General features: G+C 38.8%; 3 protein-coding genes across 11 annotated transcripts; 2 read left to right on the forward strand and 1 right to left on the reverse strand.

Annotated features, from left to right (window-relative positions):
- The first annotated feature begins 2,331 nt into the window (after positions 1-2,331).
- HSPB11 (heat shock protein family B (small) member 11) lies at positions 2,332-95,850 on the forward strand. Of its 8 annotated transcripts, none has more exons than XM_037827165.1 (6): positions 2,332-2,467; positions 64,204-64,316; positions 90,111-90,217; positions 91,801-91,869; positions 94,342-94,385; positions 95,633-95,848. In XM_037827165.1, exons 2-6 carry the CDS (start codon positions 64,219-64,221, stop codon positions 95,747-95,749), a joined length of 435 nt encoding a protein of 144 aa, XP_037683093.1. In that variant the 5' UTR covers positions 2,332-2,467; positions 64,204-64,218; the 3' UTR covers positions 95,750-95,848. The 8 variants fall into 8 exon arrangements, with proteins under 8 accessions (XP_037683093.1, XP_037683094.1, XP_037683097.1 ...); XM_037827166.1 differs by lacking the exon at positions 2,332-2,467 and adding an exon at positions 52,319-52,346; XM_037827169.1 differs by lacking the exon at positions 2,332-2,467 and adding an exon at positions 52,385-52,479 and having other exon boundaries at positions 90,177-90,217; positions 95,633-95,850.
- LOC119527293 (protein MIS12 homolog) lies at positions 32,593-33,270 on the forward strand. The gene is given in 2 exon segments (XM_037827161.1): positions 32,593-32,977; positions 32,979-33,270. Coding segments are annotated over 2 exon segments (603 nt in total). The 5' UTR covers positions 32,593-32,666.
- On the reverse strand, positions 34,555-52,217 carry LRRC42 (leucine rich repeat containing 42). 2 transcript variants are annotated; one of them, XM_037827159.1, is made up of 8 exons: positions 52,026-52,217; positions 46,368-46,854; positions 42,175-42,306; positions 40,854-40,972; positions 39,697-39,785; positions 39,415-39,528; positions 35,851-35,935; positions 34,555-35,051 (listed from the first exon to the last, which is right to left on the reverse strand). In XM_037827159.1, the coding sequence occupies exons 2-8, from the start codon at positions 46,838-46,840 to the stop codon at positions 34,777-34,779; spliced, it is 1,287 nt and encodes a 428-aa protein (XP_037683087.1). In that variant the 5' UTR covers positions 46,841-46,854; positions 52,026-52,217; the 3' UTR covers positions 34,555-34,776. The 2 variants fall into 2 exon arrangements, with proteins under 2 accessions (XP_037683087.1, XP_037683088.1); XM_037827160.1 differs by lacking the exons at positions 34,555-35,051; positions 35,851-35,935 and adding an exon at positions 36,865-37,085.
- Positions 95,851-137,227: the final 41,377 nt, after the last annotated feature.

Below are 137,227 nucleotides of genomic sequence, written 5' to 3' on the forward strand. Positions count from 1 at the left end.
TTAAGGAATGAGAAAAGTCCAGAGGCCCATTCCAGAACTTCCAAAAGAGGAAGACCTGAGGAGCATAGTTGTTGAGAGACAGAGAGAAGACATGGAAACCAGGCAGATTGTGAACTTGAGCCTTGGTGGTTTGGGCTGGTGGCAGGTACCCAGTTCTTGGCAGGGGTGGCGGTGCTGTGGTTGGGCCAGTGGGAGAGAGGCAGTAGACCTCACAAGTCATCCACTCCTGGGCTTCTGCCGTGTTCTACACAACTCTTCTCAGAAAAATGCCCAGAGGCACTGACATCATGGATGGCATATCATTTGATAACCCCTTCCCTAGCCCCAGTCCCTCCTGGTTGGTTGAGCTGCTTCACTTTACAGGATGGGGAAACTGAGGCTAAGACGAGTTTAAGTTCACCCAGTGTGTCAGTAGCAGGGCAAGGCCTAAAAGGCAGGTATCTAGAGGCACACAGCTAGCATTTATTAAGGATTTATATGTACCAGGTGCCATGCTAAGAATCCTACATTGAATCCCGACAACTCTATGAGGTAGGTACTGTTTTGATGCCAAGAGTTAGAGGGACCAGGCACTTGTTGAAGGGCTCAGGAGTGGGGGTGGCAGAGCCAGCCACTTAGCTGTTGTAGTTCACTGCTTTATGCTACAACTGAGGAGGTCTGGGAAGGCTTCACAGTGGAGGTGATGCCTGAGCAGGGCCTTGAAGGAGGAAGGAGCCAGGTGGGAAACAAAGAAAGGGTATCCCAGACTGAAGAGAAGCAGGGGTGCAGTGCTGGGAGGGTGTCCTGCAGCTCAGGGAGTGGGGAGTATTCCAGTGTGTGTTGGAGTATGAGGAAGAGTCTTGGATTCTGGGCTGCTGAAAATGAACTTGATTCTGGAAGCAACGGGGTGCTGGCAGAGGTTTTCAGCAGGAGGTACACATTTGGTTCCTCCATCTGAGGAGGGGCTGCAAAGAAGGCTCTCCTCATCTATATACATCAAGAGTAAGGATACATCACCAGATCTGGCAGGCTTATTGAGAGAGAAAACTGAGACCCTGAATGTGAATGCCATGTGGAAAGAGTAAAGCTTCGTGCACAAGAAAGAGGGGTGCCAAGCGCTGTGCTAGGGGCTTTATCTAACATTACTGAGCATTGCGTACATGCCAAGACTTTATATGTCTTCTCTCTCGTCTCTCAAGTTCTCTAATCCTCACAACTGCTCCAGGAAACTGGTTTGGTTACCTGCACATTACAGCTGAGAAATCAAGGAAAAGTTGCTTGCCTAAACTTTGAAGAGGCAGAGCCGGGATTCAAACTTTGATTGGCCCAAATGCAGAGCCTCCACATCCCTGCCTTGGTGTGTTGGTGGTTTGGAGCTGTGTGGACCTCAGAAAAACATAATCTAATCCATTCCTGTGTGAACCCATGTGTGAGTAGGATCTATTGATGAGGCTACTTCAGTTAAGGTATAACCCACCTCATTGAGGATGGGACTTAATGCTATTACTGGAGTCCTTTATAAACAGAATGAATATATAGAGAAAAAAGCCATGGAGGCAAGAAGCTGAAAGCAATGAAACAGAGAAGAGAAGAGAGAGACCAGCAGACACCGCCATGTGCCTTGCCATGTGGCAGAGAAGCCAAGAATCACCGGCAGCCGGTCTTTGGGAAGAAAGCATTGCCTTGACAATGCCTTGATTTGGACATTTTCTCCACCTCAAAACTGTAAGCTAATAAATTCCCATTGTTAAGCCAACTCATTTCATGCTATCTGCTTTAAGCAGCCTAGGAAACTAAAATAGTGCCTCCCCTCTTCTCGGCCAGGTCTCTCTAGAAGGGAAAACTGGAGCCTAGGCTGGGGGTGGCAGCCTGGGAATCGGAGGCAGCTGCTGTTGGCATAAGAACCAGCATTTGTTCTTTTCTTGTTTATTGGTTCTTCCTTTCAGAGGGAAGCAGGCGCTGTAGCAACCTCCCAAACACCACCCCATAAGCTGCTCCAGAAAGACAGAGGGCCCAGGGCGGCCAGCCAGGCCTCTCTCCTGGCTCACCCCAACAAAGCAGGGGATTTCATGCCACAGGCTGGAGCAAGAGCCCAGGCACCAGAGTCAATATTTGCCATCTCCCAGCCTCCCTGCCTCTGGCTCTAAGATCAGCACTTTAAGTACAACAGATTCTTTGCTGTGCAAACATGCAGGGATAGATTAATGGAATTTAAAGTAGCTCAGGCTTTGCCCCAGGGTTTGGACTGAAAATCTGGTCCAGTTTAACCCTCTGCTGTCACTATTTGCCTAGGACTCTAATTTCATCCTTAGACTCACAGAAACACAGACGTCAGAGCCAGCGAGGATCTCAGTGGCCGGCCGGGCTTTTGACAGAGAAGGACACTGCTTCCCAGAGAAGGAAGAGACCAGCTCAAAGACACACTGCCCAGAGGGTCATCCCTGGGATTCTGAGATTCCTGGGGCCAACTGAGCAACTCCATGTAAAGGTAGAAGGAATTTCTCTCAGTCTTATTTTTTTCTTTTTGGTAAATTTATTGAGTTATAATTGACATACAATAAGCTGTACATATTTAAAGTGTACAATTTGATACGTTCTGAAATATATATATATCTCCAAGAAACCCTCACTACAATTAAGTAATGAACATATCCACCACCTCCAAAAGTTTCCTCATACCTCTTTGTAATCCCTCCCCCACCCCTTTCCTTAACTCTTCCTACACATCCCATCCTCAGGCAATCACTGATTTATTTTCTGTCACTATAGATTACAAATACCTAAAAATGTAGTAATGACTTTGGAATTGGGTAATGGGTAGAAACTGGAAGAACTGTGAAGTGCTTGATAGAAAAAGTCTAGATTGCATTGAAGAGATTGTTGGTAGAAATATGGACAGTAAAGGTACTTCAGATGAGGCCTTGGAAGGAAATGAGAAATATGCCTTTGGAAACTGGAGGAAAGGTGATTCTTGTTATATAGTGAACTTGGCTTGATTATGTCCTAATGCTGGATTGAAAGTAGAACTGGTAAGCAACGAACTTGAATATTCATCTGAAGAGATTCCAAACTAAGTTTAGGAAGGTGCAACCTGGTTACTCCTTGCAGCTTATAGTAAATGTGAGAGGAAAGTGATAAACTGAGAATTAAACTCTTTTGCACAAATAAAATAGCAATTGATGATTTGGAAATCCTCAGCCTATCCAGATAACGTGCACTGAGACTAGGGCCAGAAGCGGCTTGACCAGGGTCCTTCCTGGGCTTCTAGGAACTGAGTCCCCAAGAGACAGGGATCCATGTGAGGATTTTCCTAAACCACCCTTTGGTAAAGAAGGGTGTGGGTTCAGTCAGACATCCCAGAGGATGTCAGGACTGGAAATGCATTTATTCAGGAAGGCTCTGGGGCAGATCCTTTTGTCTGATGGTTTGGACCCTTTCGAATTGCACACAAAGCTCACAAGGGTTATGCAAAATTTTGTATGAACAGAGCACTGCCATCTGGGGCTGAAAGGGACAGAGGATGGATGAATTGAAGGAAGAATAACTTCAAGGGAAGGACTATGGAAGCAGAGGCCTGTACTGAAGAGATCTTGTAGGGCCAAGAGAGAAGGCATACCCACGTTTGTGGAAAGGGTGGGTGTGCCCCAGCAGTTGGAGAGGGCAGGCCATCTCCCAGGTGCTTGGAGGGCACCTGATGTGTGGGGAGTTTGGCTGCCACCCCAAAGCTTGGTGGGAGTGGGGTCTATGCCCAGGTGTTTGGGGAGCGTTCAGCCACCACACCATTGCTTGGAGATGGTGGGGCTTATACCTCAGTTTTCAGACAGAGCAAGACTGCCAATCCAGTGCTCAGAAAGCTGGGGCAAAGGCCCCAGCATTCAGGGAGAGCATGGCCCACTGGGCAAGTTCACCTGGAAATCTAATGACACTTCCTCTATTAGGTTTCAGACTTGTTTGGGACCCATGACTTCTGTTTTCCTTCCAATTTCTTTCTTCTGGCATCGAAATGTATATCCTGTGCTGGTCCCTTCATTGTATTTTGGAAGCAGGTAACTCATTTTCTGGGTTTCATGGGTCCATCAGACAGTAGAAAAGACCACACCCACAACTGATTTTGATGAGACTTTGTACTTAGCATTGTTACCGAAATAAGGCTTTGAAGACTTTGTTATGGAACGAATGTATTTTGCATGTAGAGTAACATGTCTTTTTATAGTCCAGAGGGCTGATTGTGGTGGTGTGCCAGTTTGAAACTGTTATGTACCCCAGAAAAACATTTTTAATCCAATCTTGTGGGTACAGACTTATTGTGTGTGGGATCTTTTGATTAGGTTGTTTCCATGGAGATGTAACCCTATCCATTCAAGTTGGGTTTTAATTAGTTTACTGAAATCCTTAGAACTCAGGGAGAGAGAGAGAGAGCTCAGAGCCAAAACAGGCCCAGACACTTGGAGATGCAGACAGAAAGACGTTTGAAGATGCTAAGCTAAGAGATGAATGAAGCCGAGTTTGTCCCAGAGAAACTATGGGAACCCACAGCTGATGCTTAAAGAGAAAGCCACTGAAATCAGAAGCTGAAAGCAACACAACCTGGGAGCAAAGGACCAGAAGACTCCAGCCATGTGCCTTCCCAGCTGACAGAGCTGTTCTGGACGCCATCGGCCTTTCTTCAGTGAAGGTATCCTGTTGTTGATGCCTTAGTTTGGACACTTTTATGACCTTAGAACTGTATATTTGTAACCTAATAAATCCCCTTTATTAAATCCAATCCATTTTTGGTATTTTGCATTCTGGCAGCTTTAGCAAACCGAAACAGGTGGGTTGAATTAGGTACCCCAATTTAGACATGTTCTTGGGGCTTGATCTGCATTCCTATGGGTGTGAACTCATTGTAAATAGGATCTCTTGAAGAGGTTATTTTAGTTAAGGTGTGGTCCAACTGAATGAGGGTGGGCTTTAATCCAGATACTGGAATCCTTTATAAGTATTAGAAATTCAGAAATACAGAAGGCCCAGGGAGAAAACTAGAAGTCAGCAGGAACCAACAAGGGAAAGGAAAGGATATTCCCATGTGATAGGAGAGCTAAGGAAGAATTACGGGCCAACAAGGGTGCTACCAACCCTGGGAATAAGTAAACATTCTAGCCTCTGAAGCTGAGTCAATAAATTCCTGTTTGTCATAGCAGCCTGGAAGTTTAGTGTTAACATCAGGATTCTAATTAATATCCTAAATTTGTAACAGTATAGTTTGAATAAATATCAACTTAGCTATAATAGCATCCAAAAACTCTGATCCTATACAGATCCATTCCTCCACCTTATGTTGTTACACAAATTAAATCTTTATACATTATGTGCCCATTAACATAGATTTATGATTACTTTTAATGCATTTTCTTTTAAATCATACAGGAAAAAAGAAGAGTTACAAACCAAAAATAAAATACTGGCTTTTATATTTACCTATGTAGATACTTTACCAGAGATATTTGTTTCTTTGTATGGCGTCAAGTTACTGTCTAGCATCCTTTTATTTCAGCCTGAAGTACTCTCTTTAGAATTTCTTGTAGGGCAGATGTACTGTCAATGAACCCCTTCAGCTTTTGTTTATCCAGGAATGTCTTAATTTTTCCTTCATTCTTGAAAGAGTTTTTTCATGTATAGAATTCTTGATTGATAGGTTTTTTCTTTCAGCACTTTTAAAATACATCATTATACTGCTTTTTTGGCCTCCATGGCATCTGATAAGAAATTGGTTTTTAATCTTATTGAGGATCCCTTTTACATGATGAGTTGCCTTTCTCTTGCTGCTTTCAAAAATTTTTTATTTTTGGCTTTCAACTGTTTAATTATAATGTGCCTTGGAGCTCATTGAGCATCTTAAATGAGTAGATTCACATCTTTCTTCAAATTTGGGAAGTTATCAGCCATTATTTCTTCAGTTATTCTTTCTGTTCCTTCCTCGCTCTCTCTTCTTCTGAAACTCCCATAATTACTATGTTGTTCTAATCTATGTTATCCCACAGGTCCCCTAGGCTCTGTGCACTTTTCTTCATTCTTTTTTTCTTTCTGCTCCTCAGACTGGATACTTTCAATTCCATATTGGATTCTTCTCTGCTTGCTCAAATCTGCTGTTGAATCCCTTTCATGAAATTTTCATTTCAGCTACCATAGTTTTCAGCTCCAGAATTTCTATTTGGTTCCTTTTTATAATTTCTACCTCTTAGAGATGTTTTAGAGAATCATCATATGATCTTCTTTCCCCCTCTGGAAACTTTCTCCTTGTCCAGTTGGGCTGTAGCAGTAGGAATTTCTAAGAAATATTTCTGCTCACCCAAAGACTTGTGTTGGGAGGATCAGGAAGTCCCAGACTGGGCACTATACTCCTAATACTTCTAAGAGAAAGAGGATCTCCACAAAGCAGCAGTAGGTGATTACAATCCTGAGAAGCAGAGCTTGATGCCTAAAATGGAAAAGACCTGGAGAAAGACCAAGAGAGCAAAGCATCCTAGGAGGGTGTTGTGGTTTGCTAATGCTGCCGTTAAGCAAATACCAGAAATGAATCGGCTTTTATAAAGGGGGTATATTTGGTTACACAGTTACAGTCTTTAGGCCATTAAGGCATCGACAATCAGATACCTTCACTGAAGGATGGCCAATGGCGTCTGGAAAACCTCTGTTAGCTGGGAAGGCACATGACTGGCATCTGCTCCGGAGTTCTGGTTTCAAAATGGCTGTCTCCAAAATGTCAGTGTCAGCTTCCAGAGGCCGTCTTCAAAATGTCTCTGTAAGTTGCTGCAGCTCCTCTCCAAAATGTCACTTTTGGTTGCTCTGAGCTCCTTCTGTCTGTGAACTCTTTTTATACGACTCCAGTGATTTAATAAAGACACACCCTGAATGGGTGGGGCAACACCTCCATGGAAATTTTCCAATCAAAGGTCTGGCCCAGTTGATTGAATCACATTTCCATGGAAACACTCAATCAAAGATTCCAACCTAATCAACACTAATACATCTGCCCCCACCAGGTTGCATTAAAGAATATGGCTTTTTCTGGTGGATATAATATATTCAAGCTAGCACAGAGGGTGAGTCAGCAAGCCCCTTCTAGAGACACTGTGGATCCTTTTAGACACACCACAAATGTTGATAACTGGCAGCTACAAATGCTGGCACAGTGCCTGGACCTGTCACCCAATCAAGTCAGAAGCTGGTTCCAAAGGAAGAGTTTCCTGTATAAAAAATGTTTCCAGAGACAGCAGAGATCAGCTGGATAGGTATTGGACCTACAACCACAGCAGCAGCAAGACCAGCTAAAGTTCCTGCCTGGAACCAAAGCCCAGAGTTTCACATTCCATGAGACATATCAGAAACAATGTCTGTGGAATGCTGACACTAATATCTGTTCTAGTTTGGTAATGCTGCCAGAATGCAAAACACCAGAAATGGATCGGCTTTTATAAGGGGGTTTATTTGGTTACAAAGTTACAGTGTTAAGGCCATAAAGTGTCCAAGGTAATGCATCAACAATCGGGTACCTTCACTGGAGGATGGTCAATGGTGTCCGGAAAACCTTTGTTAGCTGGGAAGGCACGTGGCTGGCGTCTGCTCCAGAGTTCTGGTTTCAAAATGGCTTTCTCCCAGGACGTTCCTCTCTAGGCTGCAGTTCCACAAAAAATGTCACTCTTAGTTTCTCTTGGTGCGTTTTTCCTCTCTTAGCTTCTCCGGAGCAAGAGTCTGCCTTTAATGGCTGTCTTCAAACTGTCTCTCACCTGCAGCTCCTCTCTCAGCTCCTGTGCATTCTTCAAAGTGTCCCTCTTGGATGTAGCAAGCTCGCTCCTTCTGTCTGAGCTTATATAGTGCTCCAGTGAACTAATCAAGGCCCATGATGAATGGATGGGGCCACACCTCCATGGAAATTATCCAGTCAGAGTTATCACCCATAGTAGAGTGGGGCACATTTCCATGGAAACAACCTAATCCAAATGTTCCAACTTAATCCTCACTAATATGTCTATGTCTGCCCCCACAAGATTGCATCAAAGAACATGGCTTTTTCTGGGGGACATAGTGTATACAAATCAGTACAATATCCTTCTCTGCATAAAAGACTTTCTAATTAACTTCTCCAGGTACACGTCATTAGAACTTGCTCCGGTGTCTTCAGTCATCAACTCTATTTTTTCTTACATCAGTTCTAATTTTATGTATTTATCAGCTCACCTAAAAACAAAAACAAACAAAAATTTCCCCCTTTGAATTCCCATCTCCCAATTATTCACCATCCTCTTCAAAGTCAAATTTCTTGAAACAGTAATCTCCATTCCCCACAACTACTTTTTCTTTTTTAAAACCTATTTATTTTATTTTATTTTTACATTTTCCACTGTGAAATATAATGTATATATTATATATACATTATACAGTGTATAATGTATATATTATACATATAATGTATGTATAATATAATATATATACAGTATACAGTGACAACTTTCAAAGTATGATTTGAAAGTAGTTGGAGAGCACATTTCAAAAAATGTTGTGGGTTACAGTTCCACAATTCCAGTTATGTCCTGTTTTGAAATATATCGTATATAAAGAGGGGTGATAACTTTCAAAGTTTGATTTGACAAGTAATTATATAGGTAATTTCAAGGGATGTTATGCATTACAGTTCCGCAGTTCAGTTATTTTCTTATTGTAAACTATAACGTATACAGAATGGTGATAACCTTCAGAGTATAATTGAATGAGTTGCTATAGAGCAGATTTCAAAGAACGTTGTGAGTTACAGGTCCATCTTTTCTGTTACTTCCTTCTGGCTATTCCAATACCCTAGCATCTAAAAAAAAGTATTAATATAAAGATTCAGTATTTGTAATCCTTTGTTCAAAGCTTCCTATCTTGCCTGTTGCTACCGCTTCCTCTCATTTGGTCATTTTCTCAGTCTTCAGGGATGTCTAGGCAGTGACCACCCCAACATGTTCACATTGGAAAGGGGTCTCGACATTATGGGGAAGGGGGCTACATCTAGTTGATGTTCTTGAAGAGGCTGTTGTGTCTGGGTTTTGGGACATATCTGGCATAGGAAAACTCTGGAGGATTTATGTTTCTGAAAGGTAAACTTAGTCAGTGAAACTTTTAGAATCTCATGTAGGGACCTAGGTATGTCGGGACTACTGTTGCTTAGAGCTTGGCATGCTGTGGCCATTTGGGATGTCTAGTTGGAGCTACTGCTGCTTTCATATTTTTAATTCATGCTACTCAAAAAACTGTCAGTCACCAGTGAAAAGACTTTACTATAAGATGTTACTTTTTGTGGAAAAATGTCTTTTTGTAAACTAGTACTGGGAATAGTCAGAGGTTGACTTTGTTTTGATGTCATTACTTGGCAAAGTTAGAAGTTTTCAATTTTTTGTTATCCGACCTTCCCTACCCACACGTCTGTTATTGATTCTAGGTTTGCAGTGTTTTGCTATGAGAACTTATTAACCTGTAAAATAATTTTTTAAAAACCCATCTATTCATTAATCACAGGTTGTGTATTTTTCTTTATAATTTCAACTTAATATTAATACTTATTGATTAGGCATTTATAATAAAATCACCGACATACTGCTAAATTCAATGGATTCTTGCCAGTTCTTATTTTAATGAACCTCTCTGCTTTATTGTGCACTGGAATCTTTTCAGTCTCTCACCATTGAGTACTATGCTGGCTGTGGGTTTTTCATATATGCTCTTTATCATATTGAGGAAGTTTCCTTCAATTCCTACCTTTTGAAGTGTTTTTATCAAAAAGGGATGTTGGATTTTGTCAAATGCTTTTTCAGCATCTATTGAGATGATCATTTGATTTTTCCCTTTCGAATTTTTAATGTGTTGTAATGCATTGATCGATTTTCTTATGTTGAACCATCCTTGCATGCCTGGAATGAACCCCACTTGGTCATGGTGTATGATTTTTTTAATGTGTCTTTGGATTCGATTTGCAAGTATTTTGTTGAGGATTTTTGCATCTATATTCATTAGGGAGATTGGCCGGTAGTTTTCCTTTTTTGTAGCATCTTTGCCTGGTTTTGGTATTAGATTGATGTTAGCTTCATAAAATGAGTTAGGTAGTGTTCCATTTTCTTCAATGTTTTGAAAGAGTTTGAGTAAGATTGGTGTCAGTTCTTTCTGGAAAGTTTGGTAGAATTCCCCTGTGAAGCCATCTGGCCCTGGGCATTTATTTGTGGGAAGATTTTTGATGACTGATTGGATCTCTTTGCTTGTGATGGGTTGGTTGAGGTCTTCTATTTCTTCTCTGGTCAGTCTAGGTTGTTCATATGTTTCCAGGAAATTGTCCATTTCCTCTACATTATCCAGTTTGTTGCCATACAGTTGTTCATAGTATCCTCTTATAATTTTTTTTAATTTCTTCAGGATCTGCAGTTATGTCACCTTTTTCATTCATCATTTTGTTTATATGGGTCTTCTCTCTTTTTGATTTTGTCAGTCTAGCTAGGGGCTTGTCAATCTTGTTGATCTTCTCAAAGAACCAACTTTTGGTGATATTTATCCTCTCTATTGTTTTTTTTGTTCTCTATGTCATTTATTTCTGCTTTAATCCTTGTTATTTCTTTTCTTGTACTTGGTTTAGGATTGGTTTGCTGTTCATTTTCTAGCTTCTTCAGTTGATCCATTAGTTCTTTGATTTTGGCTCTTTCTTCCTTTTAATATATGCATTTAGTGCTATAAATTTCCCCCTCAGCACTGCTTTTGCTGCATCCCATAGGTTTTGGTATGTTGTGTTCTCATTTTCATTCATCTCTATATATTTAGCAATTTCTCTTGCTATTCTTCTTTAACCCACTGATTGTTTAGGAGTGTGTTGTTTAACCTCCAGGTATTTGTGAATTTTCTAAGTCTCTGATGGTTATTGACTTCTAATTGTATTCCATTGTGGTCAGAGAATGTGCTTTGAATAATTTCAATCTTTTTAAATTTACTGAGGCTTGTTTTATGTCCCAGCATATGATCTATTCTGGAGAAAGTTCCATGAGCACTAGAAAAGTATGTGTATCCTGGTGATTTGGGATGTAATGCTCCGTATATGCTCCGTATATGTCTGTTAAATCTAATTCATTTATCAGATTGTTTAGGTTTTCAATTTCCTTATTGGTCCTCTGTCTGGTTGATAGGAGAGAGTGATGTGTTGAAGTCTCCCACAATTATTGTGGAAACATCAATTGCTTCCTTTAGTTTTGCCAGTGTTTCTCTCATGTATTTTGTGGCACCTTGATTGGGTGCATAGACATTTACGATTGTTATTTCTTCTTGTTGAATTGCCCCTTTTATTAGTATGTAGTGGCCTTCTTTGTCTCTCAAAACATCCCTGCATTTAAAGTCTATTTTATCTGAGATTAATATTGCTACACCTGCTTTCTTTTGGCTGTAGCTTGCATGAAATATTTTTTTCCATCCTTTCACTTTCAATTTCTTTGTGTCCCTGTGTCTAAGATGAGTCTCTTGTATGCAATATATTGATGGTTCATTTTTTTTGATCCATTCTGTGAATCTATATCTTTTAATTGGGGAGTTTAATCCATTTACATTCAACATTATAACCGTGAAGGCATTTCTTGAATCAGCCATCTTATCCTTTGGTTTACGTTTGTCATATATATTTTTCCCCTCTGTCTATTAATATCCTTTATTGTACCCATACTGAATCTCTTTAGTACTGAACCTTTCTCCAAGTCTCTCTGTCCTTTCTTTGTTTCTCTGTCTGTAGGGCTCCCTTTAGTATCTCCAGTAGGGCAGGTCTCTTGTTAGCAAATTCTCTCAGCATTTGTTTGTGAAAAATTTAAGCTCTCCCTCAAATTTGAAGGAGAGCTTTGCTGGATAAAGTGTTTTTGGTTGGAAATTTTTCTCACTCAGAATTTTAAATATATCGTGCCACTGCCTTCTTGCCTCCATGGTGGCTGCTGAGTAGTCACTACTTAGTCTTATGCTGTTTCCTTTGTATGTGGTGAATTGCTTTTCTCTTGCTGCTTTCAGAACTTGCTCCTTCTCTTCTATGTTTGACAGTGTGATCAGTATATGTCTCGGAGTGGGTTTTTTTGGATTTATTCTATTTGGAGTTCGCTGGGCATTTATGATTTGTGTATTTATGTTGTTTAGAAGATTTGGGAATTTTTCCCCAACAATTTCTTTGAATACTCTTCCTAGATCTTTACCCTTTTCTTCCCCTTCTGGAACACCAATGAGTCTTATATTAGGACGTTTTATATTATCTATCATATCCCTGAGGTCCGTTTCGATTTTTTCAATTTTTTTCCCCATTTTTTCTTTTATGCTTTCATTTTCCATTCTGTCATCTTCCAGGTCAGTGATTCATTGTTCAACTTCCTCTAGTCTTGTACTATGAGTGTCCAGAATCTTTTTAATTTGGTCAACAGTTTCTTTAATTTCCATAAGATCATCTATTTTTTTATTTAGTCTTGCAATGTCTTCTTTATGCTCTTCTAGGGTCTTCTTGATATCCTTTGTATTCTGTACTATGGTCTCATTGTTCATCTTTAGTTCTTTGAGTAGCTGCTCTAGGTGCTGTGTCTCTTCTGATCTTTTGATTTGGGTGCTTGGGCTTGGGTTATCCATATCATCTGGTTTTTTCATATGCTTTATAATTTTCTGTTGTTTTTGGCCTCTTGGCATTTGCTGAACTTGATAGGGTTCTTTTAGGATGTGTAGACCAATTGAAGTCCTTATCTCTAATTTATCAGATGTACAGCTTCGTGGAGTACACTTTCTCTAACTAACCAGCAGGTGGCGTCCACGAGCCACCTGTTCTCCACAAGCCAGTTCTCCCCTGCTTTGCCTTTGTGGTGAGTGGGGGAGTGAGTCTTGTGGGGTCCAATTGGTGTACCAAGCTTGCATGTGTAGTTGATGTTGCCCGCCCTGTATATGGGGCGTGTTTCTGGGCAGTCAGGGAGTGGGGGTGGCTGTAACAATCAAATCTCCCTGGTGATCCTGGAGTTTTAAAGCTGCTGCAATAGTCTAATCCTTCAGTTCAGTCCTGCCACAGTTTGTCTCTGCCACTGATCCGCAAGTCCTTGGTATTGGTGTATGGCTCCTGAGACTTGCAAGTGGGTCCCTCTTCCAGGCCGTGCACCCCCTGGTCCTCTGTTGAGGGATGACTGTGTTATGTCACAGGTGAGTGCCGTCCCCCCAGGGTGGTTCTGGGCTGCTGGGCTGTGTAGGGAGGCTCCCAGTCTGCTGAAATGATGGCTGAATGGGGCTTTGTGAATTCACACTGCTCCACCTTCCCAACTCTGGGACAATCAGCTGAGGTTGCAGGGAAGGCTAATGTCCATGCCCAGTTTTGTGCAGTGTGCCTGTTATTTGAAGCACTTCCGTCACACTGGGTTGTCTGGGGCAGCTCTGGGCTATGGGGCTGGCGATGGGCAGGAGTGTTTCCTGTCCACCAGGATGATGGCTGTGAGCGGACACCTCCCTTTTCTTGGGAAGTTGTGGTGTTTAGTAAAATTTCTCAGCCACTGGATTATTGCCTTTTGTCTCAGAGCTCTCTTAGTTCTGCTCTTGTCTTGACCTGCCCAAATTGCAAGTCTTTGAAGCTTTCTGTATTGGGCTTCTTAGAGTAATTGTTTTAGAAAAAGAAAAAGGGATTAAAAAAAAAAAGAAAAAAAAAAAAAAGGGCCCTCCTCACAGATCTAATGGGTTATTGAAATGCTAAGAGACAAAACAATTAGGGCCATTAAGGAAAGGTCCACAGGGCAGAGAGATCAGCTTTTCTTCAGGATTTGCATATGAGCCTGAGGGCCTGAGCTCTGCCCTTCCCCTTTCTATGTTCACCAGAACTCCAAAAATCCTCTGCTTTTATTTTGGAGTTTTTCGTGCTGTTTTTTTCTACATCTGTCTCCTCTCTGCTGGGCTGGCTGCTCTCAGATTCTCTGGTGTCTGGTCTCAGTCTATCTATGGTTGGAGTCTGGATCAGTAGAATGAGTTTCCGATAAGGGTTGCCACTGCAGTTCTCCCTTCTCCTTCCCGGAGCTGACAGCCCCTCCTCCCACGGGACTGAGCCTGGCAGGGAGGGGCACGGGTCCCCTGGCTGCAAAAACTTACAGATTTCGCTGATCTCGGCAGTTCCACATTTTCATGAGTGTTGTATGAAGTATGCCCAAAGTCAGATTGCTCTGTGGTGTCCAGTCCACGCAGTTCCTGGCTTTCTACCTACTTTCCTGGAGGAGTAACTAAAACATACAGCTCACCAGTCCGCCATCTTGCCCGCCTCTCTGAATAGCGGAATCTTTTCCTTTCTTCTTGAAATCCTCTACTTCTTTAGATATTACAATGTGATACTCTTTTGATCAATTTTGTTTTAGTCTCCTTTTTGGACACTTCTTTCTTTCCTGTCCGAGAGATCATACTTGCCTAAAAACCTACAAATATTTTCCCCTAACCCTCCCATTCTGAGACATTGCTAAGAGTGTCTAATGAATAGATTTAGTAGATTCAGTTTGGCTTGATCCACAAGATTTCTGATTGTTCTGGGGAAGTCATTAGTCAACAGTGACTATTTTTCCCACATACCTTTTTATAACTACTAACTAAAAACTTTTGAAGTTTTTTAGCCAGAATATATAAGGAACATTTACAACTCAATGATAATACACATGCAAAAATAACTAAAATAGGCAAAAAATTTAAAAATACTTTACAAAAGAACATATATAAATGGCCAACAATCACATGAAATGATGCTCAACATCATTATTCATCAGGGAAATGCAAATAAAAATCACAATGAGATAATATTATATATACTCTATAGAATGGTAAAATTAAAAAGACTGACAGTACCAAGTATTGGGCAAGCCTCACATATTGCTGATAGTTAAACATACATTTATCATCTGTCCAGGAATTCTACTCCTAATCTACCTGAGAAAAATTAAAACACATGTTCACATGAAGATTTATGCAGAGATGTTCATAACAGCCTTATTCAGCCAAAACCTGAAAATAACCCTAAGAGTCATCAATAGGTGAATGAATAAACAAATTTGATTTTTGTCAAAACTCATCAAAATATATACTTAAAATGAGAGCCACTTTATTGTATATAAACTATTCATCAATAAAGTAAATTTTAAAAACAAAGAAAATTTTCTACCTCTGTATTCATATTCTCATTTTCTTCACTCATCTTTTTTCTTGTTTCATTTAGCTCATCCAGCACATTTAAGGCAGTTGATTTAAAGTCTTTTTCTGGTAAATCCAATGTCTATGTTTCCTCAGGGATGGTTTCTATCAATTTATCCTGTGAATGGTCCATACTTTCCTGTTTCTTTATATGCTTTGTAATTTTATGTTGAAAACTGGGCATTCAAGTATTATAATGCGGTAACTCTAGATATAGCATCCTCCCCTTCCCCAGGGTTTCCTGTTGTTGATTATTTAGGGCTGCAGTCATCCATTTAGTGACTTTTTCAAACTATTTTTGCAAAGACTATTCTTTGTCATGTGTGGTCACTGAAGTCCGTTCATTTAGCTTGTGTTCAACTAGTGTTTGACAGAGTCTTCCTTAAATGCTAGGAGCCAAAAGAGACAGAGAGAAGGAAAGGGAGAGAGAGAAGAAAGAAAGGAAAAAGAAAAAGAACCCTCCCACCCCCCACCCCCACATCTCTCCCAATATTTGCAGACTGCTTCTGCAGTGGGACACTCCTTTAATGCTTAGCCAGATCATTTACATTGCCTTGGTCTTCACTTGCTGCTTTCACTGAGGCTACAAATCAGCCAGAGGTGGAATCTTAGGGTCTTCTCAGGTCTTTTCGGGGTATATGCCCTTGTGTTGCTTTCTAAAGCTCCCACTAAATATGGGCACTTTCGAATCCCTTAAATTCCCAAAGAAATTCCCCAGCTTTTCCTCCAAGTCTTTTGGCATGTCTGTTGTATGCCTCAACTGTAATTTTGGGCCCCAGGCATCTGTGGGCTTTTCTTTTGCCTTGCAATGTTTTTGAGCACTGCCTGCTGCTTTTCAGCCTTGAGTGAGCTCTGCATTAGGTGAAACAAAGATAAGTGCCTTGCATCAGTCCTTCAAGTTGCCCCCAGGCAAGATACAACAGAAAAACACAATTCTTCGAGAACGAGGTTTGCTCTGCTCCCTCTGGAATCAGGGTTCAGAGTCCTACACTGGGAATGCAGGCTGCCATCTTCAAGATTGCCACCAAGCTGGGAAGGGAGTGGGGGAAGGGCAAGCAAAAATGCCACAAAGTGTTGCAAACATTTAAATTGTCTTTTTTTGATTCAGCGTTAACTTGGTTACTATAAACCTTTCGTTACTGTCCAGAGTTCTGACAAGATAGCTTCCACTAGTGTCTGCTTGTTTTTTGGTGTTTCTGTTGAGAAATGGATTCTTGGAGGAGTTTACTCCGCCATTTCACTGCTGTTACTCTCTGCACCCTTCTTAACACAGGGATCTCACTACTTCTCCTGATATCACCTCTGTTTACTTACGGGGCCCAGAAGATCGAAGCTAAGTTTAACATTAAAAGGGCAATGGGGAGAATCTCAAGGCCAGAAAAAAAATGTGAAAGCTAATTCTGCAAGATGTGTCAAGAAGTCAAATGCCCAGACACTTCTGCAACTGGGAAACATAATCACTTGCATTTTCCTTAACACTCCCTATGCTTTTCCATCTTTGCATCTTTGGGCAGAATTCTACCACTGTCTGGAATGTCCTCCTACATCTCCATAAATTCAAATCCTATTTATCTTTCAAGGCCCGACCCTAATCCAAGCTCTTCTGCAAAGTCTTTCTTGTTACTTTCTCTCAGATTGGAGGTCCTTTTTGGCTCCTCCAAACTCACAGGACACTCCCTGTATTAGTTAGGGTTCTCTGTAGAAACAGAATCAAACAAAATATATGTAAATACAAGATTTTATAAAAGTGTCTCACGCAACTGTCAGGATGCACGAGTCCAAATTCCATAGGACAGCAGCAAACTGGCAACTCTGATGAAGGTGTTTGATGAACTCCTCAGGAAATGCTTTGCTGGCTAGCTGAAGAAGTGTAGGTCCTCTATCTGTCTCTCTTAAAAGTCTTCAACTGATTGTATTAAATCCAGCTGATTGAATTCTCTCATTGTGGAAGACATGCCCTTCATTGACGTAATTAGTCACAGCTGCAGCCAACTGACTGATGATTTAATAAACTAGCCTTCTGGTCTACTAACCAGCCACAAATGTTCTTGCAGTAATGGTTAGGCCAGTGCTTCCTTGACCAGACACCTGGGTACAATCACCTGGCCAAGTTGACACATGAACCTAACCATCACAGTCCACCCCTTGTCAACTTGGCAGTTATACACATCACCTTAAACCATACTTTATCTCTAAGTAGAGAACAATAACAGACATATGTTTCACCCAACAATGCTCTGCTGCACTGTGTACAACTGGAAATGCACTAAATCGCTCCAGAATAGGGTGCAAGTCCTTGGGTGACATTAACTCTTAAAACTGATTTCCTTTAACTTAAATACTGCAAAATGAACCATACAGCTTATGTCATAGGATAAAGGGATAAGATAGAGAAGAAAACAAAGATATTTAATTTACAGACAAATACAAACATACTCATAAGGAAACAAGGAGGAAATATTCACGCCATTATACTCCTCGTTTCTGTAACTGGTCATGTGGTCATAGTTCATATTTATCACTACCTTCTTCCGCTACCCATTCCATGTTCCCTTTACCCTCAGCAAGCACTTCAGCTGGTCGTGGTTCTTTGCCTGGTGGGGTGACCCAAACCTTCATTCCTGAAGTTTCTCGGCCATTGGTAGTCCTGCCTGGATTGGGTTGCTGCAGTTTTCCATTGACTTTAATCACAGGGCATGGTAGTACTAAGAGATGCCCTAGGGGATCTCCTGTATTCCAGGAAAACTCTTCTTTACCGCCATTGTGTAGTTGCAGTGCTATTTCCGCTTGATAGTCAGGATCAATCACCCCAGCCAGTATAATAATCCCCTTCCTTGCCTGTTGATTTAGAGGCATAAAAAGCCCAAAGTGGCCAGGTGGCAGCCTTAACTTCCAGTCCGATGGAATTATTGTTGTGTTTCCTGGTGGAAGCACTCCTCCTTTTGGAACTAAGACTTGTAGACCAGCAGAGCTTAAGCTTGCAGGGACAGGAAGCAAAAATTTTCCTAGTGGATCACTATGAGCCATAATGGTGCCACTCCTGTTTCCACCTCTTGATTCCTGGACCCGTGAATCCTAGCTATGGGAAAACAGCACCATAGAGTGGATGCTGATTCAGAGCATACACATCCTCCTGGAGAACACTGCCCCAACCCTGCAAGGTATTGCCACCTAGTTGGTGCCAAAACTGACTCTTCAATAGGTCATTCCACCGGTCTATCAACCCAGCTGCCTCTGGATAATGGGGAACATGGTAAGGCCAGAGAATTCCATGAGCATGTGCCCATTCCTTCAATTCATGTGCTGTGAAGTGGGTTTCTTGGTCAGAAGCAATGCTTGTGGAATACCATGACGGTGGATGAGGCATTCTGTAAGTCCACGGATCGTAGTTTTGGCAGAAGCATGTCGTGCAGGGAAGGCAAACCCATATCTGGAGTATGTGCTTATTCCAGTAAGAACAAATCGTTGCCCCTTCCATGATGGAAGCAGTCCAATGTAATCAACCTGCCACCAGGTAGCAGGCCAATCACCTCAAGGAATGGTGCCATATCAGGGACTGAGTGTGAATCTCTGCTGCTGGCAGATTGGACACTCAGCAGTGGCCGTGGCCAGGTCAGCCTTGGTGAGTGGAAGTCCATGTTGCTGAGCCCATGCATAACCTCCATCCCTACCACCATGACCACTTTGTTCATGAGCCCATTGGGCAATGACAGGAGTGGCTGGGGAAAGAGGCTGATTGGTATCCACCAAAGGTCATCTTATCCACTTGATTATTAAAATCTTCTGCTGAAGTCACCCTCTGGTGAGTATTTACATGGGACACAATATCTTCATGTTTATTGACCACTCAGAAAGGTCTATCCACATACCTCTTCCCCAGACTTCTTTGTCACCAATTTTCCAATCATGTTCCTTCCAAGTCCCTGACCATCGAGGCAAACCATTAGCAACAGCCCATGAATCAGTATACAAATGCACCTCTGGCCAATTCTCCTTCCAAGCAAAGTGGACAACCAGGTGCACTGCTCGAAGTTCTGCCCACTGGGAGGATTTCCCCTCACCACTGTCCTTCAGGGACATCTCAGAAAGGGGCTGCATGCTGCAGCTGTCTACTTTTGGGTGGTGCCTGCATATCGTGCAGAACCATCTGTAAAATATGCCCAAGTTTTCTCTTCCTTAGTCAACTGATTGTAAGGAACTCCCCAAGACACCATAGCTGTGGGCTGGGAAACAGAAGGTAATGTGGCAGGAGTGGTGGCCACAGGCATTTGGGCCATTTCCTCATGTAACTTACTTGTGCCTTCAGGACCCACTCAAACTCTAACTTGTAAATACCATTTCCATTTTATGACGGAGTGCTGCTGTGCATGCCCAACTTTATGGCTTGGTGGGCCAGACAACACCCAGCTCATGATAGGTAATTCAAGTCTCATGGTAACTTGCTGGCCCATGGTTAAGCATTCTGTCTCTACTAAGCCCAATAGCAGGTCAAAAGCTGTTTCTCAAATGGAGAGTAGTTATCTGCAGAGGATGGTAAGGCTTTACTCCAAAATCCTAAGGGCCTGCATTGTGATTCTCCTATAGGAGCCTGCCAAAGGCTCCAAACAGCATCTCTATTTGCCACTGACACTTCCAGCACCATTGGATCAGCTGGATCATATGGTCCAAGCAGCAGAGCAACTTGCACAGCAGCCTGGACCTGTCGCAGAGCCTCCTCTTGTCCTGGTCCCCACTCAAAGCTTGAAGCTTTTCTGGTCACTTGGTAAATGGGCTGGAATAGCACACCCAAATGAGGAATATGTTGTCTTCAAAATTCAAAGAGGCCAACTAAGCGTGGTGCCTCTTTTTTGGTCATAGGAGGTGCCAGATGCAACAGCTTATCCTTCACTTTAGAAGGGACATCTTGACATGCCCCACACCACTGGACACCTAGAAATTTTACTGAAGTGGAAGGCCCCTGTATTTTTGATGGATTTATCTCCCATCCTCTGCCACACAAATACCTTACCTAAAATCTAGAGTAGCTGCTACTTCTTCCTAACTAGGTCCAATCAACATGATATCATCAATATAATGGATCAGTGTGATGTCTTATGGGAGGGAGAAATGATCAAGATCCCTGCAGACAATGTTGTGACATAGGGCTGGAGAGTTAATATACAGCTGAGGTAGCACAATGAATGTATACTGCTAGCCTTGCCAGCTGAATGCAAACTGTTTCTGGTAGTCATTACTAACAGCTATTGAGAAAAAAGCATTTGCCAGATCAATAGCTGCATACCAGGTACTAGGGGATGTGTTGATTTGCTCAAGCAATGATACCACATCTGGAACAGCAGCTGCAATTGGAGTCACCGCCTGGTTAAGCTTACAATAATCCACTGTCATCCTCCAAGACCCATCTGTTTTCTGCATGGGCCAAATAGTAGAGTTGACTGGGGATGTGGTGGGGGAATCACCACCTCTGCTTCCTTGAAGTTCTTAAGAGTGGCATTAATCTCTGCAATCCCTCCAGGAATCCAGTATTGCTTCTGGTTTACTATTTTGCTAGGCAGGGGCAGTTCTAGCAGCTTCCACTTGGCCTTTCCCACCACAGCTGCACTTGGGATATTTGTCCTCTCTCAGCTTTTCTGGACCAAGAGTCTGCTTTCAACGGCTGTCTTCAAACTGTCTCTCATCTACATCTCCTGTGCTTTCTTCAAAGTGTCCCTTTTGGCTGTAGCAGCTTGCTCCTTCTGTCTGATCTTATATAGTGCTCCAGTAATTTAATTCAGGCCCATCCTGAATGGGCAGGCCAACACCTCCATGGAAATTATCCAATCAGAGTCATCACCCACAGTTGGGTGGGGCACATCTCCATGGAAACACTCAAAGAATTACAATCTAATTAACACTGATAGGTTTGCCCACACAAGATTACAACAAAGATAATGGCATTTGGGGGGACATAATACATTCAAACTGGCACAACATGTCTTCGTTTCTCTTGGGACATGAAAGGAGTGGGATTGCTAGGTTACATGGCAACTCCATGTTTAATCAGCAGCTGCACCATTGTACGCTCCCTCCAGCAGCATTTTAGGTCCTAATTTCTCCACATTCTCACCAACACCCACTATTATCTGACTTTTTGGTTCCAGTCATCCTAAAGGGTGTGAAGTATACCTTATTGTGGTTTTGATTTGCATTTCCCTGGTGACTAATTATGTTGAGCATCTTTTCTTGTGCTTATTGGCCATTTCTGTATCTCTCCTGCCTTTTTGCCAGTCTCAGTAAATACTCGGTGTAGTGTACCCAGTTCCCAGGATTTCCTGGTGGATCTCTGGGTCCCTCTCTGAGAATCCCCACCAATGGGTGGGAGTCACTGAGTAGCACTTTAGAGGAGACTCTGGAGCTGACTTTGAAGGGATGTTGATTCAGCTTAATAGACAGTGACTGTACAGCCTGCTGCCTTCTAGGTGGAGCTGGTCTGGAGGTGAGGGATACAGAGAGGAGTGAGGATTGACCTTGCCTACAAGGACAATTCTGCCATGGAGATATCAAGTAGGTAAAGAGCTCCAGGAACAGAGGGAATAGGAGAGGTGATTCCAACATGGGGATGGAGTGTGGATCAGGGAAGGGTCCAGGGCAACTGAAGGGTCCAAGGCAGCTTACATAATAAGTAGGAGTTCAATAGCCAGAGTTGGGGGAAGGGCCAAGGAATCTGCATGAGCAAAGCCTTGGAGACAGGAAGAGAAAAACCAAGGCAGCAGGCAATCTGGAGAGGCTGGGATCGTGGTCAACACTTTTGAGAATCTAAACAAATGCACCCATGCCCACACAAAGTTCATCGTGCAATTTCAGGATGTGGGAGAGAAGGGAGTGGAGGGAATGAGGCTAAAAGGACAGGTTGAGGCCAGATCAAAAGGGACCTATATGCCATACCAAGTATGGCTTTGTTCCACAGGTCATAAGGAAGGAGGGTGGGCAGGGTCCAATATGACAGGACCCCAAAGGGTCTGCACTGCCAGGACCTGCAAATACACTTGCTTATGGGTTCCATAACTAAGAGCTGTGAGTTCTTCAAGGAGCAACAGTCTGGTGCCTCCTTCAATATACACCATCGAGCCACCCTCCCCTGCAGCCTGCCCTCAAAAACAGACCACAAAAAGTGCCCTCCCTTATGCTGACTTCCATCAGCCTTTCTCTGTCTGGGCAGTCTACCAAAGATCTGACCCCACACTGCTCAATCACCCTAGAATCAGAACTCAAATCAGCTGGAGGAGGTCTTTCCCACCACTCCTTCCCCATTACCAATCGTTTCCAAACTCATGTGATCTTGGTCTGTGAAAGAGACATGCAGGTCACTGCTAGCAGGACACATACTCTGACCCTATTCCCTGTAAGGTAGGGGACTTTTCTGTCCTAGCTCCACATTCTCACCACAACCTCATAAGCACAGGCAGGTCTTAGCTTTTGCAGCCAGCTGTCCAGGACTAAACCAGACACAGAGCACTTGGTCAGCTATAGGCATAGGTATTTCTGCAACTACAACAAAATGCACACATCAGTGGTCACATAGTATGGATTGGAATCTTCTGCAGCAGTATAACATCTCCAAGAAGCCCCACTCAACATGTGAGACACTTTTCCCTCTCTTTCCTCCCCCATAGTCACAACTCAACAATGTAAGAGTTCAAACTGAGAACTGAGAACCGAGAACCTCCTTCTGGGAAGACTGTTCTCTGAGCATGTGCTGGAGCAGGGCTGGGATGGTGGAGCAGGAAGTCAATGAGAAGACTCTACAGCAAGTGTTTAGCAGTGGCCCCAGCATATGCAGGCTATTTTTACCACAGAAGATACATCACTACAATATGTAAAAAGAACACTGGGAAACAATGAGATACCACTACACATCTATTAGAATAGCTAAAATCCTGAAACTGACCATAGCAATTACTATGAGGATTCAGAGCTACAGGAACCTTCATTCATTGCTGGTGAGAATGCAAAATGGTACAGCCACCTCGGAAGGCAATCCAGCAGTTTCTTACAAAGCTAAATATAGTGTTGCCATATAATCCAGCAATCACACTCCTAGATATTTACCCAAAGGAGCTGAAAACTTATATGCACACAAAAACCTCCATATGAATGTTCATAAACAGTTTTACTCATAACTGCCCCAAACTGGAAGAAACCAAGTGCATCCCATAGGTTTTGAGTGTACTCATTTTCATTTATCTGTTGATATTTAACAGTTTCTCTTGCAATTTCTTCTTTGACCCACTGGTTGCTTAGAAGTGTATTGTTTAACCTCCATATATTTGTGAAAGATGTGGCTCTTTGGCAGTTATTGATTTCTAGTTGCATTCCATTATGGTCAGAGAATGTGCTTTGAATAATTTCAATCTCTTTAAATTTGTTAAGACTTGTTTTGTGCCCCAGCATATGATCTATTCTAGAGAACATTCCATAGGTGCTAGAGAAGAATATATATCCTGATATTTTGGGATGTAACAATCTATGTATGTCTAATTCATTTATCATATTGTTTAGGTTCTCAATTTTCTATCTATAGAAGAGAGTGGTGTATTGACATCTTCCACTATTATTGTAGACATGTGTATTGCTTCCTTCAGTTTAGATAATGTTTGTCTCATGTACTTTGAAGCTCCTTGATTGCATGCATAAACATTTTTGATTCTTATTTCTTCTTGGTGAATTGTCCCTTTTATTAAAACATACTGTCCTTCTTTGTCTCTTATGACATCTTTACATTTAAAGTCTATTTTGTCTGATATTAGTATAGCTACCCCTGCTTTCTTTTGGCTGCAGTTTACATAGAATATTTTTCCAACCTTTAACTTTCAGTCTTTGTGTCACAGAGTCCAAGATAAATCTCTTGTAAATAGCATATTGATGGGTCATACTTTTTAATCCATTCTATCAGCCTGTATCTTTTAATTGGAGAGTTTAATCCATTCACATTCAAAGTTATTACTGAGAAGGGAGTTCTTGAACCAGCCATTTTATCCTTTGAAATTTAGTTGTCAGATCTATTTTTTTCCCACTCTCTCTTTTTTTCCTTTAAGTTACCTTAATAGTACTCTTCATTTCTGTGCCCTTCTCCAGACCTCTCTCTCCTTTCTTTTTTTCTTTGCTGGTAGAGCTCTTTTTAGTATTTCTTGCAGGGCAGGTTTCTTGTTAACAAATTCTCTCAGCATTTGTTTCTCTGTGAAAATTTTAAACTCCCCTCAATTTTGACAGAGAGCTTTGCTGGATAAACAATTCTTGGCTGGCAATTTTTTTTTTTTCCAGAATCTTAAATATGTCATACCACTGCCTTTTCACCTCCATGGTGCCCTTGAGTAGTCAGTACTTAGTCTTATGTGGTTTCACTTGTATTTGGTGAATCACTTCTCTCTTGCTGTTTTCAGAACTTTCTCCTTCTCTTCAGCATTTGATAATCTGATGAATATATGTCTTGGAGTGTGTTTATTTGGATTTATTCTGTTTGGAGTTTGTTGGGCATCTTTGATTTGTGTATTTATGTTATTTAGAAGGGTTGGGAAGTTTTCCCCAACAATGTCTTGAAGTCCTCTTTCTAGACCTTTACTCTTCTCTTCTTCTGGAACACCAGTGATTCTTATTTTTTTTTTGCTTCATGTTGTCCGTCATTTCCTGAGATCCATTTCAAATTTTTCAATTTGTTTTCACCATTTGTTCTGTTACGCATTTGCATTCAATTGCTTTGTCCTCTAGTTCACCTATTCTTTCTTCTGCCTCTTCACATCTGCTGTTGTCTGTCTCTAGTATATTTTAATTTGATTCATAGTATCTTTTATTTCCATAATATCTGCTATTTTAAAATTTTACTCTTTCAAATTCTTCTTATGGATCTTTTAGAGTGTTTTTAACAACCTTTATGTCTTTAACCATCTTGTTAAACTTGCTTTGGAGATTTGTGTGTACTTCTTTAATTAATTGCTCCAAAATTTTGTGTCTCCTCCAGCTTTTTAATTTGTTCATTTGTCTTGTCCTTATCTTCCAGATTCTTGAAGTGCTTTCAGATTTTCTGTTGGCTTCAGGGCATTTGCTTGTCTTGATAAGTTTATTTTTGAAAATGCAGGATTATTTGAGCATTTATGTATAATTTGGCAGAGCAACAGCTTGCTGGGGTGCAGTTTCCCTATCCTACTAGCAGGTGGTGCTCTTGAACCACCTTTTACTCTCACACCACCCTTCCTCAAACTTCTCCAGTGCACTGGGAGGAGTCCAAACTGGGTTGGGATCCAATCGGTGCACCAGTTCTGTGTGCACTGGGGACTGCCTGCCCTGGGGGTGCAATAGGGACCCTGTGCATTTTGGCAGGGAGTCCACTCAAGGGCACCCTGCAGCTCAAATGTGCCCCACTCCTTGCCTGCCATGCACCTGTGAGACTCTGGGGTGTGGGAGGGTCTCCTGATGCTTCCGTATGGCACTGCTTCCTATGCCCGCTTTATTGTTGGTGCACACCCCAGATTTCCATGGGGGAAGAGTAAATGCTACCTCGTAGGTTTCCTCATGGGAACTCCCAGCTGCATGACTGTGGAGAACCAATTCCCCAGCTAACTTCTGAGGTGGGTGCACAGGAGTGGAGAACTGCTACTCACTCCCTTTCTTGGTGGCTGTCTCACTGCTGTGGGCCCCGTGAGGCAGTCCTGGTCAAAGAAACTCACCCCTTCCCTCCAGATGCAGTGTCTCTTGTTTTTGTTCATGTCCCCACCACACTGTGTAGTGGTTCCACCATGGCTGATCACACCCTGAAACCGCAGTCCTGGGCATCCTCCAGCCCCTCTCTAGTTTCTTTCATGGATGAGAAGCCTGTTCTGCCTCACCAGTCCATGATCTTCCCACTCCATCATTTTTTAAAGGCCACTGATGCAAGCTTTGAAACATGGCTTCATCTGCCTGTATTTTAAAAATCCATTGAAAAGCTTAAAACTGTTAAGGGAAATGGATGAAAAAGGAAATGTTATGGAGAAGGGAGGTTTTCCTGGTGCAGGGAAAAAGGCAGTTGTCACTGGAGGTGGGAACCAGGTGAGCAGGGACTGAGGGTCAAGTCCTTATCTTTTAGAAATATATGCTGACTATTTACTGACAAAATAAATCCATGTCTGGGATTTGTTTTAAAATAATGGAGGGTTGTATGGTAAGTGAATTAATTGTATCTCAATAAAGCTGTTAAAAATATAAAATAATGGGAGTGGTGCTGATGAATGAAAGGAATAGGTGAGGATATAGAGAAAATGGGATAGGCCATGCATTATAATTCTTGAAGATGTTTGTGTTAGTTTCCTATGGCTGCTGTAAACAAATTACCACAAACTTAGTGGCTTAAAACAACACATTATTTTCTTACAGTTCTCCTTATGGCAATGGGAATGTTTATCCTATGAATGTCCCTCCTTTGTATATTGGAAGCACATAACTTGTTCTGGGTTCACAGATCTTCAGCTAAAGGGGAATTGTGCCTTGGGACCAATCATGCCTATAACTGGTTTTGATGGGATCTTGTACTTAACTATTGTTACTGAAATGATTTAAAATTTTTGTGATATTGTGATGGGATGAATGTATTTTGTATATGGAAAGATCATGTTTTTCTGGGGTCCAGGGGGTGGAATGTACCGATTTGTATATATTATGTCCCCCAGAAAAACCCATGTTCTTAGATGTAGTCTTGTGGGGACAGACATATTAGTGGGGATTAAGTTCAAACGTTTGGATTAAGACGTTTCTGTGGAGATGCACCCCACCCAAGTGTGGGTGATGACTCTGATTGGATAATTTCCATGGAGGTATTACCCCACTCATTTAGGGTGGGTCTAAATTAAATCACTGGAGCCATATGAGCTGAGAAACAGAAGGAACTCAGTGCAGCTGAGAGTGACATTTTGAAGAGAAGCCACAGCCAAGAGGGACACTTTGAAGAAAGCACAGGAGCTGCAGATGAGAGACAGTTTGAAGATAGCCATTGAAAGCAGACTCTTGCTCCAGAGTAGCTAAGAGAGAACAAATGTCCCAAGAGTGACTAAGAGTGACATTTTTGAGGAACTGCAACCTAGAGAGGAATGTCCTGGGAGAAAGCCATTTTGAAACCAGAACTTTGGAGCAGACGCCAGCCACGTGCCTTCCCAGCTAACAGAGGTTTTCCGGACACCATTGGCCATCCTCCAGTGAAGGTACCCGATTGTTGATGTGTTACTTTGGACACTTTATGGCCTTAAGACTGTAACTTTGTGAGCAAATAACCCCCCTTTATAAAAGCCGATCCATTTCTGGTGTTTTGCATTCTGGCAGTATTAGCAAACTAGAACAGCCATGCATTATAATTCTTGAAGATGTTTGTGTTAGTTTCCTATGGCTTCTGTAACAAATTACCACAAACTTAGTGGCTTAAAACAACACAGAATTTATTCTCTTACAGTTCGAGAGGTCAGAAGTCCAAAATCAAGGTGTCAGCAGGGCCACCTTTCACCTGGAGGCTTTGGAGGAAATCAGTTTCCTTGCTTTTTTTTAGATTCTAGAGGCCACCTGGATTTTCCTTGGCTTCTGGCCCCTTTCTCACATCACTCCAACCTCTTGCCTCCATTATTCACATCTCCTACTACTGATTTTGATCCTCCTGACTCCCTCTTTTAAGGACTCTTGTAATTACATTGGGCCCATCTGGAAAATCCAAAATAATCTCCCCATCTCATGATGCTTAACAACTATATCTGCAAAGTCCCCATTATCATGGAAGGTAACATATTCATGAGTTCTGGGGATTATGATGTGGGCATCTTTGGAGGAGGGGGGCATTGTTCAGCCTACCACAATGGATAATGATACATGGGGGTTTGTTCCACTATTCTCTCTACTTTTGAAATTTTTCATAATAAAAAGTTACAAAAGAAAACCCTCCTTAGACCTCAAACCCCAGTTAACACCAGAATTTGGAAGTTGTATTTCCTTACATTGTAAAACTTCTTGAAAGTTTTCTGTAGTTCTTGTTTCTACTTCATCTTCTATTCTTTTATCTATTACAACTAGGCTTTCAAACATTCATCTCTCCCCCACCCAAAGCCAAAAACAGCCTCCAACTTGCCAAATCCAATAGTCAATTAAACTGTCCTCATCTGACCTGACCTCTCAGAAGCATTCAACACAATTCACTACCCTCTCCTTGTTGAAACATTTTCGTTTGTAGGCTTATATAATGAACTCTCCTCGTTTTCTCTCCAATCTCACTATTTACTCCTCTTCTGCCTGATTTTAAGTCTCAGGCCCTGTTCTTTTCCCTATCTACACTCTCCCTAAGTGATTTCATCCAGTCATGGGCTCCAATTACCAGCTATCTACTGTTGAACCCCAAATTTACTCTATGTTCAGTACTGACCACACCCCTGAGCTCCAGACTAATATACCCAACAGCCTACTTATGTATCCCGTTAGGCATTTCTAACTTGTCTAAGACAGAATTCTTGACCCTTCCTCCACCCCCAGATCTGTTCCTGTCTTGCTTTTTCCCATCTCAGTAGATGACACCAGTGTCCACTCAGTTCAAGCAAAACCCTAGTTAGGAGTCATTGATTTTACTTTCTGTCCTTTACTTCTTGATACCAAATTCATCAACATGACCCATCAGCAGTACCTCCAAAACAGACCTTGAATCAAACCTCTTCCCACCATCACTACTGTCACTCTAGTCCTTGATGTCACCTCTCACCTGGACTTGCAAAATTGTTCCAATTAGACTCTTCTCTACTATTATCCCCACTATGATCCATGCTCCACAAAACATCAAAGGTTAACTCTTAAGAAGTATAAATCGGATCATATCACCCTGTGCTGGTTTGAATGTATTATGTCCCCCAGAAAAAACCATATTCTTTGATGCCATCTTGTGGGGCAGACATATTAGTGGGAATTAAGTTGGAACATTTGGATTAGGTTGTTTGCATGGAAATGTGCCCCACCCAACTGTGGGTGATGACTCTGATTGAATAATTTCCATGGAGGTGTTGGCCTGCCCATTCAGGGTGGGTCTGAATTAAATTACTGGAGCACTATATAAGATCAGACAGAAGGAGCAAGCTGCTACAGCCAAGAGGGACACTTTGAAGACAGCACAGGAGATGCAGATGAGAGACATTTGAAGACGGCCCTTGAAAGCAGACTGTCGGTCCAGAGAAGCTGAGAGAGGACAAATATCCCAAGTGCAACTGAGAGTGACATTTTTGAGGAACTGCAGCCTAGAGAGGAATGTCCTGGGAGAAAGCCATTTTGAAACCAGAACTTGGGAGCAGACGCCAGCTACATGCCTTCCCAGCTAACAGAGGTTTTCCGGACACCATTGGCCATCCTCTAGTGAAGGTACCCGATTGCTGATGCATTACCTTGGACACTTTATGGCCTTAACACTGTAACTGTGTAACCAAATAAACCCCCTTTAATAAAAGCCAATCCATCTCTGGTGTTTTGCATTCTGACAGCATTAGCAAACTAGAACACACCCCTACACTTAAAACCCTCAAATAGCTTCCTACTCAAACTTCTTTCCAGGACCCCAAAAGCCTAGATGATCTGTCCCTTGTCTCTCTCCTAAACCCACCTTTTACCACTATTCACTATGCACCAGTCACCCCCACCTTCACTCTTTTCCTTCTTTCTGTCCCTTGAACGTGCCAAGCTTCTCCCCTCTCAGGTTTGTGCACCTTCTGAGACCTTCTTTCCCCAGAAGTATATGATTAGCTCTTTCTTAAACTTCTCAGCTCAAATATCACTTCCTTAAAGGCCTTCTCAAGCCCATCTAAATTAACTCTCTTCACCCCATCCCCACTAAACCACTACTCTGTTCCATTTTCTTTAAAGAACTTAACAATATTTGAACTTAGCTTATTGAATTATAGTCCTGTTCACTTACTTTCTTTTGTCTGTCTCATTCTGCTAGAATGTAAACTCCATGAAGGCAAATGCTTTTTTTTTCTTTTTGTCTTGTTCATGACTAATCCCCAGCAACTGGTACATGCTAAATGTTCAAAATTCAAATTTTTTCAAAAGAATAAATGAAGTATCCGTATCTTTTTTTCAGAGAATGCATGAAAAGAAAATGTGACCTAATTCAGATTTTTATGTAATTTTAACAACCTAAATGATTCTGATTCAGTAGATATGGGTGGGGTCCAGGAATTTTCACCTTAACAAATACCCCATGAGACTCTGTGGCAGAGCGTCCATAGACTTCTCTTTGAGAAACACTGATTTATTCTTTCTTGCAAACATTATGTAGATACTCCAGTTAATTGAAGGTTTGCAGAACTAAGTCACTTGTCCAAAGTTCAAATGAGTCAGCAAGTGACTTCTAAGAAGACAGAAAAAAGAAATCCTCATTTTAAAAATAGCTAATCATCACTTACATGATAAACATACACAAAAATTACCCCATCTCTTGTGCTGATCATAAATTCTTGACCTTCATATGAATCATTAAAACAAAGCCTAGACTTTTATAACCCTATTTGAATGACTACAGAATGAATTGGTCAGATCAAAACAGTAAGTATTTGTTTAAAGAAATCACCAGCACAAGAAAATGAGATCCTTGAAAGAAAAAAAGGATTAAAGCAAATGAAATCTTAGCTTTAAAAGTACACTGTGTTTATAAAGGAACCAATGAGAAGTCACTCTGAAGGGATAAATGTGGAAGGAAGATTTTCCTTCCAAAGTGATCAGAACAGGTGGGATGTTTGAAGAGTAATTCCAGATGCCACTTTCTAACACAACCTTGAACCACAGGCAACAAGAGCGGTGGTGGTGGTAGTGTGCTCAAATTGGTCTCAAGTTTGACTAACAATATACGTTAAGTTTGACAAGTAAAGCTGGCTATTTATTTGCAGCAGGAAGTTGGTAAGATATGCTATTGTTCATCCAAATTACAGTTTAATACTCTACTTCTACAAAGGAAAACAATGTGTACTGTTTATCTTTTTCATTTTATAAATTTCAGAAACCAGAGCTTTTGATATGACTCTGGGTACCAGGCCACCTTTTCAGAGGCAGCACCTTGTCTAGCTCTGAATAAGAAAATATGTATCTGGTCCAAGATCTACCTTTATTAAAATCCTGATTAAGCTACAAAGCATTTCTGAATGTCAAACCAGTTTTGTCAACTCCTGGAGTTATTTTCTCCCTTCCTTAAACTTTGTAAATCTTGCTTTTAGCACACCTTTTTAAGACAGAATATGCCCTACAGCAGCGCTATCCAAAGAAATACAATGCAAACCACAAAAGCCGGATATGTATTTTTAAATTTACTAAGTAGCCACTAGAAAAATAAAAACAGGCAAAATTAATATTTTAACTCCAAAATTATCACTTCAAAATATAATCAGTATTTTAAAATTGAGTTTTTCATTGTTTTTTTTCTCCTTGGTACTAAATCTTTGATATCAGATGTGTGTTTTACCACATGTCAACTTGAACTAGCCATTTGAGCTGTTCAATAGCCACGTGTGGCTAGGAGCTGCCATACTGGTTAGTGAAGGTCTGGAGTTTTGCTATTCGAAAGTACAGTCCAAAGATTAGAAGCACTGGCACCACGTGGAAACGTGTTAGAAATGCTGAGTCTCAGGCCTCATCCAGACCTACTGAATCAGAACCTGCATCTTAACAAGATCCCCAGGAGATTTGTATGCATAATAAAGCTTGAGAAGCACTGGTCTAAGGCGGAGGTTGGTAAACTACGGCCTAATCCAGTCAACCATTTATCTTTGAAAATAAAGTTTTATTGGAATATAGACACTCACTCATTCACATGTCTATGACTACTTTTGTGTACAAGGACAGAACTGAGTGGCTGCAACTGAAACTGTATGGTCTGCAAAGTCTAAAACATTTACTATCTGGTCCTTTCCAAAAAAGTTTGTCTGAAGGAAGAAAGCTGCTGCTGCAAGTTACTAGTAAATATCTCAGGCAAGTCAATGGTCTTAGGTTCCTCATCTGCAAATTAGGGGTAATAAATAATCCTAACCCCATAGAACTACTGTGAAGACTTCTGGTCATTTATATAATAGACCCGGCATAGAATTGGGATTTTAGTAAGTGGTAACTATTATTTCAGAAGGCACTATAGCAGAGTGGGCTCTGGAGTTGAACAAAAGGAGTATAAATTCTGGCTCTGTAACTTATAAGTTCTGTGATCTTGAACAAATCACTTAACTTGAGGCTAAATGAGTTTTCTTAACTCTAAATTGAGCTAATACCTATCTTCCAGGGTTGTGGGGACAGGGCATGGCACATAGGAAGGCTTCAATAAATGGTAGCGAATCGGACTTTTCGGCAGCCAGCGATGCGGCTCATTTCAGGCAGCACCCAGTGGTTTAAAGGTGGTGGCGGGAAGCCGATGTTTGGTCAAAGTCATCATCTTCATGATCGCTTCGATCTTTCACAATCTCCTAGTGAAATAAGCCAAGATGTCTGTTGATCCAATGACGTATGAGGCCCAGTTCTTTGGCTTCACACCCCAAACTTGTATGCTTAGGATCTACATTGCATTTCAAGACTACCTGTTTGAAGTGATGCAGGCTATTGAACAGGTTATTTTGAAGAAGCTGGACGGCATCCCAGACTGTGAAGTTAGCCCAGTCCAGATTCGTAAATGCACAGAGAAGTTTCTACGCTTCATGAAGGGACGTTCTGATAACCTTTTTGGCAAAATGGAGCAGCTGTTTTTGCAGTTGATTTTGCGTATTCCCCCAAACATCTTGCTTCCTGAAGATAAATCCCAGTGAGGAAGAATTCCAACTTCTCCAAAAAGAAATCAAACAGTTACAAGATAAGTATAAGATTGAATTGTGCACTAATCAGGCTCTTCTTGCAGAATTAGAAGAGCAAAAAATTGTTCAGGACAAACTCAAACAGACATTGACTTTGTTCGATGAGCTTGAAAATGTTGCCAGAGATCATGGGACTAGTGATAGTAGAGAGAGTTTGGTGTTTCTGGTCCAGAATTCTAGAAAACTACAAAATATTCAAGACAGTGTAGAAAGGGAAGGCAAAAAACTGAAAATATCTTAATTTCTAAATAGTAAAAAGAAAGAACCTGTCACAAAGTACAATGGTAAGGGAGGTATGCCAATGATTATTATTGCTCTAGTGAATCATATATTTTACTGGATTTTCTCTGTTCACTCTTTCTTGTATTCCACATCTTCCTCTTTCTTGGCCCACTCTTCTAAAGGATTTATGCACTAGTCCTTGAAGCATCTGTTTCTTAGAGGCCTCTAATTTGTGGAAACAGATCCCTGATGCAATAATGGCTCATTTGTGGACATAATTGAAGAAGCAAAGTTATTTCCTGGCTAAAGATGTTTTGTGAAGTTATATCTTGGTCATGATTCCCTTTGACTTTGATCCTTTTGGTTTATTGTTTGGATGAGACTTAATGAGAAAAAAGGTCTAATGGGTGGCCCCTTTATTAGCCAGCCATTACACCATGGGGCAGCCAAAATAGAATGCTTGCTCTTGCCCAGTAACTTTTCTGAGGTGAGGAAGTTGATACCTGGTTGAAAGAAGCAAGTTATCAGAAAAGACAACCTTGATCTTTGATAAAAAAGAAAGAAGTTGTTTTAAATTCCAGAACAAATCCTTTCTATGACCAAGGCCTCAGTGATGTTAAGAAATTTACCATCTTGGACCCCAGGTATAGAAGACCTTGGACAATAAAGAAGCAGATACCACTGGAATAGGAAAAAAAAAAGCACAGAACATACCCTATAGCAAAATTTACATGAACTGACTGTTAGGTCTTTATACCAAATATTTTTTTTTTAATTTTTCAGTTAGTTTTGAAATCTGTTGTGCTAATATTTAATTTATTTATTCATGCTCTAAGCATCAAATATTTAGTGCCCTCAGTGGGAAATTTTAGCTGAGTCTTGTGCTTAATATTTCTTTTTTCTAATTAGTGCATGAAAAATGTTAGCTCATCTAATGAATGGGGAAAAATAGCAATATTTGTTCTTAAGGTAGCTTGCCCTCCGTGTCTTCTTCATGTAGAGAGAGATAACTTAAGGTATTAGTATTTGCAATTAAATATTCATAGAATTAGCCTTCATTTACATGAAATATGTATATTATCAAACAGTACTTTTCTGAATCCTGTACATTAAATGCATATGCTTTAAAAAAAAATAAAATAAATGGTAGCTATATGCATATATATATAATTCTATTGGCTAGGCCAAATCAGAGTATTAATGAATCATGCCAAGCTGCCTTGGTGGTTCATGTGACTGCACGTCCCAAACCAAAGTATTATTTCCTGTGGTTCTGGTCCATAACTCACAAGCAGAACTTAAGGACAGCAAAAATGTTTATTTGAAAAAATTACTATGTATTGAAAATATACATTAGAAATTATTACATACTTCCATAGCATTTCCCTTCCCCACCACAAAAGTAGAAATATCTGCTTGCTATGCTAATGCCATAAGTAAATTCAACCAAAAAGTAAAACATCATCAGTCCCCTTTTCTCATTCATTAGAGACAGAAGGGAAAAAGGTCAACTTATATTTGCCTATCAATAAGAATTTAACAAGTCCCAGTCTTCCATGGCAAGACATACATATTTCTGTTTTGAAGATTGTGAAGAGTTATTCTGTTCTTTCTCCTGCTCCTCAAAAGCTCTCTTCTTGCTCTTCTTCGACTCCTGGCTTGAAGTCGCCTCCCGTTTCAACAATGGCCCATGGCAGTCCGGGTCTTTCTCTTTATAGAACTGGAGTTTCTCAGAAGAGTTCATGTGGGTGTCGGCCAGGGGGCACTTCACTGGGGCTTCTGTTCGAGCCCGCTTCCCATCTATAAGAATGACAGCAGGGAACAGCGACGTTACTATATTGGCATGCTGATGCCTGCAATAAGTCTAGAAAGATGATCCAAACACGGTGATGTCTGGATTAATTTTGTTTCAATGCCATGAAGAGTAACAGAGGATTATGCACCAGCACAGGTTGAAGGCATGTACTCATTCTGGAGTCACTGCCACTTACTGGATGAGTGATGCTCGGCAAGTGACTTGTCTGTGACTCAGTTTTCTCATCTTTATAGGGATACAAGGGTATAAAATCTATTTCATATGGCAGATGTGAAGATAAATGAAATAATACATGTAAAGTGCTTAGCACACTGCTTTGGCACACAGTAAAAGCTCAATAAATGTCAGCAGCTATCATTCAAACTCTGGACTTGATTTTGGTTCTAGAAAAGATGAGAGGCAAATGTATGGCTCAAATCTAGCAAAGCTCTATGTTTTTTGCTGTGCTCTGGATTATTCTTCTTTTGCTACCCTTATTTTCCTTTCAATTTCATTGCTTAACTCCTTTTTAATCTTCTGTACTCCAGCTATATTTTGTGCCACCATAAATCGTTTTTTTGGAACCAGCTGGGTTATAAGTAAATAAATAAATGATTTTAGAAAGCTATTTTTCTGGTACTGGTGCTCAAAGGTAAGAGTGAACTGACACATATTGAGGGAATACAGGTCCTGGTGATCATAAATAAGTCAATACTCTCAAAATTAATTTTCCCACTGAATGAAGACAAGCTAATTGCAAATAATCTAAAGGCAAAAAACTCCAAAGGAAAGGGAATTTCTCACAAAAGTGCTGAGCTGCTGTTCGAGGCTCCGATGTTTCTCGTAGCTTCACAGCTTCCGAAGTCACACGCTCCCACTGCAGAACAATCTAAAACATATTTGGAGAGGTAATCCAAACAAAATCTCAAGCTTCTAATCTCAAGCCTTCCTTGTTTCCCTCTTTCCCCCTCCCCATAAATACAAACCCTGTGGAAGATTTTACTATAGATAATTGGTGGTAAGAATAAAATAAATAAATCCAAGTCTGTTCTAAAGCAGGAGCTGAGTCAAAATACAAACATGTTGGATGTATATGTATTTGTATGACTCATCAGGAAAATCTATAAAGCTGACTCCTTGGTTCTACTTTCATCTTTATTCCAAGCTAGAAATAAATTGCATATCCCTTAAACTAAATACTGAAATTTAAAGTCTTAATATATACTTTTCACACATTCTAGATTCACTCACATCTCTTCAAATATAGCAATGACAACTCACACTCTTCTATGCGTGTAAAATGACCATCTTTCCATATTTTCAAACTTCCTCATCCGTTTCTTTTTTAACTGCTAAAAATGTGATTTTACTGTAAGCTATTACGAATTCTTTTGGAAATTTAGCTGAGTGCAAATTACACATAAATAAAATAAAAGTAAACAATTATTTTGCATATACCATGAATAACAAGAACTTTAAATTTAATATTTCCTATTTGGCCTGTAATGAAATGATCACAAAGGAAGTCAAGGAAAACATTTCCATGTTTTGGTAATGGATGGTGGTGATGGTGGCACAACATTGTGAACACAATTAACAGCACTGAAATATATATCTGAGTATGATTAAAAGGGGCAAAAGGGGAAATGTTAGATTGTATACATGGTAAGAGAATAAAAATAAAAAAATCCATGAAACTACACTGCACAGTCAACCCTAAGTTAAACCATGAACTTTAATTAATAGTACAATGAAAAAAATGTGCTATCATCAATTATAACAAATAGTCTACACCAATGCAAGGTGTTAGTGGTGGAGTGGTATATGGGAATCCTGTATTTTATGCATGATTGTTCTGGAAACTCACAACTTCTCTAATAAAGGAAAAACAAAACAAAACAAAAAAAACAGAAAAGAGAAACATTCCCAGAACACAGAGGCAGTACAACACAGAGTTCAAGAGTTCTGGAGTTAGCTCTATCACTTACTAGCCAGGAGACCCTTGGCAAGTGATTTAACTTCTGAGTCTGTTTCTTCATCTGTAAAATAGGGATTAATAATAGTACATACCTCATAGGGTTGTTGTGAGGATTAATAAAGAAATAATGGACGTGAAGGGCTTAGTAGTGTCTAGGCACACAGAAAATACTGGATAAATATTAGTTATCATCCCTTCTATGATACATTCCTGATTATGGAAAATAGGGACAGATCTAAGAGAATGCCAAGATGGATTACGGAACATGACAACTGAGTGAGTGACAGGGAAAATTGGTTTCTAGTAATAGAAATAAGAACGTCAATAGGAAAGTACAGTTTGGGGATGGGGAAGAAGAAAATGAGTTGGGTTCTGGACAAGCTGAATGTAAGAGGCCACGTGGAAAATATTTAGGAACACGGGTCTAGTGCCTGGGAGATGTAAGGCAGAGTCATCTCTGCAGGGGCAATTAAGGCTCTGAGAACTATTAAGATCACAGGGGGAGTGAGCAGTGATGTAAAAGAGGAGAGGAATCAGCAGGAGCCAGGAGGAGAAGTCAGAAGTTGGAGGAGGACCAGGAGTGAGGCCAAGAGAGGAAGAGCAACAAGGCAGGAGTGTTCACATCAAATACTGCAGAAAACCCAAGGGAGAAGAAAGAGAAAAGGCCACTGGAATTGGCTTTTAAAAGTGCACTTGCCACGTAACAAGAGAATAATTCCAGTGGGCAGTGGAGGCCAGGACTAGAGTACGTGGGATTAAGAACTGAGTAGGCAGTGAAGGGGTAGGTGAGATGAGGATAGGAAATAATGCCCAGTTGTGCTGGGGATGGGGAGGCATGTTAGAATAAGGGTGGTTGAGCGTGTCTGTACACAGAAAGAAACAAGCCAACAGAGGATGAAATTGAAGATTCAGGGGTGGGGCAGTGGAGATGGGGGGGTAAGTATTCGTAAAATATTACAGAGGAAGTTGGAGGTCTTAGGAAGCTGGAATAAAAGTGGCATACTTTTAGGAGCAGAGTAGAACGTGGTTGAAGAAATAGAGAAATTTTGAGACAGAGATAGGGAAGTAAAAGAACCCATTACATGGCCTCATTCTTCTGAGTAACCTGTTGAGAATATGGGCATAAGAAGAATGGAGCCAGCCTAAAACAGTTCCAGTAAGGGATCAACAAGAAATAGGTAAGGCACTGCAGCCAAACCCTAGGAACCCAGTTGAGGTTGCATGGCATGAAGCTATACTGGCTTCCATCAGCTTACTTTCAGGCCAGGCTGTTATTGATTTACTTAATCCTCACCAGGCTCTGCAAAATAGGTTCTGGTTAGAGACTCAAAGGTGCCTGAAGTCATAGAGCTATGAGGTTGTGGAGCCAGGATCCAAAACCCAGGTCTCTGATCCCCAGCCTATGCTCCCTCCTCCATATCACCTGCTACCAAACTCTATCAGGCCTTTGTCTGACCACCCCCCACCATCCCAAGTCCACTAGTTGTATCTAGGATTCATCCAATGCTGCAAACTTTATCTGGCAATATGCTGTGGTAATTATTTCATCATGCATGTTCTGGACCAACTTCAAAGTGCTTCCGAAACACAGACTCATAAGCCTCCCTTCTTGCTTATCTATAGGGAGGTGATGCTGCAATTAGGCAGTTCAATGGGTCCATTATAGCTCAGAGCCAAGGAGGGATCCAGGACAAAAAAAGGTTTGGTGTGTCCTCTAGGTCTCCACCAAGAACCACTGGCTAAAGGTATCTGAAGGAGAAAGGCACCAGCCACAGGCAAGCAGGCATCTACTGGCACTGTACTACTTGGTTACTCTCTGACTCCTACTTAAGTCTGTGCTTTAATGAGTTGAAGACTATCAAGAAGACAAGGGAATGTCAAGGTAAAGTTCAGCTGAGAAGGGAAAAATGGGAAGGCTCAGTGACAGAAGAATGAAAGAGCCATTTCTATTTCCTTACTAAGCCTTTAAGAAAGGGAGGAGCTGGATTTAAACCCTTTTTGGAGGGACTCTAGAGTTTATTCTCTTTCTAGTACACACACACTGCTAAGGGAATCTGTCCTTCTGAAGTTGGGGCATACGATGTCTCTAAATAGCAAGCCAGAATTTACTGTATTTTCTGAGTCATCTGAAGATGGCCATTTCCTTCTAGGTATATAGTAAGGATGAGTCACACTTTACAACCAAAGCCTAAGACTTAAGGACTGGCACTCAACATCAATTAAGTAGCTGGCTCAAATTACATATAGCCCATCAGTGTCTCCAATTTGACATGGAGATAATTCAGCCAAGGGATACCAAGAGTATTAAACTTTGGTCAGAGTGTTAGATAACACACTTGGAATTAAAATGAAATGCCCTATTAACTGTTGGGAAGAAAAATCCGCAGTACCTGGTCAGCCCAGCCCTCTGTCTTGCAGTTACTATGATCGAATTCCTTCAAAGGCACTTTGGAGTGAACGAGGCCTATGTGGGTCTGTAGCTTGTGTTTGATGGCTTTGATGTCCTTGAGAGGGAGAGACAGAACAGAAATGTACACACATTTGGTCAGTTCCCACCTGCTTTTGGTAGGAAATAAAAACCGTCATAAATACCAGCCCTTTCTAAATGCCAATTAGCAAAGCAAAGTATCAAATAGTGAGTACAGAGTGAAAGAAGGGAGAAAAAGTCTTACCTTGAGCCCCGTCCCAGAGATATCTAAGCAGTTCAGTTTTCTAAAAGAAAAGAGGTATACAATTCCTGCATCTGTGATCTCAGGGTTACCTAGGTATCAAAAACACGGGTAGCATTCCATAACCAATATGCCAAAAACAAGTCCAGACAATGAAAAAATATAAAAAATTGAGTGAGCAAACTTTTCAGAGAAATTAAATATAGGAGCCTCATCTTTTCTATCTGTAATATGAGGGAGCTACACACATTTTTTTCAGCATCCTTTCTTACATATTTTCACAAACTTTTCAGAGAAAGTAAATATAGGAGTCTCATCTTTCCTATCTGTAATATGAGGGAGCTACACACATTTTTTTCAGCATCCTTTCTTACATATTTTCTCACATCAGATAGTATAGTATTAGCACTGAGTCCTCAAGGTCACAGGTGCAGTGCCTTAGCACATTGTAGATGTTCAAAAAATATCTGTTGAGTGAAGACATTTGCCTGGGATAGACAGGGCATTCATTATTATCTTCATTTTACAGAGGCCAAAACCAAGGCTCAGAGAGGTTAACTAACTTGTCCAAGGACACACAGCTGCTAGTAAGTAGCAGAGCAAGGAAGGTCCTATGACCTCAAACCTCTGCTCCTTCTACCCTTTCAACACTATACCATCCTGCCATGCATTTAATGGATTCGCAGTTAAATCATAAATGATCTCTGCCAACTCTCCACCATTGGAGCCAATATCTGGTTAATCCTGAGTAAGTTATCCTAATTGTAGATTCATCTAGATTTTTATCAGACAAATACTGATTTTAAAAAAGACCTCACTGCCAGATACCATGAATCAGAGACACAAGGAAAGTAAAGATGGGCCAAATGTCCTTCATATATGCTAGGAGTATGATGAAAGGCTGTGCTGCCTGCGCATGCTCTAGTAAGTGGATGAATCCGTGAGGCTCTTCCTACCCCAGGAGGTGGTTGTGTGCCGGGAAAGGCATCTGACCAGGAGTCTACAGCCTCCGGCTTTAGTCTTGCTCTGCTGCCAACTTGCACTGGCACCTAGGAAAGTCACTTCTCCTCAATTTTATTACCTCTGAAATGAGGAGGAAGAACTAGAAGATCTCTACGCCACTCCAACATAAGTAATATATAATTTCTAATAAAACTTACAAGATAAATCTAACAATGTTAGATTTTCAAGGCCTCTTTTCATCACTCGAACTGGTGCTGTCATTTTCCGCACCCCAGCATCAGATAAACAATTATCCTTCAGGTGGAGCTGAGTCACACTGGGAAAACAAAGACCATAAATAAACTACTTAAAGAGAATCTGAGAAAGTCTAGGTATGAGAACACGCTTTCAAAAATTTCATTTAAAAATATAAACTATCCTCCGCCCCCTGCTATTTAATACCCAATGAGTTTACCAGAGTAAACGATCTTTTGGTGCTATTTCAATTACGAAGGGAATCAAACTTAGGGTTCAAAGTGTCATGCAGTACTAATCTAGGAGGCAGAGGGCACTAAAGGTATATGGTCGAATAAGGTAAACAGGGATGTCCATTAACAGGATAAATATACCTTATTTAACATAAAAGCTGTACCACTGACAAATTGTGTGGAAATCAAAAAACATTTTAAAAATGTCAGGAAAGTCAGCTAAAAACAACTCCTATGAAAATTCCTCTTACAAAGCAAAAATACTTTGTAAAAATTTTAACCAGCTTTACAAATCTAATTTTCAAATTGGGTTATAAAGTATGGTAATAACCCAATCTGTGTAGCTAACCTGAATGTGGTGTGTGAATGTGCTCCACTACCCCTCATACAACAAGAAATCTGAGACTTGGAGCTAACTTCATACAAGAATACCTTTGTATGGGGCAGCATGTAAGTGTCACTGTCAGAGGCAGGCCCCAGGTAGCAGGTTAGACCCAGGTGTGCAAGGCCGCTATCCTTCTGGGTGTTTATGAAACCACAAAGGAATCCATCTGGGCTCCTCTGCTGACCAGACTGAGTAACCTGAAATCAGCTGGACTATTTGTGAATGGTATGAACTAGGCCATTTCTTAAAAATTATTGCTCCTGAAAAGGAATTATTTGGCTGTTAACAGTTCATTCTCTTTAGAAGTTACAGCATTGATAATTAAAATAGAAAACAGTCAAGACTGTGAAAAATTGTATAACTTTTTACCTCTTGCTAGAATAAACTAGGACTGGACAAATAATGGAGAAAAATCATATTTTGACCCAGGTAGCTTCGAGTCTGTATTGAAATAAAAGTTATTTAGAAAAGAGAACAACTATATACCAACCAATCTATCTTGCTTGTACCAAATAAATGGAGCTTGAAAATGTTTTTGGAAAAAACTCAAAACAGTAGCAAATAAACATGTGTTGGAAAAAAATCAGCATTCCTCAAGATGGTCTCTTTGGAAAAAACCTTTAAAAAAATAAAACAATTCATCTACGAGCGGTGGCAAGTCAGTACCTAGACAGGGCCTCATTGGTGAGATGTTCTAGAAGTTCATGCTCATCTCCAAGCTTGCAACAGGAAAGATCCAGGCAAGTCAGCTCCCGGAAAGACTTAATCTCCTCAAGTTTTTCTGAAATCACCAGATATCTGTGGAGTGTGGAGAGCAATCAACAGCTTTTCTTTTCCTTCTTTAAAAACATTAACATTTGTGGCTTTGTACTAGCAGTTACCATCCCATCAGGGCAAAGTACCAGGTAATAAGCAGACTTCACTGATTGCCATCTGGGCACAGGCTGAATCTGGGTATACCACAAGTTTGAGTACTTGCCTACTCCACTGTGCCTGTTATCCTGCTAACTTTCCTCCAAAAGTATGTGCAACGTGACTTACAGGAGGACTCATTCTAATCTACATGATTATGAAGACAAACCTGTAAGCTTGAGCAACTTAATTACACTGGAGCAGCTTGCCAAATTGTTACCTGGAATCATTAGGGAGGGCTCTGGAGAGACAAAGGAGCTCAAAACGTCATTCATAGCCCAGGCCGGGCCTCCACCCTGTTTTCTAGTTTGATCATCTATTTCAGATGAAGTCAGTGGGAAAAAATGAAAAGGCTCTAGGTGTGACAGGAAAACAGAGGAAATGATCCTAAGAGAATACAGAAAGTAACTTGTGCCAAGAGCATGCCTTTCTCATCCACTTTTCTCTTGGGATATCTAGAAGTTTCCATGGCAAGACTATGTTCTATTATCAGGGGGTTATACTAAAAAGAGTTCTTATGTCTCTTCTGTCAGCAGAATCATAATTGCCAAAAACAAGATGGAATAATAAGAGGACAAGAGAGGAGGGTGAATCATTTTTCTTCCTATTTCCAACCCAAACAAGATGTACTCAAACTGACTGTTGGCCTGACTGCTAGGTAGTTGGCTTGGGGCACTGATATGCCCTTTAAATTGTGGAGTCTGTGCTGCTTGGTGACTGAGCTCAGCTGGGTACACAAATGAGACTTATCTACTCAGACGTATTTTAATTGCACTGTAAATAAAGCTGCTATTTTCCATCTTCCAATCACAGAGTTGAAGTGGGCTAATGGGGATTTGAGGGATTACTGGCAATCAGAGAAAGAAAACACACATCCTTTGATCAATTAACCAAAAGATTTTTAGTAATTCTGAAACAAGGTTTATTTGTAAAGGACATAAGAATGTGTAAAATGATTAAGAAACATTACAAAAATCAAGACTGAGAAACCAATATGCAAGGCCAAAGGCATGACTAGATGCTAATCTAAGACAAAGCTTTAGGGTCTTGCTTGCAACCAGTCTTCCGATTTCCAATCCCCCGAAAGAGCTCAGAACAGTATAGCAGAGAAGCAACAGACAGAGAACAGAAATGTTTTAGTGTCAGACAAAGCTGAGCTTGGATTCTAACAGCCCTCATTACTTGTGAGATTATGAGAACATTACTTAACCTCTCTGAGCCTCAATTTCTCCAGCTGTAAAATGGAGTTGACAACTACTTCTTTGCAGGACTATTAAGAAAATCAGAAACAATATTCAGAAACTGCATGGCATCTTGTAAGCTCTCACTAAATGGAAGCTATTGTTATTTCTTCAGTTACATACAGTGATAATTTAAGGAAAACATACTTGCCTCCCTGTGACCACCGGTGGGAATAAAAATGACTGCGGTTTTGATACAAGGGAGGAGAGAGTTTTGCAGGATTGGAAAACAGTTGTAAAGACACTTGCTTCTCCTTCTGGCAGGCAGCTTTGTGACCCAACCCCAAGACAGCAAGTGCCTGTAACACCCAATTACCTTATTTTCAATTACTTTTTCAAGTGCGTTCAATTTGACCTGAACTCTTTTGTGCCAGTGAAACCTTTGATGCGGCAGCTTCAGCCCTGAATTGCAAAAGTGCAACCCCAAATCTCCTGTTCTCTTCCTATTTTCCTTTGGGGTTCAAAAGGAGAAGGGACATTTTTGATCAGAATTGAAAGTGTTACTCATATCTGAGTAAGACAGTAAAGTTTGGAATTGTTGCAAGAAAATATATGAGCCTATTATGTTAAAAATATTTCTATATCTTTGATTATAAAAGTAAAATATACCCAATTGAGAAAAAATTAAGACAATATGGAAGACTAAAAAGAAAATTAAAACCAACTGCAATCCCACCATCTAGATAATGACTATATTTTTTGTGTTTCTTTTTTCTTTCTACATATGTAATACACATATAAAGACACCTATCTATTTTCTTTTTTAAACAAAATTAGGATCATACAGTATATACAATTTTGTTTTCCATTTATTATATCAAGAACATCTCACTACATCATTTTAAATGATCTTTGAATATTATCTTAATAGTTATAAAATATTTCATCATACGAATATACCTTAATTTACTTAACCAATCCCCTATTAGACATTTAGATAGTTCTCAGATTTTCACTATTACAAATAGTTCTTCAATGAACATCTTTATATAAAAATGTTACCATCTCTAATTATTACATTTAGAATAAATTCTTTAAAAAGTAGGAATAATGGGTGAAAAACTTGAAATGGGTGTTTTCAAGGCCCTTGATACATATTGCTAGACTGCTTTATAGAAATGTTATAGTAAATTATGTGCTCATCAAATGTGAATGACCACACACTCATCAAAAGTGCGATTTTCACCATGATCTGGCCAACTGGTACGGTATGCAGACATCACACATGGTGTTTATGCAGCATTTTCTGTAGCATGGGAATTACTTAAATTAGAATGGTAGGTGGGAAAAAAGCAGAGTACAAAGTTGTAGATAGAGTATATTACCAAATGTGTAAAAATATATATTTGAAAATAACCATACATGGTAGGATCATGAATTTATATTACAGTTTCTATAGTTCCTAAATAGTGCATTGTGTTCATAAAATAAAACATTTTAAACAAGGTTTATCTCATAATTCTATTTTTATTCTTCTAATTTTTCTACAATGAATATAAATAACGTAGAATAAAAAAATGGAGAAAAATGTATGAATTACAATGAAATATTGCTTGATGAAACAATTCTATGAACTGAATAAAGATATTTAGTTCTTATTTATTTTTTTAAGCATATGAACTAACTACACTTAGTTTATGTTTTCTGGTATGACTTTCTAAGTATGCTTTTCATTTAGCCTTGCTTTAACAGTCATATTGATTGTGCATCCTAATGGTAAGCTGCCTTTAGCAGTTTCTAATTAAAAAAAAAAACTCACAGTGCAGTGTACTATATAGTTGTTAAGATCTACAAGTACGGATGATAAATGATTTTCAAATTATGTAAAGAAAGCAAGATGCATAACAAGTATATGAAATGGGCTTCCATTTGTATAACAAAGGAGAGGTCCCATACATATATATATATGTAAGTGTATGTACAGAGTATCTCTGGAATGATATGAAAGAAGGTGCTAACAGGAGTTGTCTCTAGGAAGAGGAAATAGAAGATGAGATAGAAGATGAGATAGAAGGGAGACTTACCTTTCACTTTCTACCCTTTTGTGTTTGTGTTTGAATTGTTTGCCAAGAACATTTTTGTGGCTTTTAAAAGTGCTTTTTAAGTAGAAAGAGACTTGGAAGTCTTTTTACACCACGATGGAATAAAAATTTTAAAGTAAATGTAAGTATATGAGCAAAGGAAAGTCACAAGAGAAAACACCTGCTTTGTTATAAGACAGATCCTGGTGTTACAGCCTTAGCTTAGAATGCCAAACTTCAGAATACTCAAAATTTTAACTATTCTTTTAAGGTTTCTTTTGATCTACTTCAAGATGTAGTTGTTTGAAAACTGAAACATGGCCAAGAACTCTGGGTTCTAATCTTCACATCTCCAAGAACATACTAAGATATATTTAGCAGATCACTTCTTGTCCTTTCTACTTTCTTTTATTAGGAAAGCTGATAGAAGAGTATTTTCTACCTAAAGGAATAGCTGGGGGGATCAACTAATCCTTGTAATGCATTTTAAACATAAAGCTAAGTGTCATTGGGGGTAGGGAGAGGAACATGGTGGTTGCTCTCCAAATGGCCTGCCATCTTGTGTTTGGAAGTTCTAAATCGAAGTGCTGTCTGATTGGGTAAGTCCTCAAGGCCACTAAGCCCCAGAGCTTGACAGAACTAACATATCCAGTAAAATACTCAATATCCTAATCAGAACACCCACCTGTTTCGCAAACACAGGGAGCAAAGCACCAGACTTCCGTAGGCTTCAGTGAATTTCTGTAAAGCCCTGAGCCCTGCACCTGGCTCTGTGAATTTCTTTCTGGCCTCAGCAGCAGAGAACAGCTTCTCAGCAATCTGCTCAGGAAAGCCAATAAGGGAATCAATGTGATCAACATTGTCAGAGATGAAGCCCAGGACGAGGCTGAAGAGGGATTTGGCAGAGTACCGAAGATTCCCCTCCCGGGTATATGTGAAGATGAAATGATCAGTCTTCTCTTTTTGCGCAGTATCATCTTCCCTGTTCATGCAAAGCTCCACAGAAAAGCCTTTGGGAAACAGTCTGAAAGGCCTTGGCTTCTGCAGGCTGCTCCTGACGCCATCCAGGGCCAGATCAACCATGTGCAGCTGCCCATTTTCTCGCACATACACAGGCCCTGGGTCCAGGTGGTTTCCTGAGTTGAGGTAGTAAGACATGGCCGTGATTGCAACTGTAAAAGCAAGGTACAAGGAAAGCAAATCCAATTAAAATGGCATTTATAATATGTAACTGCACCTTGCTGTGCCCAGAGCTTTATGAGTCTACCAGGCAGGCCCTGTGGCTGGCTTGATTTTTGAAAGCAGAACACAACAGCTGCCCAGGAACTTTGGCACTACAAGTTGCCTCCCCTGCCTCTCCGTGGAATGCCCTTTCCCACCCTCCCCCTTTTCTTGTCTATCTGGTGAACTCCTATTCATCTTTCAATACCCAGCTCAAATCTCGTTTCTAAAATTCACCCTGAAGAATTTATCACAGATGTGGACAAAGATTCATCTACAAAGAAATTCGTGGCAGCACAGTTTATATTAGCAAAGCAAGTGAACATAACACACAACCTTGAATATTCAGCAATAGGAGTGTTATTAAATAAACTGCAATACATCTATAGCATAGAATGTTTACAGCCATTAAAATTTAGAGGTATTATTGATTTGCAAGTTACAAACAGTACAAAGGAAATTTACCACTTTTGTTTTTTAAAACCCATTTATGAACAAAATAAAGACCAGTAATGAATAACCCACTTGCTACCTTCCACATACTTCTATTGTTGCACTTGGCTCACTGTTCTGCTACTGATTTGTTTCTTGGGCCTGCCTTCCCTCTGGTTTGAGCTCCTTGAGGAGGGGCCATGTTTAATTTATCCTGACTCCCTAACACTTGCCGTGGCATGAAATAGTCCCCGAGTAGATACTTGTGGAACTAAAGTTTACTCATTTGCTAAATCTTACATAAATCACAAGCAACAGGGTTTTTTGGTTCTACAAATTAAGACCTCCATCACGACAGATAAACAAAAGCTAGTCTAGCCCTTGAAAATATCACATCTATAATGCCATCTGTTAAGGTACTTTCAAGGTAAGGCAAAAATGAAAAGCAACTGGGTATTTCTACAATCAAATGGGTGACATTTTGTACCCAAGTCCTAATGGAAATAAACATTTGTTTTCCTGAGTAATTGTGAAATTCCAAAATACACAACAAAATGCTCTGTTAAATAAAACGCAGGTTATCTGATGATCATTTTTACAACAACTTAAAGGAAGGAGAGAGGTAAAATTTAAAATACAGGTAAAAAACCTGTTATTCCTAAAAGACTTGATTGACTTTTGGAGTGAACCAATCTCAGCTTCTGCCTCAGTGCAGGGCCAGGATGTGGCTCTGATGCCACTTGAGTGTCAACAAACAATTAAGTCAACTATTAAAAATGGTGAGTCTCTCAAGATCACGATTCTGTTTGTGGGAATCAGTACTATCCATGCTTCTCCTGAGGATAATTACGTGTGCAAAGGCACATCAGCAAAGAGGGCCGTGTCCAGCCCTAGAACCTCATCCATTCCGATCATCCCCTATGCTTTACTTTCTGGCCATCCCATACTACCCAGGTAAGTTAGCCATGCTCTCTTGTCCCTCTGGCCTTTGCCCATTCTGCTCCTTTTGGCTGGAACATCCTTCTCTGCCTTCCTGAGCTAGCTGATTTCTACTCATCCTTAACACTAGAGTCACCCACCATCCCTCTCCCGGGAAACCTTCCCTAACCCCTGCTCCAGTACATGCTTGTCTGATTCTCCCCGAGAGCCCAGTATCTCCTTCTACACAGTACTTAGCACCATGTACTATGTCTGCTAACTTGTCAGCATTCCCAGAGCTGGGAGCTCTTTGAAGGCAAGGCACTGGATTCATTGTTGTTTCCCATGCCCAGCATGGTGCCTGGTACTGGGTAAGCCCTCAACAGATATCTGATAAACTGAATGAAAAGAAGGGTGAGACCTCAAAGGGACAAACTCAGTACTGTGAGCTGCAGGACCTGCTGGTACTGTTGCTAGGAGCCAGCTCCTTCCAGGCAACAGCTGCAGGCTCCTCCCCCACTTTCCAGACCCTTCTGCAGGTGGCAGAAGCAAAGCAGATGATAGGAATATAACTGCTACTGGTACTACCAAAGAAAAAACAAAACTACACCCTGTCACAGTGCCAGCTCTTATAACCCATTCTCTTGTCAGTGTGCAGTGCCTGCTGCTAAGGAGACATCTCACATAATCTAAGCTCTTCTTCCAATAGGGGTAAGTATCTGGCCCCCTCAATTCATAGACTTTAATCCTGATGGCAGATAAAGCAAGTCTCCTTTGGTCTTTGTCCCTGTGGACATTCAGAGCACTACTCTACCTGCAGATCAGACAGTAGGTACCAGACAAGGCCCTGAAAAGGAATGACTTGATTTTAATAGTATAAAGGCAAATTCTATGGAAGATAATATAATGAATCAGCTCACTGTAAGCTACCTGAACAACAAAATAGGGCTGCTCATCCGGATTACATTGACCCTCACGTCACACACAACAGTGCCTTCAACAAACTGTGGAGTAAAATGGACAGGTGGATGGATGGACAGATGACCACTTTGGGTGAGAATCAGAAAGTCTGATTCCATCCAGCAGAGGGCACAAACAGCCTGGGACCAGAGAAAGGACACTATCCAGGGTGCCCCCAAATCCTGACAGCTTCTGCTTCCAGGCATCATTTTCAAAAGAGGCACAGTACTGGCTATATTTCATCTTTAAATTACTCATTGAATGCTATTCCTCTCTCTAAGTGATGGGGGGAGAAACACACCAATATTTCCTAAAAGAGTAAACCCATATCACCTGTCTAGAAGCCCAAGGTTCTCTGTTCTTTAACTACGACATTAGAGTAACTGACCTGGCTTCAGGGAATTCTGATGACCTTTGATTTCTACTACCGTATTTGTGCATCCTGCATTCTCCCAATAAGGAGCTTCTTGACAGCTTGTGAAGTACTGTAAAATGATCTAAGAATTAACTTAATGTTTTAAACCCTTCAAGGTTAAAAAACATAAAAGCCAGATGACTGCACCCATAGGCTTTGTATTTGGGTTCCCTTATTCCTGGCTGTTGACCAGGGTGGTCTGTTATAAATGGGTCCCTTCAGGAGACACAGCCTATTCTATTTCATGGCAAAAACACCATACAAACTGGAAAATTAAAATAATTAGTATCTGCATGAATAACAATGTCCAGTGTAGATCTGCATTAGCTTTACTAACAGTAGTTCAACACTGTAATAGGGGCATTCTGATAGATTCCTAGCCCCCTACAGAGAACCCCTCATACAGAGGCAATTGTGTAACCCACACATCACAGAAAAACATTACAATAGTGCATCTTCTGGTACAAAATAAGCCAAAGTTACCATGAAGCATATCATTTCATCAAATGACGAAAATACAAACTTACTGCATTAAAAACTCAGTTCTCTACAGCCTCCTTTAACAAGAGGCAAGAAAAAATAATTGATAACTAAACTAGAACCTGGAGCCAGTTTACCAAGCAAAAAGCACGGCTATCCCAATCAGGTAGACTGGGGATGAGGGGTAGCTAAGTCTATGTCTACCTAATTTGAAGAGAAAGAGAAGAAAACAACTTTAACAATCCTCTTAAGAATAATATAGTAATGATTACGATGATAATAATAGTGAGTGTGGTAGCTACATTTATTAAGCATCCACCAGTTGTTAAACACTGTGCTACACACTGTAAGAAAGAGCTCATGTATTTGGAACAATACTATGAGGACAGGATTGCCGTTTAACAGATGAAGAGGCCCAGGGAAGTCAAGAACTTAGTTAAAGTCACACAGCTGGTTAAGTGGCGGAGTCAGAATTCAATCTCAAGGCTGTATTACCCCAAGAAAAAGCTCAGGCTCTTTCCACTGCATGATGCGGTCTTTCAAGAATAAAAATAGGGCCATCAGCCTTAAGAATGAAAAAAATGTTAAAAATTAATCTCACCCACCTGTTTGAACCCTCTGGTAGTCACTGGCCCAAGCTAGAAAGCAGTGAGTAAGGGGAAGGGAGCAGTGGGAGTGGCTAAAAAGAACAAAAAAAAAAAAAAACAAAAAACAGTGGCCATCTGAGGAAAGGGCTGGTGGGAACAGAGCCAGGGCAGAAATGAACCATATTCACAGACCAGGAAAACATCTGTCAGCCCATGTCCTTCATCGCAACATTAGCAGACACCCTTGGTTTATTTGAAAGTATGGTACTCTTGAGAAAATTTCTAACATAAAAAGTTGAACAGAAACTAGCTCCAAGCTACCAATAACCAACCAAGAATCGACTACCTTCATTGTTCTATGTGCCACCTCCCCTCGCTGTTTCCTACAACTTGCACTTTCTTACCTCTTTTCTCACCCATGCCCTTTCCTCCCCCAAGTTCAAGAGGGTCACACCACACCCTCTTCCTACTGCCCCTACAGGAACAAGCCAATCTTACATCTGGACACTCTCACTTTTTCTACTTGCCAACTCTAGAGCTTCTCATTCAAAATCCAATCCCTACACCTAAAATCCTAACTGCATCCCTTGGCCTTCTCTTGCTTCTCCTGTCTCCCACCTCTCGAACCTCATACTCTTATGATCCTTCCATGTCAGTTCAGAATCCCTGTCCCCCAGACCCAATCCCACTTCCTCCTGCATTGCCTCCTCTCCCTACACCATTCCACCAGGCCCCTCATTCTATCCCCCAAGCATTTTTTCTCTCTCCTCCTTCACCATCTATTCTTCCCTTCCACAAACCTCTCTGGGCTTCTCTCTCCTAGCACCCCAATCTCTCCATCCTATTCCCTGTCTTCTGTCTTCAACCTTCAAAATCCTCTTCCTCCACACCTCACTTTCCCCAACTTCACAATCCACAGCCTCAACTTCTTTCTTCCCTACCCCCAAGACCCTCCTCCTTCCCCATTTCCAATCCTTGCCCCTTCCTCCTCGAATCCCTCAAAATCCATTCCCTACCCGTCTTCTCCAGTACTGCAACCCTCCATCCCCATTTCAATTCCCACGCATGCCCTTTCCCGAATCCTACCAAAGCTAATCTCGCTCCCAGGCCCCAAACCCCAGCACTCACACGCCCCGCACCCTCCCCGTGCACCGTGATCCCACCCTTAAACCCATCTCTCCCAGCCCTAGTACCCCCATCCTCACACCCTTCCCCCAACCCACACCCCGATCCTCCCCCCTACCCCCTCCGCCCCTCTCTCACACCCCGCTCCCGCCCCCACACGCAGCCCCGGGCTCGGTGAGCGGCCCTGCCCGCGGCCGCCACCTACCTGTGCCCCTGCCCAGGCAGCGAGCGGGAGATCCTCGGCAGCGGCTCCCTCCTCCCGCGGCGCGGCTGGGCGGGAAGTGACTCGGCGCCCCGGGCACAAAGCTAGGGAGGGTGGGACCCAGAGAGGGTTGGAGGAGGGAGGGGGCTGGGGGCGACCAGGCGCCGTGGGACCGCGGGACCGCGGGACCGGCGAGGGCGGGGGGAGGGCTGAGCAGGGGAGGCGCGCGTGCGCGGGACTCGGCATGAGGGGCGGGACCGGGCATGGAGGCGGGGCCCGAGCAGAGCAGGCGACCTGCAGGCCTGCGGCTCGGATTCGGGAGAGGTAGGGACTGCGCGTGCGTGCTCGCGCGAGGGCGGGTCCCCTGGGGCCGGTAGAGTTGTGGCCGGGGAGGGTAGGCAGCGCCGGGGAAGGCACTTGTTTGAGGAAAGGCCCATGGACGAGACTGGGCAGCTGGGTAGGCAAAGTACAGAAGAGCAAGGAGGGAGCGGGGCCTGCGGGGCGGGGCTTGTGTGCCGAGTCTGAGCGAAGAGCCTGGAGTATTTCAGCGCACGCGTCCGGGAACTCCGTGGTGGACGGGGGAGGGGGCAGGGGGAGGGGCGGTGGGAGGGGCCGGGGGTCACCACGACGCGCTGCGTATGGAGGGCTGGAAGGGAGTCCTCGAGCTGGGATACTCCGTGCGCGCAGAGCTGACTGGAGGCCCAGGCGAGCGGGTTGTTGGGCGGGGTTGGGCCGGCCGTGGGTGAAGTGGTGACCTGGCTGGACGGGGCAGACGGAGGGGGATGCGCGTGGTGAAGGGAGCGAGCGAGAGTGAAAGGATTGTGAGCAGATGCACGGTGTGGACAGCGGGAGAAGGGAGGCTCGTGAGGGGGGAGTCGAAGGCTGAGCTCTCTCCTTGGGCCTTAGAGGCGCTAGTGCCGGCCCACGAACCTTTTTGAGGCCTGACAATAGTGTTTTGACTCTAAAAAGGGGGAAGAGTAGCAAATCGAAATTAATAAATCTATCAAGATGTAAACATGTCAGCAGCTGCAACTTAATCAATATAGTTATGAATTCTTTTTAATATAGGTGTGGGTGCATTTAGTATATTTCGTATAATTTGGGTTGGGGCCCTTGGGTTTGGAATGGAGGTGGGAAGGGGGTGTCAGGGCTGCCTCACCTCTTTTTTGCACAAGGTTTGCTTTTCAGGTGATACCATGCTATAGGCCCTGTCAATGGGGAGATGTATTATGGCCTTTTTCTAATTTGCACAGAAGTTCCCAATGATAATGTTATGAGGAAGGTTTGAGGAGTACAGTTGGAAAAGTACCAGAATCAAGGGTCTGGAAAGGGAGAAACGAACTGAGGACTTGACTGCAAGTTTTTGGACAGAAGGACCAGAAGGGCATGTGACCTGGAGGTGAAAAGGTGGCTAAGTGGTTCTGGGTTTGGAAGACAAGATGAGGCGTTTGGGAGGTCCAGGATCAGGAATTGTATAAAATGGAAAGAGATGGCACTCAGAGTATGCACCTTTGATAAGCTGAGGCCCTGGGGGGAAACATGAATTTATGATAAGGTATACCATGATGGGAAATTAGACTGCATTCCAAACCTGTTGTTTAGAGTTGTGGAAGCAACCTATCTGCTGAGTTGTTCTGTGGATTTCTTTGGAGTTGGTTTGCCTCTTTCTTATTGACTACAACAAAGGAACCTTAAAGAGAAGCCAACTTCTGCCATTTCTTACTTGTTATTTAAATAATTCTACCCAACATAAGAAAAAGGGAGGATATTGGTGGATATAGGAGGTATGAAATTAGTTTTGTGTTAAAGTACTTAGACAACTTAGATAGTAAGTGTGTGATGTAAGAAAAGAACTGCACATTTGGAGAGTACACTGTCTTCCCTGTTTACCAACTATACATCAATGGTAGATACATTCTCCTAAAATATTACCCTTTTTTAAAGCAAGTCCTCTCCATAAGTAAGTATCCAGTTCCCACATTTCAACCCCCAAATAGATTACTTCAAGGTTTCTCAACCTCTGTAGTATTCACATTTTGGACCAGGTAATTTTTTGTCCTTGGGTGTTTGCCTGTGCATGGTGGGTTATTCAGCAGCATCACTGGATGCCTGTCAGACTCCAGTAGCTTTGCTCACCCACCCCCAGTTATGACAGCCAAAACTATCTCCAGTCATTGTCAAATGTTGGAGGACAAAATCCACCCACCTTTTGAGAGCCAATGGACTACAGGATAAAGCCCATGGTCTTTTTTTTTTTAAACATCATTACTGAGATATAATTCACATACCATAAAATTCGTATACTTGAAGTATACAATTCAGTGTCCTTTAGTATATTCACAGAGTTCTGCAACCATCACTACAATTTAAGCTTTGAACATTTCCCTCATCCCCTAAAAGAAACCACATATCCATTAGCAGTCTCTCCCTTTCTTCCTACTCCCACCCTCTGGCAACCACTACTCTGCTTTTTCTCTATAGATTGCTTATTCTGGATATTTCATGTAAACAGAATCATACAGCATATGGTTTCTTGTGACTGTTATTTCACTCAAAATGATGTCTTCAAGGTTCATCTATGTTGTAGCATGAATGGGTTCTTCATTCCTTTTTACCCCCGAGTACTACATTGTTTGGATATACCACATTGTGCGTATCTATGCATCTGTCAGTAGGCACTTGGCTTGCTTCCACCTTTGGGGTATTATGAAGAATGCTGCTGTAACCATTCATATACCAGTTTTTGTGTGCACATGTTTTCATTTCTCTTGGGATTAAATTTAGAAGAGGAATTACTGGTTGTATTGTATGGTAACACTATTTTAAGGTACATGGTCTTCAGTCTGACTTTTAAGATCCTTCATAATCTGCTCCCAAACTACCCTTCCTAGAATTTGATTCAGTCTAAGAGAACCAACAATTCTGGAATCCTTTCATTAGTTTCCCCCTAGATCATCACCTAGTCGTCTTGGATGCTTTCAGGGATTAAAAAGATTTTCTGAAATGAATTAACTACTAGTTTTTTAAAAAACCTTTACTTTGCTAGAAAGTTCTTATATGTTTGCTGTCTTCTTGCTTAGAAATTATTTGTTGACTCCAGTTCTCCCTCCTTTGGCTATGTAAGAAAAATTGTTACCGTTTTTTCCATTTGTAAATACCTCTGAATTGCAGGCACATTTCTCACACTAAATTATCTCTTCCTGAAACAATTCAGTCCCTATTCTTTCCACTTTCTTCATGTAACATGGTTTATAGACGATCATGAACTTTTCACTCTCCTCTGAATGAAGCTGACAATGTCCTACTTGAACAAAATATTCTGATGGGGATCACACTGTGTTAGACACAACATATTAAATTATTAGTTGCTTGCTTGTCCTTCTTCTTTGACTGTAAGCTTGAAATCAAGAACCAAGTCTTAGTCACCATCTTTGTCTTAAGTTGTAGTCATCTTTGCATTACTATGATGGTGCCTGGCATTTAGTTGGTGTTAGGTAAATATTGATGGAATGTAGTATCTCTCTAACCATTATAACATATGATAGCATTCCTGTCACTCTTGGGGCAGATTCAGTACACTGTTGCTTTCTATTGACCTTGTGATCAACCAAATTTATATAAGTCTTTGACATCTAGACCAAGGGTTGCCAAACTTTTTCTGTAAAGGACCAGTTAATAAATATGTTAGGCTTTATTTAGTGTGAAACAGCAAAAGAAAATACATAAAAGAATGAACATGGCCATGTTCCAATGTGACTTTCATAGAATTTTCATATGTCACAAAATATTCTTTTGATTTTTGAAAAAAATATTTTAAAATATAAAAAGCATTCTTTCTTTACAAATGGGCTGTACAAAAACAGGTGGCAGGCCAAATTTGGCCTACAGTCAGTAGTTTGTCAACCTGATCTAAACCAACCCTTATGTAATTGATCTTTTTAAATCTCAGTATAGGCCTTTACTGTTATCCTTATTAAATATCTTATTCACTGCAACCCATCTTTCTAGCTTGTTGAGGTCTATTGAGTGCTAATTCTGTCATGTGGTGTATTTAGCTGATATCCCAGCTTTGTGTCATCTGCAAAATTAATACACGTACTTTTTTGTGTCCTTATTTAATTAATAAAAATGTTGAATGAACCAGGAAGAGGACCTCCACAAATTCATTTTGTTACATTAGTCGTTATTCTTTGAGTATAGCCATTCAAAGGGTTAAATATCTACCTTAAGTACTGTCTTATCGCCTCGCCTACATTTTTCCATCTGGTCCACAAGGGTGTTTTGAGAACCTGTCTGAAGCTTTGCTGGAATCCGTATGTATTACTCATAACGTATTCCTAATTGGTAGTACCTCTGTCAAACAAACAAACAAAAAGAAATGGTGCAAGTTTAGTATAACTTGTGATCTAGTGTTACTGCTGCTTCCAGTTTTACTACTTGTCTCCGTTTTCAAGACCATCATTTTAATAACAAAATTTAGTAATTTTAGAAGTTTATTAAGAATTAACCAAGTTAACCAATCTGAATTTTCAGGGATTCACCATCTTTCTTCTCTTAAAATTTAGGATTAATAGTATCCATCCATCATCAGTTCTCTAGTAATTATAGTATTAAAAACTGGTGAGATTACATAAGAGAAAAGGCACAAATAAGCAATATTAGAATATAAAAACTAAAGGTAAACATATCTATGGACATAGTACAGATATTAAAATTGCAATAGAAAATGAACAACTTTATGCCGATGAATATTAATACTAAGAAGAAGTGAACAGTTTTCTAACCAATATAAATTATCAAGATTGGCTGAAGAAAATAGAGAAAACCTGAACAGACCTATTGAACTTAAAACATTAGTCAAAAATTATCCACAAACACTTCACCAGGCTTGGTGAACTCCTGTCTTATACAGATTGTCCCAACAACTAAAAATAGAGGGGAAGTTTTCCAATTTCTTTATGTTGGGAATACAGTCTTGTTTCTAAAATCAGGCATAGACTGAATGAGGAAAATTATAGGCCAATTTCACTTATGAACATATTTGTAAAAATTCAAAATAAAATATTAATAAACTGAATATAACTACAGATAAAAATAATATACCTTGGTCATTATTTATGCCAGGAATTGAGAATGTTATAACATTAGAATCTCTTGATTTAGTTCATCATATTAACAGAGTGTAAAAAAATCCATATAATTATTTTAATAAATGCTAAAAGAGCATTCAGTAAAATTCAGTGCTTATTCATGCTTAAAAGAAAATAAACTAACAAACTAGAGAGAAAAGGGAATTTCTATAACCCAATAAACAATCTTCAATAAAACCTTCAGTGAGTATCACATTTAATAGTGAAATGTCGGAAGTATTCCTTGTATGCTTAAGAATAAAATTTTTTTAAATTAGATAATGTTATTTTATAAAGACATTCTGCTTACAATAGAAATTATAGACAATCTAGGAGTAAATCTAACAAAAGTAGTGAAAATATGTTTGGAGAAAACTATAAAACTATATAAGTATATAAAAGAAGTCCTAAATAAGTAAAGAAATATGCCAGATCAATGGATTTGTAGACTCATGATCATACACACATCATTCCTCTCCAGATTAATCTGTAAATGCAATTGAATTTCAATCAAAATTTGCAAAGAGTTTTTGTGAAACTTGAAACTCTAATGATCAAGGTACAAAGCATAGGGCCAAGTCAATTTTGAAAATTAAGTAGGGGAATTTACCCTACCAGCTATTAAAACTTATTATTTTTATTCCAAGATACCTTGAATCGATGTCTTGATATTTAAAATATGTCTCCTAAAAACAGTGTATAGTTGAATTTTGCTTTTGAATTCAGTCTAATAATCTCTGTTTTTAAAATTAGGTGTTTAGTTCATTTACATTTAATGCAATAATTAATGTACTTGTGTTTAAATCTACCATCTTGCTATTTTTTTTTTTTTTACTTTTTGTCTTGTCTTTATTCTTTTGTTCCTCCTTTTCTGCATTTTTAATGGTATTTCATATTTTCTCCTCGGTTGGCCTTCTTGCTATAACTCTTTGTTATGTGTTTCTAAGTGGTTGCTCCAAGGAGTACAACATGCATTCTTAACATCCCAATCTACTTTGAATGAGTATCACATCACTTCATATACAATGTGAGAACTTACCAAGGTACAGTTTCATTTATTCCCCTCTTGCTTTTTGTGTATTGTATATTTTACTTATATATCCATTAAATCCCTACAGTTCATTGCTATTTTTACTTCAAATAGTTGTGCTGGTTTGGATGTATTATGTCCCCCAAAACACCATGATCTTTGATGCAGTCTTGTGTGGGCAGGAAACATGTTGGTGTTGACTGGGTTGGAGACTTTTGATTGGATGTTTCCGTGGAGATACGATCATTCAACTGTGGGTGAGATCTTTCATTGGATAATTTCCATGGAGGTACGGCCTTGCCCATTCAGCATGGGTCTTGATAAGTTTACTGGGGCACTATATAAGTTCAGACAGAAGAAGCTAGCTTGCTACAGCCAAGAGGGACACTTTGAAGAATGCACAGGAGCTGAGAATGGAACTGCAGTTTACAGAGAAAGCAGACTTTTGCTCTGGAGAATCTAAGAGAGGACAAATGCCCCAAGAGCACCTGAGAGTGACATTTTGGAGAGATGCTGAAGCCTAGAGAGGAACGTCCTGGGAGAAAGCCATTTTGAAACCAGAACTCCAGAGCAGACACCAGCCACGTGCCTTCCCAGAGGTTTTCCAGACACTATTGGCCATCCTCCATTGAAGGTACCTGATCGTTGATGGTTACCTTGGACACTTTCTGGCCTTAAGACTGTAACTCTGTAACCAGATAAACCCCTTTTTATAAAAGCCAATCCATTTCTGGTGTTTTGCATTCTGGCAGCATTAGCAAACCAGAACAATAATCAATAGTCTTTTAAGGAAATTTTTTAAAATATTATTTTATGTTAACATATTTACCATTTCCAGTGCTCTTCATTTCTTCCCACAGATTCCCTTAGTCTGAAAAACGTCCTTTAATATTTCTTATAGTGAGGTCTACTGGTAACAGATTCATTTCGATTTTATTTGTCTGGAGACGTCTTTATTTTTACTTCATTTTTTAAGGATATTTTTGCTGTTTATAGAATGCTCTTTTTTCTTTCAAGCACTTAAAGAGGTCATTCCACTGTCTTTTGGCCCTTTATTTCTGATGAGAAATCCGTTTTATTTCTTATTTTTCTCCTAGATGTTGTGTGGTTTTTTTGCCCTCCTATTTTTTTCTTGAATCAGATTTTTTATTGTGGAATGTAATATATAGAAGTAATAATTTTCAAACTGCAGTTTAACAAGTAGTTAGAGAGCAAATTTCAAAGAATATTATGGGTTACAGTTGCATAGTTTCAGTTACTTCCTTATATAATATATATACAAAAAGATAATATCTTCCAAAGTATGATTTAACAAGTAGTTATATAGGAAATTTCCAAAGTTGTTATGAGTTACAATACCATGGTTTCAGTTATTTCCTTATTGTAAAATATAACATATATACAAAAAGGTGATAGCTTTCAAATTACAATTTAACAAGTATCTATAGAACACATTTCAAAGGATGCTATGGGTTAGAGTTCCACCATTTCAACTCTTTCCTTCTAGCTATTCTAATACCCTAGCAACTAAGAAAAAGAAAATTATATAGCGATTCAGTATTCATAATCCTTTCTAACTGCTTTTAATTTTTTTCTCTTTTCTTTAGTTTTCAGCTTTTGACTAAGATGTACCAAGGTGTGCTCTTCTTTGTAGTTATCCAATTTAGGGTTCCCTTTGATTCTGGATCTGTGGGTTCATGTCTTTCATCAATTTTGGAAAACTCTCAGTCATGTCTCTTCTGCACTATTCTCTTTCTCCTTTCCTTCTGGGACTGCAATTATATGCATTTCAGACTAGTCTGAAATTATTTCACAAGTATCTGATGCTCTCTTTTATTAATTTTCAGGTTTTTTCTCTGTTTCACTTTGGATCATTTCTATTGACTGACCTTTCACTGATCCTTTCTTATGCTGAGTCCATTCTGTTGTTGAGCCTATCTGATGAACTCTTCAGTTCAGATAATGTCTTTTTCACTTCTAGAATTTCCATTTTGTTCTTTTTTAGAGTTTCTATTTTCTCTCTTAAAATTCCCTTTCTGTTCACTAATTTTGTCCTTCTTTTTCTCTAAATTTTGTAACAGATTTATAGCCATCGTTTTTATCTCTGGTAACTCCAGGATCTGGGTTATCTATGGATCTGCTTTTATTGGCTTTTTTTCCCTCTTGAGTATAAATTACATTTTCCTGCCTCTTTGTATGTCTTAATCTTTGTCAGATTTTGTGTTTAAAAGAACAGTAGATACTGAAGTAGATAAAATTTCCCCCCTCCCCCCAGAGAGGGCATACCACTTTCTCTGATAGCCAAGATGAGGAGTAAATCATTTCAGTCCAACTAGGGATTGTACTGGGTTTGGACTGAGTTGCAGGTTTAAATAGTTCCCGTTTACTTTTGGCTTTGAGATAAGATCATCTCCCTCCTTTCAGCAGGAAAGACCACAGAAATCTTTCTTTGCTTTTCAGCTAACACCCACTTGCCTGTGCAGCTCAACTTTGGGCTAATTTCTTTGTTCTTACCAGATGTTGAGGGAGGAGGGGCTGAAGTGAGCTTTACTTATTTGCAGTTCAACTCTGCTTTTGTATATTTTTTGGATGAGGTCTGCCTTCTCTGAAGCTGGGCATTGGGATCTACCCATGATTTTACGATCCCACTCTGCTTTTCAGCCTCGCCCCAGTTGCCGCTTATTCAGGAAAAGACCTGTGTTGGAGAGTTGGCCAGTGGGAAGGATTTGTTTGCCTTTAGGGCTCTTCCAGATTCCAGTTTCTTCATGCCAGCCCAGATAGTAATGTTTGTCTGTCTCTCCTTATCCCAGCAAATCTCTCTGTATTTACCAGGACTCCTCCTCCACCCACATAAGCCAATACCAGGCAACTCATTACTCCCAGATATGGATATGGCCACTGGTCTTTTCTCACCTGGTTAGGGTTCATCACTCTCCGGAATTTCATTCATTTAGGTGTCTCTGTGTCCACTTCTCTTTGACGGCTTTAAAGAAAAATGTGGTTTTTCAATTTACCTACTATTTTCTTGTTATGGTGGGATTGATGGATTTTCAAAACCTTTTGTATCCTAACTGGAAGCAAAACTCCAAGACATCATAAATATATAATTGGGCTGGTGCAGTAATAGACAGATGAACTGATTGAACAGACCTCACATATATGAGAATTTTGAAAATGACAAAAGAAGCATTAAAAATAGGGGAGAAAAGATAGATTACTCAATATGGTGCTGGCACTATTTGTTATACATATGGAAAAAAATAAACTAGATTCCTATCTTATACCATACCCCAAATAAAATTTGGATGGATTAAAAATCTAAAGGAAAAATTTTTAAACATTTAGAAGAAAATATAGGAGAATATTTGTATGATCAAAGAAAATAAATTTCATAAAATACACTCCAAAGGTCTAAGCTATAAAGGAACAGACTGATAGATTTGACTATATTAAAATTTAAAGCTCCTGCAAGATAGCATTGAGAAACCTCAAATATCTAGGAGTTAATCTAACAAAATACACGCAAGACCTCTATACAGAAAATTGTAATCCATTAGGTTAACGGGAAAATTATGCATAAAATACTGAGTTCCTGTATTATCCATCTCACCCCACCCCACTCACACACACACACACACACACAGTTTTCTCTGTTAACACTTTGCATTAGTTTGGTACCTTTGTTAACAATAGGTGAAACATAATCCATAGTTTACATTAGGGTTCACTAAGTGTTTTATTCTAGTGACATATGCAACCTAATATTTACAATTTTAATTACATTTAAATATATACATTACTGATACTAATTACATTCACAATGTTGTGCTGCCATCATCACCATCCAGTAAATTTTTCCATCTCCCCGAATAGGAACTCTATACCAATTAAACGTTAACTCCCCATTCCCTACCTGACCCCAATCCCTGGTAATCTGTATCTAGTTTCTGACTCTATGAATTTGCTTATTCTGATTATTTGAAGTCATTGAGGTCATTCAGTATTTGTCCTTTTGTGTCTAGCTTATTTCACTCAACATGAAGTCTTTGAGATTCATCCATGTTGCAGGTATCAGAACTTCATTCCTTTTTTACTGCTGAAAAATATTCCATTGCATGTAAATAACACATTTTATTTATCCATTCATTGGTTGGTGATATGAGTTGCTTCTATATTTTGGCAATTTTGAATAATGCTGTTGTGAACATTGGTGTGCAAATATCTGTTTGAGTTCCTGGTTTTAACTCTTTTCAGTATATACTTAAAAGTCGTATTTCCAGGTCACATAGTAATTCTATACTTAACTCTCTGAGGAGCTGCCACAGTGTACCATTTTACATTCCCATCAGCGATGAAGTGTTCCTGTTTCTCTACATCCTCTCCAACACTTATTTTCCAGTTTTAAAATAGTAGCCATTCTAGAGGGTAGGAAATGGTATCTAGTTGTCCTTTTGATTAGGAAATGGTATCTAATTGACCTTTTAATGGCTAATTATATTGAACATCTTCTCATGTGCTTTTTGGCAATTTGTAAATCTTTTTGGAGGAAATGTCTATTCCAATCCTTGGCCCATTTTAAAATTCAGTTTGTTTTCTTGTTGTTCTTGAGTTGTAGGATTTCTTTATATATTCTATATATTAAACCTTTATCGGATATGTGGTTTCCAAATATTTTCTCCCAATCCATAGGTTATCTTTTTACTTTCATGATGAAGTCCTTTGAAGCACAAAAGTTTTTAATTTTGATGAGGTCCCATTTATCTATTGTTTTCTTTGTTGCTTGTGCTTTTGGTATAAAGTCTAAGAAACCATTGCATAATACAGGGTCCTGAAGAAGCTTCCCTATGTTTTTTTCTAGAAGTTTTAAAGTTTTGGTTCTTATACAGTATTTAGTTCTTTGATCCATTTCAAGTTAAGTTTTGTTTATGGTGTGAGGTAAGAGTGTAACTTCATTCTTATGTATGTGGATATCCAGTTTTTCCCGTACCCTTTGTTGAAGAAACTATTTTTCCCCATTGAGTGGACTTGGTACCTTTGTCAAAAATCAGTTGACCATGTATGTGAGAGTTTATTTCTCAGCTCTTAATTCTGTTCCATTGGTTGATATGTCTGGCCCTGTGTCTCTGTAATTTTTTGTTTGTTTATTTGAAGTATTTCATTTAAAAAGTTAGGATGGAGCCAAGATATTTAGGTTATTATGTACCATTGGAAGCCTTTCTTCCTCTTTCAAATGCTGTCCCTCCTTTATCTTTTTTGTAAATTCACCTTTCCCAGTCACTTTATATCAGTGTATTGGTTGTGCTCCATCATCACCAGATCAAGGAGAGTGAATGAGATATGATAGCATCTCTCTCCTCCCCCCTCTGTTTTACCCTCCAGGGTCCATAGTAAGGCTCATCATAATCTTTTCAGGGTTCTTTCGTTGACTGTTACTCTACAGCAGAAATGTCTTTAAATCACTGTTTTAGAATTTAAAAATAAGTAAAAGGTTGTCTTTTATTTCACATAGTTACTGAAAACACAATGTTGATGATAAGGTGTCATTTAAGATGTAAATAATACTGTTTTCCATTTCAATTAATGAATGTATGGATAAACAGCCACAGAGATCTATTTTTATCCTCCAGGTTTTTGTTAACCTTAGAAATATAACAAGTATAAATAAATGTTTAAAATCTACTCACTGATTTGTGTCACTCTAGCTTGTTAATTTTTTCTGTATAACTATTGAGGGCTTTTAATTTTAGAAGCAGAAAAAAAGAGATGTCAGTTAGGGTGGTAGGGACTTGTAGCAGACTAGTTGGAAATAGTCATAGCCAGCAGATTGTCTCTGACCAGAGGTCAGAAGTTTACTTATGTAAATAAACATGTCGGAGTCCCTCCTACTTGTTGAGTAGCTTGGGTGTTAAACTGTGTGCTAGGCAACAGGCTTTACCTCTCTCTTCTTTTTCTCAGATAAGGCTCAGAGAATCAAGAAGGTTTGTTCTTGTTCCTTAATTGTCTTGTTATTTTCTATTTGCAGGTTAATCACTTTAAGATGAGAAAAGTTGATCTCTGTTTGAGCTCTGAAGGGGCTGAAGTGATTTTAGCTACATCAAGTGATGAAAAACACCCCCCTGAAAATATCATTGATGGGTAAGAGTTACTGTTCTTTCTTCCTTCAAAGTCTTCATTTTAGGGCAACGAATGCCTTGAGTATTGAAACTGTGTATTTCACAGCAACTAGCATTCATTTACATGGTTTAATAAATGTTCGGGGAACTAGATAGCATTCCTTTCATACCATTTCTGGAACTAATTCAGTAGTAATTCCTAAAATGACTTCTGTATACAAATGATTTTTTTTTTCAAGAAAATGGTTTAACTAGGCAAAAACTCAACTGACCACCACCACCCCATTTCATGGAAATAAATATTAATGCCTGGTTATGGTCTTATTCCAAGTTTTTCTTTGTAAATAGGAATGTGAGCATTGTAACTTCCTTTCTACTGCCTGTTTCCTTACTGGGTCTACACGCCATCTTAGGGGAAGTAAATGCTTCACTTCCTACTGTCCTCATGCACTGTTTGTGCCTCAGCTCCTTGATATCATTCCAGTTTCCACCCTTCACTATGATAAAGCTTATTCTAGGTAGAGATAAATATCATTCTCAGACTTTCAAATTCCAAGAAAAAGTAGTTAATAGGAAAACTCCTTTTTTAATACTTCTGGCTTATTTTCTCGTTCCCTTGAGCTCTTTCTTGGTATCTGTACAATGATTAGCGTTTGACTCATAGAATTGTATAATTTTAGAGCTGGAAGGACTTAGCTTTCATCTTGTCTAAACTCTTCATTTTCAACTTGTGATAAGAGAGGCCTAAAGAGGTTAAGTAGTACTTTTAACTATCAGAAGCAGAACTAGCTGTAAACACTGAGATCATGAGATTCTTTGTGTTCTATTGTGAAGTCCAAGTGTCTGGAGAAAATGTAGCACCTCCTCTTCTTCCTTTCAGCCTGGTTGCTATCTGACATCTGCCCCTTCTCCCTCAGGTAGGATTACTTTATCTCTTTCCTGAGCTACCACAGCATAATACACACCTCCATTACTTTACTTCTTCCTTTATTGTATAATTGTTTGTTGTTAATGCTTGTCTTTTCTCTCAACTGTGAATTCTTAGAAGTCAGAGGTTATGTCTTGTTCATCTTTCATTTTTCAGTGTCTTAAAATATTTGTTGAGTTCAATGGAATTCGGCCATCAAATATTAAATTCAACTAATATTAGGAATTATCTGAGGAGATACATCCATGTGTGTATAAACAGTTATATATAAAATCTATAAATTTGTATAGGCCTGTATAGTATCTTAGATATCATGTCATTTGACCCTCACAGTGAACTTGGGGAATAAGAGGCAAAAGGGTATTTTCAACCCCATTGTAAAGATGAGAGAAAGGATGATCAGAGGTAAAATGACTTGCTCAGAATCACAAAGACAAGCTAGGGTCAGAAATCAAGACTAACACTTGTGTCTTCTAACCTCTAGTTCAGGATTCTTTCTGTTACACTATAACTCACACTTGAAATTTAATATCTGCTTTTTACCTGGGCTTCCTAATCCTTAGTTTTTTACTTCATGAAATTCAGATGATAGCTACTTATCTCACTTTGCCTTGAAATAGAAAAATTAATGTGGAAAATGCTGTGAGGATATGCAGAACTATAGAGATTTGCCTCAATTGTTTGCTAATTGTTTGCATCTTCTTGGAGATAGATCAGTTTCAAAGGCACAATCAGTTTATCTTGAACCCTTCTGATGACTTTTCTTTCAAGGGAATATGTTTACGAATCATTAGGATTAGCTGTCATCTGCAACAGACAACATTTTAGGCTTTATCAGTCCATATCAATGAAAGATTAAGGACATAATATTTTTTAGATTAGGCAAAAGCCCTTAGTATAGAAATCCATGTGAAATAAAAATAGTTAATATCCTAATAACTGAAAAAAACACATCAGAAACTTTTAATCCACATGTATTTCAACAAAGAACAATTAGACTTTATATGGTAGACATTAAAAATTATTCTCTGTTCACCAGTTGTTTTATCTAAATAGAAGTAGAAAATAGTGTTATAAATTTGACCCTATTGTCCAGTGAGATTGTTTTTATGGCCCTGCTCCTAGCTCTCAATTTTCTCAAAAATAAGAGATAAAGAAAATGATAATACATCTACTTCCCCTTGACTCTCCCCTTGCCCTTGATATTTAATATAGCAATGAGGAGGAGAAAAGAAGTTCTATACTGGGGGGAAAAATGAGTCAAGGAAAAATTAGAAGAGAATGAATTGATCCTTTTGACTTAATGTAATGTAGAAGAACACTAGTTAAAATCCCTGGGTAAGTGAAGTAGATGTGTTACCTTGAGACTCAGTTTTCTATCCTGAAAAAATGGGGATAATTATACCTTCCCTGCCAACCTTCCAAAGTTGTGAAAAAAAACTCAATGGATAAAAGACATGTAAGTGTTGTTAATTATAAAGCCTTATTTAAAACAAAACTATTATTTGATGACTTTATTATACCTAATTAAGAGAAAGAGCTTTCAGTTATATGTGACTTTAACATCTAAGTGTATCTTTACATATTATTTGATTTCCTCATTGTTCATGTTCACTGGAAATGCCCAAGGGAAAACATAGGGCAATTAAATTTAATTTAATGAACTATTTGATTAAATTAATAATCAAATAAATTAAATATATATAAAAGGAAATTGTAAAATAGTACAGTGTAAAACAGAATTGTGCATCAGGAGATCTGGCTTCTTTTTTTTGGTATCAGCTTTAATGAGCTGCAATTCACATATCATACAAATATCCATTCAAAGTGTACAATTCAGTGGCTTCCAGTGTATTCACAGAGTTATGCATCCATCACCACAATCAATTTTAAAACATTCTCATCATCCCCAAAAGAAACCCTGTACCCTTCAGCAGTCACTCAATATTCCCTCTCATCCCCGCCAACCCTGGGCAATCACCAATATACTTTCTGTTTCTGTAGATTGACATTTCATGTATACGGAATCATATATTTGTAGTCTTTTGTACTGGGCATCTTTCACTTATTTAATGTTTCCAAGGTGCATCAATATTGTAGCATGTATCAATATTCATTGCTTTTTATTGCTGAATAAAATTCCATTGAATGGATAGAGCACATTTTATTTATTCATTTATTTGTCCATCCAGTTGATACACATCTGGGTTATTTACATTTTGTGGATATTATGAAAAATGCTGCTGTGAACATATGTTTATAAGTTTTTGTGTGGACATATATTTTCATTTCTCTTGGTTATATTCCTAGGAGTAGAGTTGCTTGGTCCTGTGATAACTCTATGTTTAACCTTTCGAAGAACTCTTTCCAAAGCAGCTGTACCATTTTATGTTATCACCAGCATTTATATGAGGGTTCTAATTTCTCCATATCCCTACCAATACTCGTTATTTTCTGTCTTTCTTATTATAGCCATCCTACTTGCTATTTTCTTTCTTATTATTGTGAGTATGAGGTGGTATCTCATTGTGGTTTTGATTTGCATTTCCCTAATAGCTAATGATGTTGAGCATCTTTTCATATGCTTACTGGCCATTTGTATATCTTCTTTGTGGAAATGTCTACTCAAATCCTTTGCCCATTTTTTTACATGCAATTTTATTGAGATATATTCACATACCATACAATCATCCAAAATGTACAGTTGTTCACAGTATCATCATATAGTTATGCATTCATCACCAAAATCTATTTTTGAACATTGTCTTACTCCAAAAAATAAAATAGGAATAAAAATAAAAGAATAGAGGCGGGGCAAGATGGCGGAGTGGTGAGGTATACGTTTTAGTTACTCCTCGAGGGAAGTAGGTAGAAAGCCAGGTACTGCGTGGACCAGACACCGCAGAGCAATCTGACTTTGGGCATGCTTCATACAACACTCATGAACACGTGGAACTGCTGAGATCAATGAAATCTGTAAGTTTTCGTGGCCAGGGGACCCGCGCCCCTCCTTGCCAGGCTCAGTCCCATGGGAGGAGGGGCTGTCAGCTCTGGGAATGAGGAAGGAGAACTGCAGTTGTGGCCCTTATCGGGAACTCATTCTACTGATCCAAACTCCAATCATAGATTGACTGAGACCAGACACCGGAGAATCCGGGAGCAGCCAGCCCAGCAGAGAGGAGAGAAGGATAGCAAAAACAGCAAGAAAAAAACCCAAAAATAAAAGTGGAGGCTTTTTGGAGTTCAGGGGAACACAGGGAGAGGGCAGAGCTCAGACAGTGTCAGGCTCATATGCAAATTCAGAAGAAAAACCAGTTTCTCTGCCTCCTGGACCTTTCTTTAATGGCCCTAATTGCTTTGTCTCTTAGCATTTCAATAACCTATTAGACCTGCAAGGAGGGCCTTCTTTTTTTTTTTATCTCTTTTTCTTTTTCTCTTTTTTTAAAACAATTACTCTAAGAAGCCTGACACAGAAAGCCTCAAAGACTTGCAATTTGGGCAGGTCAAGACAAGAGCAGAACTAAGAGATCTCTGAGACAAAAGGTAGTAAGTCTAGTGGCTGAGAAAATTCACTGAACACCACAACTTCCCAAGAAAAGGGGGGGCGTCCTCTCACAGCCATCATTCTGGTGGACAGGGAACACTCCTGCCCGTTGCCAGCCCCATAGCCTAGAGCTGCCCCAGACAACCCAGTGTGATGGAAGTGCTTCCAGTAGCACATGCACACACCACAAAATTGGGCATGGACATTAGCCTTCCCTGCACCCTCAGCTGGTTGTCCCAGAGTTGGGAAGGTGGAGCAGCATGAATTAACACACCCAATTCAGCCATCCTTTCAGCAGAGTGGGAGCCTCCCTACACAGCCCTGCAGCCCAGAACCGCCCTGAGGGGATGGCACTCACTTGTGACATAGCACAGTCATCCCTCAACAGAGGACCTGGGGGTGCATGGCCTGGAAGAGGGACCCACTCACAAGTCTCAGGACCCATATGCCAATACCAAGGACTTGTGGGTCAGAGGCAGAGACAGATTGTGGCAGGACTGAACTGAAGGATTAGACTATTGCAGCAGCTTTAAATCTCCAGGAACACCAGGGAGATTTGATTGTTAGAGCCGCCCCCCTCCCTGACCACCCAGACAAACGCCCAATATACAGGGCGGGCAACACCAACTACACACGCAAGCTTGGTACACCAATTGGACCCCACAAGACTCACTCCCCCACTCACCACAAAGGCAAAGTGGGGGAGAACTGGCTTGAGGGGAATAAGTGGCTCATAGATGCCACCTGCTGGTTAGTTAGAGAAAGTGTACACCACGAAGCTGTAGATCTGACAAATTAGAGATAAAGATTTTAATTGGTCTACATATCCTGAAAGAACCCTATCAAGTTAAGCAAATGCCAAGAGGCCAAAAACAACAGAAAATTTTAAAGCATATGAAGAAACTAGACTATATGGATAACCCAAGCCCAAGCACCCAAATCAAAAGATCGGAAGAGACACAGTACCTGGAGCAATTAATCAAAGAACTAAAGATGAATGATGAGACCATGGCACAGGATATAAAGGACAAGAAGACCCTAGAAACGCATAAAGAAGACATTGCAAGACTAAATAAAAAAATAGATGATCTTATGGAAATTGAAGAAACTGTTGACCAAATTAAAAAGATTCTGGACACTCATAGTACAAGACTAGAGGAAGTTGAACAATGAATCAGTTACCTGGAAGATGACAGAACAGAAACTGAAAGAACAAAAGAAAGAATGGGGAAAAAAATAAAAAAAATAAAAATGGACCTCAGGAATATGATAGATAATATAAAACGTCCAAATATAAGACTCATTGGTATTCCAGAAGGGGAAGAGAAAGGTAAAGGTCTAGGAAGAGTATTCAAAGAAATTGTGGGGGAAAACTTCCCAAATCTTCTAAACACCATAAATACACAAATCTTAAATGCCCAGCGAATTCCAAATAGAATAAATCCTAATAAACCCACTCCGAGACATATTCTGATCACACTGTCAAATACAGAAGAGAAGGAGCAAGTTCTGAGAGCAGCAAGAGAAAAGCAATTCACCACATACGAAGGAAATAGCATAGGACTAAGTAGTGACTACTCAGCAGCCACCATGGAGGCGAGAAGGCAGTGGCATGACATATTTAAAATTCTAAGCAAGAAAAATTTCCATCCAAGAGTACTTTATCCAGCAAAGCTCTCCTTCAAATTTGAGGGAGAGCTTAAATTTTTCACAGACAAACAAATGCTGAGAGAATATGCTAACAAGAGACCTGTCCTACAAGAAATACTAAAGGAAGCCCTACAGACAGAGAAACAAAGAAAGGAGAGAGAGAAATGGAGAAAGATTCAAAGTACTAAAGAGATTCAGTATGGGTACATTAAAGGATATTAATAGAGAGAGGGAAAAAATATATATGACAAACATAAACCAAAGGATAAGATGGCTGATTCCAGAAATGCCTTCATGGTTATAAAGTTGAATGTAAGTGGATTAAACTCCCCAATTAAAAGATATAGATTCACAGAATGGATTAAAAAAAAAATGAACCATCAATATGTTGCATCCAAGAGACTCATCTTAGACACAGAGACACAAAGAATTTGAAAGTGAAAGGATAGAAAAAATACTTCATTCAAGCTACAGCCAAAAGAAAGCAGGTGTAGCAATATTAATCTCAGATAAAATAGACTTTGAATCCAAGGATGTTATGAGAGACAAAGAAGGCCACTACATGCTAATAAAAGGGGCAATTCAACAAGAAGAAATAACAATCATAAATGTTTATGCACCCAGTCAAGGTGCCACAAAATACATGAGAGAAACACTGGCAAAACTAAAGGAAGCAATTGATGTTTCCACAATAATTGTGGGAGACTTCAACACATCATTCTCTCCTATAGTTAGATCAACCAGACAGAAGACCAGTAAGGAAATTGAAAACCTTAACAATCTGATAAATGAATTGGATTTAACAGACATATACAGAACACTACATCCCAAATCAGCAGGATACACATTCTTCTCTAGTGCTCACGGAACTTTCTCCAGAATAGATCATATGCTGGGACATAAAAGAAGCCTCAATAAATTTTAAAAAAATTGAAATTATTCAAAGCACATTCTCTGACCACAATGGAATACAATTAGAAGTCAGTAACCATTAGAGACTTAGAAAATTCGCAAATACCTGGAGGTTAAACAACACGCTCCTAAACAATCAGCGGGTTAAAGAAGAAATAGCAAGAGATATTGCTAAATATATAGAGATGAGTGAAAATGAGAGCACAACATACCAAAACCTACGGGATGTAGCAAAAGCGGTACTGAGGGGGAAATTTATAGCACAAAATGCATATATTAAAAAGGAAGAGTGAGCCAAAATCAAACAACTAATGGATCAACTGAAGCAGCTGGTAAATGAACAGCAAACCAATCCTAAACCAAGTAAAAGAAAAGAAATAACAAGGATTAAAGCAGAAATAAGTGACATAGAGAACAAAAAAATAATAGAGAGGATAAATAACACCAAAAGTTGGTTCTTTGAAAAGATCAACAAGATTGACAAGCCTCTAGCTAGGCTGACAAAATGAAAAAGAGAGAAGACCCATGTAAACAAAATAGTGAATGAAAAAGGTGACATTACTGTGGATCCCAAAGAAATTAAAAAAATTATAAGAGGATACTATGAACAACGTATGCCAACAAACTGGATAATGTAGAGGAAATGGACAATTTCCTGGAAACATATGAACAACCTAGACTGACCAGAGAAGAAACAGAAGGCCTCAACCAACCAATTACAAGCAAAGAGATCCAATCAGTCATCAGAAAGCTTCCCACAAATAAATGCCCAGGGCCAGATGGCTTCACAGGGGAATTCTACCAAACCTTCCAAAAAGAACTGACACCAATCTTACTTAAACTCTTTGAAAACATTGAAGAAAATGGAACACTGCCTAACTCATTTTATGAAGCTAACATCAATCTAATACCAAAACCAGGCAAAGATGCTACAAAAAAGGAAAAGTACCGGCCAAGCTCCCTAATGAATATAGATGCAAAAATCCTCAACAAAATACTTGCAAATAGAATCCAAAGACATACTAAAAAAATCATACACCATGACCAAGTGGGGTTCATTCTAGACATGCAAGGATGGTTCAACATAAAAAAATCAATCAATGTATTACAACACATTAACAAATCAAAAGGGAAAAATCAAATGATCATCTCAATAGATGCTGAAAAAGCATTCGACAAAATCCAACATCTGTTTTTGATAAAAACACTTCAAAAGGTAGGAATTGAAGGAAACTTCCTCCATATGATAAAGAGCATATATGAAAAACCCACAGCCAGCATAGTACTCAATGGTGAGAGACTGAAAGCCTTCCCTCTAAGATCAGGAACAAGACAAGGATGCCCGCTGTCACCACGGTTATTCAACATTGTGCTGGAAGTGCTAGCCAGGGCAGTCCAGCAAGACAAAGAAATAAAAGGCAATCCAAATTGGAAAGGAAGAAGTAAAACTGTCATTGTTTGCAGATGATATGATCTTATATCTGGAATACCCTGAGAAATGGATGATACAGCTACTAGAGCTAATAAATTTAGCAAAGTAGCAGGATACAAGATTAATGCACGTAAGTCAGTAGTGTTTCTATATGCTAGAAATGAACAAACTGAAGAGACACTCAAGAAAAAGATACCATTTTCAATAGCAACTAAAAAAATCAAGTACCTAGGAATAAACTTAACCAAAGATGTAAAAGACCTATACAAAGAAAACTACATAACTCTACTAAAAGAAATAGAAGGGGACCTTAAAAGATGGAAAAATATTCCATGTTCATGGATAAGAAGGCTAAATGTCATTAAGATGTCAATTCTACCCAAACTCATCTACAGATTCAATGCAATCCCAATCAAAATTCCAACAACCTACTTTACACACTTGGAAAAGCTAGTAATCAAATTTGTTTGGAAAGGGAAGATGCCTCGAATTGCTAAAGACACTCTAAAAAAGAAAAACGAAGTGGGAGGACTTACACTACCTGATTTTGAAGCTTATTATAAAGCCACAGTTGTCAAAACAGCATGGTACTGGCACAAAGATAGATATATTGGTCAATGGAATTGAATTGAGAATTCGGAGCTAGACCCCCAGATCTATGGCCAACTGATCTTTGATAAGGCCCCAAAGTCACTGAACTGCGTCATAACGGTCTTTTCAACAAATGGGGCTGGGAGAGTTGGATCTCGATATCCAAAAGAATGAAAGAGGACCCCTACCTCACACCCTACACAAAAGTTAACTCGAAATTGATCAAAGATCTCAGTATAAAAGAAAGTACCATAAAACCCCTAGAAGATAATGTAGGGAAACATCTTCAAGACCTTGTATTAGGGGGCCACTTCCTAGACTTTAGACCCGAAGCACAAGCAACAAAAGAAAAAATAGATAAATGGGAACTCCTCAAGCTTAGAAGTTTCTGTACCTCGAAGGAATTTCTCAAAAAGGTAAAGAGGCAGCCAATTCAATGGGAAAAAATTTTGGGGAACGATGTATCTGACAAAAGACTGATATCTTGCATATATAAAGAAATCCTACAACTCAATGACAATAGTACAGACAGCCCAATTATAAAATGGGCCAAAGATATGAAAAGACAGTTCTCTGAAAAGGAAATACAAATGGCCAAGAAACACATGAAAAAATATTGAGCTTCACTAGCTATTCGAGAGATGCAAATTAAGACCGCAATGAGATACCATCTCGCACCAATTAGAATGGCTGCCATTAAACAAACAGGAAACTACAAATGCTGGAGGGGATGTGGAGAAATTGGAACTCTTATTCATTGTTGGTGGAACTGTATAATGGTTCAGCCACTCTGGAAGTCAGTCTGGCAGTTCCTTAGAAAACTAGATATAGAGTTACCCTTCAATCCAGCGATTGCACTTTTCGGTATATACCTGGAAGATTGGAAAGCAGTGACACGAACAGATATCTGCACGCCAATGTTCATAGCAGCATGATTCACAATTGCCAAGAGATGGAAACAACCCAAATGTCCTTCAGCAGACGAGTGGATAAATAAAATGTGGTATATACACACGATGGAATACTAAGCGGCAGTAAGAAGGGACGATGTCATGAAACATATGACAACACAGGTGAACCTTGAAGACATAATGCTGAGCGAAATAAGCCAGGCACAAAAAGAGAATATTATATGCTATCACTAATGTAAACTTTGAAAAATGTAAAACAAATGGTTTGTAATGTAGAATGTACTGGAACTAGAGTTAGAGAGCAATTAAGGAAGGGGAAAGGATAATCCAATAAGAACAGGTAAGCTATTGTGGGTAAATTTAACATTCTGGGAATGCCCAGGAATGACTATGGTCTGTTAATTTCTGATGGGTATAGTAGGAACAAGTTCACAGAAATGTTGCTATATTAGGCTACTTTCTTGGGGTAGAGTAGGAACATGTTGGAAGTAAAGTAGTTATCTTAGGTGAGTTGTCTTTTTCTTACTCCCTTGTTATGATCTGTTTGAAATGTTCTTTTGTATGTTCTTTAAAATTTTTTTTACTTTTTATGCAGTTGATTAAAAAAAAAGTTAATTAAAAGAAAAAAAAAAACAGGGAAAAAATATGCAGAGCCCGCTTGAGGAGCTAGTGGAGAATGCAGGGGTATTGGCCTGCCCCACCTCGATGGTTGCTAAAGTGCTCACATACATAGGGGACTGGTGGTTTGATGGGTTGAGCCCTCTACCACAGGACTTGCCCTTGGGAAGACTGTGGCTGCAAAGGAGAGGCTAGGTCTCCCTATAACTGTGCCTAAGAGCCTCCTCCTGAATGCCTCTTTGTTGTTCAGATGTGGCTCTCTCTCTCTAGCTAAGCCAGCTTGGCAGGTGAAATCACTGCCCTCCCCACTACGTGGAATCAGACACCCAGGGGAGTGAATCTCCCTGGCAACGTGGAATATGACTCCTGGGGAGGAATGTAGACCGGGCATCATGGGATGGAGAACATCTTCGTGACCAAAAGAGGGAAATGAAAGGAAGTGAAATAAGCTTCAGTGGCAGAGAGATTCCAAAAGGAGCCGAGAGGTCACTCTGGTGGGCACTCTTACGCACAATATAGATAACCCTTTTTAGGTTCTAATGAATTGGGGTAGCTGGTGGTAGATACCTGAAACTATTAAACTACAACCCAGAGCCCATGAATCTGGAAGATGATTGTATAAAAATGTAGCTTATGAGGGGTGACAATGGGATTGGAAAAGCCATAAGGACCACACTCCCCTTTGTCTAGTTTATGGATGGATGAGTAGAAAAATGGGGGAAGGAAACAAACAAACAAAGGCACCCAGTGTTCTTTTTTACTTTAATTGCTCTTCTTCACTTTAATTATTATTCTTGTTATTTTTGTGTGTGTGGTAATGAAGGTGTCAGGGATTGATTTTGGTGATGAATGGACAACTATGTACTGGTGCTGTGAAGAATCGAATGTACGATTTGTTTTGTATGACTGCATGGTATGTGAATATACCTCAGTAAAATGAATATTAAAAAAAAAAAAAGATCCAAGAAATAAGAAATGACCCATTTTACTAAGGGCTTACTCTCTTTGTTAGTACTGAAGATCCCAGGGTAGCTGTGATATTTATGCCACCTAGAGAGAAAAGAATATGTAAAGAGGCAACACTGTATGGGGCTACTTTCCCTAATTTCTCACTCTGCATACTGAGAGATAGGGGTTTAGCAGTTGAGAATACAAGCTTTGAAAGCATTGAAAGCAAAAAGAGCCGAGTTTAAGTCCATGCTCTTCACTGGCCTAGAACAAGTTACTTAATTTCTCTGAGCTTCACTTTTCTCATCTTTAAGAACTTACAGATATATACAGGTGATTAAGCAAAGTAAGGTGACTTGCACATAGTGAGCACTCAACAAATGTTAGCACTCAAAAAGATAAGATGTTTGTTATAATTATTGACTATGATTATTAGGTAGGATCCACCCAATCCACATAAACGCTCAAAGAATCTGTGCTTCTTAATGTGACAAAAAGATTGTATGAGAAAGACAACTTAAAATAGGGATGAGTACCACTGTACAACTAAAAAAAGTGGTTTCTGAGGGTTTAATATTAATTTTAAAAGTTCCCTCTTTGAAAATGCTTAGCATCTTCCTATTTCTAAATTCCATGTTATTTCTGCACAAGTTAGAAATGTGAGCCCCCAGGGCCCAAAGAAGTTGAAGATATAGATCTGAGCATCACCTACAACAGATAATACTGAAGCCAGAGTTTGGACAGCTTGTTCAAAGAGAAAATGTAAAGTGTGTGGAGCAGAGAACTTAGAGACCTGCAGAACTTTAATTTTTAAGGAAAGGGAATGTAGAGGAACCTGCAAAGTGGTAAATAAAAGAGTCATCAGATATGGAGAAAGTGAAAATCAACAGGAGGGACAACATTTAAGGGAAAAATTGGTCAAAGGTGTGAAATTCCACAAAGATTAGTTAAAATGATGAATGAAAAAAAAAAGGTAGTTACCAATTTCAGCAAAAGGGTAAAGACAGGCCAGTTATAGTAGGTTGAAGACTGAATGAGGAAATTCTCAGAAAGGTTGGCAATGAAAGGAAAGAGAAACACAGGACCACAGCTTGAGATTTTGTACAGGGATTTGAGAAACAAAATATGAGGAGAAAAATACTATAGAAGGCCTATATAAAATAATCAAAAGATACAGATCTAACAGAATATTTACAATGTATAGAAACCATGATCACATTAAAGTATGGAAATAATTGTTATATACATGTAATTCAAAAATTTTAATTACTTGGAATGTAACTGTCTGCCAGTTTTGATATAACAATGTAAGAATGAAAGGAAAATGAAATTGATAAGAAAAATCAGTTAAAATGTAGTACATTTGAAAGAATACTGTAGATGTCCCTTAATCTGGTTTCATTCTTTGACATTTTTAAAGTATGATACCACCTCATTAAATCAGAAAGATGTTTGAAAATGAAAAAAAAGAAAGAAAGAAAGAAAAGAATAAAAGGAACACCAAAACATCCCATAACCCTCTGTTCTGGCTTGCTAATGCTGCCATCTGCAAAACACCAGAAATGGATCGGCTTTTATAAAGGAGGTTTATTTGGTTACAAAATTACATTTTAAGGCCATAAAGTGTCCAAGAAAAGGCATCAGCAAAGGGTACCTTCACTGGAGAAAGGCCACTGGCATCCAGAAAATCTCTGTTAGCTGGGAAGGCACGTGGCTGGGGTCTGATTGCTCCCAGGTTGCGTTTCAAAATGGCGTTCTCCAAAGTGTTGCTCTTGGGGTGTTTTGTCCTCTGTTAGCTGCAGCTCCAAAATGTCACTCTCAGTTGCTCTCTAAAATGTCACTCACAGCTGCTCTTGGGGCACTTGCCCTCTCTTAGCTTCTCCGGAGCAAAGGTCTGCTTTCAACAGCTGTCTTCAAACTGTCTCTCATCTGCAGCAAGCATCTGGGCCTGTGTGTCTTTTTTAAAGTACTCCAGTGATCCAGTTAAGACCCACCCTGAATGGATGGGGCAACACCTCCATGGAAGTAATCCAATGATAGGTCTCGCCCACAGTTGAATGAGTCACATCTCAATGAAAACACTGAACCAATAGGTTCCAACCTAATCAACACCAATACGTCTGCCCCTACAAGACTGCATCAAAGAACATGGAGTTTTGGGGGACATGATACATCCAAACCAGCACACCTTCCTCCCCCCCCATTATTCATTTACTTTTTGTCCCCATTTTTCTACTCAGTTGTCCATACACTAGATAAAGGGAGTGTGAGCCACAAGGTTTTCACATGATGATCACACTGTGAAAGCTATATAGTTTCATGATCGTCTTCAAGGATCACTGGCAGCCAGCCTCAGAGTGTCACAGTCTTCAAGGAGAAAGCATCGCCTTGATGATGCCTTGATTTAAACTTTTTGCTGACCTCAAAATAAATTCCCATTGTTTAAGCCCACCCATTACATGGTATTTGCTTGAGCAGCCAAGGAAACTTAGAAAAAAAAATGTGTGTATATATATATATACACATACATATATACACACACACACATAGCACATTTTGTTTATCCTTTCATCTGTTGATGGACACTTGGGTCTTTTTTTTACTATTTTACTTTTTACTATTGTGAATAGTGCTGCAATGATCATTGGTGTACAAATACCTGTTTGAGTCCCTGCTTTCAATTCTTTTGGGCCTATTCCGAGAAGTGGAATTTTGGGGTTATATGGTGATTCTTTAGTTAATTTTATAAGGGAACATAAAACTGTTTTCCACAGCATATGCACCATTTTAGATTCTCAACAACCATGCTTGAGGGTTCCTATTTCTCTGCATCCTCACCAACATTTGTTATTTTTTATTTTTTAAAGAATAGCCATCCTAGTGGATATGAAGTTATACCTTATTGTGGTTTTGATTTGCATCTTCGTCATGGGTAATGATGTTGAGCGTCTTTTCATGTACTTTTCGGACATTTGTGTATCTTTTGGTGAAATATCTATTCAAATCTCTTGCCCCTTTTAAAGTTAGGTTATTTGTCTTTGTTCATTTTGACTTGTAGGATTTCTTTATATATTCTGGATATTAAGCCCTTTTCAGATATATGGTTTCCAAATATTTTCTTCCATTGTGTAAGTTGTCTTTTTACTTTCTTGATAATGTCTTTTGATGCAAAAAGTTTTTGATTTTGATGAAGTCCCATTTACCTGTTTTTTCTTTTGTTCATGCTGTTGATTTAATTTCTAAAAACCAATTGCCTAATACAGGGTCTTAAAGATATTTTCCTGTGTTTTCTTTTTTTTTTTTTTTTTTTTTTTTTTTAATCATCATTTTATTGAGATATATTCACATACCACGCAGTCATACAAAACAAATTGTACTTTCGATTGTTTACAGTACCATTACATAGTTGTACATTCATCACCTAAATCAATCCCTGACACCTTCATTAGCACACACACAAAAATAACAAGAATAATAATTAGAGTGAAAAAAGAGCAATTGAAGTAAAAAAGAACACTAGGTACCTTTGTCTGTTTGTTTGCTTCCTCTACTTTTCTACACATCCATCCATAAACTAGACAAAGTGGAGTTTGGTCCTTATGGCATTCCCAATCCCACTGTCACCCCTCATAAGCTACATTTTTATACAACTGTCTTCGAGATTCATGGGTTCTGGGTTGTAGTTTAATAGTTTCAGGTATCCACCACCAGCTACCCCAATTCTTTAGAACCTAAAAAAGGTTGTCTAAAGTGTGCGTAAGAGTGCCCACCAGAGTGATCTCTCGGCTCGTTTTGGAATCTCTCTGCCACTGAAGCTTATTTCATTTCCTTTCACATCCCCCTTTTGGTCAAGAAGATGTTCTCCATCCCACGATGCCGGGTCTACATTCCCTGTGTTTTCTTTTAAGAGTTTTATAGTTATAGGTCTTGTTGATCTATTTTGAATTAACTTTTGTACATGGTGTGAGTAAGGGGTCTAACTTCATTCTTTTGCATATGGATATCCAGCTTCCTGGTACCGTTTGTCAAAGAGACTGTTCTTTCCCCTTTGAGTGGATTTGGCACCTTTCTGAAATATCAGTTGACCATAAAGTTGTGGATTTATTTCTGAACTCTAAATTCTCTTCCAGTCGTCTATATGTTAGTCCTTGTGCCAGTACCATATTGTTTGGGTTTTTTTTTTTTTTTTTTCCAAAATTTTAATTACATTTAAAACTGGTTAATTTTTTTTTATTAGAGAAATTGTGAGTTTACAGAACAATCATGTATAGAATACAGGATTCCTGTACACCACTCACCACCAGCCTCTTGTATTGGTGTGGAACATTTGTTACAATTGATGATAGCACTTTTTAAAATAATTGTAGTATTTTTTAACAGTAGTTACCTATGTTACAATTGATGAAAGGTTATAAAAGTAGTTCTGTCTATCATCCACTAGTTACATTAGGTATATTTTTCCCATATGCCACACTATTATTGGCACCTTATATTAGTATCATACATTTGTAATAATTCATGAAACAACCTTCTTAACACTTGTACTATTAAGTAAAGTCCATTGTCTACAATAGGGTTCACTGTATTGTGCTCCTATGTTTTATCTTTTAATTTTTATTTTAGTAATATATACAGCCTAAAGTTTCCCCTTTTGACCACATTCACCTTTATATTTCAGTGCTGTTCATTACACTCACAATAATGTGCTGCCATCACCACTGTTCGGTTTGCTAATGCTGCCGTTAAGGCAGAAATGGATTGGCTTTTATAGAGGGGGTTTATTTGGATACAAAGTTGGAATTCTAAGGCCATAGAAGTGTCCAAACCAAGGCATAAACTTGAGTATACCTTCACTGAAGAAAGGCCCTTGGTGTCTGGAAAACCTCTGTTAGCTGAGAAGGCATGTAGCTGGCGTCTGCTTGCTCCCAGGCTGCATATCAAAATGGCATTCTCCAAAATGTCAGCATCAGCTTTCAACAGCCATCTTTAAAATGTCTCTCTAAGCTGCAGCACTGAGCTCCTTCTGTCTGAGTTTTTATAGTGCCCCAGTAAACTAATTAGGACCCACGCTGAATGGGCAGGGCCACACCTTCATGGAAATAATCTAATCAAAGGTATTACTCACAGCTGGGTGGTATGCTGGTTTGAATGTATTATGTCCCCCAAAACACCATTATCTTTGATGCAGTCTTGTGTGGGCAGATGTATTAGTGTTGATTAGATTGTAATTCTTTGATTGAGTGTGTCCATGGAGATGCAACCCACGCAGCTGTAGGTGATAACTCTGAATAGATAATTTCCATGGAGGCATGGCCCCGCCCATTCAGTGTGGGCCTGTATAGTTCGCTGGAGCCCATAAAGCTCAGACAGAAGGAGCGAGCTTGCTATAGCCGAGAGGGACACTTTGAAGAACGCACAGGAGCTGAGAGAGTAGCTGCAGCTGAGAGCCACATTTTGAAGACAACTGTTGGAAGCTGACACTGACGTTTTGGAGAATGCCATTTTCAAATGCCACCTGGGAGCAAGCAGACACTAGCCACATGCCTTCCGAGCTAACAGATTTTCCAGACACTAATGGCCATCCTTCAGTGAAGGTACCCAATTGTTGATGCATTACCTTGGACACTTTATGACCTTAAGACTGTAACTGTATAACCAAATAAACCCCCTTTATAAAAGGCAATCCATCTCTGGTATTTGCATTCTGGCAGCATTAGCAAACTAGAATAGGTGGGTCACATCTCCCTGGAAACAACCTAATCCAAAGATTCCAATCTAATCAACACTAATACATCTGCCCCCACAAGATTGCATTAAAGAACATGGCATTTTGGGGGACATAATACATCCAAACTGGCATAACCACCATCCATTTCCAAACCTTTACTATCAGCCTAAATTCTGTGCAAGGTAAGCATCAACTTCCCATTCTCTAACCTCAATCTATCTATAGGTAGCCTATATTCTAGATTCTAACTCTTATGATTTTGCTCATTATAATTAGTTCATAACAGGGAACTAATGCAGTATTTGTTGGACCATGTCCTTTTGTGTCTGACTTCTTTCACTCAACATAATGTCTTCGAGTTCATCCAAGTTGTCACATGTGTCAGACTTCATTCCTTTATACAGTTGAGTAATATTTGATAGTATGTATATACCACATTTTGTTTATCCATTCATTGGTTGATGAACACTCTTCACTGCTTCCATCTTTTGATAGTTGTGAATAAGGCCACTATGAACATTAGTGTGCAAATATCCATTTGAATCCCTGCTTTCAGTTCTTCTGGGTATATACCTAGTAGCAGGATTGCCAGATTATATGATAATTCTCTACTTAGCTTCCTGAGGAACTGCCAAACTGCCATCCACAGTGGCTGCACCATTTTACATTTCTACCAGCAGTGAATAAGTGTTCCAATTTCAAAGATTTGTTTGAACACCTTTAACTAGTTGTTCCAAGGTTTGTGCCTTCTCTGAAGTTTTAATTTGTTCCCTGACTTGGCCATAACTTCCTATTTCTTAGCATGGCTTGTAATTTTTTGCTGATGTCTAGGCATCTGATTATCTTGATGCATTTACTCTGAAGATCAGTATCTCTCTCTTGCCTGGGTTTTTATTGTTGATTGGCTTTGTGTGAAGGCTCTTTGACATTTGGTTCAACTTATTCTAGACATTTAGAATAGCCCATGTTTAACTGATCATATATTTTTAGCTCTCCTTCATCTGATTCTTGCCCTGGACATGCTGTATGATTTTTAAAGTTGTACTTTTTGTGCAATTGTTTCACTTCCAGGAAAAAGCTTCCTTTCCTGTGTTCCTTCTCCAGGAATCTTGATCTGTTCTCTTTTGTTTTCGTTTTGCCTCTATAGCTTTTTACACTCTTTTTGTTTTCTGTAGCTGTTTTTGCCTGGAGGACAAATTCGGGGAGGATGGTTACCTCAGGGAGGACTTTCCCATGTCAGTATTTCCCAGCCAAAACAGGGCCAAGGACCCACGAAAGGAGGGGATCAGGAAGGACACCAAAAGCCTCTTTGATGGCATCCCAAAGTATGCTTTCCTCACTTGCCCAGCAACTGCAGCCCTTCAACTAACTGTTCCCTGCAGCCCTGAGGGAAACCTTGCATCTTTAAATCTCCACTGCTTCCACCCCTGTCAGGAATGGGGTTGAAACAATGGCTGCTTCCGCCTTTGTCCAGGGTGTGTTGAAACATTAGCTCAGAGCAGAGACCCAGAGATCTGTCTTCATTAATCAAAAACCATGATCAGTGATTGCTCGTGCCCACCCCTGTTCTTGGGGAAAAAGATTTTTATATCCCTTTCTGTCTCCAGCAAGCTAGCCAGGGACTAGACCACAAGGCAGTCTGCGAGAATGGGGATGGGCGCCAGCAGCTGCCACACAGAGAGAGCAACTCACTGTTCTCCATGGTAGCTTATCAGCTCCATCCTCCCACTCTGCCCTGGGTGCTGTACAGTGTTCTTCTGACCTCCAGAAACCCACAACAGTTGTCTCAGACAGTTCTTGCCTGTTCAGCAGTCATTTTGGTAGAAGGACTGAGTCCTGGAGCTCTCTACCCTGCCATCTTCCCTGGAAGTCTCCATATTGTTTTTGATTTCTGTAGCTTTGTAATAAGTTTTGAAATCAGGAAGTGTGAGTCCTCCAACTTTGTTCTTTTTTTTCAAGATGTTTTTGAGTATTCGGGATCCCTTCTCTTCATAAATTTTATGATTGACTTTCCCATTTCTGTAAAGAAGGCTGTTGGAATTTTGATTGGAATTGCATTGAATCATCACTTTGGGTAATTCTGACATCTTAATGATCTTAAGTCTTCAATCAGTGAACGCTGAATATCTTCCCATTTATTTAGGTCTTTAATTTCTTTCAGCAATGTGTTGAGTTTTCTGTATACAAGTCCCTAACATCCTTGTTTAAATTTGTTTCTAGATATTTTATTATTTTAGTTTCTGTTGTAAAAGGAATTGTTTTCTTTATTTCCTTTTTGGGTTGTTCATTGCTGGGATGTAGAAACATCACTGATTTTTGTGCATTGATCTTGTACCTTACCACTTTGTTAATTCATTATTAGCTCTAGTAGCTTTTTTGTAGATTTTTCAGTATTTTCTTTACATAGGATAATGTCACCTGCTAATAGGGATCATTTTACTTCTTTCCTTACAATTTTGATTTTTTTTTTTCTGGCCTAATTGCTTTGGCTAGAACTTCCACTGCAAAGTTGAATAACAGTGGTGACAGTGGGCATCCTTTTTTGTTCCTCATCTCAGAGGGAAAGCTTTCAGTCTTTCACTATTGAGTATGATGTGAGCAGCAGGGTTTTCATATATGCCTTTTACAATGTTAAGGAAGTTCCCTTCTATTCCTAGTTTTTTGTTGTTTTTTGTTCTGTTTTGTTTTGTTTTGTTTTTAATCAAGAAGGGGTTCTGGACTTTGTCAAATGCCTTTTCTGCATTGAGATGTTCATGTGGGTCTTTTTTTCCCGCTTCATTCTGTTAATGTGGTATATAATGTTGAACCACCCTTGAATTCCTGGGATAAATCCCCTTTGGTCATGGTGTATAGTCCTTTTTAATATGCTGTAGGATTCGGTTTTCTAGTATTTTGCTGATTTATTTTCCATGTATATTCATAGGGGGTATTGGTCTGAACTTTTTTTTTCTCGTGATATCTTTTTCTGAACTTGGTTTTCGGGTGATGCTGGCTTCATGGGATGAGTTAGGAAGTGTTCCCTCTTTTTCAATTTTTTGGAAGAAGTTTGAACAAGATTAGTGTTAATTCTTTGAATGTTTGGTGGAATTCACCAGTGAAGACATCTGATCGTGGACTTTTCTTTGTTGGGAGGTTTTGCATAATCTAAATTTTCACTTTAAGAAGCTTGAAAAAGAAGAGCATAATAAACCCAAAGAAAGAAGAAACAAATAAATAATGAAGGTAAGAGCAAAAATCTATGAAGTAGAAAATTTGCAGTTATTAAAGAAATGAATAAAATAAACCAAAAGTTGATTATTTGAAATGATTAATGAACGTATTAAACATCTAACAAGACTAACCAAGAAAAATAGAGAAAATACAAATAACCAATACCAGGAATGAAAGAAGCACTATCATTGCAAATTCTAAAAGAATAACAAGTCAACATTAAAACAAATTTAAGCTAATGAATTTAACACCCTGGATGAAATGGACAGATTCCTTGAAAAACTCAGCCTATTTTAACCTATGCAGATGACAAGATGTAATAGATAATATGAATAGTCTTTTATCTATTAAAGAAATTAAATTCTATCAAATCTTTAGAGAAGAAATAATACCAATTTTTCACAAACCCTTTAAAATTAGAGGAGTAGGAAATATTTCCCCAGTTGTTTTATATGGACAACATAATCCTGATATCAAAACTTGACAAAGACCTTACAACAAAGGAAAATTAAATACTAGTATCCCTTTTGAGCACAGGCATCAGAAGCCTTAGCATAACATTAGCAAACTGAAATCCAGTTTATCCAGAGATGCTTATTTGGTACATTTACCATATTATCCCAGGAATACAAGGTTGAGTGTAATTCACCACATTAACAGATCGAAAGATAAAAATCATATACTTATCCCCTTAGATGTAGAAAAATTATTTGACAAAGTCCAGTATCCATTCATGATTACAACTCTCAGCAAACTAAGAGTAGAAGGGATCTTCCTCAATCTGATAAAGGGCATCTACTAAAAACCTTCAGCTAACATGGCATTTAATGGTTGTGATGGTTAGGTTCATGTGTCAACTTGGCCAGGTGTCTGGTCAAGCAAGCACTGGCCTAACCATTACTACAAGGACATTTGTGTGTGGTTAATAAAACAGAAGACTGGTTTATTAAATCATCAGCCAGTTGACTGCATCTTTGGCTGATTACATCAAAGAAGAGTGTGTCTTCTGCAATGAGAGAATTCAATCCACTGGATTTAATCCAGTCAGTCCAGGAGAATAGAGATAACCTTCACTACTTCTTCAGCTAGCCAGCATCTCCTGGGGAGTTCATCGAATACCTCCATCAGAGTACCATTTCGCTGCCTGCCCTATGGAATTTGGACTCATGCATCCTGCCCTACAGAATTTGGACTCATGCATACTGCCGTATGGAATTTGGACCTGTGCATCCCCACAGTTGCATGAGACACTTTTATAAAATCTCATATTTACAAATATCTCCTGTTGGTTCTGTTTCCCTAGAGAACTCTAGCTAATACAATGGTGAGATAGAAAATGCTTTCCCCCTAAGACTGGAGACAGCAAGGATGTTTGCTTTTATCGTTTCTATTCAGCATTGCCCTGGAGGTCTTTGTTAGTGTAATAAGATAAGAAAAGATGTAAAAATCCATAAATATTGGAAAGAAAGAAAAGTTTTTATTTGTTATTTGAATGTTTACATGGAAAATCCTAAGGAATCTACAAAAAAACTATGAGCGCTAATAAGTTAATATTGCAAGGTCAGTATACAAAAATCAATTGGATTTCTGTTTATTAGCATGAAACAATTGGAAAATGAAAATTTTTTTTAAATTCCATTTCATAGCATAAAAACATAAAATATTTAGAAATATATTTATTGAATCATTCTAGATCTTTACCCTGAAAACTACAAAAGATTGCTGAGAGAAAAATCACAAAGCATGAAAGAAAAAAGAGAAATTAACTAAGAACAAAATAAATGAAGAGATAGACATACCACATTCATGATTGGAAAACTCAGTATTGTCAAGGACTGAGTTCTTCCTAAATTTGCCTATAGATTCAATACAACCCCAATTAAAATCTCAAGACTTTTTCATATAAATTAATCCATTTATTCTGAAATGCGTATGGAAATCCAACGAACTTAGACTAGCCAAAATAATCTTGAGAAGAAAAAAATTGCATTTTATATTACCTGATTTCAAGACTACAGTAAATATACAATAATCAAAATAGGTTGATATTTTGTAAAAATAGATCTACATAGATCAATGGACCAGAATAGAGAGCCCAGATAGACCCACATATTAGATAAATTACATATTAGATAAAATACATATTAGATAAATTAGTTTTTTGACAAAGGGCTTAGAATACAGAACTAGATCAAATGGAATAAAATAGAACAGAAATAGACATACCTATATGTTCCAGTTTGGATGTATTGTGTCCCCCAAAACGCCATTGTATTTGATGTAATCTTCTGTGGGCAGACCTATCAGTGTTGATTAGATTGTAATTCTTTGAGTGTTTCTGTGGAGCTGCGCCCCACCCAACTGTGGGTGATGACTCTGATTGGATAGTTTCTGTGGAGGTGTGGCCCTGTCCATTCAGCATGGGCCTTGATGAGTTTACTGGAGCACTATATAAGCTTAGACAGAAGGAGCAAGCTTGCTGCAGCCAAGAGGGACACTTCGAAGAATGCACAAAAGCTGCAGATGAGAGAGAGTTTGAAGATGGCCATTGAAAGCAGACTCTTACTCTGGAGAAGCTAAGAGAGGACAAATGCCCCAAGAGCAACTGAGAGTGACATTTTGAAGAGGAGCTGTGGCCTAGAGAGGAACGTCCTGGGAGAAAGCTATTTTGAAACCAGAACTTGGAGGAGACACCAGCCACGTACTTCCCAGTTGACAGAGGTTTTCCATATGCCATTGGCCATCCTGCAGTGAAGGTACCCGATTGTTTATGTGTTACCTTGAAGGCTTTTTGGCCTTAAGACTGTAACTGTGTAACCAAATAAACCCCTTTTTATAAAAGCCAATCCATTCTGGTGTTTTGCATCCCGGCAGCATTAGCAAACTAGAACACTATATATAGTCCTTTCATTTTAGACAAAGGCACCAAGACAATTCAAAGGCACCAAGACTTCAAGGAAAAGAAGTCTTGTTTTTTTTTTTAACAAATGCTGCTGAATCAGCTGAATAAACATATAGAGAACAGTGAACTTTGACCCCTACCTCATACCAGATACAAAAATTAATTCAAGATGAATCATGGACATCAACTCAAAGCTAAATGTATTAAGCTTCAAGAAGAAAACTTAAGTAAATACCTTTGTGATTTTGGAGTAGGCAGAGATTTCTTAGGGAGGACACAGAAATCACCAAACATGAAAGAAAAAGTTAATAAAATTGAATTCATCAAAAATAAAAACTTCTGCTCATTGAAAGACACAATTAAGAAAATGAAAAGACAAACCATAGACAGGCAGAAAATGTTCACAATACATACATCTGACAAGGAATAACCTACAAATATACTAAAAATACAAACAGCTTAATAAAAAATGAGAAAATACTTAACAAATACTTCACAAAAGATTTATGAATGGCCAAATAGCACATGAAAAAGTGCTCAACATCATTAATTATCAAGGAGATACAAATTAAAACCATAGTAGGGTACCACTTCTCACCCAATATAATGGCTAAAATTAAACAAGACCAACAGCAGCAAATATTGGCAAGGATGTGGAGCTACTGGAACCGTCTTACATTGGTGGTAGGAGTGTAAAATTATAATAACTACTTTGGAAATCTGTTTGACAATTTCTTATAAAGTTAAACGTACCCCTCCCTACCTTACAACCTAGCAGTTCTACTCCTTGTTAACCACCCAAGAGAAATGAAAACATGCCCACAAAAAGACTTGTACAAGAATATTATAGCAAGTTATTTCTAATGGTCAAAAACTGGAAGCAATCCAAATATCCATCAACAAGAGAATGAATAAACAAATTGAGCTATATTCATATAGTCATACGGCAATAAAAATTGAATTACTGATAAAAGAAAGCAACATCAGTCAACCTTAAAAACATATTGAATGAAAGAAGCAGACACAAAAGAATACATACTAAATGATTACTTATATTTGAAGTTCAGGAGCAAAGTTAGTCTAGGGTTGTAGAAATCTAAGCAGTGGTTGCCTAAGGGAGATAGGGATTATCTGAAAAGAAAGACAAGGGAAAGCTTTTGGGTGATGGAAATGTTCTGTATCTTGATTGGGCTAATGGATACCCTGGAGTATTGGTTATGTGAATGTACACACTTATCAAAACTCATTGAGTTGAATCCTTAAGGTAACTTTTGTTGTAGGTAAATTTTACCTTCATAAAGGGACAGAAAAAACATATGTGGTTCAAATACAAATGACTATTTCTGTAGTAATTCCTATATATACTATATGCTATACTTAATGTATCTCTAGGGCATAAAACTGAATGCATATATAACTTCTTTTCAACAAACATCCGTCATGCATCTGCTATGGGTCAGCCATTGTGCTAGTTGCTGGAGATACAGAAGTAAGAGAGGGTGAAGGAAAAGTTTTGGTAAAGGAGGTGGTGATGGTAGCACAACCTTGTAAATGTAATTAACAGTACTGAATTATACATTTGGATGTAGTTAAAGGGGGAAATTTTAGGTTATGTATGTTACAAGAATAAAAATTTGAAAAACAGTAGGACTGTGCCACACAAATAGTGAACCCTAATGTTAACCATGGGCTATATAGTTAATAGTACAATTATTAAAATGTCCTTTCATCAATTTGTAACAATGTACTATACTAATGGAAGATGTTAATAATAGGGTGATATATTTATTTTATGCATGATTTTTCTGTAAACTTCTCCAAAAAAAATTTTTTAAGGAAAAAAATGAGTAAGAGAGAGGGCTGGGCTCAGAGAGTTCAGCATCTAGCAGGAGCCATAAAAGCCCTAAGAGATAAGTGCCACTGTTGGAATACGTGCTGAGTGTGAGTCCAGTGCAAAAGAGGGAGGATATGATAGAGTCCAGTGCATAAGAGGGAGGGGTGTTAGAGGTGGGACCAAAAAGTGAATAAATAAAAGTCAAGAGAACCCATGAATAAAGGCACAGAGGCATGAGCCAGCTTGGTGTGTTTGCAGAATTTTAAGTGGCCCAATGTGTCCACAGTGATGGGAGATGATATTCTTTAATGACGGGACTAGATTGTGCAGGGTTGAAAATGCCATACTAAGGAGTTTAGATTAATGAGGGGCAATTGAAGACTATTAATCAGGAGTGACATCAATTCTATGTTTCTATGTTTTCGAAAAAATTTCTGGTAGTACTAAAGAAGAATTATTAAAGTTGGGAGAAATTACAGGCAGAATGAGCAGTTAGGGATTGTAAGAATCCAGAGGTCATTTATTTAAAAAAAATACGTATTAGAATTTTATGATTAAACATTTTTATTTGGCTACCCCTTTCTTTTTTTCTTTAAAATTGACAATAGGAATCCAGCTACATTTTGGACCACCACAGGAATGTTTCCTCAGGAGTTCATTCTTTGTTTTCACAGACATGTAAGGATTGAGAGACTTGTAATCCAAAGTTACTTTGGTAAGCAAATCATACATTAATTTTCACCATCCTTTAATTTTCTGTAGGCAGAGAACAACATAATGTAAACTTGTGGCAAAACACTCAATTTTCTTTGCAATGTAGAACCCAGTTTTGTTGCTGGCGTAGAGGGAGTGGGGAGTTTGGGTAACTGCCTTTAGCACAATTAGCCTCTCTGAAACTGCAAATTTGAAACGCTTCCAAAGCACATAATAATTTCCATACAATTTACTGTGTGAAAGTCTGTGGTAAGACTCTATTATGCACATAATAAGCCAGCTTGCTAGAACACTTTATTCCAGATTCATTTAGTCTGGGGTTCTCTGTCAAACTCTTGCCGAAAAATCTGATAATCCTGATGATTCATATTGGATAGTTTTGATTCTTCTCTTACTAGTGGCATTTTCTGAGGGACTTAGCAGGAGAATCTGCCATTAGAATATCATTCTAATCCTATCTTGTGTTTACTTAATGAGAGAGCATATCAGACAAAATCCTGGCAGGAAACAGCATACATCCCAAATGGTTCAAATAAAGAACCTTTAATTGTGGGACTAATTATAAAATTATGGTCCAGGTTAAGGGAACAAATGAGGGATGGTGAGGCACCAAGAAACTGGCTATAGCAGGAAGCTGTCATCTCCTCTGGGAAAAGGGAAGCAAACAGTATTACTGGAACTCAGTGAGAGCTGGAGCCTGTGGCATAGTGCCTGCCAGCAAGAGCTGTGATCATTAAGGGACAGAACCACTGTCAGAGACAAGGCTCTGAAGTGGGGAGGGAGTAGAGAAAATATAGCCCGATCTCACCTTGCCACTACTCTCTAGTTGCCCCCCAGCACCTCCCATTGGCCAAATCCAACTGGAAGTGAGTCCAGACCAGTGAGTCCAGGTGATGCAGTCCACAGGAGTTAGTCTCCCAGGGCACAGAGCAGGACAGAGAGGGTGGAGGGTCATTGGGGAAATAACAGTGGAGAAGGAATATGGCTGCATTCCTGGTAAATCCGTCTTCTGTCATTAAGTATGGAGGCTTTGGAGTCAATCAGGACTGAAGTTTGAATTCCATTTCTGGCTCTACATCATTGCTGACTTCTCTAAGTCTGCTTCTTACTTTACCTGAGTAAAGTAGGTTAATAATACCTCTCTTATGAGATTGTTGTCAATGGTGAATAAATAAATATTCCTGACTCATAGAAGGTTCTCTATAAAGGTTTATAACCAAGAACAACAACAACAACTACTACTACTACTGCTACTACTACTACTACTACTGCTACTACTATTATTACCAGTATACAAAAAAATCTGGATGATAGCCAATTCAAAAAAGTTATGTTAGCTCTGTATGGTATGCTTGCAAATATTTGTAAGACTATAGTTATACAAGACTGCATTTTACCCTCAGGACTTTTGGAAAAGCATAGGGTGAGTAATTACCAGAACACAGTTTTCCCGACCCCAGTACTCTGTGCAGTCCCACCAGTGCATGACAGTCTCAGGCTGAGGAAAAAAGGAATATAGGGACAGCAACATTGAATCAAGAAGGTAATTAACACTTTGTTCGTTTTGTTTATTTACAATATCAGTGCAGACCTTGAGAATTGAAAAGAGCACGTCTCAAGAACCAGTTGATTTTGAGCACTGGGTTGAAAGAGGTATGTGTTTGTTTTACCAACATTGTTCTGAGAATGAGGAAATAGAGAATTTGTCCTTTGACTCCACATTTCTGATTGAGCCTCATGTAGGTGACAAAAGATGACTTGAATGATACTTGTGACAGACACCTTTAGGACCTAGAAAACCCCAGGTTTGAATACAAGACTGCTCTTTTGCTTAATTTTTCTGAGTTTCAGAATCCTCATTTGAAAAGTGAGGATGACACCTACCATTTAAAGTTTTTGTGAACATAGTGTCTGGCCTGTGGTAGACAAACAATAGTTTCTTATCGTCTTCTCTTCTTTCCTGATTGCTACTTAACTATCATCAGTAGAAATGATAGCTTCCAGTTAAACACAGCAACGTGCCTTCATGTGTTTATCTCCTTTACTTCCCAGAATACCAGGAAAATAGTAGTATAGGAATAGAGTCCAAACCTACAAAGACAACAACCAACCAACCAGAAGACTAAAGCATGTTAAGGAAGAGGGAAAACATAACTTCTGTAGCTGAATGGAGTAGGTTATAACCTAAGTGCCTGCCAGGGAGAATATCAATGAGCAGCAAGCCAGTTTGCCCCAGAGAACCCCTGAAACATCTAGAACTGGAAGACAATGAGTACCATGAAAAGTGTGAATAAGATCTGGGGCAGAAAACAAGGGTGATTAGTTGAACATCTATATATAGTGTAGTTGTACTCTGGGTACCTTCTCCTACTTCACAAAGCTAGGTGACTACTCCTTCCTCCCACAGACACCCACCTCTACCCCCAAGAGATGAAGAGGAACATTGGATGTTGAGGCTCAGAACTCAGGGCAACCAGGCAGAGTGGAGAGAGTGGATGAGACATAGGGTTGAAAACAGGATTTAAGTGCAAGTCTGCATGTTGAGTAGCAGGAACTCTGGTCTCCTTCCTGCACTCTGCTCTTAATGAAAACGGCCAAGAGTATCGGCCAAGAGTATCCCCCAGCTCGGTGACTGGAGGAGTGACTTTTGGAGAAACTTAATGGTCCCAGATAAAAAGATCTGTGGATAAAGGCTGGCTCCCTCCTGGTTCACCAGTCAACAAGCAAGGTTCAGTTTTCAAGTGGTTTATTCACAAGTAACAAAAGACATCCAAAATCACTAGACATTTGATGAAGGCCTTAAACCCTGAATATAATGAAGTCTTTCTGTCTAAGTTCCAATCTGTAGTAATGTAAAGGATAGAGGAACAAATTAAATGAAATGATAAGGAAGCCAGATGACAAAATCTAGAATGTGGGACATTAAGCAGGATGTCTCTTCAGTAAGTCAATAACATGAAAAAAAGTGGGTGGGAGAGAGAAAACAGTTCAAGACTAAAAGAGACAATTTTGATTTGAATAAACCAACTATAAAAAGACGTTTTAGGAAATAAAAATATGGACTGAGTGTTATGTGATATTAAAGCGTTACTTTTTAATTAAATTCAATTTTATTGAGATATATTCACATACCATACATTCATCCATGGTGTACAATCAGCTGTTCATATTACCATCATAAAGTTATGCGTTCATCACCCCAATCTATTTTTGAATGTGTTCCTTACACCAGAAAGAATAAGAATAAGAAATAGAAGTAAAAACAGAACACCCAAATCATCTCCCCCCATCCCACCCTATTTTTCATTTAGTAGAAAAAGGATAAATCAGGAAAGGAAATATAAGCCTATTAAAATTCCAGGAAGAATAGCTTAGAGAGTTAGAAATGTTTACACTCCAGGGAGCAAGACTGGAGAAGAAGGAAGAGGTCAGGCAAGGGGTTTACATTTTTTATTACCTCAGAGAAGGGTTCAGAAACAAAGAAAAGCACATATAAGCTTACTTCCCAAAGATTTCCTTTTTAGTACGATGTGGCTTTTAAATTAAGTACATTAATTATTTTTATACAAATAAAATTAATTTCTAAATATGTCAACTGATATTATTATATTAATTAAATATTTCATATTTCCAAAAGAATATTTGCTACGATAAACTCATAACCAAATAAATCTGTCCTGAAATTACATAGGTAAAGGTTTTACCCCCAGACTCAAGATACCTGAAAAAGATCACTTCATAATTCAGCGTTACGGTGAAAATTCCCTATGAAAAACAGCTCTAGTCACTACCAATTGGGCATGGTCAGATATCTTCTTTGAGGACTTCAGTTACCTTGGTAGCTTGATCTTTAAAAGGGATTTTCACAGTTTATCAGTTCTTTAATAGCCTTACTTTATATTCCTTTATTATAAGTTACATTTGCATTTCCTTTTGCTTACACTCATTAGAGATATTTTACATTCAGAAATAGTTTTTTCATATCACCTGTCTCTATTTTTATGTCAACTTTTAAATATGGCCTTAATATAGTTTATCAAATCTTGTGTTTTACTGAACATAAAGTTCAGTAGCTATCCTACTGTATTTTGAACCTTAACCCATTTTGTTAAATTTGTGTTTTAGATCTTGTACATACAGAGGGGCAGCTTCAAAATGAAGAAATTATCGTAAGTACCTATATTTTGTTGAGATAAACATTATCTTTAACCAGCACAATGTATTTAAATTTTTAAACCTATTTCCATAGTGTAGAGTTAATAAATGCCCTCACAATATTGTAGGTTCTGTACCTAACCAACCCAAAGAAAAGATTATTCTCAATAAGATTATAATCTAAATGTAGCACTGATAAATTAGGCTCTTATCCATCATAAAGAGGGTGACAGCAAGGATAAAACAGAACTCACTTGTTTGCTTTCTCTTTTATTTTGTTCATTCATTTTGAAGTATTTATTTGCTTTGCTTTGCCTTCTTTCATTTAATTCTATAGGCATTTTGGAATAGAAATTTTAAGAGGTGCATATGCCAAAACTGGATGTTAATTTAAGCGTGAAAGGACAAGGGAGATTCAGATAAGGGGAACTGGAGCATAGAATCAGCAACAAATAAGCCTGAGAGATGAGTTGGAAAGAGAGCCTGTGTTTTCCGACAACATTCCATTGGGCTTTGCCTGTCAAGTGGAATGAATGCCTGTTGACAAGAAAGCTGCTGCCTCATCAGGAGTTCCTCTGTTCCTGCTCATTTGTCAGGCTGTGGCTTTAGACAAATACAAAAAAAAGTAAAACAACTGAATGTGGATTTTTTTAGGTGGTAGTGTTTGTTTAATTAAGGTATCTCTAAATGAGGGTTATGGTAGGTACTTCTTGTTCATTAAGTTTCTGTTCACAACTTGCTGGGAACTGCTATGAAATTAGTGTCTCAAAAGGTTATGTAGGAAGATATTTTTTTATAATTAAAAAAATTTTAACTTTTATTTTGAAATAATTTCAAACATAAAGGACAGTTGAGAAAATAATAAAACTCTGTACAGGGAATTCCAACATATCCTCCTCCCCCCACCAGATACCCAGATCCACCAATTTTAACGTTTTGCTACCTTTGCACTTTTCTTCTTTCCTTCTTTTCTTCCTTTCCCAAAGGAAACCTCTTATCATGAAAAATGTTTTATAAAGATAGTGCAATTTTTAGCTCCACTTGCCAGTTTTAATCAAACCCAAGGCTGATGATATTTGACTGATAGGTACCAGAACGACTGCACTGTTACAATGGCTGGCTTCTGTTCTGAATATTATATTTTATTTATTGCTATGTATTTAGAATGTTATTCTTGCATCAAACCACTTTCTTCTACAAACCGCTTGCTAACCGTTAACTAGGATTGCTGAAAGCTTTCATATTGATTTTTCCCCCACAGGCACGTGATGGCCACGCCACTTACCTGAGATTCGTTATTGTGTCAGCCTTTGATCATTTTGCATCTGTGCATAGTGTTTCTGCAGAGGGAATAGCAGTCTCAAATCTTTCGTATTGATTCTGAGAAAGTGTTCTTACATGATTTTTAACAATATATTTATTTAAATATGAAGCTGTCATTGAAATACTTTATTAAAGGGATTTATATCAGTCTGTTTCAGTTTTTATTTTCTCTTCAGTATTTGTGTAAAGGAATTCTGGTTTCATCAGTCAGCAGTGCTGGCCACCATGGAGGGTATAAGAAAGCTCTTACTTCAATATACAGCATAACCAAGGAGATGACTAGTATACATGAGAATTTAACTAGTACATTGTGTTCCCACAGCATCTAACATGGTGCCCTTCATGTTTCAGTGCATTCACTTTCTAATTTATTGACTGATTGATGCAGAGGGCTAAGTGAGAAATACAGACAGCGAACAGTGTCAAAGCTCAAAAGAGAGAAAGTACTTATGGGAACATTTCTTTGAGGTCATGAGGCTTGTGTTGGGCCCTGCAGGATCAGTAATTTTACTTTTTCTGCTAATTTTATTTTATTCTGATTTGAAGACCCCAGAGAAGAATTCGGAAACACGTAATTTTATTTCTCAGAGACAACCATTATTGACATTACTTGACATTTTGGGCATATTTCATAAATAACATTAATAGCTACAAAAATTGATTGTTTATTATGTATCAAGCACAGTTAACATTTTACACACATCATCTTTTTTGAGCCTTGCAACAACAACCCTATGTGGTAAACAGCTGTTGTTATTTTCGTTTTTCACACAGGAAATTCAAATTTAGAGAAGTTAGGTAACTTGCACAGGGCCACACAGTGACCACACAGTAGATGGTGGAGCCAGGGTTCAAATCCTGTATCTGGCTCCAGGGTCTGAGCTCTTACATATCATGCTACATGGCCTTACCTCTACTGCTGTTTGTTCTAATCTTGGATTTGCCACTAACTGTGTGGCAGTTAGTGAGCAAGAGCCTGAGCAAGTCGCCTTCTCTCTCAAGGTCTCCGTCCCCTTGTCTATACAGTGAGGAGACGGGACTAAGTCATCTTTAAGTTTGCTTGCAGCTCTACCCTGCTACTGATTGTAACTTCCAGTCTTTAACACAATTCACAGGGAATTCTTATATTTTTTTCCCTTCAGTTGAACAAGTTTTACCTTGACCTGCTTTTTTTTTTTTAAGGATTTTATTTTTTTTAATAATTCAATTTTATTGCAATATATTCACATACCATGCAGTCATACAAAGCATACAATCAGTTGTTCACAGTATCACCATATAGTTGTGCGTCCATCACCAAAATTAATTTTTGAACATTTTCATTACCACACACAAAAGTAATAAGAATAAAAATTAAAATGAAAAAGAAAAGTAAAAAAGAACACTAGGTGCTTTTTTTTTTTTTTTTTTTTGCCCCTGTTTTTCTACTCATCCATCCATACACTGGACAAAGGGTAGTGTGATCCACATGGCTTTCCCAGTCACATTGTCACCCCTCATAAGCTGCATTGTTATACAATCATCTTTAGGATTCATGGGTTCTGGGTTGTAGTTTGATACTTTCAGGTTTTTACTGCTAGCTACTCCAATTCACTAGAACCTAAAAAGGGTGGTCTATATTGTGCGTAAGAGTGCCCACCAGAGTGACCTCTTGGCTCCTTTTGGAATCTCTCAGCCACAGAAGCTTATTTCATTTCCTTTCACAACCCCCTTTTGCCTTGACCTGCTTTTACAAGTTGGACAACACCTCTTAAGAGTTTGTCAGTGACTTAAGGCTAACCTTTGCCTTCTGGTAAACAATATATACAATGCTGGATACTTTTTTCCCCGCTTAAAATTATATCATGATCATTTTTCCTGTTAATAAACATTCTCTGTAACTGCCTCTTTGACTGTATATACAATTTTCCATCATGAGGATGTGCCATCACTTACTGAATCATTCTTATTGAATAATTCTAAATTGGGCATTTAGATATTTAGATATTGCTGTGTTTTTACCATTATAAACAATGGTAAATTCCCATTGCTGATGGGAATGTGAAATGGTATATACCCATATGAAAGGGAACTCAGCAATGTCTAGAAAAATTGCATATGCATTTATCCTTTGATGCAGAATTTCCTCTACTAAGAATTTGTTCCAAAGATACACAGGAAAAACCAGAAAATAATGTGGAACATTATTCTTTACACCATTGTTTATAATAGCAAAAATTTAAAACTGCCCAAATGTCCATATACCCTTATAATAGAAGATTAGCGGCCATATAAAGGAATAAGGAAGATCTCTGTACACCGATAAGTGGTGATCTCTAGGATATTGTTAACAATGAAAAAGAAGAGTGCAGAAAATATATAGTCTACTCTTTTGTGTAAGATGGGGATGGATAAGAATATATATACATAGTTTCTTATATTTGCAAAAAGAAACAATGGAGGAAAAAACTTAAAAACTAATACAAATGACTACCTATGAGGGAGAGAGAGAACAGGGTGGGACAGGCAGGGATGGAAGTAAGACCTCTATGAATATACCTTATTATATAGTTTTTACTTTGGAAGCATAAATAACTAATAAAATCTGTGGTGGTTTGGAGCTGTATGTACCCCAGAAAAACATGTTCTTAAACTCAGTCCATTCCTGTGGGTGTGAACCCTTGTAAGTAGGACCTTTTGTTGAGATTACTTCAGTTAAGGTGTGGACCAGAATGGGTCTTAATCCTATTACTGGAGTCTTTTATAAACAGGATGAAATTCAGAGAAATAAAGATAGCCACAGTGAGCAAGAAGCTGAAGGTCAACTGAATCCGGAAAAGGAGAGAGAGGCTGGGAGATGCTGCTATGTGGCTTGCCTTATGACAGAGGAGCCCAGCCCCAGAACACCTGTCTTTGGGAAGAAAGCATTGCCTCTTTGATTTCTTGATTTGGACTTTTTCCTACCTCAAAGCCGTGAGCAAATAAGTTCCCATTGTTCATGTCAACCCATTGCATGGTAGTTGCTTGAGCAGCCAAGAAAACTAAAACAATAACCCCCCCAAAAAAAATTTTAGAAGCTGTCCTTAAAAATTGAAAGGAAAAAAAAACAAAAAAAATCCAAACAAACCAGAAATGTGTAAATCTAACTTTATCCCAAATTGATAGTATAAACTTACAGAGAAAGATAATTATTTGAAGTGACAAAAGGACATAGTATTTTGTCTATGCAGTCTTAGTGGAATATATTCTAATGACATTGTGCCAGTTTGTTTATATTATGTCCCCTAGAAAATGCCATATTTTTTGATGCAGCCTTGTGGAGGCAGACGTATTAGTGTTGATTAGATTAGAATTCTTTGAGTGTTTCCATGGAAATGTGACTCAATCAACTGTGGGTGAAACGTTTGATTGGATAATTCCCATGGAGGTGTTACCCTGCCCATTCAGGATGGGTGTTAATAGGATCACTGGAGTTGTATAAAGGAGTTCACAGACAGAGGACCTCAGAGCAACTGAGAGTGACATTTTGGAGGAGCTGCAGCTCACAGAGACATTTTGGAAAACACAACCCAGCAGCAAGCAGACACCTAGAGAGGAAAGTCATGGGAGAAAGCCATTTTGAAACCAGAACTCCAGAGCAGACGCCAGCTGTGTGCCTTCCCGGCTAACAGAGGTTTTCTGGATGCCAATGGCCATCCTTCAGTGAAGGTACCCAATTGTTGATGCCTTACCTTGGACACTTTATGGCCTTAGGACTGTAACTTTGTAACCAAATAAACCCTCTTTATAAAAGCTGGTCCATTTCTGGTATTTTGCATAACAGCGGCATTAGCAAACCAGAACAGACATATATAGCTACAAGGAAATTTTTGGCTTCATTTAGTTCATTATTGAAAGTAATAAACTTAATTTTGAAACTATTTTAATATCCTGTATGTTGTAGGATAATGCAAATAAGCAATTACATTAATGTGATTAGGAATGAAGATTAATAGTTTAAGAGAAAAGAGATACAAGTATAAATTCAAAGAAATTTAGTAAAATCCTGTAATGTTTAATTTTAATTCAAAATAACCAATATAAATTCTCTTTTATTGTTTTTAAGAATACATATTTCTTATTTCTGTCCTCTGAAACAGTCTAGAAGCAATGATATCCCAATAGCGGTAAGCACATCAAGTACCCAGATTGTGGTCTCTAACTACCTTTCCCATTAATTGGAACCAAAGCCCCTTGGCAGAATGGCTGATTCCAAGTCTGGGACAAGAAATACACAAGATGAGCCTGGGACATTTTAGTGTGCCAGAAAGTAAAGACTAATGGGTCATGTCGACAGGATACAGAATTGTCCTCAAAATTTTGCAATTAAAGGAAAAGAATTAGGCATCTATCATATTCAAACTATACATGAGGATAACTAAATAACCCTAATGGATGATGGAAAGTTATTTATAAAATAATTCCTGCTTATAATTATGGAAGGAACAATAGAATTAGAAAGTCATCAACTTAGGTGAAATTAACTGAAAGGTTAATGGGGGAACTTTACAATGATGGGATTGACTGTAGCACCTGCATCTACTGAGCTACTAAAAGTGGATTAACCAGTTGTATCAGTTAGCTTTTGCTGTGTTATAAACCACCCCCAACTTACTGGCTTAAGACAACAATTTCATTTGTTCACATTGAACATTGACGTTGGACATTGATGTTGAACATCATTCTGTAGGTCTGCCAGAAGTTTTTCTGGTCTGTTTCTGCTTGGCTGATCTCTGTGAAGCTGGCAGCTCAGCTGAGGCTAGATAGTCTAGCATGGTTTTACTCACGTGTCTTAGAGTTTGCACATTGGTTGGTCTCAGTGGCCTCAGCTGGGACTATTCATTTCTGCTCCAAGTGGTCTTTCTTCCTCCAGTAGGCTAGCCCAGGCTTCTTGAGATGGCAGTCTCAGCATTCTAAAAAGTAGCAAGAGATGGAAAGTCCCAATGTGCAAAATTCTGAGTCTCTGCTTGTATCATATTGCTGTTGTCTTGTTTGCTAAATCATGTCACATGGCCATGCTGAATCAGGTTGGGACAATACAAGGCATAGATACAAGGAGGTGTGAATAAATGGGGACTATTACTGCTACAGTCTACTACAATGAAACACTGTGCCTTCTGATGTGATGCAATGTAAAGCACATAGACCTACCTATGCAGTACTCTTGCCAAAAGTATTAAATCCGAATCTAATCGAGCTCTAGAACTAACTTCCATTTTTAGGAAATTCAGTGGATGGAGGAACAAGTTAAATGACAACACAAGAAAGCAAATAGATTACGTAGTAGCTATTAATGCAGCTCACTGAAATGTCCAGCTCTGTGCCTTCCTTACACATGGAAAGATATACTTGCTGGCCTCCTTTGTTTATATAGGGCCCATGTGACCAGTTCTGTTTAATGAGATGGAGAATAATTGACTTCTAGGCTGAGCATTTAATTACCTACATGAGACCCTTCATAGCTCTTTTCTTCCTCTGCCAGAAAGACCAGCAATGTTCCACTAGTATCAGTCTGGGTATGGGAGTGAGAAGGATGATAACAGGTAGCAGAACTGCTAGTCAATCTGAAATGGACATGTAGCAGGAGTGAGAAATAAAGCTTTGTTGTTTTAAGCCAATGAGATTTTGAAGTTGCTTGTTATTCACAGCATAGCATAGCCTATCTTGACATATGCAGACAAATCTAGAATGTGGCTCATTCTACAGGACAAGTGACCTGGTTTCTTCAACAAGTTAGTGGCATGAAAAATGTTAATTAATTAAGGAAGGGGAAATCGCTCTACATTCAAAGAGGCTTAAGACCCTAAACAACCACTTGCCACATGTGGATCTTGTTTGGATGTTGATTTGCACAAACTAACTGAGAAAAGACATTTTAAAGTAATTGGGGAAATTTACTTATGAACTGGTTATTATTGTTCATTTCGTTAGATGTAATACTGTCAAGCTTAAGTAAGAAAATGCCCATATTTTTGAGAAATGCATATGGACACATTTAGGGGTGAAATTACATGATATCTAGAATTTGCTTTAAAATACTTAAAGTTTTTTGTTTGTTTTTAAGGAAAAAGGGTTATTTGAATCAAATGTGGCAATAAATTGTTAATCTAGGGTGATGGATATATGGTGGTTCATTGTACTATTCTCTCTACTTTTATATATGCTTAAAATTCTTCATAATAGAAAATAAAAAGAAATAATACTGCAGAGGACATCCTTCTGCATAAATCTTTGCCAGCCCTTCAGATCTGAATAGATTTGCATAAGAGAATGACTCAGTCAAAGTTAGGAACAGTTTTAAGGTTCTTGGTACTTCTGGATGAATTGCTTACCAAAAATTGTTACACAGATTTATACTTGGAAGGTGTGATGGTTAGTTTCATGAGTCAACTTGGCCAGGTAATGGTGCCCAATTGGTCAAGCAAGCACTGGCCTGCTACTGCAAGGACATTTCATGGACTTAAATCATCAGTAAGTTGATCACATCTGTGACTGATTACATCTACAGTCAATTTAGGGAGAGTGTCTTCTGTAATAAGAGATGTTTAATCCAATCAGTTGAAGGCTTTAAAAGGAGAAGTGATTCCGGCAGTCAGAAGAGAGAATTTTCATCTCTCCTTCAGCCAGCCAGCTTCTCCTGGAGAATTTATCAAAAACCTTCATCAGAGTTGCCAGCTTGCAGCCTGCCCTACAGAATTTGAACTTGTGCATCCCCACAGTTGCATGAGACACTTTTATAAAATCTCATAAGTTTCAGATATCTCTTCTTGGTTCTGTTTCCCTAGAGGACCCTGACTAGTACAGAGGGGGAGGTTTTAGATAAGTGGAGAAGGGTAGTAAAGGCATTTTAAGAGCAAGAGCTGTGTAATCAAAGATAAGAAGACGAGTAGTCACTCATAAGGTGTGTTTGGGGAATGATGAGTTGATCAGTCTATCTGGAGCAGCCAGGACACAGAGGGCCTTTAATGCTAGGTAAAGGTTTCAGGTCTTTTCCTGTAACACTGGAGCTATTTAAGGTTACTGAGAAGGAAGGTGACTTAGAGCAATTGTGTTCATGTTCAATAAAATAAAATGCTGAGGATTTTCTTTTTGCCAAGTTCCTAAACTGAAATGTCAATAATTCTTTTGTCTAAAAAACTGTGCTAAGGCTTACAGCAAGCTGGAAGGGATCTCCAGAGGTTATCTGATTGATCTCTTTGGCAAAAGCCTAGTGAATCATCTCTAAGTTTTTTTTTCTCTGTTTCTGCCTTCGGTGGATGTAGAGTAAATGATCAGTGTAGTACTTGGAATATCACTTAATATATGATGTTTGAAAACAGCAGCCTTTAACCTTCATTTAACTAGGCTTTAAAACTCATTTTTCCCTTGTAAAACTACTTCAAGTAATGTCTAATTGGTAAAGGGTTTCTCTTTGGAGTGATGGAAAAGTTTTGGTAATGGATGGTGGTGATGGTAGCACAACATTGTGAATGTATTTGACACCACTAAAATGTTTATTGACACCACAATTACATGGAACTTTGAATAGAAAGTGAGCTATGGTAGGTCTGTATAGGTTAGAGTGAAATAGCAACACATCCCAAAGTAATTTGGGAGGAGAATAAAACTATATACTCGGGGGCCAGCTGAAGAGCTGGGGGAGGATGCGGAGGTGTTGGACTTCCTCACTTGGATTGTTGCTGTTGTTCTCACAAACATTGGGGACTGACGGCTTGATGTGCTGAGCCCTCTGTCTTGGGGCTTGCCCCTATGAAGCTCGTTACTGCAAAGGAGAGGCTAAACCTGCTTATAATTTATGCCTGAGAGTCTGCCCCCTGAGTACCTCTTTGTTGCTCAGATGTGGCCCTCTTTCTCTCTAAGCCACCTTGGCAGGTGATCTCACTGCCCTCTCCCCTACATGGGACTTGACTCCCAGGGGTGTAAATCTCCCTGGCAATGCAGGATATGACTCCCGGGGATGAATCTGGACCCAGCATCGTGGGATTGAGAACCTCTTCTTGACCAAAAGGGGGATGCAAAATGAAACGAAATAAAGCTTCAGTGGTTGGGAGATTTCAAAAGGAGTCAAGAGGGCACTCTGGTGGACATTCTTACACACTATATAGATAAAACTTTTTAGGTTTTAATGTACTGGAATAGCTAGAAGTAAGTACCTGAAACTATCAAACTGCAACCCAGTAGACTTGACTCTTGAAGACGATTGTGTAACAATGTAGCTTACAAGGGGTGACAGTGTGATTGTGAAAACCTTGTGGATCACACTCCCTTTATCCAGTGTATGGATGGGGGACAAAAACTAAATGAAAAATAGGGTGGGTTAGGGGGATGATTTGTGTGTTCTTTTTTACTTTTATTTTTCATTCTTATTCTGTTTCTTTCTGGTGTAAGGAAATTGTTCAAAAATAGATTGGGGTGATGAATGCACAACTATATGATGGTACTGTGAACAGTTGATTGTACACCATGGATGATTGTATGGCATGTGAACATATCTTAATAAAACTGAATTTTAAAAAAAAAGGAATGAGGCGGATGAGGTATAGATTTGAAGAGGGAAAGGGTAGGAGAAAGCAATTCATGTGAAGCTGACCAACTGTACACTACAGAACATCTAAAGCATTTGGTCCATTACCTGTGCTTTCTTTAATTCCAGTTTGCCAGTGACTTTGGATGTGTAAGCCTCCCTCATATTCCTCATCCCATTAGCATCTACATAGCATTTCAAAGCTATTAAATATTCCTTATTTCTGTCCAGTGTGGTGATCAAAAAGAATTGCCATTCCTGCTTTCCTCATAAGGAATCCGAAGCACTGACAGTTCAGATAAGTGGTATGTTTTTGAAGCAACCAGAAGTGGGTAACAGTGTTGGTTTTGTAGTTCAACTTCTCTACTTACCGTGTCCACTCCTAGATCACAACGTATTTTGCATGTAAAACACATGAATTTATTCACTCAGGAAATTTTTAAAAAGCTAATATTGATCTTCTGAATAGGTCAGAAGGTTTAAGATCAGAAAGCCAGTTCCTGGTTGAATAAATGAAAACCTGATTATCATAATTCTTCTAGTTGCCATTCTCCCTTGCTTTTGGACCCTCCAATTTTGTTTCAGTGACAATAGCCACAGCACCAGGAGATGAACCACATTTAGCCTAAGCCAGTCATGGGGATCCTACTTCGCTTTGGTCAAGGTTTGGACATGGGACCCAGTTCTGGCAAAGATGTAAAAGGAAGTCTGTTAGAGACTTCTGGGAAATGTTTTCCTCCTGACGCAAAAAAAAGACAAGAGGAGAAAGCACCTGCTGCCCTGTTACCTTCCTTTCTACTTGGAATGCTATCCAGGAGAGTGATACATGGCATCCTGTAGCCAACAAGTGGATAACCCACTGACAGTGGCAGGACAAGATGATACAAAGAGCCTGGGTCGTATATGCCAGGACCCCAACCCCGGAATGGCTGACTTCCAGACCAACTTCTAGTCTATTTGCTATGTGATTAATATATACTTATTATTTAAGCTGCACTACTTGGATACTCTGTTAACCACAGCCAAATGTATTTCACTGATACTCTAAATAAAGGATACCATTCACAGGCCATTACCCAAACTCCACATGATAAAAAAATTAGAAAAAGGGAAATAATCTAAAATCTAACCGATTTTATAATAAGATATAGAATGCTTAGAATTGAAAGTTTTTTTATGGCTCATTTTAGCACTCCAAAATCCTTCTTGGAGTTCAGATTAAATATAAAAGACCTATTTTATAAAGTGATAAAGCATGGATGGATTTTTCACATAACAGATGGAATAAAGCCTTGCATCACCCTAATACCACTGCTCATTGATATACCTATGGGACATATGCTGAAGGACAAGAAGCAGAGAAATACTATGGGGCAGAGGGAGTGTAATATAGATTACAAAGGACAAATAATTAGGTACAAAATTTATAATAAGAATGTTTAAGAACAAATTAAATATATATAGATCCCCCTGCTTAGTTAAAATGGAAAAAGCCAAATTGAGAGAAATTTTTCCTTTCCAATAGTAAATCATGTCTGATAAAGATTTATTAAAGCAAGATATGCTAATACCGTACATTGTATTTATGATGTTAACCAAAGAAATTAAGAAATAACTAAAATAATTAACTGTGCATCAAAAAAAAGTTTATTGAAAGCAGTTAAAGTGATTTATTTTAGGTTGTGTATGTAATGTAAACTCTGGACTGTAGTTAATAATATAGATACAATTTTCCTCAATTGTAACAAAGTACAAAGTATAACAAAATCTCACTAATGTTAATGTTAATAAACATGAATGTATATGTTAATAAAAGGGAAAAACTGGGGGTGTGGGGGTGTATGAGAACTTTATACTATCTGCATGATTTTTCTGTAAACCTACAAAAGCTCTAAAAAAAAATTACAAAAAAAAAAAAAAAACCTGCTCCAAGTTTCAAGTAACAGACATTATGATACCATAGCTCTCCTTTTTTTCTCCTAAGTTTGTTTTAGTTTTTTATAGTTTTTCATTTGGCTTTCTTGTTCCCCCTCATCTGCCTTTTCTCCATCTGCCCTGTCACTCCTGAAGCCTTTGTTCAGTGTACACTGAGTGATTTAGGCCTTTGCTATTTCCTCTGCCTGGACAGCTAGCTTCTTCCTTTACTTCAGATCCTTGCTTAAAATCTCCTTCGTCTAAAATTATCGTGTCCCCTTACTCCCCACCTCCCCAAACACACCCTTACAACACAAGCATATTCAATTGTCCTTCCCCATTTTATTTTTCTCCTTTGTTCTCAGGTTAGGCTACTAAGGCAGCCATCCTGTGCCCTGGGATTTGGGATACTTGTATCTTACTCTTCTTTTCTGACCATTGTTAAAATTCAGTTTTTTTGTTTCGTTTTGTTTGTTTTGCCTTTAACGTTATCTCAAGTATCCTATGTGAGATGAGGCTAGTGCAGCTCCCTCTCAAGTAGCTTGGGTGTGGGGCTCAATTGATTGAATTGTTCCAGGCTCCCACCCCCTCTTAGGGGCAGCCCTACGTTTTTCTTATTTATCTTGTATCTTGTCTCTCTCCCTCACTAGAATGTAAGCTCCACAAGGACAGGGATTTTTGTTCCTTTTGTTCATGGCTATATAGTAGTGCCTGGCATATAGTAGATTTTTTTAAATGTAGTTTTATTGAGATATACTCACATGCCATAAAATCATCCAAAGTGTTCAGTTGTTCACAGTATCATCATATAGTTACACATTCATCATCACAATCAATTTTTTGAACATTGTCACTACTCCAAGAAATAAAAATAAAAATAAGAATAAAAATAAAAGTAAGAAGGAACACCCAAACCATCTCATACTCCTTCCCTCCCCCTTGTTATTCATTTACTTTTTGCACCCACTTTTTCTATTCATCTGTCCATACACCAGATAAAGGGAGTGTGGGCCACAAGGTTTTTACAATCATATGGTCACATCATGTAAGCTATATAGTTACACAGTTGTCTTTAAGAATCAAGGATAATGGGTTGCAGTTCAACAGTTTCAGGTATTTCTTTCTAGCTATTCTAATACACTAAAAACTAAAAAGGGATATCTATATAATGAATAAGAATAATCTCTAGAATGACCTCTCGAATCCATTTGAAATATCTCAGCCATTGAAACTTTATTTTGTTTCGTTTCTCTTCCCCCTTTTGGTCAAGAAGACTTTCTCAATCCCACGATGTCGGGTCAGGTTCATCCCTGGGAGTCATGTCCCACATTGCAAATTACAGCAATTGTTAAAGAAGCTGAAAAAGAAATCAAGCTTTAGTTAGAGATATGAACAAAAAGACTTGGTTAGGACTAAGGTAAACCAGACTTAAGGGAGAAGGATGATATTGACTGTTTTAAAACTGGCTTCTGTGTGAGACCAAAGGAAGAGATGTTTATTTGATGGAAAATCTGTATTTCTGTAGCATGCATAAATGCATACATGTAGGAGTCATAATCCCACATAGTGGGGAGGGCAGTGAGTTTACCTGCACTGTTGGTTTACAGAGGCCACACTGAGCAACAAAAGAGGTTCTCTGGGGGTGACTCTTACGCACAATTATAAGTAGGCTTAGCCTCCCCTTTGCAGTAACAAGCTTCATAAAGGCAAGCCCCAAAATCGAGAGATTGGCCTACTACAACGGTGGTCCCCAGTGCTTGCAAAATATCAGGAATTCCCCAGGTGGGGAAGTTTAATATTTCCAATTTTCCCCCAGTCCCTCAAGGGGACTTTGCAAATACTTTTTATTTTCTGCCCAAATTACTCTGGGATGTATGGGGGTTTCATGCTAACCTATACAAACCAACCAGACCTCACCCCCTATTCAAGGTTCCATGTAATTATGGTGTTTGAATAAACTGACCATACAAGTTGCATTATATAGCATGCTACAGAAAATACAGATTTTCCACCAAATAAACATCTCTTCCTTTGGTCTTACACAGAAGCCAAAGTTTCAAAACACAGTCAATATCATCCTTTTCCCTTAAGTTTGGTTTACCTTAGTCCTAACCAAGTCCATTTTGTTCATGTCTCTAATTATAGTCTGATCTGTTTTTCAGCTTCTTTAACATTTGCTTTATGGGGAAATGCTGACATCCATAGCTACCGAGCTCTGGCTCTGCGTCTCAGGTATCACACAGATACCCGAAGTTCCAGGGACCGACCAGTTATACAATAACAGCTCATCATCTCAGAATTTAGAAATAACCATTACAATTGTGAATAGGTGTGACTACTGTAAGAGCTTACAATCTAGGAACCTTCACCATAAGCCTTCCCCTGATAACCTATGCTCCCAGTTTCACTTCTCAGAGTTTGCACAATATAGTTAGTCCATATTAGTAAGGAGTTACAATGTTTGTCTTTTTGATTCTCGCTTATTTCACTTAACATACTGTCCTCAAGGTCCATTCACTTAGTTGCATAGCTCACGACTTCATTTCTTCTTGCCACTGCTCAGTGTTGCATTGTATGTATACACCACAGTTCACCATTCCATTTATTGGTCGAAGTACCCTTAGGTCACCTCCATCCATTGCGAATCATGAATATTGCCACCATAAACACCAGTGTGCAATGTCCATGCATGTCCCTGCTCTCAGTTCTTCCAAGTATATACCCAATAACAGGGTTGCAGGACCATATGGCAACCCCATAGTTAGCTTCCTGTGGAACCACCACACTGCCCTCCAGATGGGGTGCACCATTCTACTTCCCTAGCAACAGTGGAATAGGTACATCCCTCTCTCCACATGTTCTCCATCATTTGTATCCCTCTGTTGATTTTTTTAAACAGCTGTATTCACACACCATATAATCTATTCTAAGTAAACATTCAGTGATTCCTGGTATAATCACATAATCATGCATTCAACCACCACAATTTATATGACGACATTTCCACTCTTCTGCAAAGAAAGAGGAAAAGGAGGAAAAATGAAGAATAAAATATAAAATTTAGAAGAAAAAACAAAAATAAAATAAAATAAAATACAATGAAAATGTCAGACAACACCACCACCACCAAGAATCCCAATCATTCCTTTATATCCACCTCTTATAAACATTTAGCTTTGGTATATTGCCTTTGTTACAATTAATGGAAGCATCTTACAACATTACTGTTAACTATAGACTCTAGTTGCATTGATTGTATTTTACCCCAATTACCCACCCATTTTTAACACCTTGCAAAGTTGATGTCATTTGTTCTCCCCCCTTTTAAAAATATTCTTATATTTGTACATTTAATCACCCATTATTGTAGGTTTCACTAAGTTATACAACCCCAGTCTTTATCTTCTATCTTTCCTTTCTGGTATAATAAATCCCCCCTAGCCCTTCCACTTTCAACCATACTCACACTCATTTTTGTTCAAGTACTTATACCATCATGCTACCATCACACAGTATTATTCTATCCATTTTTGGATCTATACAATCAATCCTGTTGAACCTTATGTACTGCTTCCACATCAAATGCACATTTTCTAATTTCTTTCTATCGCCTAACAACCTGTGTCTCAACTTTAACTCGCAAATTTTGCTCATCAATGTTAGTTCACATTAGTGAGTCCATAGAGTATCCGTCCTTTTGTTTCTGGCTAATTTCACTCAATATCATGTCTACTGTCTACCATTTTGTCTTTTGGATTTTATATATCATATTTTATTTTTATTTTTTTTTTCCTCTCTCTCTCTCTGTCTGCTCTTACTGACAGTCTTCATTTCTACTCGCTTCTCCAAACTTCTGTCTCCTGTATTTTCCTATCTGCCTGTAGTGCTCCCTTTAGTATTTCTTGTAGAGCAGGTTTCTTATTCACAAACTCTCTCAGTGTCTGTGTGTCTGAAAATATTTTAAACTCTCCCTCATTTCTGAAGGACAGTTTTCCTGGATATAGAATTCTTGGTTGGCAGGTTTTTTTTGTGTTCATTATCTTAAATATATCATGCCACTGCCTTCTCACCTCCATGATTTCTACTGAGAAATCCGCACATAGTCTTATCAAGCTTCCTTTGTATGTGATGGATCACTTTTCTCTTGCTGCTTTCAGACTTCTCTTTGTCTTTGACATTTGATAATCTGATTATTATGTGTCCTGGAGTAGGACTATTTGGATCTATTCTGTTTTGGGTATGTGGCACTTCTTTGATCTGCAATTTTATGTCTTTCATAACAGATGGGAAATTTTCAGTGATTATTTCCTCCATTATTCTTTCTGCCCCCTTTCTCTTCTTTTCTCCTTCTGGGACACCCATGACATGTATATTCATGTGCTTCATGTTGTCATTCAGTTCCCTGAGACCCTGCTCATATTTTTCCATTCTTTTTCCTATCCTTTTTTGTGTAGGATTTCAGATGTTCCATCCTCTAATTCCTGAATCTTTTCTTCTGCCTTTTCAAATCTGCTGTTGTATACCTCCATTGTTTGCTTCATCTCTTCTATTGTATCTTTCATTCCCATAAGTTCTCCCAATTGTTTTTTCAAACTTTCAAGTTCTTTTTTATATTTGATCAATGTCTTCTTTATATCCTTCATCTCATTTGCCATATCTTCCCTCAACTCATTGATTTGATTTTTTGAATTGATTTAGCATACTTGTTTGAAGATCTTTAATTAGTTATTTCAATTCCTGTATCTCATTTGAAGTGTAAATTTGTTCCTTTGACTGGACCATATCTTTGTTTTTTTCTAGTGTGATCCATAATTTTTTTGTGGTCTAGGCATCTGTTTTCCTTGTTTACCCTAATCAGATTTTCCCAGACCCAGATGGGCCCAGGGCTCAGGAAGAGGGTTTTAATCAGTATTAGGTTTCCCTGAGATGAGACCCAGAAAGTTGCCAGACTTCCCTGTGAGGCCTCTAGACCCTGTGCTTTTCCTATCTGCCCAGCATTTCATGCTTGTCAGCCTGCAGCTCCCCACCAGTGTTGTAAAGAGGTGTGTTGCCTTAATTCTCAGTAGACCCCTGTCCCTGCCAGGAGCTGAGAGTGTCAGAAGCCAAACTTAAGCTGTTTCTGTTTTGTTTTGTTTTAACCCCAATCCCTAGGGTCTGATTTCTCTGTGGGAGGGCAGCCACTTGAATGGAGCCCCACATCCCCCTTTTCTTAGGGAAGATAAGCCCATTAGGAATTTTGCTCCTATACTTGATTCTTCCTTTGACTCTCTATCTTAACTCCACCCTTCCCTGGATCAGCACTGACAATTGAAAATGCCTGAGGCTTTCTTTAAGGAGGCTACTTAGACTAAGAGAATAAAAAAGGAAAAGAGGATCGGAGGTGGGCAAGATGGCGGACTGGTGAGCTGTATGTTTTAGTTACTCCTCCAGGAAAGTAGGTAGAAAGCCAGGAACTGCATGGACTGGACACCACAGAGCAATCTGACTTTGGGCATACTTCATACAATACTCATGAACATGTAGAACTGCTGAGATCAGCGAAATCTGTAAGTTTTTGTGGCCAGGGGACCTGCACCCCTCCCTGCTAGGCTCAGTCCCGTGGGAGGAGGGGCTGTCAGCTCTGGGAAGGAGAAGGGAGAACTGCAGTGGCAGCCCTTATCGGAAACTCATTCTACTGATCCAAACTCCAACCATCGATAGACTGAGACCAGATGCCAGAGAATCTGAGAGCAGCCAGCCCAGCAGAGAGGAGACAGGCATAGAAAAAAACAGCATGAAAAACACCAAAATAAAAGCAGAGGATTTTTGGAGTTCTGGTGAACATAGAAAGGGGAAGGGCAGAGCTCAGGCCCTGAGGCTCATATGCCAAATCCTGAAGAAAATTGGCAATTCAATAACCCATTAGATCTATGTGAGGAGGGCCCTTTTTTTTTTTTAATCATTTTTTTCTTTTTCTAAACAATTACTCTAAGAAGCCCAATACAGAAGCTTCAAAGACTTGCAATTTGGGCAGGTCAAGACAAGAGCAGAACTAAGCGAGTCTGAGGCAACAGGCAATAATCCAGTGGCTGAGAAAATTCACTAAACACCACAACTTCCCAAGAAAAGGGGGGTGTCGACTCACAGCCATCATCCTGGTGGACAGGAAACACTCCTGCCCATCACCAGCCCCATAGCCCAGACCTGCCCCAGACAACCCAGTGTGATGGAAGTGCTTCAAATAACAGGCACACACGACAAAACTGGGCGTGGACACTAGTCTTCCCTGCAACCTCAGCTGATTGTCCCAGAGTTGGGAAGGTGGAGCAGTGTGAATTTACAAAGCCCCATTCAGCCATCATTTCAGCAGACTGGGAGCCTTCCTACACAGCCCAGCAGCCCAGAACCGCCCTGGGGGGATGGCACTCAACTGTGACATAGCACAGTCATCCTTCAACAGAGGACCAGGGGGTGCACAGCCTGGAAGAGGGACCACTCACAAGTCTCAGGACCCATACGCTAATACCAAGGACTTGTGGGTCAGTGGCAGAGACAAACTGTGGCAGGAATGAACTGAAGGATTACACTATTGCAGCAGCTTTAAAACTCCAGGATCACCAGCGAGATTTGATTATTAGAGCCACCCCCGCTCCCTGACTTTCCAGAAACACGCCCCATATACAGGGCAGGCAACACCAACTACACATGTAAGCTTGGTACACCAATTGGACCCCACAAGACTCACTCCCCCACTCACCACAAAGGCAAAGCAGGGGAGAACTGGCTTGTGGAGTACAGGTGGCTCGTGGATGCCACCTGCTGGTTAGTTAGAGAAAGTGTACTCCACGAAGCTGTAGATCTGATAAATTAGAGATAAGGACTTTCAATTGGTCTACAAATCCTAAAAGAATCCTATCAAGTTCAGCAAATGCCACGAGGCCAAAAACAACAGAAAATTATAAAGCATATGAAAAAACCAGATGATATGGATAACCCAAGCCCAAGCACCCAAAATCAAAGATCAGAAGAGCACAGCCCTAGAGCAGCTACTCAAAGAACTAAAGATGAACAATGAGACCACAGTATGGGGACACCAAAGGAGATCAAGAAGACCCTAAGAAGAGCATAAAGAAGACATTGCAAGACTAAATAAAAAAATGGAATGATCTTATGGAAATTAAAGAAAACTGTTGACCAAATTAACAAGATTCTGGACACTCATAGTACAAGACTAGAGGAAGTTGAACAACGAATCAGTGACCTGCAAGACGACAGAATGGAAAATGAAAGCATAAAAGAAAGAATGGGGAAAAAAATTGAAAAAACCGAAACGGACCTCAGGGATATGATAGATAATATAAAACATCCGAATATAAGACTCATTGGTTGTTCCAGTAAGGGAAGAAAGAAGAAAGGGTAAAGGTCTAGGAAGAGTATTCAAAGAACTTGTTGGGGGAAACTTTCCCGAATCTTCTAAACAACATAAATACACAAATCATAAATGCCTCAGCAAACTCCAAATTAGAATAAATCCAAATAAACCCCACTCGAGACATATTCTGATCACACTGTTCAAACACGGAGAAGAGAAGGAGCAAGTTCTGAAATCAGCAAGAGAAAAGCAATTCACCACATACAAAGGAAACAGCATAAGACTAAGTAGTGACTACTCAGCAGCCACCATGGAGGCGAGAAGGCAGTGGCACGATATATTTAAAATTCTGAGTGAGAAAAACTTCCAACCAAGAATACTTTATCCAGCAAAGCTCTCCTTCAAATTTGAGGGAGAGCTTAAATTTTTCACAGACAAACAAATGCTGAGAGAATTTGCTAACAAGAGACCTGCTCTACTGGAGATACTAAAGGGAGCCCTACAGACAGCGAAACAAAGAAAGGACAGACAGACTTGGAGAAAGGTTCAGAACTAAAGAGATTTGGTAAGGGTACAATAAAGGATATTAATAGAGAGAGGGGAAAAATATATATGACAAACATAAACCAAAGGAAAAGATGGCTGATTCAAGAAATGCCTTCATGGTTATAACGTTGAATGTAAATGGATTAACTCCCCAATTAAAAGATATAGATTCACAGAATGGATCAAAAAAAATATGACCATCAATATGTTGCATACAAGAGACTCATCATAGACACAGGGACACAAAGAAATTGAAAGTGAAAGGATGGAGAAAAATATTTCATGCAAGCTACAGCCAAAAGAAAGCAGGTGTAGCAATATTAATCTCAGATAAAATAGACTTTAAATGCAGGGATGTTTTGCGAGACAAAGAAGGCCACTACATACTAATAAAAGGGGCAATTCAACAAGAAGAAATAACAATCATAAATGTCTATGCACCCAATCAAGGTGCCACAAAATACATGAGAGAACACTGGCAAAACTAAAGGAAGCAATTGATGTTTCCACAATAATTGTGGGAGACTTCAACACATCACTCTCTCCTATAGATAGATCAACCAGATGAACACCAATAAGGAAATTGAAAACCTAAACAATCTGATAAATGAATTAGATTTAACAGACATATACAGAACATTACATTCCAAATCACCAGGATACACATACTTTTCTAGTGCTCACGGAACTTTCTCCAGAATAGATCATATGCTGGGACATAAAACAAGCCTCAATAAATTTAAAAAGATTGAAATTATTCAAAGCACATTCTTTGACCACAATGGAATACAATTAGAAGTCAATAACCATCAGAGACTTAGAAAATTCACAAGTACCTGGAGGTTAAACAACACACTCCTAAACAATCAGTGGGTTAAAGAAGAAATAGCAAGAGAAATTGCTAAATACGTAGAGACAAATGAAAATGAGAACACAACATACCAAAACCATGGGATGCAGCAAAAGCAGTGCTAAGGGGGAAATTTATAGCACTAAACGCATATATTAAAAAGGAAGAAAGAGCCAAAATCAAAGAACTAATGGATCAACTGAAGAAGCTAGAAAATGAACAGCAAACCAATCCTAAACCAAGTACAAGAAAAGAAATAACAAGGATTAAAGCAGAAATAAATGACACAGAGAACAAAAAAACAATAGAGAGGATAAATATCACCAAAAGTTGGTTCTTTGAGAAGATCAACAAGATTGACAAGCCCCTAGCTTGACTGACAAAATCAAAAAGAGAGAAGACCCATATAAACAAAATGATGAATGAAAAAGGTGACAAAACTGCAGATCCTGAAGAAATTAAAAAAATTATAAGAGGATACTATGAACAACTGTATGCCAACAAACTGGATAATGTAGAGGAAATGGACAATTTCCTGGAAACATATGAACAACCTAGACTGACCAGAGAAGAATTAGAAGACCTCAACCAACCCATCACAAGCAAAGAGATCCCATCGGTCATCAAAAATCTACCCACAAATAAATGCCCAGGGCCAGATGGCTTCACAGGGGAATTCTACCAAACGTTCCAGAAAGAACTGACACCAATTTTACTGAAACTCTTTCAAAACATTGAAGAAAATGGAACACTACCTAACTCATTTTATGCAGCTAACATCAATCTAATACCAAAACCAGGCAAAGATGCTACAAAAAAGGAAAACTACAGGCCAATCTCCCTAATGAATATAGATGCAAAAATCCTCAACAAAATACTTGCAAATCGAATCCAAAGACACGTTAAAAAATCATACACCATGACCAAGTGGGGTTCATTCCAGGCATGAAAGATGGTTCAACATAAGAAAATCAATCAATGTATTACAACACATTAAAAATTCGAAAGGTAAAAATCAAATGATCATCTCAATAGATGCTGAAAAAGCATTTGACAAAATCCAACATCTGTTTTTGATAAAAACACTTCAAAAGGTAGGAATTGAAGGAAATTTCCTCAATATGATAAAGAGCATATATGAAAAACCCACAGCCAGCAGAGTACTCAATGGTGAGAGACTGAAAGCCTTCCCTCTACGATCAGGAACAAGACAAGGATGCCCGCTGTCACCACTGTTATTCAACATTGTGCTGGAAGTGCTAGCCAGGGCAATCCTGCAAGACAAAGAAATAAAAGGCATCCAAATTGGAAAAGAAGTAAAACTGTCATTGTTTGCAGATGATATGATCTTATATCTGGAAAACCCTGAGAAATCGACAATACAGCTACTAGAGCTAATAAACAATTTTAGCAAAGTAGCGGGATACAAGATTAATGCACAAAAGTCAGTAATGTTTCTATATGCTAGAAATGAACAAACTGAAGAGACACTCAAGAAAAACATACCATTTTCAATAGCAACTAAAAAAATCAAGTACCTAGGAATAAACTTAACCAAAGATGTAAAAGACCTATACAAAGAAAACTACATAACTCTACTAAAAGAAATAGAAGGGGACCTTAAAAGATGGAAAAAAATTCCATGTTCATGGATAGGAAGGCTAAATGTCATTAAGATGTCAATTCTACTCAAACTCATCTACAGATTCAATGCAATCCCAATCAAAATTCCAACAACCTACTTCGCAGACTTGGAAAAGCTAGTTATCAAATTTATTTGGAAAGGGAAGATGCCTCGAATTGCTAAAGACACTCTAAAAAAGAAAAACGAAGTGGGAGGACTTACACTCCCTGACTTTGAAGCTTATTATAAAGCCACAGTTGTCAAAACAGCATGGTACTGGCACAAAGATAGACATATAGATCAATGGAATCGAATTGAGAATTCAGAGATAGACCCTCAGATCTATGGCCGACTGATCTTTGATAAGGCCCCCAAAGTCACTGAACTGGGTCATAATGGTCTTTTCAACAAATGGGGCTGGGAGAGTTGGATATCCATATCCAAAAGAATGAAAGAGGACCTCTACCTCACACCCTACACAAAAATTAAGTCAAAATGGACCAAAGATCTCAATATAAAAGAAAGTACCATAAAACTCCTAGAAGATATTGTAGGAAAACATCTTCAAGACCTTGTATTAGGCGGCCACTTCCTAGACTTTACACCCAAAGCACAAGCAACAAAAGAGAAAATAGATAAATGGGAACTCCTCAAGCTTAGAAGTTTCTGCACCTCAAAGGAATTTCTCAAAAAGGTAAAGAGGCAGCCAACTCAATGGGAAAAAATTTTTGGAAACCATGTATCTGACAAAAGACTGATATCTTGCATATAAAGAAATCCTACAACTCAATGACAATAGTACAGACAGCCCAATTATAATTGGGCAAAAGATATGAAAGACAGTTCTCTGAAGAGGAAATACAAATGGCCAAGAAACACATGAAAAAATGTTCAGCTTCACTAGCTATTAGAGAGATGCAAATTAAGACCACAATGAGATACCATCTAACACCGATTAGAGTGGCTGCCATTAAACAAACAGGAAACTACAAATGCTGGAGGGGATGTGGAGAAATTGTAACTCTTATTCATTGTTGGTGGGACTGTATAATGGTTCAGCCACTCTGGAAGTCAGTCTGGCAGTTCCTTAGAAAACTAGATATAGAGTTACCATTCAATCCAGCGATTGCACTTCTCGGTATATACCCGGAAGATCGGAAAGCAGTGACACGAATCGATATCTGCACGCCAATGTTCATAGCAGCATGATTCACAATTGCCAAGAGATGGAAACAACCCAAATGTCCTTCAACAGACGAGTGGATAAATAAAATGTGGTATATACACACAATGGAATGCTACACGGCAGTAAGAAGGAATGATCTTGTGAAACATATGACAACATGGATGAACCTTGAAGATGTAATGCTGAGCGAAATAAGCCAGGAACAAAAAGAGAAATATTATATGCTACCACTAATGTGAACTTTGAAAAATTTAAAACAAATGGTTTATAATGTAGAATGTAGGGGAACTAGCAATAGAGAGCAATTAAGGAAGGGGGAACAATAATCCAAGAAGAACAGATAAGCTATTTAACGTTCTGGGGATGCCCAGGAATGACTATGGTCTGTTAATTTCTGATGGATATAGTAGGAACAAGTTAACAGAAATGTTGCTATATTAGGTAACTTTCTTAGGGTAAAGTAGGAACAGGTTGGAAGTAAAGCAGTTAGCTTAGGTTAGTTGTCTTTTTCTTACTCCCTTGTTATGGTCTCTTTGAAATGTTCTTTTATTGTATGTTGTTGTTTTTTTTTTTAATTTTTTTTCATACAGTTGATTTAAAAAAGAAAAAAAGGAAAAAAAAAAAAAAAAAAAAAAAAAGAAAAAAAATATGTAGGGCCCCCTTGAGGAGCCTGTGGAGAATGCAGGGGTATTTGCCTACCCCACCTCTATGGTTGCTAACATGACCACAGACATAGGGGACTGGTGGTTTGATGGGTTGAGCCCTCTACCATAGGTTTTACCCTTGGGAAGACGGTTGCTGCAAAGGAGAGGCTAGGCCTCCCTATGGTTGTGCCTAAGAGCCTCCTCCCGAATGCCTCTTTGTTGCTCAGATGTGGCCCTCTCTCTCTAGCTAAGCCAACTTGAAAGGTGAAATCACTGCTCTCCCCACTACGTGGGATCAGGCACCCAGGGGAGTCAATCTCCCTGGCAACGTGGAATATGACTCCCGGGGAGGAATGTAGACCTGGCATCGTGGGATGGAGAACATCTTCTTGACCAAAAGGGGGATGTGAAAGGAAATGAAATAAGCTTCAATGGCAGAGAGAATCCAAAAGGAGCCGAGAGGTCACTCTGGTGGGCACTCTTACGCACACTTTAGACAACCCTTTTTAGGTTCTAAAGAATTGGGGTAGCTGGTGGTGGATACCTGAAACTATCAAACTACAACCCAGAACCCATGAATCTCGAAGACAGTTGTATAAAAATGTAGCTTATGAGGGGTGACAAGGGGATTGGGAAAGCCATAAGGACCACACTCCACTTCGTCTAGTTTATGGATGGATGAGTAGAAAAATAGGGGAAGGAAACAAACAGACAAAGGTACCCAGTGTTCTTTTTTACTTCAATTGCTCTTTTTCACTCTAATTATTATTCTTGTTATTCTTGTGTGTGTGCTAATGAAGGTGTCAGGGATTGATTTGGGTGATGAATGTACAACTATGTAATGGTACTGTGAACAATCGAAAGTACGATTTGTTTTGTATGACTGCGTGGTATATGAATATATCTCAATAAAATGAAGATTAAAAAAAAAAAAAAAAAGACATAATGCTGAGCAAAATAAGCCAGGCACAAAAAGAAAGATATTGTATGTTACCACTAATGTGAATTTTGTGAAAAATGTACAATGTTTTATACTGTAGAATGTAGGGGACCTAGAGATACCAATTAGTGGAGGGGGAATGATAATCTAATAAGAACAGATAAACTATGGAGGGTAATCTCAATGTTATGGGAATGCTCAGGAATGATTATGGTTTGTAAACTTTCTTGGATATAGTAAGATCATCTTGGAAGCAATAGAGTTATTTTAGGTTTTTTTTTTCTCTTATTCCTTTGTTTTCTTAGGGGTTGTTAATTTTCTTGGGGTATGGTAGGAACATGTTGGAAGCAATGTAGTTATTTTAGATTATTTGTTTTTCTTACTCCTCTGTTTGGACATGGTTTATTAATTTTCTTGGGGTATGGTAGGAACATATTGGAAGCAAAGTAGTTATTTTAGGTTATTTGTTTTCCTTAATCCATTGCTTTGTTTGAAATGTTGTGGGGTTTTTTTGGTTGTTGTTTGCCTGTTTGTTTTTAATTTTTGATAAACAAAGTTAAAAAATTGAAAAAAAATCAGTAGAAAAATGGGAGTAAAAACTAAATGACAAATAGGGTGGGATGGGGGGATGGTTTGGGTATTCTCTTTTCACTTTTATTTTTTATTCTTATTCTGATTCTTTCTGATGTAAGGAAAATGTTCAGAAATAGATTGTGGTGATGAACGCATAACTATATGATCATACTGTGAACAGTTGATTGTATACCATGGATGACTGTATGGTTTGTGAATATATTTCAATAAAACTGAATTAAAAAAAAAAAAAAAACTAAAGGGAGATATTGTGCACTATAACTGAACTAAGCCCAGTGGAAACAGAAGTTCTGTGGCTTGTTTTTATTTGAAAATCTCTCTCTTTACTAACTTAAAAGTAAAAAATGATAACAATGGCAAATTAATTTTAGTATAGTTCTTTAGATTACCTATGTATTTAAAATGATGCAAAACTGGTACCCTGTGCAGAAAATAAAAGCACTAATATGTAGTGACATGGAATATCATTCTATTGTTTGTGCATTTATATGGTCATTCTATGTAGTAGTATTTAATATTTTATTAGAAAAAATTAGGAATGAATTATCAAATATGGTATAGCTGTCATTTGTATCTATTTAATTTATACAAAATAAGTATTAGACTCTAAAAAAAAAAATGTAGCTTATGAGGGGTGACAATGGGATTGGGAAAGCCATAAGGACCACACTCCACTTTGTCTAGTTTATGGATGGATGAGTAGAAAAATAGGGGAAGGAATCAAACAAACAAACATACAAAGGTACCCAGTGTTCTTTTTTACTTCAGTTGCTCTTTTTCACTTTAATTATTATTCTTGTTATTTTTGTGTGTGTGCTAATGAAGGTGTCAGGGATTGATTTAGGTGATGAATGTACAACTATGTAATGGTACTGTGAACAATCGAATGTACAATTTGTTTTGTATGACTGCGTGGTATGTGAATATATCTCAATAAAATGAAGATATAAAAAAAAAAAAAAGGAAAAAGAAAGAAATCTCCTTTTCAGAGCCAGTCCTCAGTCCCCCAGTTACCAGTCAAGAACTGAAGTTGGTGCCCAGTTCTATGTGCTCCTTTTCTTGGGACACAGCCTTTTTCCAGTATTATGAGCTCAGCTGATTCCAGAAGCCTCTGTTTTTATTTATTTATATATATTTTTTCCATCAGCCCCATCTGCTCTCTGCCAGGAGGAACCTCCAGGTTCCTTTACTGTTTGCTCTCAGTTTATCTGTGCTCATAGCTTGTAATTCAGTAGTCCAGATTCTTTAATTAAAACTAAATTGGAGTTTGGTTGAGCTACCTTCCCTTCCTCCTAGTAGACTGCGTCTTTTTCCCGCAGGGAAGTCTACTCAGTCTGCCATGCCAGTGGGGGAGGGGCTCAGCTTCACAGTTTGAGGAGCTTACTTAGAGTTCTTATGCTGTGATCTCAGCTGATTCACCCATTCCAGACTGGTGTATAATGTTTGTCCAGTCGCAGATGTCTGGTCACAGTTTTCCGGTCACAGATGTCCCCCAATAGTTGTTCCATACTATCTACTAGTTGTTCCTGGCTATATAGTAGGAACATATATTTAGTTAGTCCAGAGGACTAACTAAATTCCACACCTCCCTATGCCTCTGTCTTGCCCCACCTCCCCATATAGTAGATTTTTAATAAATATTTGTGGAGCAAATGAGTGAACATTGTTCATTTATTTGCATTTCTCTATCTCTATGACTGTATAATCCTTGAGGATTATTCTAGAAATATATATACAAGTGTGCTAGTTTGGATATATTATGTCATGCCAAAAGCCATATTCTTTGATGCAGTTTTGTGGGGGCAGACAAATTAGTATTGATTAGATTGGAATTCTTTGATTGTTTCCATGGAGATGTGACTCAATCAACTGTGAGTGAAAAGTTTGATTGGATAATTTCCATGGAGGTGTTACCCCACCCATTCATGGTGGGTCTTTATTGGATCACTGGAGTACTTTGAAAAGAGCCACACACAGGCCCAGATGCAGAGCAGCTGTGAGAAACATTTTGGAGAACAACTGAGAGACATTTTGAAGACGGCTGTTGAAAGCAGACTTTTGCTCCAGAGAAGCTAAGAGAGGACAAACACCCCGAGAGTGACATTTTGAAGAACCTGCAGGAACTGAGAGAGGAGCTGGAACACAACCCAAGATCGGCAGATGCCAGCCACATACCTTCCCAGCTTAGAGGGGTTCCCAGCTTAGAGGGGTTTTCCTGGATGCCATCGGCCTTCCTTTGTTGAAGGTGCCCGATTGTTGATGCCTTACCTTGGACGCTTTATGGCCTTAAGACTGTAACATTGTAACCAAATAAGACCCCTTTATAAAAGCCAATCCATTTGTGGTACTTTGCTTAATGGCAGCATTAGCAAACCAGAACAACAAGGTAAAAATTCCCGTTTTTAAACACAATGAACTATATAATTCAGTGGTATTCATTACAGTCACAATGTTGTGCTACCGTCAATACCATCCATTACCAAAACTTCTCCATCTTCCCAAACAGAAACCCTGTACTAATTAATCACTAACTCTCCATTGCCTACCCACCCTGGCCCCAGTAATTTGATTTCTAGTTTCTGACTCCATGAATTTGCTTATTCTAATTATTCCATACCAATGAGATCATATAATGTTCATCTTTTTAGGTATGGCTTATTTCACTTAACATGATGTCTTCAAGGTACATCCATGTTGTCCCATATATGAGAATACCATTCCTTTTTATGGCTGAATAATATTCCATTGTATGTTTATACTATATTTTGTTTATCCATTCATTGGTTGATGGGCACTTGGGTTACTTCCATCTTTTGGCAATTGTGAATAATGCCACTATAAACATCAGTGTGCAAACCTCTGTTTGAGTCCCTACTTCAATACTTTTGGGTATACACCTAGAAGTGAGATTTCTTGGACACACAGTAATTCTGTACTTAACTTTCTGAGGAACTGCCAAATTGTTTTCCACAATGGCAATACTGTTTTACATTCCCACCAACAATGAATGAGTGTTACTGTTTCTTCACATCCTCTAAAGAATTGTTATTTTCTGTGTGTGTGTGTTTTAATAGTAGCTATTCTAGTGCATGTGAAATAGTGTCTTATTGTGGTTTTGATTTGCTTTTCCCTCATACCTAATGATGTTGAGCATCTTTTCATGGGCTTTTTTGCCATTTGTATAGCTTCTTTGGAGAAATATCTATTCAGGTCTTTTGGCTATTTTTAAATTGGGTTGTTTGTCTTTTTGTTGTTGTTGTAGGATTTTTTAAAATATTCTAGATGTTTAACACTTATCAGATACGTATTTTCCAAATATTTTCTCCCATTCTGTACTTTGTCTTTTTACTGTTCTTATGAGACCCTTTGATGCACAAAATCTTTAAATTTTTATGAAATCCCATTTATCTATTTTTTCTTTGTTACTTATGCTTTGAGTGTAAAGTCTAACCACTCATTGCCTAACACAAGGTTCTGAATTTGCTTCCCTACATTTTCTTCTAGGAGTTTTATATTTCTGCCTTGAATATTTAGGTCTTTGTTCCATTTTGAGTTGATGTTTGTATATGGTGTGAGGTAGGGGTCCACTTTCATTCTTTTGCAGATGGAGATACAGTTTTCCCAGCACCGTCTGTTGAAGAGACTATTCTTTCCCAATTGAGAACTTGGCACCCTTATAACAAATCAGTTGGCCATATGGAGAGGATTTGGAGAAATAGGAACACTCAATCATTGTTGATGAAAATGTAAAAGGGTGCAAGTGCTGTGCAGGATAGTTTGACAATTCCTCAGGAAGCTAAATATAGAATTACCACATGACCTGGAAATCCTGCCACTAGGTATACACCCCAAGAATTGAAAGCAGGGACTGGAACAGATATTTGCACACTGATGTTCATAGTACATTATTCACAATTGCCAAAAGAAGGAGGCAACCCAAGTGTCCAACTGAATAATGGATAAATAAAATATAGTATATACGTACAATGTAATATTAATTCATCTGTAAAAGTGAATGAAGTCCAATGCTTGTGACAACATGGATGAACCTTGAGGACTGAGTGAAATAAGACAGGCATAAAAGGACAAATGTTGTATGATCTCACTGATATGAACTAAGTATAATAAGCAAACTCATAGAGTTAGAATCTAAGCTATAGGTTACCAGGGAATAGATTGGGGATAGAAATGGGGAGCTAATGCTTATTTTTTTTATCTTCATTTTATTGAGATATATTCACATACCACGCAGTCATACAAAACAAATCGTACATTTGATTGTTCACAGTACCATTATATAGTTGTACATTCATCACCTAAATCAATCCCTGACACTTTCATTAGCACACACACAAAAATAATAATAATAATAATTAAAGTGAAAAAGAGCAATTGAAGTAAAAAAGAACACTGGGTACCTTTGTATGTTTGTTTGTTTGTTTCCTTCCCCTATTCTTCTACTCATCCATCCATAAACTAGACAAAGTGGAGTGTGGTCCTTATGGCTTTCCCAATCCCATTGTCACCCCTCATAAGCTACATTTTTATACAATTGTCTTCGAGATTCATGGGTTCTGGGTTGTAGTTTGATAGTTTCAGGTATCCACCAGCTACCCCAATTCTTTAGAACCTAAAGAGGGTTGTCTAAATTCTGCGTAAGAGTGCCCACCAGAGTGACCTCTCGGCTCCTTTTGGATTCTCTCTGCTACTGAAGCTTATTTCATTTCCTTTCACATCCCACTTTTGGTCAAGAAGATGTTCTCCGTCCCAGGATGCCAGCTCTACATTCCTCCCCGGGAGTCATATTCCATGTTGCCAGGGAGATACACTCCCCTGGGTGTCTGATCCCAAGTAGTGGGGAGGGCAGTGATTTTACCTTTCAAGTTGGCTTAGCTAGAGAGAGAGGGCCACATCTGAGCAACAAAGAGGCATTCAGGAGGAGACTCTTAGGCACAAATATAGGGAGGCCTAGCCTCTCCATTGCAGCAACCGTCTTCCCAAGGGTAAAACCTACAGTAGAGGGCTCAATCCATCAAACCACCAGTTCCCTATGTCTGTGGTCATGTTAGCAACCATTGAGGTGGGGTAGACCAATACCCCTGCATTATCCACAGGCTCCTCAAGGGGGCACTACATATTTTTTTCCTTGTTTTTCCTTTTTTTTTTTTTTTTTTTTAACCTTTCCTTCCTTTTTAAATCAACTGTAGGGAAAAAAAAAATTAAAAAAAAAAAAAAAGAAAAAGAAAATCATACAATAAAAGAACATTTCAAAGAGACCGTAACAAGGGAGTAAGTAAAAGACAACTAACCTAAGACAACTGCTATACTTCCAACCTGTTCCTAATTTACCCCAAGAAAGTTACATAATATAGCAACATTTCTGTGAACTTGCTCCTACTATATCCATCAGAAATTAACAGACCATAGTCATTCCTGGGCATCCCCAGAACGTTAAATAGCTTATCTGTTCTTCTTGGATTACTGTTTCCCCTTCATTAATTGCTCTCTATTGCTAGTTCCCCTACATTCTACATTATAAACCATTTGTTTTACATTTTTCAAAGTTCACATTAGTGGTAGCATATAATATTTCTCTTTCTGTGCCTGGCTTATTTCACTCAGCATTACATCTTCAAGGTTCATCCATGTTGTCATATGTTTCACGAGGTCGTTCCTTCTTACTGCCGTGTAGTATTCCATCGTGTGTATATACCACATTTTATTTATCCACTCATCTGTTGAAGGACATTTGGGTTGTTTCCATCTCTTGGCAATTGTGAATAATGCTGCTATGAACACTGGCGTGCAGATATCTGTTCGTGTCACTGCTTTCCGATCTTCTGGGTATATACCGAGAAGTGCAATCGCTGGATCGAATGGTAACTCTATTTCTAGTTTTCTAAGGAACTGCCAGACTGACTTCCAGAGTGGCTGAACCATTATACAGTCCCACCAACAATGAATAAGAGTTCCAATTTCTCCACATCCCCTCCAGCATTTGTAGTTTCCTGTTTGTTTAATGGCAGCCATTCTAACCGGTGTTAGATGGTATCTCATTGTGGTCTTAATTTGCATCTCTCTAATAGCTAGTGAAGCTGAACATTTTTTCATGTGTTTCTTGGCCATTTGTATTTCCTTTTCAGAGAACTGTCTTTTCATATCTTTTGCCCATTTTATAATTGGGCTGTCTGTACTATTGTCATTGAGTTGCAGGATTTCTTTATATATGCAAGATATCAGTCTTTTGTCAGATACATGGTTTCCAAAAATTTTTTCCCATTGAGTTGGCTGCCTCTTTACCTTTTTGAGAAATTCCTTTGAGGTGCAGAAACTTCTAAGCTTGAGGAGTTCCCATTTATCTATTTTTTCTTTTGTTGCTTGTGCTTTGGGTGTAAAGTCTAGGAAGTGGCCGCCTAATACAAGGTCTTGAAGATGTTTCCCTACATTATCTTCTAGGAGTTTTATGGTACTTTCTTTTATATTGGGATCTTTGGTCCATTTTGACTTAATTTTTGTGTAGGGTGTGAGGTAGGGGTCCTCTTTCATTCTTTTGGATATGGATATCCAACTCTCCCAGCCCCATTTGTTGAATAGACCACTATGACTCAGTTCAGTGACTTTGGGGGCCTTATCAAAGATCAGTCGGCCATAGATCTGAGGGTCTATCTCTGAATTCTCAATTCGATTCCATTGATCTAAATGTCTATCTTTGTGCCAGTACCATGCTGTTTTGACAACTGTGGCTTTATAATAAGCTTCAAAGTCAGGGAGTGTAAGTCCTCCCACTTCGTTTTTCTTTTTTAGAGTGTCTTTAGCAATTCGAGGCATCTTCCCTTTCCAAATAAATTTGATAACTAGCTTTTCCAAGTCTGCGAAGTAGGTTGTTGGAATTTTGATTGGGATTGCATTGAATCTGTAGATGAGTTTGAGTAGAATTGACATCTTAATGACATTTAGCCTTCCTATCCATGAACATGGAATATTTTTCCATCTTTTAAGGTCCCCTTCTATTTCTTTTAGTAGAGTTATATAGTTTTCTTTGTATAGGTCTTTTACATCTTTAGTTAAGTTTATTCCTAGGTACTTGATTTTTTTAGTTGCTATTGAAAATGGTATCTTTTTCTTGAGTGTCTCTTCAGTTTGTTCATTTCTAGCATATAGAAACATTACTGACTTATGTGCATTACTCTTGTATCGCACTGCTTTGCTAAATTTGTTTATTAGCTCTAGTAGCTGTGTCGTCGATTTCTCAGGGTTTTCTTGATATAAGATCATATCATCTGTAAACAATGACAGTTTTACTTCTTCTTTTCCAATGTGGATGCCTTTTATTTCTTTGTCTTGCAGGATTGCCCTGGCTAGCACTTCTAGTACAATGTTGAATAACAGTGGTGACAGCGGGCATCCTTGTCTTGTTCCTGATCTTAGAGGGAAGGCTTTCAGTCTCTCACCATTGAGTACTATGCTGGCTGTGGGTTTTTCATATATGCTCTTTATCATATTGAGGAAGTTTCCTTCAATTCCTACCTTTTGAAGTGTTTTTATCAAAAAGGGATGTTGGATTTTGTCAAATGCTTTTTCAGCATCTATTGAGATGATCATTTGATTTTTCCCTTTTGAATTTTTAATGTGTTGTAATACATTGATTGATTTTCTTATGTTGAACCATCTTCGCATGCCTGGAATGAACCCCACTTGGTCATGGTGTATGATTTTTTTAATGTGTCTTTGGATTCGATTTGCAAGTATTTTGTTGAGGATTTTTGCATCTATATTCATTAGGGAGATTGGCCGGTAGTTTTCCTTTTTTGTAGCATCTTTGCCTGGTTTTGGTATTAGATTGATGTTAGCTTCATAAAATGAGTTAGGTAGTGTTCCATTTTCTTCAATGTTTTGAAAGAGTTTGAGTAAGATTGGTGTCAGTTCTTTCTGGAAAGTTTGGTAGAATTCCCCTGTGAAGCCATCTGGCCCTGGGCATTTATTTGTGGGAAGATTTTTGATGACTGATTGTATCTCTTTGCTTGTGATGGGTTGATTGAGGTCTTCTAATTCTTCTCTGGTCTGTCTAGGTTGTTCATATGTTTCCAGGAAATTGTCCATTTCCTCTACATTATCCAGTTTGTTGGCATACAGTTGTTCATAGTATCCTCTTATAATTTTTTTAATTTCTTCAGGATCTGCAGTTATGTCACCTTTTTCATTCATTATTTTGTTTATATGGGTCTTCTCTCTTTTTGATTTTGTCAGTCTAGCTAGGGGCTTGTCAATCTTGTTGATCTTCTCAAAGAACCAACTTTTGGTGATAGTTATCCTCTCTATTGTTTTTTTGTTCTCTATGTCATTTATTTCTGCTTTAATCCTTGTTATTTCTTTTCTTGTACTTGGTTTAGGATTGGTTTGCTGTTCATTTTCTAGCTTCTTCAGTTGATCCATTAGTTCTTTGATTTTGGCTCTTTCTTCCTTTTTAATATATGTGTTTAGTGCTATAAATTTCTCCCTTAGCACTGCTTTTGCTGCATCCCATAGGTTTTGGTATGTTGTGTTCTCATTTTCATTTGTCTCTACGTATTTAGCAATTTCTCTTGCTATTTCTTCTTTAACCCACTGATTGTTTAGGAGTGTGTTGTTTAACCTCCAGGTACTTGTGAATTTTCTAAGTCTCTGATGGTTACCGACCTCTAACTGTATTCCATAGTGGTCAGAGAATGTGCTTTGAATAATTTGAATCTTTTTAAATTTATTGAGGCTTGTTTTATGTCCCAGCATATGATCTATTCTGGAGAAAGTTTCATGAGCACTAGAAAAGTATGTGTATCCTGGTGATTTGGAATGTAATGTTCTGTATATGTCTGTTAAATCTAATTCATTTATCAGATTGTTTAGGTTTTCAATTTCCTTATTGGTCTTCTGTCTGGTTGATCTATCTATAGGAGAGAGTGATGTGTTGAAGTCTCCCACAGTTATTGTGGAAACATCAATTGCTTCCTTTAGTTTTGCTAGTGTTTCTCTCATGTATTTTGTGGCACCTTGATTGGGTGCATAGACATTTATGATTGTTATTTCTTCTTGCTGAATTGCCCCTTTTATTAGTATGTAGTGGCCTTCTTTGTCTCGCAAAACATCCCTGCATTTAAAGTCTATTTTATCTGAGATTAATATTGCTACACCTGTTTTCTTTTTTTTTTTTTAATATTCATTTTATTGAGATATATTCATATACCACACAGTCATATAAAACAAATCATACATTCGATTGTTCACAGTACGGTTACATAGTTGTACATTCATCACCAAAATCAATCCCCAACACCCTCATTACCACACACACAAAAATAACCAGAATAATAATTAAAGTGAAAAAGTGTGCTTCAGGTTTTAAAGCAGGGAAGGATAGTGAGGCATTTGCCTTGGGCCCCAAATTTAAGGGGCACCAAAAAACTCAGGAAATAGTATTTGAATGCAAGGTTTTAAAAAATCAAAAGTAATGCAAAAAGTCCATGGTGAACAAAATATCAAAATTTCAAATACAGATAACATTGGTAATGGTGCCATGCCAAGCCATTTAAGAGCATGATGGAAAGGTAGAATATCAACAATACTAATTTTTTTTTTTAGAGATAACAGTAAAAATAATGTTTATTGTTTATTTTCTGATTATAACACAAATATATGCTCCTTGAATAAAATTTGGAAAACATATAAAAGTTTCAATGAGAAAAAGTAAAAATTACATATAACCCAACTTTTTAAAGTAACCAAATTTCTTATTATATTTCACTGAGTTTTTTTTTTATCTTCATTTTGTTGAGATATATTCACATACCATGCAGTCATACAAAACAAATCGTACTTTCGATTGTTTACAGTACCATTACATAGTTGTACATTCATCACCTAAATCAATCCTTGACACCTTCATTAGCACACACACAAAAATAACAAGAATAATAATTAGAGTGAAAAAGAACAATTGAAGTAAAAAAGAACACTGGGTACCGTTGTCTGTTTGTTTCCTTCCCCTATTTTTCTACTCAACCATCCATAAACTAGACAAAGTGGAGTGTGGTCCTTATGGCTTTCCCAATCCCATTGTCACCCCTCATAAGCTACATTTTTATACAACTGTCTTCGAGATTCATGGGTTCTGGGTTGTAGTTTGATAGTTTCAGGTATCCACCACCAGCTACCCCAATTCTTTGGAACCTAAAAAGGGTTTTCTAAATTCTGCGTAAGAGTGCCCACCAGAGTGACCTCTCGGCTCCTTTTGGAATCTCTCTGCCACTGAAGCTTATTTCATTTCCTTTCACATCCCTCTTTTGGTTAAGAAGATGTTCTCCGTCCCACGATGCCGGGTCTACATTCCTCCCCGGGAGTCATATTCCACGTTGCCAGGGAGATTGACTCCCCTGGGTGCCTGATCCCACGTAGTGGGGAGGGCAGTGATTTCACCTTTCAAGTTGGCTTAGCCAGAGAGAGAGGGCCACATCTGAGCAACAAAGAGGCATTCGGGAGGAGGCTCTTAGGCACAACCATAGGGAGGCCTAGCCTCTCCTTTGCAGCAACCGTCTTCCCAAGGGTAAAACCTGTGGTAGAGGGCTCAACCCATCAAACCACCAGTCCCCTATGTCTGTGGTCATGTTAGCAACCATAGAGGTGGGGTAGGCGAATACCCCTGCATTCTCCACAGGCTCCTCAAGGGGGCACTACATCTTTTTTTTTTCCTTGTTTTTCTTTTTTTTTTTTTAACTTTCCTTTCTTTTTTAAATCAACTGTATGAAAACAAAGTTAAAAAGAAAACAAACATACAATAAAAGAACATTTCAAAGAGACCATAACAAGGGAGTAAGAAAAAGACAACTAACCTAAGATAACTGCTTAACTTCCAACATGTTCCTACTTTACCCCAAGAAAGTTACATAATATAGCAACATTTCTGTGAACTTGTTCCTACTATATCCATCAGAAATTAACAGACCATAGTCATTCCTGGGCATCCCCAGAACGTTAAATAGCTTATCTGTTCTTCTTGGATTATTGTTCCGCCTTCCTTAATTGCTCTCTATTGCTAGTTCCCCTACATTCTACATTATAAACCATTTGTTTTACATTTTTCAAGGTTCACATTAGTGGTAGCATATAATATTTCTCTTTTTGTTCCTGGCTTATTTCGCTCAGCATTATGTCTTCAAGGTTCATCCATGTTGTCATATGTTTCACCAGATCGTTCCTTCTTACTGCCGCATAGTATTCCATCGTGTGTATATACCACATTTTATTTATCCACTCATTTGTTGAAGGACATTTGGGTTGTTTCCATCTCTTGGCAATTGTGAATCATGCTGCTATGAACATTGGCGTGCAGATATCTGTTCGTGTCACTGCTTTCCGACCTTCCGGGTGTATACCGAGAAGTGCAATCGCTGGATTGAATGGTAGCTCTATATCTAGTTTTGTAAGGAACTGCCAGACTGACTTCCAGAGTGGCTGAACCATTATACAGTCCCACCAACAATGAATAAGAGTTCCAATTTCTCCACATCCCCTCCAGCATTTGTAGTTTCCTGTTTGTTTAATGGCAGCCATTCTAACCGGTGTTAGATGGTATCTCATTGTGGTCTTAATTTGCATCTCTCTAATAGCTAGTGAAGCTGAACATTTTTTCATGTGTTTCTTGGCCATTTGTATTTCCTCTTCAGAGAACTGTCTTTTCATATCTTTTGCCCATATTATAATTGGGCTGTCTGTACTATTGTCATTGAGTTGTAGGATTTCTTTATATATGCAAGATATCAGTCTTTTGTCAGATACATGGTTTCCAAAAATTTTTTCCCATTGAGTTGGCTGCCTCTTTACCTTTTTGAGAAATTCCTTTGAGGTGCAGAAACTTCTAAGCTTGAGGAGTTCCCATTTATCTATTTTTTCTTTTGTTGCTTGTGCTTTGGGTGTAAAGTCTAGGAAGTGGCCGCCTAATACAAGGTCTTGAAGATGTTTTCCTACATTATCTTCTAGGAGTTTTATGGTACTTTCTTTTATATTGAGATCTTTGGTCCATTTTGAGTTAATTTTTGTGTAGGGGGTGAGGTAGGGGTCCTCTTTCATTCTTTTGGATATGGATATCCAACTCTCCCAGCCCCATTTGTTGAAAAGACCATTATGACTCAGTTCAGTGACTTTGGGGGCCTTATCAAACATCAGTCGGCCATAGATCTGAGGGTCTATCTCTGAATTCTCAATTCAATTCCATTGATCTATATGTCTATCTTTGTGCCAATACCATGCTGTTTTGGCAACTGTGGCTTTATAATAAGCTTCAAAGTCAGGGAGTGTAAGTCCTCCCACTTCGTTTTTCTTTTTTAGAGTGTCTTTAGCAATTCGAGGCATCTTTCCTTTCCAAATAAATTTTATAACTAGCTTTTCCAAGTCTGCAAAGTAGGTTGTTGGAATTTTGATTGGGATTGCATTGAATCTGTAGATGAGTTTGGGTAGAATTGACATCTTAATGACATTTAGTCTTCCTATCCATGAACATGGAATATTTTTCCATCTTTTAAGGTCCCCTTCTATTTCTTTTAGTAGAGTTATGTAGTTTTCTTTGTATAGGTCTTTTAAATCTGTTCTAGTTTGCTAATGCTGCAGAATGCAAAACACCAGAGATGGATAGGCTTTTATAAAATGGGGGTTTATTTGGCTATACAGTTACAGTCTTAAGGCCACAAAACGTCCAAGGTAACACATCAGTAATCGGGTACCTTCACTGGAGATGGCCAATGGCGTCCGGAAAACCTCTGTTAGCTGGGAAGGCACATGGCTGGCGTCTGCTCCAAAGTTCTGGTTTCAAAATGGCTTTCTCCCAGGACGTTCCTCTCTAGCAAGCTTGCACCTCTTCAAAGCGTCACTCACAGCTACACTCCCGTTTTCTCTCTTTGAGTCAGCTCATTTATATCGCTCCACCGATCAGGGCCCACCCTGAATGGGTGGGGTCACACCTTCATGGGAGTATCCCACCAAAGTCACCTCCCACAGCTGGGTGGGGCACATTCCAAGCAAATCTAACCAGCACCAGAACGTCTGTCCCACAAGACCACAAAGATAATGGCATTTGGGGGACACAATACATTCAAACTGGCACAACATCTTTGGTTAAGTTTATTCCTAGGTACTTGATTTTTTTAGTTGCTATTGAAAATGGTATCTTTTTCTTGAGTGTCTCTTCAGTTTGTTCATTTCTAGCATATAGAAACATTACTGAGTTTTGTGCATTAATCTTGTATCCCGCTACTTTGCTAAATTTGTTTATTAGCTCTAGTAGCTGTATCGTCGATTTCTCAGGGTTTTCTAGATATAAGATCATATCATCTGCAAACAATGACAGTTTTACTTCTTCTTTTCCAATTTGGATGCCTTTTATTTCTTTGTCTACCCGGATTGCCCTGGCTAGCACTTCCAGCACAATGTTGAATAACAGTGGTGACAGCGGGCATCCTTGTCTTGTTCCTGATCTTAGAGGGAAGGCTTTCAGTCTCTCACCGTTGAGTACTATGCTGGCTGTGGGTTTTTCATATATGCTCTTTATCATGTTGAGGAAGTTTCCTTCAATTCCTACCTTTTGAAGTGTTTTTATCAAAAAGGGATGTTGGATTTTGTCAAATGCTTTTTCAGCATCTATTGAGATGATCAATTGATTTTTCCCTTTTGACTTGTTAATGTGTTGTAATACATTGATTGATTTTCCTATGTTGAACCATCCTTGCATGCCTGGAATGAACCCCACTTGGTCATGGTGTATGATTTTTTTAATGTGTCTTTGGATTCGATTTGCAAGTATTTTGTTGAGGATTTTTGCATCTATATTCATTAGGGAGATTGGCCGGTAGTTTTCCTTTTTTGTAGCATCTTTGCCTGGTTTTGGTATTAGATTGATGTTAGCTTCATAAAATGAGTTAGGTAGTGTTCCATTTTCTTCAATGTTTTGAAAGAGTTTGAGTAAGATTGGTGTCAGTTCTTTCTGGAAAGTTTGGTAGAATTCCCCTGTGAAGCCATCTGGCCCTGGGCATTTATTTGTGGGAAGATTTTTTTTTTTTTTTTTTTAATCATCATTTTATTGAGATATATTCACATACCACGCAGTCATACAAAACAAATTGTACTTTCGATTGTTTACAGTACCATTACATAGTTGTACATTCATCACCTAAATCAATCCCTGACACCTTCATTAGCACACACACAAAAATAACAAGAATAATAATTAGAGTGAATAAGAGCAATTGAAGTAAAAAAGAACACTGGGTACCTTTGTCTGTTTGTTTCCTTCCCCTACTTTTCTACACATCCATCCATAAACTAGACAAAGTGGTGTTTGGTCCTTATGGCTTTCCCAATCCCATTGTCACCCCTCATAAGCTACATTTTTATACAACTGTCTTCGAGATTCATGGGTTCTGGGTTGTAGCTTGACAGTTTCAGGTATCCACCACCAGCTACCCCAATTCTTTAGAACCTAAAAAGGGTTGTCTAAAGTGTGCATAAGAGTGCCCACCAGAGTGACCTCTCGGCTCCTTTTGGAATCTCTCTGCCACTGAAGCTTATTTCATTTCCTTTCACATCCCCCTTTTGGTCAAGAAGATGTTCTCCGTCCCACGGTGCCAGGTCTACATTCCTCCCTGGGAGTCATATTCCACGTTGCCAGGGAGATTCACTTCCCTGGGTGTCTGATCCCACGCAGGGGGGAGGGCAGTGATTTCACCCCTCAAGTTGGCTTAGCCAGAGAGAGAGGGCCACATCTGAGTGTGGGAAGATTTTTGATGACTGATTGGGTCTCTTTGCTTGTGATGGGTTGGTTGAGGTCTTCTATTTCTTCTCTGGTCAGTCTAGGTTGTTCATATGTTTCCAGGAAATTGTCCATTTCTTCTACATTATCCAGTTTGTTGCCATACACTTGTTCATAATATCCTCTTATAGTTTTTTTAATTTCTTCAGGATCTGCAGTTATGTCACCTTTTTCATTCATTATTTTGTTTATATGGGTCTTCTCTCTTTTTGATTTTGTCAGTCTAGCTAGGGGCTTGTCAATCTTGTTGATCTTCTCAAAGAACCAACTTTTGGTGATATTTATCCTCTCTATTGTTTTTTTGTTCTCTATGTCATTTATTTCTGCTTTAATCCTTGTTATTTCTTTTCTTGTACTTGGTTTAGGATTGGTTTGCTGTTCATTTTCTAGCTTCTTCAGTTGATCCATTAGTTCTTTGATTTTGGCTCTTTCTTCCTTTTTAATATGTGTGTTTAGTGCTATAAATTTCCCCCTTAGCACTGCTTTTGCTGCATCCCATGGTTTTGGTATGTTGTGTTCTCATTTTCATTTGTCTCTACGTATTTAGCAATTTCTCTTGCTATTTCTTCTTTAACCCACTGATTGTTTAGGAGTGTGTTGTTTAACCTCCAGGTACTTGTGAATTTTCTAAGTCTCTGATGGTTATTGACTTCTAATTGTATTCCATTGTGGTCAGAGAATGTGCTTTGAATAATTTCAATCTTTTTAAATTTATTGAGGCTTGTTTTATGTCCCAGCATATGATCTATTCTGGAGAAAGTTTCATGAGCACTAGAAAAGTATGTGTATCCTGGTGATTTGGAATGTAATGTCCTGTATATGTCTGTTAAATCTAATTCATTTATCAGATTGTTTAGGTTTTCAATTTCCTTATTGGTCTTCTGTCTGGTTGATCTATCTATAGGAGAGAGTGATGTGTTGAAGTCTCCCACAATTATTGTGGAAACATCAATTGCTTCCTTTAGTTTTGCCAGTGTTTCTCTCATGTATTTTGTGGCACCTTGATTGGGTGCACAGACATTTATGATTGTTATTTCTTCTTGTTGAATTGCCCCTTTTATTAGTATGTAGTGGCCTTCTTTGTCTCTCAAAACATCCCTGCATTTGAAGTCTATTTTATCTGAGATTAACATTGCTACACCTGCTTTCTTTTGGCTGTAGCTTGCATGAAATATTTTTCTCCATCCTTTCACTTTCAATTTCTTTGTGTCTCTGTGTCTAAGATGAGTCTCTTGTATGCAACATATTGATGGTCATTTTTTTTGATCCATTCTGTGAATCTATATCTTTTAATTGGGGAGTTTTATCCATTTACATTCAACGTTATAACCGTGAAAGTGTTTCTTGAATCAGCCATCTTATCCTTTGGTTTATGTTTGTCATATATATTTTTCCCCTCTCTCTATTAATATCCTTTATTGTACCCATACCGAATCTCTTTAGTACTGAACCTTTCTCCAAGTCTCTCTGTCCTTTCTTTGTTTCGCTGTCTGTAGGGCTCCCTTTAGTATCTCCAGTAGGGCAGGTCTCTTGTTAGCAAATTCTCTCAGCATTTGTTTGTCTGTGAAAAATTTAAGCTCTCCCTCAGATTTGAAGGAGAGCTTTGCTGGATAAAGTATTCTTGGTTGGAAGTTTTTCTCACTCAGAATTTTAAATATATCATGCCACTGCCTTCTTGTCTCCATGGTGGCTGCTGAGTAGTCACTACTTAGTCTTATGCTGTTTCCCTTTGTATGTGGTGAATTGCTTTTCTTTTGCTGCTTTCAGAACTTGCTCCTTCTTTTCCGTGTTTGAGAGTGTGATCAGAATATGTCTCGGAGTGGGTTTATTTGGATTTATTCTATTTGGAGCTCGCTGGGCATTTATGATTTGTGTATTTATGTTGTTTAGAAGATTCGGGAAGTTTTCCCCAACAATTTCTTTGAATATTCTTCCTAGACCTTTACCCTTTTCTTCCCCTTCTGGAACACCAATGAGTCTTATGTTAGGACATTTTATATTATCTATCATATCCCTGAGGTCTGTTTCGATTTTTTCAATTTTTTTCCCCATTCTTTCTTTTATGCTTTCATTTTCCATTCTGTCATCTTCCAGGTCACTGATTCGTTATTCAACTTCCTCTAGTCTTGTACTATGAGTGTCCAGAATCTTTTTAATTTGGTCAACAGTTTCTTTAATTTCCATAAGATCGTCTATTTTTTTATTTAGTCTTGCAATGTCTTCTTTATGCTCTTCTAGGGTCTTCTTGATATCCTTTGTATTCTGTACTATGGTCTCATTGTTCATCTTTAGTTCTTTGAGTAGCTGCTCTAAGTGCTGTGTCTCTTCTGATCTTTTGATTTGTGTGCTTGGGCTTGGGTTATCCATATCGTCTGGTTTTTTCATATGCTTTATAATTTTCTGTTGTTTTTGGCCTCTTGGCATTTGCTGAACTTGATAGGGTTCTTTTAGGATGTGTAGACCAATTGAAGTCCTTATCTCTAATTTATCAGATCTACTGCTTCATGGAGTA

This window comes from Choloepus didactylus, chromosome 2 (assembly GCF_015220235.1).
Source record: "Choloepus didactylus isolate mChoDid1 chromosome 2, mChoDid1.pri, whole genome shotgun sequence".
Lineage (NCBI taxonomy): Eukaryota > Metazoa > Chordata > Mammalia > Pilosa > Megalonychidae > Choloepus > Choloepus didactylus.

Excerpts from the sequence above, each read along its gene's own strand:
- LRRC42 (XM_037827159.1), bottom strand. The coding sequence starts at position 46,840 with ATGTCTTACTACCTCAACTCAGGAAACCACCTGGACCCAGGGCCTGTG. Across the intron at positions 35,936-39,414 it reads CAGAGGGCTGGGCTGACCAG|ATTGTTCTGCAGTGGGAGCG; the intron begins GTACTGCGGATT and ends AATATGTTTTAG. Across the intron at positions 35,052-35,850 it reads AACAGCAGCTCAGCACTTTT|ATGGGAAGCGGGCTCGAACA; the intron begins GTGAGAAATTCC and ends TCATTCTTATAG.
- HSPB11 (XM_037827165.1), top strand. The coding sequence starts at position 64,219 with ATGAGAAAAGTTGATCTCTGTTTGAGCTCTGAAGGGGCTGAAGTGATT. Across the intron at positions 91,870-94,341 it reads TGAGCACTGGGTTGAAAGAG|ATCTTGTACATACAGAGGGG; the intron begins GTATGTGTTTGT and ends TTTGTGTTTTAG. Across the intron at positions 94,386-95,632 it reads TTCAAAATGAAGAAATTATC|GCACGTGATGGCCACGCCAC; the intron begins GTAAGTACCTAT and ends TTTCCCCCACAG.